This window comes from Centropristis striata, chromosome 22 (assembly GCF_030273125.1).
Source record: "Centropristis striata isolate RG_2023a ecotype Rhode Island chromosome 22, C.striata_1.0, whole genome shotgun sequence".
NCBI classification, from domain to species: domain Eukaryota; kingdom Metazoa; phylum Chordata; class Actinopteri; order Perciformes; family Serranidae; genus Centropristis; species Centropristis striata.
In genome coordinates, this window is record NC_081538.1 from 3,002,863 (window position 1) to 3,147,041 (window position 144,179).

The window sequence follows — 144,179 nt, forward strand, 5'->3', positions numbered from 1 at the left end:
TGCATGTTTTGATCATTTTGTGGTCAATTTGTGTCTTTTTTTGGTCATTTTGTGTCTTTTTTTTTAGTAATTTTGTCTTTTTTGGTCATTTTGTGTCTTTTTTGCTCATTTTGTGGTCAATTTGTGTCTTTTTTTGGTCATTTTGTTTCCTTTTTTTGCTCATTTTGTGTCTTTTTTGGGTGATCTGAAGTGTGTGTGTGAGATTATATTCAGTGAGCGGGGGTCACGCACAACATGCATGTTAAATTGGTTGGTCGCGACTCAAAAAGGTTGAGAACTACTGCTCTACACGACTGATTCTCATTCTGCTCCACCAGCAATGTATTAAAACACAATTACTTATTTCCAACACTCCCCACCTTTTTTCCCTCCTCCAGTGCAGAGCTCAGTGCGCATGCTCAGCCTTCCTGAAAACCACATGCGTCTCCCCGCTCTGCTCTCTCCTGTGCCAAGGCGGAGAGATGCGCACACTGAGGACACCGCAGCACAGAAATGCGCACAGCTCCGATCCGTACCGGTCTATAGCTTCACCTGCTTGCACCCCTGACCCATCTCAACACAATGGGTTACAGGGAATATGGCTAACTTTCACACACTTTGCATGCCACGGGAAATGCCCTGCGTTGTCTGGAGAGCTGTGCTGCCGAGCGGCTGAATTGAGAGCACAATAACAGAGACTTGAGAGAAGGAGAAGGAGGAGGTGGAGGGGGACCTGATTCCAGTCATTTCTATCCCGGCTCCTCTCCCACTCTGGCTTTGAGAGATGATCACGGAGCTGGTGTGCACCGCCGTGGCTGTGGGTCTCTATCTGAACACGCTGGACGCAGATTTCTGCTACGATGACAGGTAGGTTTCGCCCACAGAGCGCAGCAGCAGCAGCACCATCACCCTCTCCGCTCCTCCACTTGTCATCTCCTCTCGTTACCTCCGTGCGGAAGCGGAGGGGGGACGGGTCGTTGCGCCTGCCCGCATGTTTGCATGTGCTTTTGTCCGCAGCCTGTAATAAATCACTGCTTATTCTTTGGTAGTTAAAGGCACAAAGACAGGCAGCAGGAAGGAAGGGATACGGAAACATGTGGTAAAATTGTAGCATATTTCCAAAATGTACCTGCAGTGGTGTATACTGTAACTTACACTGCTGCTGAGTAAGTTCATATAGCCTAATTTCCCTTAATTTGCCTTCTCCCTAATGTTGTGAGTGTAAAACCCTTAGTAGCCTAAGTGACTTATAAAAAAATCCTACATCCATGTCCTCAGTAACTAACAGTTAAAAGAGTTCAACATGTTGTGAGCTCATCGCCTGTTTAGTAATTTTGTGTCTTTTTTTGGTCATTATGTGTCTTTTTTTGGTCATTATGTGTCTTTTTTGGTCATTTTGTGTCTTTTTTGGTCATTTTGTGTCTTTTTTTTTGTCAATTTGTGTCTTTTTTGGTCATTTTGTTTCTCACTGCTTATTCTTTGGTAGTTAAAGGCACAAAGACAGGCAGCAGGAAGGAAGGGATATGGAAACGTGCCGTAAAATTGTAGTATATTTCCAAAATGTACCTGCAGTGGTGTATACTGTAACTTACACTGCTGCTGAGTAAGTTCATATAGCCTAATTGCAATTAATTTGCCTTCTCCCTAATGTTGTGAGTGTAAAACCCTTAGTAAGTGACTTATTGTTTAGATAAGATAGATTGACAAAAAAATCCTACATCCATGTCCTCAGTAACTAACAGTTAAAAGAGTTCAACATGTTGTGAGCTCATCGCCTGTTTGCTCACTGCTTATTCTTTGGTAGTTAAAGGCACAAAGACAGGGAGCAGGAAGGAGGAAACGTGCGGTAAAATTGTAGTATATTTCCAAAATGTACCTGCAGTGGTGTATACTGTAACTTACACTGCTGCTGAGTAAGTTCATATAGCCTAATTTCCCTTAATTTGCCTTCTCTCTAGTGTTGTGAGTGTAAAACCCTTAGTAAGTGACTTATTGTTTAGATAAGATAGATTGACAAAAAAATCCTCCATCCATGTCCTCAGTAACTAACAGTTAAAAGAGTTCAACATGTTGTGAGCTCATCGCCTGTTTGCTCACATGAAGTGCTTCAGATGCTCTTTGTGTTGATGAAGCACTCATGGCTGTTATAACAACGCCCTGCACCCTGGGGGAATTAAAGCTAATTTAAACCGGGAGTTTCATTTTGCAAACAGCTGAATAAACATGTCAACACTGTCAGGCTGTGGAGGGGCGTTCAGGGGAAACCTGTGCTGCCCTGATGGACAGTGATGAACTGTAGGAGGCAGAGGAAAAGTTGCACGCAACATGACTTTAATGCAGGGTCAGCATAGGGAACTTTTATTAGCAAAACTCTTATCTGTGATTTAGAAGGATCAGTGGCCCAGACAGATGGCATAGCAAACAAGAACAATCCTGAAATACACATTTTGTGTGATTAAAATCCATGTTTTCGGGCTGATCAGTATATGAATTTAATTTGGCTATGATATCCTGATTTAAGAATAAATTTAAGATAATGGAATATGCCATAAAGGTTGTCTTTTCCTGGTTTTAAAGACCACGTTACAGTAAAATTATGTAATTTTCGGAAATTAGCTGCTCTATTATTTCCCATAACCCACTAACTCATTATATCCACATTACTTACATGACCATGACTTTAATGTAGTGTCAGCATAGGTAACTTTTATTAGCAAAACTCTTATCTGTGATTTAGAAAGATCAGTGGATCCAAACCTGGGGGTCACTTTACGAAGAGTCCCAAGACAAAATCTGAGGGAATTGTGAGATGATAAAAGACAATAGGTTGCACTTAACAATAATTTTCATTCTCAATTAATCTGCTGATTATTGTATCCAGCCAGTAATATGTCAGAAAACAGTAAAAATGTCCATCTTAGTGTCTTCAAATGTCTTGTATTGTCATATACATTCAGTTTACAGTGATCTAAAATAGAGAAAAGCAGTTAATCTTTCTATCAGCAATCAGAGAATATTTGCCACATTTGCTTTAAAAGGAGTAGTCTGTCATTACAGCAGTTTATATTTATGTTGAACAAATAATTATTTCAGCCTGTAGCTGCCTGGTATGGAGAAAAGTGCAATGTTTTTGAATAATTTGATATTGCGATGATATTGTAGGGTTTATTATTGGTGCATTTGCAAAAATATTTCCATGAGATTTTTGATAAGTAATGTGGATATAATGAGTTAGTGGGTTATGGGAAATAATAGAGCAGCTAAGTTCCGAAAATTACATCATTTTACTGTAATGTGGTCTTTAAAACCAGGAAAAGACAACCTTTATGGTATATTACATTATCTTAAATTTATTCTTAAATCAGGATATCATAGCCAAATTAAATTGATATACTGATCAGCCCGAAAACATGGATTTTTATTACACAAAATGTGTATTTCAGGATTTTTCTCGTTTGGTATGCCATCTGTCTGGGCCACTAGAAATCATTCAAATTTAACAAACACTTTTTACTTCAGCTGTTCATAATTTATATCCACACGTACTGAGGGCATGACCTGTGATGAGGTGTCACTGAGGCAGAAAGGTTGGGCTATAAACTTATCCATAAGTCATGACTAAATGGTATTCAAAGCCTGTTGTGTTTTACATCCACAAAAATGAAAAAACGCTTTCTGTTAGGTGAATATGCCTCCAATACATCAGTGCTTGTGAGAATAATCGCCCTTCATGTAAAAGTTCAGCACCACAGCTGGTCCCTTTTTTTTGCAAAAAAGAAAAGAAAAAAGAACTGGACAGGTTGTTCTTCATTGGCTCTGAAATACTGTATATGGATATAGTAGTTTTTGGCTCATGCAACAGTTCTGTCCAAACTGATATTAATCAGTCTCCCATTATCAAGTATTAAATCACAGGTTGAAATCTGTGATATGCACGGTATGCGGTAGGTTTCTCTGTGGATTCAAAAAAATGAACAGTGAACAGGTCGCCTCCCTCATTTGTCCACCGCTCCTTCAGTGGGTGCTGTCTGCTAAGCATCTCCAGACACCCCCGAAAGGTCAAAGATCCCCCCATTTTACTTTTCAGCACCGTTTGTTGACCCCTCTGTGTGTTTTGTGTGAGCAAGACAGAGTGTGTGTGGAGGAGACGTAGTGGAGAAACTTAGGCTGGTGCTCGAAATGAGCTCCGTGTGCCGTCTCCAGTTCCATCACACCTCGCCAAGTATCCCCGTGAAGCGCCCAGTGGGGGTTACTCATCCATCAGCCTCGTCTGTACATGCGACCGTGACACTGCGAGGTTGTCAAAAAGCCCCTTGGTGACAGATTACCCACGGCGAGGGGGCAGCCTACGCTCTCACTCCATCCCCTCTGTGAAAGTTCAGTGTCCGCCAATGCTGCGTATCTATCAAAGTCGCAGTGGTAATTTACGCTCTTGGGGACACACTCTGGCGTTTTGGTTCAGCGATCTCAGATGGAGGAGGTTGAATACCAATCAGACGTTTGACCTTCCCTGGTCGTTCATCAAACGCCATCCTCTCTCGGGGTCAAGAGTCGTACGCTTTCGGTCTCTTCCCTCTGGGATTAGAGGAGAGTTATGTGCAAAAGGTTACGGAGAAAGACAGATTGCAGTGGAGTTGTCTGAAAAGATCTTCTTGGTTGTAAACAAATTCGTTCTCCTACATTTAAGCCCTCTGAGGGAGTCTTATCTGACCTTTCACCCTGTAATCAAATTCTTGTCACATGCCGTTCTTAGCATCGAAGACGAGATGGCGGAGCAGATAACTCTAAGCACTCCCAACTTGGGGATGTTCTTGCCGGTTTCTGCTTTTTCAATCATGTCAAGTGTTTTTCCTGGGCACTGCTCAGGGGCTCAGCCGAGCGCTCTCTTGGCCGGTAGTAATCCCAATGAAAAGCCTCTGCGTGTGAAATGACTGCGTTTTTACGGGAGCTGGGAGAGGATTTGAGCCAGACACATTTTTGATTCGGGGAAATATTCACAACATGAATGTGGGTGTACAGTTCCTCGTGTTTAGCCAAATGTAAAAGCAGACTTTATCATTCTTTAAAACAAGCTGCTCACAGTGCTGATATGTTCATGTTTGTGGACGCTTGGATTGATTGCCTGACAGGAGTGGTCATAGATTGGAAAATATATTTGCTTTAACCTCTGGACTCCTTTGAATACCCATCATCAAAGCTTCTGACAGCTTAACAAATGAGGCACCGCATGACGCCGGCATTTCAGTGATATTGGTTTTTAACCACACCTTTTGACAAATTGTCCCAATAATGGATGTCTTTACTAGGAAGACTTTATTATTTTGTAGAGTGATGCAAAGACAGGAGATAATGGAGGCGACATTTGTGAAATGAAATGCATCCTTAGTGGCGTTCAGAATTCATAGCCGTGCTTCCTAAAAGATCTGTGACCCCAATAACGTCACAGTCCCCCTGCGTAAGAAATGCATTATGGTCCCTTGAGGGATTGAAGTGAAAACATCTTCCTTTTTTGTCTCTAAAGAGGAAAATAATTTAATCTCTAGGCAAGGGGCTGGGTTTGGCGGAGTTTTGTGAGGTTTGGATTTTACTAACTGGCACATTCCCCTTTATAATCTAATTCTGTATTTATAATATCCTCACCGTTAAAGCTTAACATTTTCGCCCCAAGCATGGGGTTAAACAATTAAATATGGCACACAAATAACACAGAGGTGACGCAGAGTAGCGACTCGAAAGAAGCGCAACAATGAAGACAGAATAACAGAGTCTGTCGGTTGCAACATCTGTTACTTTTCTAGCTCGGTTTCTGAGGTTAACCGATAAATGCATCAATATGGGATTGTCCTTAAGAAGTGCCCTTTCATCTTAGTTCAAACCAGAGTGCTTCAAGTTGAAGTGCTAATGAATTTATGTATGTTAATGGTACACACATTGCTTAACCCCCTGGGTCACCTTAAAGTATCAACAGTGTCTTTGTGGAAACCCCCAGAAGACCAAAAAACGAAAACATGCTCTAGCTTCCTTCTTTTTGGAACTGCCAGTTGTCCTATGTATGAATCTATAGGCTACGTAGCACATATGTGAAAGTATGCTCGGTTAATAAGGAGCATTGTTGTGTCAGGAACGTCCATGTGCTTGTATCAACTGAGATAAGAGAAGCAGTAAATTCAGTTTCAAGCAAGGGGCCCAGTTTTCAATACAGAGTTTATGGTTGTTTCTTTGCTACTGGCTACTTAACTTAGATTTATTGTACTATGACCAGTGTTGAGCAGATATATGGGGACTTTTTTTATGCAAAAGTGCACAACTTTACTAATTACTTAACATGAAAGCTGATTTGATAGCTGGTAAAGGCCCAAAGGTCCCTATCATGTAGCATTGTTTGTGTTTTAAGGTGCTCTAATCAATGTTTTTAATATTCTTTTATATTTTACATGGCTATACAGTTCAGTCAGCCTACATTTTATGTTTTATGACTTGATGTATTGAGCTTATCAGCGCTGTTTACAGCAGCAGCAGGAGGCATCTTTTATAAGCAAAGTTAGCTAAAGTTAGCACCTAGCTTGGGGCATTTAGCAGCTAAAGAGCAAGCTATTTTCTCCAGGAAGCTGCTGGGGACAAGAACAGAAAAAAGGAGAGTGAGTATTGGAGATACATTTGCTAGGTGGCTAGAAAACAACTTATGGTTTAGACATGTGGTTTAAGATGAAGCCATTTAAGGTATTTCATGAATACCAATAGCTAGCTTAGCTTCTAGTCGTCACGTTGAAGCCACGGGGTTCCCAAACCCTCTAACTCCAAACAAAACCAAGTGAAATGTAGGTTTATCAGTAGTAACAAGACAAGAGGAGGACATGTTCCTAGATACTAGCCATGATTTTAATCACTTATATGCGTGCTCATTTTGTGAAGCTATTTTTCTCCAGGGTGACTTGTTTGCTACTGCCAAACGTATCATACAGCGCCAACTTCTGATGACAAAACAACGCTGTAGCTTATAGTTTATTTACTCCAAAACAGGTGATGGAAACACAGCTTAATTCACATTCCTCGTTTGCAAGATTTTAAAAGATTGCTTAAAATTAGCTTGACAGCTGAATGGAAACAAAGCTATTTTTTTATTTTTTTATTTATTTTGTTCCTTTCATGACAGTGGACAACAAAATGTGTGAGACACACTCTACACCTTCATGATTAGAAAGGAGCAGCAAGAAGGAAACATTTCTTATGTTTGTCTGCCTCCTACTTGAACAATAGAAATAAAAAAAGATGGTCTGACATCACATACAATTGATTTTCAGTAGCCTACACCAACAACACTGATTATAACAAAACACTTAAAACAACAAAAACAAACAAGACAAAAACCAGACAAAAACCCATACAAGCACATGTTGTCATCTCAAAAACAAAAGACCAAAAAACAACTGATCATAAACAATCAGTTTAAGATTCTAGTACATATTGACAATTTTTTCTGCATTTATACATTTTTTAAAATCTATTAATGTCTGTACAACCTTTTAAATCCTGTAGTTGGGAATTCCATATTTTTACACCAACAACCGAAACACACATTTGTTTCAAAGTAGTCCGAGAAACTTGGTGCTTAAAATTAAATCTTCTTCTATGATTTTCTTCTTCTGAAGTGAACACAAATAGCTTTTGCAGATTTACTGGTAAAACTCTGTTTCTGGCTTTGAACATAATTAGCAGTGTCTGGAGTTCTATTATTTCTGTAAATTTCAATAACCCCGATTTAATAAATAAATAAGCTACTGGCTAGCTGCCTCCCTTACGTTGAGCTACTACATCTAATCCTGGACTTGTCTATTTACTGACGAAACACAGATGAAACTTGTCAGCCAACATGACTACAAACTGCCCAATAATGACCATGACTCTGTTGTTTAAAATGTAAAGATACGACCTATTGGCCTACTTTACGGGTTGTAATGGGGTTTTTATGTTTAATTTCCTGGCTTAACAAATATGTTTCTGCTTTTATTCCATCTAAAGAACCAATGCCACCTCTGAGTCATCTCTGGTTTTGATAACTGCTCATAATTGTTATCTCTTATGGGTTGGCGCTCCCAAGGCTCCCTGTGATGGGTTTCGGCCCACTGTAGTAAATGTTGCCAGGAAACTCTGTGCCTCTAGTGGAATAATTATCTAAAACATGTGCCCTAGTTGTGTTGAGGCTGTTTAAGTTACAGTATGTGCTCGGAGCAGACAAATATTGAAGGAAGATGTAGGCTAATGAAATGAGTGAGCGAAATCTCTGTGCTGTAAGTAATCTAGTTGAGGTGAAAAAGCTTGTGTCTGTCAGGAGGAATTGTCACCGTTTGCGTTTAAGAGATGAGTAACACCGCCTAAAGACACGTAGAGAATTAAAGCGAACAATGTGGTGAGTGAAACTGATGAACAAAGTGTTTATGAACGGTAATTTGAGATGGTTTTGAGGCTTTTAACCAGATTTGCGTACATGCAGAATTATGTGTTTTTCAAGGAGAAACAGGCAAACCTCATAAAGAGTGTGGTTTGGTGGTGAAAGAAAAATTGCCATCTTTACGAAGTATCCCAATGTATAAAAGCACTCACATGTTTTTTACTCAGTGGCCATAAAAAGAGTTTTAATGTTGATGTCTTGCTTTTGCAGTCTGCACCCTCTTTTCGATCTGGTGGTGGAGGGATCGAACTATTTGTCAAACAATAGGAAGGCGGGAGCAAAAAGTCTCATTTTGATTACTTGCAGATTGAAGTCACGAAAGCACTTAGTGGTCAACTCTGCAGATGTTTTGGCTTTGAAACTGCTTTTAAGCCATAATTGAAGGCTTGAACCCTGTTCGCTGAATGAGGTGAATTAGAATTTCTCTTTGGGTTTGTGACGCTTCAATGTATAAGCAAAGAAATGGCTGTACGTACATGTGCTGAAGACAGAGGATGAAATATTAAAGCCTATCTTCTCGTGCTGGGATGTGCTCCAGCTTTTGCAATCCTTAAAGGGGCAGGAAAAACACTCTTCTGGCAAACAGAAGAGCTTGCATGGCTTGTTTTTCATAATGAAAGGGTACTGAGGCACGCACTGGGCAGATTTGTTTTTATCAGAAACATTTATGAAAGATATTGTCATGATAAACTAAATCTCTTTCATTTTGACATTTTTGAAACAAACAAATCATCATAATGCCAACCAAGGGTCAGAGTTAGAAGCAACTGCTGCCATAGGTTACTCTGTGATTTTGTCTGTTCCTATTTTCTGTTAACTTTAAAATTCGGTTCTGTTTGTGTGTGCATAAGATAAGATAATTTCACATACTAGAGGACCAATCAACGTCATATTTTTTTGTACACAATTATGACTGTATAGCCAAAGACCTTGTGGTTGTGGTGCTTCACAATTTCTGAAAAGCCTGTTTGATTGACTGTTTTATGTAATTTACTGCTGAGTCCTCACTCCTTTTAGGTGCTGCAAGTTTAGCACAAAATCACAATAGAAAGAAGCCATTTCCAGCAATTAGGTAGGCTAAAATCAAGCCTTTCCTTGACAGTAACGGGTCACATTTTGGCCTTTTGTTGTGGTTCAAAAACTGGCATTTATAGAAAAGAACCAGAGCTTCTGCAGATTAAATCCATACCCAATATGTAACGATCGGCAAAGTAAGATACCATGCAATATGAATAAATCCCCGTTTTTGCTATCTTCCCTGACATCTTGACGGCATGGCAGCCGATCCAGTGGAGCCACAGAAATGTCATGAAAATGGGCCGAGCAGTCTAAACTTTACTGTGGTTGCAAGCAGGCGATGAGAGCCAAATGGTAACCCTTAGAACTGAGTCAAAAAGTAAAGTGCGTGTCCCAGGATATAACCAGATTGATTTAGTCAAAAAAAGAAATTCAAAAGACGATTAAAGCAGGTCATGAACCGTTTGTTGTTTGCTGCACAGTCCTGCATTGTCCTGGTGTCTGTATCAGCAGAACTCACCATCTTTTCTGTATCTGTCCAAGCATCTTTTGTAATTTGGCAAACAAATAATCCACCAAAGAGCTTGCGTCGAAGTTTTATTTTATTTCTATTCAGGTATTCGTTGCTTTTCCTACCAGACAACCGATGGTGATCCAACTCTTCTTTGTTCAAGAGGGGAGAGTGAGACACACCTGAACTTTAATTAGTTTGATAAGTTTTGTGTCGCCACATTTGAATAATTCTGGTGGTAGTATTGTGTAGTATCCATACATAGTCTACCAAGTCTTGTGGGTATTATTGACAAAATATGTCCAACACCGATACGCCAAAATTGACTGACAGAAAATGAATGGTCAAAATGTTGATAATGGAGTAAATGCTCAAGTTGTCCAAAGAAATTTGAAGAAAAAGTTAATTTAATACGTCACTTTGGGGGTATTTATTTATTTTGTCCAATTTCTGTCATTTGTAGACTAAATGATTAAAAAAATAAATGTTAAAGAAACACCAGATTAATGCTGCATGCATAAAAGACCTAGAACGTCCTTGTTACAAATATACGTAGAATTCTTTTTTTGGTTAATTGCTGTGTTCAAGCAAGCATACGTGGAAGGAATAATAATTCTTGATACCACCGTCGCCTCTGGAACCACCACTCAGACATTAAGAAGAGATGGGTTCTGTTTATTTTAAGTCGTCCCTCCTTCCATTGGGTCCCAGCGATGCACGGAGCCGGTTGAGGTTGCTGCTAACCCTTGGCTGCCCCTTATGCTTCACAAACAAGACAAAAAACAAACAAAAACCCATACAAGCACATGTTATCATCTCAAAAACAAAAGACCAAAAAACAACTGATCATAAACAATCAGTTTAAGATTCTAGTACATATTGACAATTTTTTCTGCATTTATACATTTTTTTTAAATCTATTAATGTCAGTACAACCTTTTAAATCCTGTAGTTGGGAATTCCATATTTTTACACCAACAACCGAAACACACATTTGTTTCAAAGTAGTCCGAGAAACTTGGTGCTTAAAATTAAATCTTCTTCTATGATTTTCTTCTTCTGAAGTGAACACAAATAGCTTTTGCAGATTTACTGGTAAAACTCTATTATTTCTGTAATTTTCAATAACCCCGATTTAATAAATAAGTAAGCTACCGGCTAGCTGCGTCCTTATTACAAATATACGTAGAATCTTTTTTTTGGTTAATTGCTGTGTTCAAGCAAGCATACGTGAAAGGAATAATAATTCTTGATACCACCGTTGCCTCTGGAACCACCACTCAGACATGAAGAAGAGATGGGTTTTGTTTATTTTTAAGTCGTCCCTCCTTCCATTGGGTCCCAGCGATGCACGGAGCCGGTTGAGGTTGCTGCTAACCCTTGGCTGCCCCTTATGCTTCACAGGCCGCAGCCGACCCGCCCGACTGCCAATACATGACCGCCAAACCTCAGTCCCACGACCCTCCCTGTGCACACACCATATGTGCATCCCAAAACACTGGTATCCACGGGAAACCGGGCGTACAAGTTTGCCAGCACCCTGCAAGATATACATGCCAAATCCGTGCATTTGTCATGTAACACCCATGCAAGATTTGGGAGGATGACAACCGCACACCGTAGATAAAGGGAGGGGAAACATAGTCTCGCAAGTTTCTTATCTGGCCAACTGCATGTGTGTTCATCATGCTCCTCTCTAACTGAGAGCCTTCATAACAGCAGCATGGGGTTGAATTTCTACATCAGCGCACTAAACTCACTTTGTAAGCAAAGCTCCTTTTTGTGGCGTTGGATTACAACTTCCACGCAGGCATCCACTTTCTCTCTTTAAACTACAAGGTGGACTTCTAAAGCGACTTACAGCAGTTGTGGCGTAATACAAAACCAAACCCAAGCTGCGGCTCACGCAAATCGCAAGCAGTTACCCTTTCTACCTTTTGTAATCAATAGCCATTGAGTATCATCTTTCTGTGACTGTGGTGTTTTTTTTTTTTTGTCTGTAGCCCAGAACAGCTGTCAGAACACAAAATCAAACGTGGGTTTTTTGTGCTGCACTTGACAAAGTGCTCATATTTCACTACAGCTCGTATCAGTTGTGACTATGAAAAGCATTCAGCAGTGAGCTCTGACTTTCATCAGCCAGTTCCTCAGAATCTGAAGCGGGCTTTTTGTGCTTGTGGAAGGGTTTTTCATGTGCACTGACAGCCTTTCCCCGGTGAGGGTGAAGCTGTCAGTTGATGATGGCGTAAATGATCAGGATGACGGAGCCAGCGTTGCCAGATTGGGTGGTTTTCAAACCCAGCTGGGTTAGTTTTTATTTTATTGGGTGGGTAAAGATGGTTTTGGGCGGGCTGTGAGAATTTGGAGTACTTTTTATGCCATTGGGGCGGTTTTCACCAACGGAGAGAGTTAGGCAATATTCCAATAATCCTCTCATCCTGGTAGTATGAAAGACTGACATGGGAGGCTGAGTTCAGTCGGCTCAGCTCGGCACACAGTGAGTTGTTGAAACCTTTCGTGCCATTCCAATTATTCAGTCATAGCTCTGCAATAAGAAAAACAAACATTTAAAAGCTTACATCTGTCCAAATGAGTGTTACATTACAACTTGAGTTTGCACAATTCACCTGCTGAAACAGGAGACAGAAAGTAAAAACTTGTTTTTTTGCTGTTTTGTTTTTTTATGGTGTAATTTCTAACAACCAGAGATCCAAAGTCATCTATAATCAGGCAAATGTAGTATTTTCCAACCTTAAATCCGTTGGTAATGCATTTTTGTGCATTCAAAGCGTTACATTGATTTAATATTGGCATATAATTATTTATGATATATATTGCCACATCCTCATACAATACTTTTCATCGTTGCAAGAAACATAATGTTTTCCCCCCTCTACAAATAATAACAACAAACTTTGGATAGAAGAAATATCTTCCATCACATTGTTTGTACTTTCTGAAATACATTTAGATTCAGTAAATGATGAGACTAATTTCTAAGCTTTATAGAGGCTGGTAGGTGGATTTTGTTACCTTCGGATGGATCCAAGCTAGCTTTTTCCTCCCTGTTTCCAATCTTAATGCTAAGCTAAGCTAACCAGCTGCTGACTGTAGCTTTATTTGTACATTACAGACATGACAGTGGTCTTCTCATCTAACTAAATTAGTGTATTTCCCAAACAGTTCCTTTAATTATGCCAATACTTTACCATACTCAAAGTTTGCAAATAAATACTTCAATACAAACTGTAGCCTTTTGGATTCTTTGAACTTGGGAATATATAACATACATTAATTGTGCACATAATTGCTGGTTGTGATGAGCTGCACTCCCATTTTAAGCTGCCTGCTGTTATCATCACCTAAGGTAATTATTTCCTTCCCCAAGCCTCATGCATTCAGCTGAGTTGCAAGCCATTCCTCCTCAAGATAAATGGAGAAACAAATGTTTTAATATTGTAAAACAGTTTTTTCTTTTGACACCCATGAAATAATGAGGCAGAAATTGTGCCACGCAAGCTGTGATGAAACTCCCATTGATCCCAGCGTCCTGACACTGTACTGTGCCGTAATTATAATATAAGTACCAGTAGCTTCACAGATTCATTAGCTTGGCAACCTTGGCACTGAACCCTAGCTGAGCTCTGCACACACTCTTTCCATTTTCACACATGGCTGCTCCAGCTAACTCTTGTAAAATATACTAATATGCATAAGGCTTTCTGGGTCAGAACAGGGCCAACGGTGCGTGGGGGGAAAATCGGTTTGTGCTTCTCACCTCATAAAAACCAGAGAGGGGGAGATTGAGAGAGTTGGTGTGAGGGCTTGAGGGATTTAAGATTCAGGAGAGATCAGATGACAGCCCTGCTGCTTTTACTCGAGGGGCAGAGTTATAGTGTTTGGTATTGAGATGTAGGAGGAGTGAAGTGATTATACTGGAAGCTCTGTCGCTCAAGTGCGCTACAGTCGGTATTTGTTTGCCCTCAATGTCATCGTAGAACGATATCGGAGACTTTCTAAAGACATTTGCTGAAACAGAAACCTGTAGGAGGTCATCATGAAAGGGTTGTGATGGATTTTTAGAGGTGTATGCAGTGATTTATCTCATTTATGACATTTGTATATGTATAAAATGTCTTGTAAAGATTCAAATTCCATTTAATACAGACAGAATTCACACAACCAACAATATGACATGACAATATAACTTCATAAAATAAGAGGCGGGGAAAAAAAGAAAATTGGACGATATATAGTATAAATAACCACTCAAAATAAGAATAATAAGATTGTATTTATTATCAAAGTACAATTTTCATCCACAACCCCAGACATTATGTTCAAAGGTGCAAATTAAAAATAAATTATAACTTTCAAATTCAAGTGCAACATAAATTATTTGCCATCCGTCAAAATTATGTTCACACTCTGGATTTCTAAATGTTTACAACAGATATAGTGTGCTGATATTTCATTCCCATCCACATGATTTACTCTGCGGAGAGAGATAGCCTTTTCTCCTTTTCCTGTTTCCTTTCAAAGCGCCGAATATCATAACATCAGACATATAGAGGAAGTGTGGAGTTCTCAGTTCAGCTGTGTTGTTTCGATGTTTTCTCTTTGTGGCACAATGGAGGGCTATTTAGAGGAGCGGTGACACAAAAAGGAGATGATAGTGCCTGTTACAGCTGGAAATAGAAGGCCCTAATTTGCATTGTCCTTATTAAATGAGGATACGAAGTAATGTTGTCTTATAGCCTATGCATCTCCATATTGTACTTCGTTGGTGCATTCAGTTTTTTAGGATTGTGACACTATCTAGGGACAATTATTGAGGCACCTTTTATTTAGTCTTTCTACAAATTGATTAAAGTATCTTAATTCACCTTACCTAATAACATTTCATTATAATAAACATTCATTCAGCTCAGCAAATACAAATTCATTCATTTAAAGACATTGGTGTGATACTTAGTATGTGTTTAAATGATTTTGGAGAAAAAACAGAGCTGCTGCCACTATTTTTGTGTCTGTTTTCCATCATTTAGTGTCTCTTTAGGGTAATTTTTGCATCTATTCCCCTACATGTAGTCCTTTTGAGTTGTTTGTAGTTTTTGTATTTTTTGTGTGTGTGGTCGTCTTATGTCTAATTTTAGTTGTTTTGCATCTCTTTTTGGTGGTTTTGTATCTATTTCTAATCATTTTGTGTATTTTGGATTGCTTCACATCTAGTTTTCATCACGCAGTGTCTCTTTATAGTGACTTCGGGTCTCTTTGTGGTCGTTTTTGGTCATTTGTTGCCGTTATGTGGATGTTCTTGGTTGTTTTGTGTTTTTTTTGGTAGCCATTTTATGTCTAATTTAAGTTGTTCGCATGTCTTTGGTGTGGTTTTGAATCTTTTTCTAGTCCATGGTCATTAAGTGTTTCTTTGTGATATTTTTGTGTGTGTTGTTTTTCATCGACATTTGGTGAATTAGGACCCTCAAGATGACCTCTTGACCCCTGGGCCTGTGCCCACTAGGCCTGTTCAGTAATCCATCTATGCACTCAGGTTTGGCTCAGTAGCGAGGTAATTATTCCGTGTTTAGAAGCATAACGCACACCATCCTTCAACTTAACTATCCTCCTTCATTATCTAGGCAGAGTCCGGAAACATTTAAGCCAATTTTCCCATTCTGATGGCCTGCCCATTTAAGCATTGCTCAATAATCCGCTCACCCATCTCACGGAGAGGGAATGAACTCCATATTTCTGCAGCGTTTGTCTCAGTAGCTGCTTTTTCAGGTACTCCGAGAAAGCTCGCTGGAGATAAGGTGCATCGCTGGTAAAGCAAACATGGCGGTCCTGACTGCAAGCACCCCACAGTGGAAGTCAACCTTGATAAATGGGGGAAATCTGCATTTGATAATGGCTGTTTTCCCGCCTCAGTCAGTCCGAGATAAACCAGCCACCATATCTATCTTTCTACAGAAAGTAATTTGTTTCTCACCATCGTTTTGATATTCATGGATCAATGGCTGTGGGACTGGCTGTATGGTTATAGTGTTTTTATGATGAGCTATGACAACACGGTAATTTATTTTTGATGTATTTTGGGGGAAATCTATCGCACTACCCAGTTTTATCTCCTTCACAGTTTACCCTTCAATTTTTTAATTTAATGGATTGTACTGAAGGTCACTGAATTATGCATGTTTTGCTTTCAGTAAGAACATGGCCAGTTTATATGAGATCTGGGCTGCATTTTCACTTTCATTTTGACAGGAAACATGCAATAGAGAGCTTGTCAGAGCTTTGATTTGTTTCCCCCGCGCCTATAAAAGGTAACCAAGTCATTCTTATTCATGTGAATCGGAGCTAAGGAAGCATCCAGTGGTCCGGTTGTAGATCGCTGTCTCTAATCTGCAGAGCAATCAGATAAGAGGTCAGCTCTGAGTGCGACGGTGCCAGCTCATCCACCACGCTGGGTGCATTTCATCAAAAAATCCACACAGCCATTTCCCCCCAAGGCTCGCTCATTACCGTGATACCACATCCAGTCAATCCATTACCGAGGTGGCTGGCAACGACAATTTAATCTGTGGCCTCGGTGTTATTTTCCTGCTATGACCAACAGCATTTACTCACTGATAGTGTTATCAGCACAAGAAACCATATGACATCCCTGTTGCAGACAGGAAAAAATGCTTGTCTGAAAAGTGGAATGACCCGTTCTGCTGTATTTTGTTCCAGTCCATGCTAAGCTAAGCTAACTGGCTGTTGAACTGTCTCTTAAAGTAGAGCTTAATGTCATTTTTAACTAGAGGAAGTGTTCTTTCCATCAGCGCTCTCTGTAGCTGTGAATTATATGTATATACTATATTGAATAAGAAAAAGACAACTTGGCTACAATCACTTGTAACCCAGTCTTCCATACAAATGTCATGACGTTGTGGCATGACATCATGTCTGCTTGTCCCTCCACTCCATCTCAGAGGGGAATACGGTACTTTTATGATGTTACACGATGCGTTTTATGGTTTCATAATGGAGTTTCCTGCAGCATTTTAACCAGGGCCATATATTTTGGAACCCCTGCTGAAAGTTTGACAAACTTGGATTATAAGAAACCTCCAGGAGGGAATTGCATCTGACATATTTTATTATTGCACTGGATTCTGTTGGTCTCATAATTCATATGCAGTAATTATTGTTGCTTGCCTTTGGACCAGTAATAGAATTTGCTGTGCTCAGGTGTTTCAGAGCTGCGTGAAAACATGGCTTGAGTTAAAGTATCTTTAAGCCACTTTGTCCAACTTTAGCTTTGTCCTAAGTTAAGGGTCAAATGGATGGGGTTTGACTCCATTGGTTCCAATGTGAGAGTCAGGTTCAGGCAAATGGTTTCGTTGTACCAGCCGTGTTCAACAGATCACAGATCAGAATTTGAAAAGATCTTAGATAATTAGCACGGATCCTTGAAAAGAAGACAGATTTGGTTTGGGTTGGCCCCTGTGGTACCCCTCTATAGCTACAGTTTCTGTCTGGCTAATGCTGGAATGTGACAACTGGTCACGGCAGAAGAAAGGAGGGCCTATTCTGGATTGGATACAGTGCTGTGCGGCCTGTTAGTGCGGCCCACTCGGCCATTACAAATGCTGCAAGTGAATCTGACCACTGAGAGCTGGCGAAGCAGAAACAAGCCTCGCAGCTCCTAACTGTGACACTGCGGGGTGTTTTGTTTCCTGTATGTATTCTTTACATACAACGTAAAGCACGCAAATCCTCTACATTCTCCAAATAGCTGCATTTTTAAATTTCTGATCAGATTACAAACCAATTCTGGTGGAGCATTAAAGTATTTTTTTTCTAATCAGAGACAGAAGGCTTTGGAGCAGAAACAGAATGCGGCTTTGTTTCTCCAGCTGCTCCCTTGGCAGCGCTGCAGCACTCAGATCCTCTGCTGGCTCCGTGATTTGTCATCAGCAATTAAAGTTGTCCTTATTATAATCTCCGCAGCAGATCAAAAATGATCTGGTTTCTCAAAGGAACGGCGAAGTTTGAACAGAAGTTCGGTCTCCAAGGCACAGACGTGCTCCACAGTATATGGACTCTTCATATCCACATTTGATTAGCCTGAAGCACAAGTACTCTTTACTATTTATTCTTGTGTGCTACTTTATAGTAGAACAAGAGTCAGGGGAACATAACAGTTCATACTTCTAGTTCCAATAGTTTTCAGGGTCTAATACACGGATTTTTAGTGCAGAATAGAGAAAAATAACTTTTTTTTTTCCTTGGCAAGGGACAGTAGACCCAGGCTGACATTGCCAAAGTCTGCCATGCTGTGGATTCCAGCGAATATATTGAGCCTGCAACACTCTGGAGAGGGTTTTGATGGGTATTGTTTATACAGTGTGTCTACACCTGGTGCACTCAAAGTACGCGAGTAAATTGGAACACGTGCGCATGCAAATTATACAGCTGGATTAATGTGCAAAGTGGGCCGAGAACATGGCCATCCACATCCATCAACTCCCTGCAGAGACAGAAATCAATGCCAGACAACACATTTGTCCTCGGTGTTCAAATCCCTCGTATTAATTCATGTGTGGAAGTGGGAGTTTCCATAATGATGAGTGTAGGTGGCTGGAGGTGCACGGTTTTATAGGTCACTGTGTCAACACCAGCAGCCTCTCTGGAAGTAGGCCAGTGGAATTGATTGTAGAAGCAGAAGGTAAAATGAATTAAGGAGTTAAGGGAAAAGGGAATAGGAGATGTACCTGGTGCTGGGAAAAAAAAACCCATGATCTTGTGCTGGTGGTTGTGAAATAGTCATTCCACTGGGGAGGTAATATGTGGACAGGGAAATGACTGGCCGTGTTTGAATGATTGAGAAGTAACACAAAATTAGTTCAAATTTATTTAAATAATTCAAAATTATGGCTGTCAGTGAAATCCAAAGGAAATGGTATTCCAAACCACTACTTCCAAACCAGTTCCCATGAAGTCAAATAGCAGGAAAACGGGAAGAAATATTTACATTCTTAGCATAAACCAAATAGGCTGATGTATACAAAATATCCGTTTCACTGCAGAAAAGTCTTTTTTACATGCAACACTATGGGATCCATCTCAGCTTTACAGAATTTGAAAACCCCAGATTACTTTCTTTAACAAACATCAATTGATATCACTTCCTTGATCTTTGATCCTTGAACTTCCTTCCTTTTTCTCAGTATACAGTTCACTGAAAATTAACTTTGTATTTCATGTTCCCTACCAATAAATCTAAATTTAAGCTGCATGCAAATTTTAATTTCATTCTAATGTGGATGACCATAACCATAATATATGCTGCTAATTATTACCACCAAATAATACACTAAAGCAGTCAGGAACCTGTAGGTTTATACATATTTATCTTTGTTGCAATTAGTGTAGCTCGAAATATGACCAATGCATTTTGACTGGAGTTAAAGCTTAATAACAAGTGGAATTCCCAGCATTCCCAGGATAGAGTGCTTCTGCTCCCAGGAAAGATTATGTCCCGTTTTCAGGGGGGAAAAAAATCTTAAAAAGTTTATTTCGTAGCCTATATAGTGCCTGCTAAAATTCTTTAACAAATAAAGTACTGTCCGTGGCATTTTATAGATACCAAAATTACATTTATCAGTTTTTATTGCATTTGCTCTGCCCCTCATCAGCATGACAAAGATATGGAAGCATTTGAAATCTCAGGAATTTACTGCTCAAATTCACAGTTTATCTTAACATAAAGAAACTGTAAAAACAGGCATTTTCGTCTTGAGTTTCAACTTTCCAACAGCTCTTCCGATACAAACATTTCCGTTAGAATAATAAGTCATAACAAACCTTGAAAATATAATATTTCCTCATAAATCACCATCTTTCACTTCTACTCATTTAAAACATCATCCAAAATTCCAATTCCAAATATTCCAGCTTGTATTATTCTAACAATCCTGCTACATGAATAAATTTCACTGATTCAGTCCAGGACATTTTAATTTACTGTCACTACAGAGTAAACTGTTGAGTTTCATTATTCAGAGAGGAATTCAGATCGTTAATTACAGATTGAATATTCAATTTTTTGTCTGATTCAAATGGTAGTTGGCCTTTTGAATGAAAAGAAACAACAAAAAAATGAGCAACAGGGCTGTTTATTATAGTTACATAGCAAAAGCAGCAAATTAGGACCCCAGCAGAACAGCATAATTTTGCATAAATTCCTGTTGATGCAACAATGTTGTGTCTGCAGCAGCAAGCTGAGATACGGAGACATCTGTCAGGCATTTTAAATCATATCATCAGCCTGCACACAGCTGTGATTTATGTATTGTTTGGCAAAGTCGGAGAACAGTGCTCGATCCGTTTTTAATCAAGCGTCACATTTATCACCGTGCATGCAGGCGACTCAGGGAGGCCACCCTAATTACCCGTCCACAGTCAGACACTGTAATCAACAGTCGAGACTTTACTGGATGCAGAATTTGGATGGACTGATTGGCTGCTCATTTGTTTTCTTGTAACATGCTGGAGGCTGTTTTCTGGTTGGATCCCACTGGTGGGATGGATGGATGGATGGATGGATGGATGGATGGAAAGTGTTAAATCTGGCCACTGTTTCTCTGATAAGAGCTGAATGTGTAGGAAGGCCAACGCTTTTAGAAGCCCTATAAAACTCTCAGCATCCAGTGCTCCTGGATATTGGCTCATTTAAATGTGTTTCCCACTGTGAATGCTGTTGGGCACCGTACCATACTGAAGCCATATGGCTTGTTTATTGGGTGAGACGTTTTAAAAATACCTAGGCATTTCACATTAAGAGCTCCTATCTTAACATATAACCTTTTTCTCAGAGACGTCCCTGGTGGTCTTTGGGGTTTTCATGGAGGTGTGAAGCTGTTATTTGCTGTTGAACTGAACTCAAGTGTTTTTCAATTTGATCGCATTCACACATATTGCCTTTTTATAGTAAATACACTGTGGCAGATCTGTTTCGGAGCGTGCTTCAATAAGCTCTGCAGATAAAGTCTTCTTGTGCACCTGCAGTTGTACACTAAATCTTCAATCTTCCACAACTTTTTGTGAGTTTTGACCTCTTAAATCCCAACCCAGTCTTTCCTTCCACTGCGTCTAATATATATTTATGCCCGGGGGAGAGAAGAGCATTAGTTTTATTAGCCATTGATTTCCCATACCCTTCCCCCTGGTGCGAGCAGAGGATTCATCACAGCCTTTTATTGACACCATCACTCAGGGGACACTGCGGTGGGCTCCACTTCCTTTTTAGCTGAGGTGGCAGTGGCGGCATTGTTTTTAGATTACCTCTATTTTGTGCGGCCAGCTAATGGGAAGTGATCGATCAATCACTTAGATGGAGATAAAGACGCGGCGATCAATCTGCTGAAAAACAGTTGAAGAAGTCACAGCCTCGATGATTAGATTCATAATTTCTAACCCAATGAAATGTATAGTTTTGTTTTTCTTTCCACACTTGGAACACTTTAAAAAGGGTTGCATGATCTGGTAAAAACATTATTTGTTATTATTTTGATTGGTATTGTGATTGTGGTATGGTTCACATTCACAATATTGGAGGGAATTATCATCGTTCTAATTTTTATTGAAAGATGTATTTAAGTGATCATGGTGTGAGATCTCATGCAAACATTTTTTTTGTATGTTGAAGAATGTAATTTGTAGGTTGGACATATCTGTAGCATAATAGCAAAATTATATATTGCTACATATTTTGGCTGTTTAACATTTAATACTCTATTTAATACTTTTGTGCAGCCAGTTTTGATCAGCCACACTTTTGAATTGCCTATTATTAAAAGTATAGTTTTCTTGTCAAGAGACAGACAATTAATTATGAAGCTAGAACCAGTACATGGTTAGCTTAGCTTAGCATAGCTTAGTTTAGCTTAGCATGGCATAAAGACTGGTAGCAGGAGAAAAGTACTGCTAAACAAAAAGTTATTTTTTTGTTTTTCTGATTGTGAACGGATTAAACCTGTTAATGAGTGAGTTTAAGAGTTGTTGTTAGGCTTCTTTGTGAACTTTGGACAGAGCTTGGGTAGCTTTTATAAGCAGCCTTTATAAGCTAAGCTAATCTCCTCCTGGCTGTAGCTTCAGATTTAATGGACAGACATGAGAGGATATCAATTTTCTCATCTAATTTTCTGCAAGAAAGAAATTACAAGTTGTAAGTAAATATTATTATTTTCTAGTCAGGCTTTAAAGGGACAATTCACCTGGAAATAACACATATTTTCCTTATTATAAATCTATATAGTTTTTGTGTGAGTTGCTGGGTATTGGAGTTATCTGCCTTCGAGATATTTGTGGTGTTCAAAGCACCAAAAGTATTAAGTTATTAGTATTCAGCAGCAATGCTTCTTTCCAGAAATCATGAAGTCCATTTCCCATTTAGCTCTTCTAGCACTACTGAGCTAGCTAACATTGCAGTTTAGCAGAAGGGGGTTGCTGTTAATGCTCCTACAAGCATCTTATCCTTGAGTTGGAGCCAACAGAGAGAAAACAGTTACCTTATGAAACAAGGTCTGTGCATTATCTTGAGTAACCTTGGGTTCCAGAAAGAGACATTACTCACACTAAAACAATTGACTTTTTTTAGTCGTATTAGATAAAGTGTACAAATGTTGCTTTTGCATGTTGAGGTTTTGTGTCATTTTTTAACAACATCAATTTGCAAAGTGGAGCAATCAACAATCAACATTGTTATCTAATTTCAAGTATCCACCAAAAATGAACCATGCCTAGTTTTGAGATCTCCGATCTGTTGTTGTCTTGATATTTGGCGTTTCAGAGATCTGAGTCAGTAATCATTACAGATTCAAAGTCCAGCACCGTGCGTCACCACTCTCCATTTACAGATTGATCTGGCTTCCAACTGGCTCTCAGCCGCAGCTTTTCAGGCTAATATCCTGAAAACAGAGCTTGTGGGTGAGCCGAAGGTTTGATACTCACTTATGGAACATAAAAACAGACGTTAGTATTATTTATTTATCAATCAGTATATATTTTCAAGTCATGGTCTATTGAAATTCACGTTAAGTACAATGGGGGTGACCTCGGCCTATTTGGAGCTAGTTGTTCTGCTAATCAGGAAGCTGGCTTCACAGGGGACATGAAAGCGAGTCCTTGGCCTGACAAAAGAGAGACAGCCAACTTCCTGACGCTTAGCTCAGACTGTTTCAGCCTCTTTGAAGCCGAGAGCTCCCGGAAGAAATCTGTTTCTCCTGATTGGCTGCTCGGACAGTCTGAGGATGTAGAGGAGACTTTATCTTAATCAGGTATGAGTCGGCTGTTGGGCTCGACTTGATGATGAAGCTATAACAGCTGGGCTTCAGTGATGAGGAGTAACGATCCAGAAGTGTGTTCTTTTGATCACGGCAATGAAATTCATGAATACTTATATTACTTAGTTGGACAAATATTGACATTACTGTGTTTGTAATTATCCAGAGTCTTTTATCAAGATGAAAAATGTTCCTTTTGCTTTTGGATCTTAGAGTAGGAAATAAAATGATTGCAAATATTAACCTTTTTTGTGCTAGGTGCAGCTATTTGGAAAAAATAAGGAGTCTAAAATAGCAGCTTTGTGTAGTTTGCTGTGCTTTCAAACTAGCCTGTGCATGAAAAGTTAAAATAAGTCATTTAACTGGCCTTTTCATTCCAACAAACTTCTGCCTGGTTATTCTGCACCCTTGGGAAAAATGCTGCGAGCTGCAGAGGATGGGCTATTTTTAATCAATGAAAAGATAGATCCAGTGAACTGAGCAGGAGAGATAAAATGTAGGTTGGTGCCTTGAATACAAAGCAACTTTCATCCTCTGTGTCTCAGGTTTATTTTCAGTAATATATATATATATATATAAAAAGATGAAAATCTTGCCAGTTTCTTTTTTCTTCTTCAGATCATCAGTGCCCGGCTATGTTTGAACACTATCCAGCAGCAGTTTATCACTGTTCACACATTTCAAATGATGGAAAGAAACAAATAATTGCATCTGAGCTGGCCATAAAATCTGTCAAATTAATGTCAAATTTCGTCCCAGGCACCGAGAAAAGGAAGAGCCTCTGCAAAGCTGAGCATAAATCTTTCACAACGAGGCCACTGGCAGTATGACAAAGTTTTATGAATGCTATCTGGACATTTATGCATTTTTCCTCTCCTCCCATATTCGTGCCAGTTTGGCGTGGGACGGAGTGTGGGAAAGCAGTGGTGCCACTTCTCTGTCGGGGTATTGTTCTGCCAGGGGTGCCGCTGACGTATGGTGTTTAAACACACCCTTAATGCTCACTTCCTGACCCTTTCAGCCTACAGATATACAAACTAAACAGATACAAAGAGGTGATAAAAAAGGAAATGTATTATAAATGTCTTTATGTATTGTCTGTGGGTGCAGCGTAACCTTTAAGCGAGGAGAAGGATTTTTATTAAGGGGCTCATTTTTGATGCCTGGCTGCTGCACCTCTATTCACCCTCTGTCTGAGACGCTTCATTTAGCTCCTATCTCAAAAACCCCAGTCTCCTCTGACTGGTCAGCATTTCCGGGTCTTCTACTTCTGTGCTCTCGGGTTACATGGTAACCCTAGATCTGTGAAAACTCACGAGACTCTCTCGATGAATCACCCAAACCGTATTGCACCCAGAGGAATGACCAACACTTTCTACCATTAAAAACACCAAAAATGCTTCTAGGCCAAAGCTAAACAATTGAAAGTGTTGCAGCAGGAATGCAATCTGAAATTGGGGAGAAATTTACAATATTGACAGCCAAGATAACAGGTTTTCCTGACGTTAGCATGTAGCTACATGTAGCTGTGGAAGGACTGTAATCACATTTTAGCTGCACTTGTTTTACATGAAAGATCACCAATATAGGTTTCTAAGACAAAACTAGATAACTGAAAATCTTTCAGTAGGAATGTGATCTAAAATTGGGGAAAAATTCACAACATTTCCAACCAAGATTTGAGATTTCCCTGATGTTAGCATGTAGCAGCAGATGGACTGTAGCAGCCCTTTTTGCTGTGAAATATCACCAATAAAAGCTTCTAAACCAAAACTACATAAGATAAATCTAAAATTGGGGAGAAATTAACAATATTGGCAACCAAGACAATAGGTTTTCCTGATGTTAGCATGTAGCTACATGTAGCGGTGGAAGGACTCTAACCAAATTTTAGCAGCACTTGTTTGCCATGAAAAATCACCAATAAAAGCTTCAAAGCCAAAACTAGATAACTGCAAATCTTTCAGCCAGAATGTGATCTAAAATTAGGGAGAAATTCACTAAATCCGCCACCAAAATTTGATATTTCCCAGATGTTAGCATGTTGCAGTGGAAGGAATGTCACAGCACTGAAGCAGCACTTTTTGCCATGAAAAATCACCAATAAAAGCTTAAAAACCAAAACTACACAGCTAAAAATGTTCCAGCTGCAATGTGATCCAAAATTGGGTAGAAATGGAGCAAATGACTACATATAGAAGTCCTTTATGAGCTGACGTCAGCTGTAACCAGAGTAGAAAAATTTGTTGTCAACAGAGCGCTCAGAACAGTGGGACACCTGAGATTTCTGCTCACAGGAATTACTTTCACATACATTTACCGCATTATTTGACACATTTATTATGTACATCCAACATTGTGACATTATATATATATGACTGGAAATTATAATAGCTTCTCTTAAAGGTAGAAAGAATATTGATGAGGACATAAAACCACAAAGCCAGAGCTCATCTCGCTCTTTCGTCTTCATCACCATCCCCTCATTGTGTTGCCGTGCTGTGGCCACATACTGGCAGGATTATAGCAGCTGATAACCAGCCAATGAATGAATCACTCAGGCACAGCCAGCGAGCGTAACGGCTTCATGCATGATCGTTCAACCTTGCACCGTGATTGATGGGTTCAAGAATTAAAGAAAAAAAAAAAAAGATCAGATCGCCATCTCCACGTGTTCAGTTGCCTCATGTGGTGCAGTACAATACTCGCCCCACTGCAGTGGCCATTGAGCTGAAATTTATGGGATTTTTATCCTCAACCAGCTGTGGCGTTCACTGGGAACAAAGCCATGAACAGTGTTTTCTTTCCAATTCTAACATCACATGGAATTAGAACCCTGCCTTGTATAGATTACATATTGTGTACATGTTCAGTTTGTGTGTGGAGCCTTGAGCACACACACACACACAACCTTCGAATCAGATTACTGTTGACCTCCGACCCCTGTGGATGTCTCAGAAACTCTATGCACTCTATGATCACTTTCTAATCCTGTTAGAATTGGATTAGCGCAGAGGTGATCTGGACCCTGACACCCACCCACACATGCATTCTCTCCATCTCGCTTTAATACACTGGCCCTTATCCCCGTGCTAGTGCTTGTCAGACAGAATCTAAACAATGACGATCAAATCAATAATTGGTAGTGGATGCGGTGGAAGCCTCTCAGAGCCTTTTGAGAGGTCAGAAAAACATGATGCCTAAAATCAATGTCAGTAAAAGATCAGACTTTTTGTTATTGACTTAATCAAGATGATTTATTCGGAGCGTAATTGAGGCTTTCTTACAGGTTAGCAGGGATAAGTAGAACAGTGAATATACCACTGGATGGCTTTAAATAACCTATTCTCAATTATGTTACTGTCATTATTATTTTATGATATAGAAAAAAGTGAAAAAAAAGGGGTAGTTATCAGTTGTTTTGTTTTATCTGACCACTTTGCAATATTATGGCACATAAAACCAATCACATTGGAGAAGCTGAAATCATCAAATGTTTGGTGTTGTCATCTGAAATTGACCGAACTTTAATTATTCTTATCCTGGTATTTTTTGCACATAGCCTGCATAAAAGACGAGGTGGATGTAGGCTCCAGCCAATGCAGAAGTGCCTTAAACCTGCAATCTTTTTAATGGCCAGCAGGGGGTGAAAAAGAAGCCTTATTCTATGGAAGTCTATGAGAGAATTACCCTACTTCTCACTTAATTTGTAACCTCAGTAAACATTTTCCGAATGAATGTTAATTTGAAATTATAGTCCCATTTACAGTAAAATTGACAATAAAGTAGGGTATGCTTTTGGGCTACCTTATGATTGACAAGTCGCTACCACAGCGTCTTGTCAATAAGAATAGATGCTTAGCAATACATATCCATGGCACTATGTATGTTTGAATAGTTGTGAATTTGTTTTTTGGGTGTTTCTGTCTGAGAACTTTGGCCATTCATGAGGTGTTAATTATAAACCTTGGTCGCCTAAGTACATTTAAGCCTGTATTTTTGCTTTTATCCCAAGAAATATTACGGTGAATGTGAATTACGATTGCACTTTGCTAACAAAGCTAGTTAGGTAGCACTGATGCGAGCATTAGTTGGTGACATAGCGTTTGAAACCATCTTGTCCAAATATGGTCACTTCTGGCTCCAAAAAAACAAGATGGTGACCATCAAAATGCCCAACTCAAGGCTTCAAAAGCAGTAGTCCACAAACTCATGATGGCTATGTCAGTTTCTTTTAACAGTCTATGTTTGTGCTGTATGTTGCATTGATAGTGACAGGGGTTTCAGGTGTATGGCCCTTTCGAACCTGGTCTCACAGGAATCCGTGAAATAGCCACGGATTCGCTTGACTCAAAATCCGTGGAATAGCCACGGAATCACTCAAATTTCCGTGAAACTGACACGGATTTGGCTACAATGCAAGTTAATGACAGTCATATCCCGTGGCTACTCCATGGATATTTTTTCCTATTGGTTTGTTCCAAGTCACGTGACTTTTAAGGTCCCGGCGGACTCATTTTTTGTGAAAAATGTTTTATTTTCTAAATATTCACTCAGTGAATGTACATAATCACTTTGTATGTTGGAATAGTCACGGGATATGACTGTCATTAACTTGCATTGTAGCGAAATCTGTGTCAGTTTCACGGAAATTTGAGTGATTCCGTGGCTATTCCACGGATTTTGAGTTAAGCGAATCCGTGGCTATTTCACGGATTCCTGTGAGACCATGTTGCCCTTTCACTCTATTTTTGAGCAGTCCTCTGTGCCTCTTGTTTCTCTTTACCATTTAAGAACAAAATGTGTGTAAATACATGGTGATCCGGGCAGATTTGACTTGTTTATAAAGGTGGTAGCTCCATAATCTTACTGCTCTTTAGCGGCTCCACCTCAACACATTTTCCACTGTGCTGCTGTGATAGGGATTTGTTTTGTCTCTTCAGTTCAGAGGATTTCTCTCCTCGCAGAGTCTTAATCATCTGCGTTCCTGTTACTCCCGCACAAAGCCAGCAGCATCCGTGGCGTGTTTACTTCAGCGGTGCGCCAGCCAAAGATTAGCACTGTATGAAAAGGACTGTGTGCAGCAGCTCTCTGTCTGTCTGCTTAATTAGCACTCAGATTGCTCGGTAAGGAGATGGAATTTCATAGAACTTGGCCAGACAAGGGGCACAGCAGACCAGTCAGATGAGTTTCATTATTAAGGGAGAGTAGAGAGATAAAAAGGATAAGGCAGAAAGGAAGGCTGTTATTATATAAACTTCAATTCAAGATAAAAGAATCAATGGAGTTGGCTGTACAGAAAGACAATAATAATAGCAAACAAATAAAAAAAAAGGAAAATGACAAGTTGATGATATGCCTGAAATAATGTCCAGGCCAGTATCCATTAACAGCGCCGTTTTCATGATGATTGGCTAATCCATCTCATTACAGCCGTGAGGGAGCAGAAGGATGCACTCTGCTACAAAAGGTTGTATTTCTGCCAGTCCTGATTACGTTAAGTGATGGCAGTTTATACTGCAGATGTTTATTAGAGCGGAGCAGGTCTGCTGGTGCACGCGCTGCAGACAGACAGCCTGGACAAGAGCCCAAATGTTTAAAACAGACTCAAGTGCAGTGTTTTGCAATGCAGTTAATATAGCTGTTCTTTTAATAAAGCACGCAAAAAAACATGTAAGCTGGAGGTAGGTTTATTGAGTCAGACCACAGAGAGTGGGAGAGAGTAATGCACTGTACTGTACTGTGCTGTAGGGTGTGTTTGTGCATATAATCTGTAAACTGAACTTTACAAGGATGTGAAAACAAGTTTTTTATAGGATGCAGTCTGATTGAATTTCCATAGTAAATATTGATTGGTCCGGAATAGTTGTTCAGAATAAATAGCCTGTATGACTTACATTACTTTGTGTTCACAAATACATACTAACATTATGAATGCACTCCTGTTGAATTAATATGATGTCACGGTATCCTTGGGCAAGATGATGAACTGCAAATTGCAATGTGTTTATCTCAATGATGAAGAGGCTACTTGTAAATGCTGGCTCGAACGGCTTTCAATGGTCGCAATACAATGTAGTCCACTTAGTAGCTAAATGTGTAGCAATGTTATTATGAGTATGTGGGCGATGGAACACACATAGCTAATGTGGGTTTACTCACTATTCCACTGAATGACAAAAAAAGTCTGAATCTGAACAAAAAAAGCCCAGCAAGCAAGCATTTATGTAAAAAAAATTGAAAAAAAGGTTTTGCAGTTTTAATGAGAAATAAAATGCATTTCTTAGATCTCAAGGATGCATGCAATGCGTTTTGGTGAGACATGTAAATAACGCCATATTGCTGCCATGAGTCATCTTTTTTTTAACTTCTTAAGTGTCCTTCTTCTATTCTGTGTTTTTTTCTATTGTTGTTTTTATTTATGCTACCTCAGTATTTTATTCTATTGTATTTTATTGTATTTTATTGTACTTGAATACCGGACTGCTGTGACAACCGAATTTCCCTTCGGGGATGAATAAAGTAATCTATCTATCTATCGTGTTATCAGTGTCGCTGACATTTACATTTAGTCATTTAGCAGACGCTTTTATCCAAAGCGACTTACAGGAAAAAAGGGGAACAATCAAGGTAAAGAGCCATTAGTGCAGCATAAGAGCTAGTGAGGATTCTTTAAGGAGTAGAATTGTGGTGTGGTGCTAGGAGAGAAGATGCTCTCTGAAGAGCTGGGTCTTCAGGAGGTTTTTAAAGGTAGAGAGGGACGCCCCTGCTCTGGTAGGAACTAGTAGTGTGTTCCACCAACGGGGAACAAAAAATGCAAAGAGTCTGGATTGCCCTGAATGAACGGGTGGCAGAGCCAGACGCTGTTCATTGGAAGAGCGCAGCGGTCGTGAGGTAGCGAATGCCTGAATCAGGGCGTTCAGGTAGGTAGGAGCAGTCCTGGAGACAACTTTGTAGGCAGCATTAGAGATTTGAATTTGATGATTTGGGCTGCAACAGGTAGCCAGTGGATCTGGATGAGCAGCGGTGGGACATGTGACCTTTCTGGCTGGTTGTAGACCAGGAGCACCGCCACATTCTGGATCATCTGAATCGGTTTTACTGTGCAGTCTATCAGGCCCATCAGGAGGGCAGTACAGTACAGTAGTCAAGTATTGAGGTGACGACAGCTTGTGTCAAGAGTTGAGTGGCATGTTGAGTTAGGTAAGGTCTGATTTTTCTGATGTTGTAAAGTGCAAAGTGGCATGACTGGGCAACTGAGGCGACACGACCTGAAAAGGCGAGTTGGTCATCAATCATCACCCCTAAGTGTCTCACCACCCTGTTGGGGGCAAGACACAGGGAGTCATTTTTAATGTTGATGTCGTGGGATTGCAGGTTTAGCTGGGAGGACCAGCAGTTCAGTTTTAGAAATAGGAGCAAACAATGTTAATGAGGTTAAGCTCACACAATGTACCATTGTACACAATGTACCACTAGAAGGCTTTTTTGCAGAAACCGGGTTGTTGTCATTTTTATATATATTTACCATATGCACGATTTCCTGTGCACAACCTTCACAGTGGCAGCAATTACTTAGTCAGTGAGACATGAACGTGCAGAGGGTTAAAAGTTACAAATAGAGGGAATAACATGCACTTACATGCATGCAAAGAACAGAGAAACTTGTATTACAATACACACAGAAGGAGTGTGCCTGATTTCTCAGCTCAGGGCGCCATTACTCCACTATATCTTTACATAGCAAATATTTATTCAGTCAGTCAGGAAACTCTGCAGGCGTCTATTATACCAGAAGTATCCACTTACTTAAATACACCTGCTGCTAACCTGATTTACAGTCATTTTTGGAGACAGGTTGAAAATGCTCAACCCTTCAGTTACATGGTTATTACCCACTGGGGAGGGCCTAGTCAGAAATCAGTGCATTTTATTCTCTCGTGCTAAACATAGAAAGTGTAAACATTTAATTAAAAGACTGTGCTGACAGATGAGGTTGTGCCAGTTCTTTTCATAGCTGCTGCACAAAGGGACTGAATATCTGCTGCTAGATTCATCTTAGCCGTGAGATGCAGTTATTTCTATTCCTCTTCCTCTCTTTGTCCACGTCTCCTTGGGGACTGATGCAGTATAATGATGAATTCTGTCTTTTACCTAAACTCACCTTATCAAAGTACATAAAATGTCAGTCTATGTATTTAATATATTTGCCTACTGTCCACTCAAGAGGCCCATGTGCGTCTGTAAGCGGCCACAGCACATGAAAAAGCAAATCTCTGGTGGTGAGATCACTGTTCGGGAGGCGGTGGAGTGCTTTATTTGCATATTGAAAAGACACATACCCAAACACTGAAAGACAGCCAATTTTCTCTTCACTAAAAGCAGTGGACAGGTGAAAGAAGACCTCACCCGATTACAAATGGTGCCCCCCCTTAAAAAAAAAAAAAGTCTCCTTTCAGGCCCCTTATGGAAATCCCTCCGATTTTACCTCCCCCCACTAAAAAAAAAAAGAAAATTGAAAAGACCGAACCCGTCCTGTACTTTGAGGATTGTGAATAGAGTGCCCCGCAGCCTGCCTGCTTGCCCCACATACGGTGGCTGAATACAAAAGACCCCCCTCTGTAAGAGCAATCACTACGGGAGACCACTCTATCTGCACCGCTGCAGCGACAGGTCTCAATGAAGCCGTCAGCACGGGCTCTGCTGTCACACACACATGTGCACACACTCACAGACACAAAGACTGACACCTTGCATGTAGCTATTTATTCCCTGAGCCCTTATAGATAGACACAACCACTACTTTAAACCTATTCCCGAACCCTCTTAGCCGACGCTTTCTTTTCATCCTTCAGTGGCGGGCAGGAGTGGGGAGGGAGATGAGTGGTTGGCGCTGATTTGAATATTTAAATTATTTATCAGCAGAGAGTATTGAGATCCAAGGCATGCCAGGGGGACACAAGGGAGCTGGGTGAGGGTGAATCTAGCCATGTTTGGGTTTGATAGTTCGCCTGCCCGAGGGGACAGGAAAGTAAAAAAAAAACCCACACTGTAAAAAAAAAATCTGTTTAATTTACGGTAAAATACCGGCAGCTTTGGTTGCCAGAACTTCACTGTAAAAAATACAGTGAGCGTATGTAAATGTAAATATCAGCAAAAACTGTAATTTATACTGAATAATCCCATTACTTTTAGGATAATTGTGTCATCATGGTATTTCTCCATTAATTTTACATCAAAATTTTATATTTTTACACTAAAACTGTGTGTTTTCTGCAGTTTATGGCAGTTGAATTTAAAGTTTTATGATATTCTTTGATTTACAGTCATTAAAAGTATTCACTACGGTGATGTACAATGTTTAATTGGACAACCTATTTCTGATGCAATTTGACAGTGTTTTACTGTAATTTCTACAAAGGTTTTTTACAGTGCACATATTCGGTGTAATGTGAGATTGCTGCAGCCTCTCAGGACATTATGCTATCAATAAAACTTTCAATGTCAATAATCATTACATTTTTATATATGTTTATTGCTCTTATATCCTGAAAGTCCTCCCGCCATGGTATCACACTCCACACTGTACTGGGACTGTAAACTGTTTTATGAATAATAGCTCGCTGTGGAGCCAAAAAAAAAGTGTAAACTGGATGATGTAATGCATTTGGTTCTTAGAAATATCGGACAAGGGAGAGTTGGCTTGTTGCAACTGAGAGCCTGAGAAACACACACTTGGCCTGATGGAGAACAATCCTGGGAAATGAAGGAATTTACTATAGCTCACATGAGGACCGGGCTGTCAAAGAGGAGAAAAACATCTACATTTTTGGATTAACACATTAAGAAATTGTCACTTTGACACCGGAATTATCAGTTCTTTTTATTCCCTCATTGTCAATCTTTCCCTTTTTACCTTTCCTGCTCTCAGGCTGGCAGCTCGATCTCGCCCTCCCTCTCCTTTGTGCACTCAGCACTAAGTTACAATCTCTAGACAAAGGAAGTCCTCGACTGGCCCCCCTGTCGCTGTCCTTTTCCCTCTCTGGTGCGCCATGCACAAGCACAGAAACAGCACTGATCCTAATCAAGCTCTGAGAAAAGAAGATTGGCCATTAGGCCCGTGTGATCAAATCTTGGAAACACAAAGTTTATGACATTCGTTCGCACATGGTACAAAAAAACAGCATGTGTTGTGTTTTTTTCCTCAGGGGAATGGTTCTCCTTGTGTTGGTTTCTTTCATAATGAATTATTTTTCACATTCACTTTTTCTAATAAGGGGTTCTTTGTTCCGCTTGGTACTTGTTAGATGCTATTGTCTACAGCCGTGTGATGTTTTTATGTAGTCTTTTTTTGCATCAAGTTATATTATCTTCTATCAGTCGATGTTTTTGGGGCAGTTTCTTTGTCTGTTTGTCAGCAAACTACTGGCAATATTTTCATGAATCTTGTTGGGCTCAGGAGAAATTATTTTTGGAGTGAATCTGAATAACAACGCAGACACAATTTTAATTTTTACTTTCATTAACACTGCGAGATAAGGCATTTATGCTGCATTCATGTGGTGTTGGAATAATGGGAAAAATGAGCGCCCAACTGGGAATATTCACATTAACAGCCACTCAAGTTGTAACATTAACAATGAATAGGGTTTGCCTTGGCAGAGAAGCATAACAGACACTTTTTTCTCCTTTTTTTGTCAGGTAGCTTTCCTTTTTTCTTCCAGCAGGCTGTATAGCTTCAGGAAAATATGATTTAAAATGTTATTTTTTTACTTTTTAATTATGCATGATGTGATGATTCTCTTTAAAGCGCTTTGACTTTGTCTTTTTTTCTTTTTTAAGCTATTATTGTTAAACTGGTTTTCCAACCCTGGGCCACAGGCTAAGGCAAATTTAATACTTTTACTCCCCTGAGCACACATTTTCAAATAAACATAATAAACAAAAAGAAATGTGATTTAATCAGATGTTGTTGAGAAGCCTATATCTGCTAGATATAAAACCACTGTCTCTCAACCAGTCAACAGCCAGTAGTAGATGCTGAAAAATTACTGATGTCACAAATTCAAAATTATTTGTCGTAAAACATAAATATTTATTGATATTCTTCCTTTTTGACCATCATTGTGTAATACATAGGCCAGCTTTGTTTTAGATCAAATTCCAGATTTTCCTTTCCATTCATTTTCTTTTTTTACTTGAATAGTTTGCATTCCAATTCCTATAGCACAATACTTTAAAATATGCCAGAAAAAGATTTAATATGTTCTAATTCATATTGTGTCAAATACCAGGATGTCCTATATGTAAGCCAGCATGCTTTTCTGGCTATTCTGATCAACAATCCTCTGCAGATCATATTTCTCAACTCAACTTTATTTGTAAAGCACTTTAAAACAACCACAGCTGCAACAAAGTGCTGTACATAAACAAACAGAACAAGAGACACTAAAAACAAATAAAACAGGAAATAAACACTAAAATAAATAGATTCATTGCTTTTTAAAAGACAATTTAAAAAACAATAAATCAAAGCAAACCATAAAACACTAAAAACAAGAGCAGAGTCTCATGCGTGGTTAAAAGCCAAGGAATAAAAATAGGTTTTAAGATGATTTTTAAAAATGGACAGTGAGGAGGCTTGTCTGATGTGCAAAGACAGCTCATATTTAAGCAAGAGGGTCAAAGTTCAAGGCTCAGTATTATATCCCAACTGTATACTGTACACATTGCATGCAACAGTTTGAACTAAAAGTAAAGAGAATATACGATTTCCAGCGCAACATTTGTCTTGTGGGGGATTCTCCCATCTGAGCTGTTGTTAAGCAAGAGGGTCAAAGTTCAAGGCTCAGTATTATATAACACCAGTTTATTTATTTCATTTTTAACTGTACTCATTTCAATCTTCATATAGTCTTGTCCCTGATCTTGTATGTACTTTAATTGATGTATGAGAATTGTGGTTGATTGTTCTTATTGTATCATGGTGCTGCCTTCTTGGCCAGGTCATTCTTGAAAAAGAGATTTTAATGTCAATGAATTTTACCTGGTTAAATAAAGGATATTGATTGATTGATATATCCCAGCTGTATATTGTACACATTGCATGCAACAGTTTGAACTAAAAGTACCGTATTTTCCGGACTATAAGTCGCTCCGGAGTACAAGTCGCACCAGCCATAAAATGCATAATAAAGAAGGAAAAAACATATATAAGTCGCACTGGAGTATAAGTCGCATTTTTGGGGGAAATTTATTTGATAAAATCCAACACCAAGAACAGACATGCCATCTTGAAAGGCAATTTAAAATAGAATAGAGGCAACAACAGGCTGAATAATTGTACGGTATGCTTACGTTACATGACACAACTGAGAACGTGCCTGGTATGTTAACATAACATATTGAGAGTTATTAAGATAACTATAGCATAAATAACATGCTAAGACGTTTACCAAACCATCCGTGTCACTCCAAATAACTAAAATCCAATGAAATCTTCATCCTCGGTGTCACTTTTAAACAACTCCGCTAACTCCGGAGGTAGAAGATGCGGCGCTTCTTCTTCTACGTCGCTTATGTCAGACTCATCCTCATACTCGGCCTAGAGCGCCCTCTTGCGGTTTAGTGTGAAAATAACATGTGAAATGATATACCGGTAATAATGTGTTAATAATTTCACACACAAGTCGCTCCAGAGTATAAGTCGCACCCCTGGCCAAACTATGAAAAAAACTGCGACTTATAGTCCGGAAAATACGGTAAAGAGAATATACGATTTCCAGCGCAACATTTGTCTTGTGGGGGATTCTCCCATTTGAGCTGTTGTAGCTGCGATCCATCACTCTTAATCCCCGCGGTGAGCCTCATTTGTTGCAGTGTGTGAGCGTACACACATGCAGCCAGTGTCCCCAGTAATGATCTGCTAATTATGAGAATCCACAGCAGCCTCGGGGGTGTGAAACCACCTGTGTGTGTGCGAGCGTGTGCCGCTACCTGTGACATATGTACACGCTGTGTGTGTGAACCAGCGCACACGTCTGTTTATTTAATCACTCTGTGGCCTGTTTATTACATTTGGCGTTCCTTATTGCGTTTGTCTATTAAATTTCACTTGTGACTGGATCATCAGCAATGTGGAAAACATATTATTCCATATGCTGCACATTCTGTGTGTCCAACAAAGAAATAAATTACTTATTCATAGCCGCATGTTAGAATGCTTAGTGTCATAATGTAATGTTTTCTATTGAGCTCATAGCTGCTATATATATTGTTTTATTGAGCTTAAAGTTGCTTTCATCTATTTATACAGATCTTAACAATCAATCACATGCAGTTCCACATGATTTGCAACAACTTTGTGTTCATTGTTTTATGTTTTTGGCCCAAAACTTTACTTTTTTTATTTTTTTATTCCAAGTCTTTTTTATTGAGGTTTATGCATAGTGTACAAAGTATATACATTCAGAAATATAGATGATCGGTAATAATACAAATACAATATAAACATAAACATCACCTCCCCCCTCGCGCCAACAGAGCCCCATCCCTGCAACAACATTACTGTACCATTCGACAACCTAGTATTAATTGAACTTGTGTTCAAGAAAAAAAAAAAAAAAAAAAAATATCATAATAAAATTTCAAATTATATATATGTATATATAAATAAATACATAATAATAAAGTAAAATAATAACAGATACATTAGTTAAAGCAAAATAGCATGATACACAGGTAAATAAGAAATCAATAGGTAAACGAGGGTCCTTATTAGTGACATCTAATTTCTCTATATAATTCAAAAAGGGTTTCCAAATATCATAACATTTTTGAATACATCCTCTTGTAGAATAACAAATCTTTTCTAATACCAAGTGGTGTAGAAGATCATTGATCCACATCGTAAAGGTTGGAGAAAGTTTCTCCTTCCACCTAAAAAGTATTAATCGCCTAGCTAGGAGAGATGCAAAAGCTATCATATTCTTTGCCTGGCGGTTAAACTTTACTGTTTTAACAAAAATCTGAATTTATTGTGCATCATAGATTCTTTTTTCTTCTGTTTCCTTAGCCGAGCCATCAAGACCAACCAGGACCTTCTTCCTGAGACTCCGTGGACCAACATCCTGTACGACGACTTCTGGGGCACCCTGCTCACCCACAGCGGCAGCCACAAGTCCTACCGTCCACTCTGCACCCTCTCCTTCCGCCTCAACTACACCCTGCACGGCCTGCGTCCCTGGGGCTACCACCTGCTGAACGTGCTGCTGCACGGCCTGGTCACCGCCCTCTTCACCGCCTTCAGCCGGCCGCTCCTCGGCGGCGGCCTGTGGAGCCTGCTGGCCGGCCTTCTCTTCGCTTCTCATCCGGTTCACACCGAGGCGGTGGCCGGCGTGGTGGGCAGGGCGGACGTGGGCGCCGCCTTGTTCTTCCTGCTGTCTCTTCTCTGCTACGTGAGACACTGTGGACTCCGCAGTGGGACTTTTCAGAGCAGGCGATGCGGCGGCGGCTCGGTCGCCTGCTGCTGGGGCTGGATGCTGGGCAGCCTGTGGTGCGCTGCAGCCAGCATGCTGTGGAAGGAGCAGGGGGTGACGGTGCTGGCCGTGTCCGCCGTGTACGACCTCTTCGTGTTCCAGAGGCTCCGCTTTCGCCAGGCGCTCCTCCTCCTACTGGGAAAGGTAAATCAATAACAGCCTGTTCTCCCGTCTCAAACGTCAATATAGGAACCTGGTCTCACAGAAATCCGTGAAATAGCCATGGATTTCGCTTAACTCAAAATCCGTGGAATAGCCACGGAATCACTCAAATTTCCGTGAAACTGACACGGATTTCGCTACAATGCAAGTTAATGACAGTCATATCCCGTGGCTATTCCATGGATATTTTTTCCTATTGGTTTGTTCCAAGTCACGTGACTTTCAAGGTCCCAGCGGTCAGAACAAAAACATGGCGGACAGTTCTCTCATTTTTTGTGAAAAATCAGTATTTTGACTTAGTTTCTGCATAAAAATGGATTTTGATCACATTTCTAGTGAGAAATATATGTTTTATTTTCTAAATCTTCACTCAGTGAATGTACATAATCACTTTATATGTTGGAATAGCCACGGGATACGACTATGTCATTAACTTGCATTGTAGCGAAATCCGTGTCAGTTTCACGGAAATTTGAGCGATTCCGTGGCTATTCCACGGATTTTGAGTTAAGCGAAATCCGTGGCTATTTCACAGATTTCTGTGAGACCATGTTGCAATATAGCTTGTGTGTACAGGCAGCAAAAAACTAGGTAGTATTTCACCGTCCGCCCGCATCTTGCTGACGTAGTAGTGATTGACAGCCAAGCGAAGTTTAAAAGTAGCAAAGTTTTTTCCGCTTTCGGTTGGTGGATGGGTCGAATAAGCGGTGGGCTGTCACCCAGGAGAAGTCAGCCAAAAACAATCAAAAACAACATACATTATTAGAAATTAAGTTAAGTTAATTAAGTTTTGTTAAAGAAGAAAATTAAAAACAGGTGGCAAATTCTTGTCTTTAATAGACTATCCACTACAGTATATGGAGATGCTACCCAGTTATACATTTACCTATATTTCTTTCAAGCTACTTTTTTTTTCTGCTGGTATTTTCGTGTTCTTTTTCAAACAAAAAAGAATGGGAGATGTGTGTCCCGTGTTACATGAATCAAGTTTTTGAAGGTAACTTACGTTTTTTACGTAACTTGCAGCAGTCACGTGATCCTTGTAACTACTTCACTTCCGTCATTTACGTACATTTATTTACTCTTAAAACTGTCTTTTATAACGCCTTACCAGAAGTTTTTGGCCCTAAACCTAGCTCAGTGGTTTTCCAACATAAATCCACAGAAACTGCAGCCTTTTTTACAACCGTGGACCGCCGCGATACGTACATATGTGCCGTAAAGCGTGAGCCATGATATGTACCTCTGTGCTTTAATTTGTGGTACTGACACACAACCTCTTCTCCCGTTTATGTTCGAGAAGTTGTTGTGAATGCACGGCGTCTTCCTCTTCCTCCCCTCAGAGGCATACCTCATCCAGCCAGCTGTTAATGGTTCCTGTATGGTGGATTAACTTTTGTGTGTGCATGCTGTTTGCTTTTCATTAGGAGCATAATTAGGAAAGCTGTTTGCCGGTGCAAACCGCACAGTTGGCGCATGAAAAGTAAGCTATTCTCATTTGTCATTTGCTAAACAGGAAGAAACGATATGCACGGGGGAAGTTATCCACTTCCTCACAATGCTGCCGCCGAGTTCGGCCTGCTGCAGTAAACAGATACACATTAATGCAAGGGAATTTAGATTCAGATCTCGGCCTCATTATGTGTGTTTGTGTGCGTTGCGGGGAGAAAAAACAAAAAAACAAAAAGAGTAGTTGCACAGGAAAAGCTATTTTCTGGGTGAGTTGTTTTTTTTTTTTTTTCAATTTAAAGTGACAAAAGGTATGTGTAGAAATACAATAACATCCTATTTTGGTAAATGATTTGTTCTACTTGTCGAGTAAGCTATCTAAACATACTAAAACGTGTACACACACACACACACACATACATGTCTTTGTGTAGTTGTGAGGACCACCACTTCCCCTAGCCCAACACACACATTTCAGGGTTTACCATCTCTGTTAGGACCTTCCCTGAAATTCATACAGATGATTAATTAAGGCCTTTAGAGGCTATCCTAGCATTTTCTTTGTGAGGACTGGAAAAAATGTCCTCACAACTACAAATGTCCTCACAATGTTGGTATTCTGCCATGGGTTGGTCCTCACAACTATATGAAGACAAACACACACATACACATACATACATGTCTTTAATAGTTGTGAGGACCACCACTTCCCCTAGCCCAACACACACATTTCAGGGTTTACCATCTCTGTTAGGACCTTCCCTGAAATTCATACAGATGATTAATTAAGGCCTTTAGAGGCTATCCTAGCATTTTCTTTGTGAGGACTGGGAAAAATGTCCTCACAACTACAAATGTCCTCACAATGTTGGTATTCTGCCAAGGGTTGGTCCTCACAACTATATGAAGACAAACACACACATACACATACATACATGTCTTTAATAGTTGTGAGGACCACCACTTCCCCTAGCCCAACACACACATTTCAGGGTTTACCATCTCTGTTAGGACCTTCCCTGAAATTCATACAGATGATTAATTAAGGCCTTTAGAGGCTATCCTAGCATTTTCTTTGTGAGGACTGGGAAAAATGTCCTCACAACTGCAAATGTGCTCACAATGTTGGTATTCTGCCATGGGTTGGTCCTCACAACTATATGAAGACAAACACACACACACACACACACACTGTGCTTCCTCTCTGTTTCCCCTTCAAACTCAAGTTACCAGAGGAGGACAACCTTGTCGCAGTGACTCATCTGATTATGGGGATCAGTGTTTGACTGGAAAAGCTCCTCTCATAAGCACTCTACATTTGATTAGAGAAACTGCTCCTTATCCAACATGATGGCCCTCGTAAAATGCATAACTAGCGTAATAAAAAGTCCCCTTGGGTTTACTGAGCAAGGACAGTCTGGCTCTGAATAGCGTGTGTGTGTGTGCAGGGGGGTCTTTTTATAGTTGCTTCTTCTTGAGGAAACATCTATAAATACCTCTGTTTGTTGCTCGGTTACTGATGTAATGTCGTATAATACATCACAAATGTTCTGTGTGGTTCAGGCCGGTACAAACTTTAGCGTGACTGTCTTATTTACACAGCCAGACTCCGAATGAAAACATGTTGTACCTTCAAGAGTGCGAGGCTTTACCGTACCTGTGGGGCAGCTTCTCCAGTAGTCCTTTCTGGCAGAATGATAACCCACAACTGTTATTAGAGGGCCTGCGGTGAGCAGTCCACAGAGATCAGAGAGGGAGTTATGATGTTTTTTATTCTCGGCGTTTGGCAGAAGTGACTCATGCGTGTGTGGTTTCTTTTCATGACTGCGAGACCTCAGCGCAGATGCAAAACAACACCTGTCTTTCAAATTGGCCCGGTTATTTATTAAAGCTGCTAAATCATGTTAAAGAGTAGCTACTCAGCAAGAAAAAGGATGTAACTCTTTTGCAGATGATGAAGCAGACTAATATATAATCATGAGAGAAAGAAAAGAGAGAAAATGTAAAGTATAAAAGAAAAACTGAGTTATTTTCCATCAGTTATCCTTCTGAATAGTTTTGAATTGGCCAACTTCAGAAACCACTTCAAAGTTCTCAACTAAAGAAATTGGCTTCTAGAGAAGTGAGATGTAAAATATGATTCAGGGCTTTGCTTTAGTTTAATATGGATTTATTGACATATTGAATTCTTGCCTAGAACTTAAAGCCCTAATTCCAACATACATTTGAGTTTTAGACATGTCTTAATGTGTTGAACCGAAGGTAAGTTTTAGATCAGTTTTAGTGCCCTGCTGTGCGTAACGTAAAGTTTGAATTCAAACTATGTTTTTAAACTCAACTCAACATCATGTTTGCCAATGTATAACTCAATTTAGATATTTAATACAAACCAAGATCTTTAGTTTACCTAAATCTAGTTAAAAAGTAACACGTTGAGCTAGTTTAACATATTGTATATTGCCTTAAGACCCTGGGGTCTCTCCTCTTAAACTAAATGAAGATTTTGCATGGGTTTGTAGTTAGATGCCTGAAATAAGGTCTGGTTAAGGTTAAGGTTAACACAAGCTGAAGAGATGTTCATGTTTTGTTGTACGACATAAAATACGTAATTAAATCCCCCCACTTGAAGTTTTCATGTGTCCTTAAAAAGGCGGTTGCTAACAAGTGGCTAAATGAGGCTACAGTGGTTGTCGGGACATGAAACCTCATCACTAGTCCGTCTCACAGCCTCTAGTCGTGTTTTTCAGTGCTCTTGCAAACTATTGTAGATTATAAATCATGTTAATAAAGAATTTATTAGGATACAGATTCACTAGCTTGGTTAGCTCGTCGGAGATTGTCTGAAGCGTAACGGTAGTGACGCTCAAGTCATGCAACCGTGGTGTAGTTCACTATAGCATAGAGTTAATGTGTGTTAGCCACAGAACTCTTTTCATTATCAAAAATCAAACGCAAAAATCCCATAGACGAATTCTCAATAGTCCCCATGGAGATGCTACTTACGTGTCGGCCTACGTATTTCGTTTGCTCTTTATTTGAGTAATGACATTTTGGCTAAAATATAGTAAGCCTGGGCTACATCACCTAAATCAAAGTAAAATAAAAGTTCTTTATTACATTCATACATGTCACTTACTTGTCGCCATGCATTATTGGTAATAAGAGGTTATTTTCTCTGTAATATTCAGTTCAGTTCAGTTTCAGTTCAGCTTTTATTTCGAACATGTGCGAGTAACACATCAAAGTAAACACAAAAAACAAATACATCCAATGAGAATAATCAAAACAAAAACAAAAAATAGCAATTGTCAAAACAAACGCTGTAATGTGAACGCAACATGTCGCAACAGCATAATATGCTTATTTAAACCTTCTCCACTACTCAATTAACACTTTTTTTTTCTTTTTTTCCCCCCAAAACATACATATTTAAATAATACATATTTACAAAAAAAAATAGAAAATAAATAGATTACATAAACAAATACATGAATAATTTATCATTTATGAAAACACCCGGTTGTTAAGGCCCTTCTTCCTCCCTGTACCTTGTGAAAACCATGTGTTTGTACCGCTTTTTAAACTGGATCATGCTTGGACATTGCTTGAGCTGATTCCATTGGTATATTCCGCAACACTTCACAGTGAAAAACACAGAAATGTCACTTTTCTCCCATCTCTGCGGTTGCATTTCTATTAATACGGAATCACAGACGCAAAATAAAACGTTGTGTAAACAAGGCATAAAGCATTGATTGCACGGCAGGACTTTGTACCGAATGACCCACTAGTGGGTCAGTGGGGTTGAAGAAGCTATATTTGTCCAACTGGTCACGTCTCCAACACTGTCTCCTCCAATCGGAATATTAAAAAGGAAACCATTTTTCAAACGTTTTTTGAGTGATTCTGTCTGCCCATGTAATAATGAAGTAGACACATAGAAACCACAACATGAAAGACATGCAGCACCACGCGCTCCACTCAGTTGCATTGCGGTCTGAAAGATTTCATCACCCCCAGTGCTTGTCAGAAGCAGTTATGAAAAATCTCACTTCCCTGCGTATTTATCACATACAGGAGAGCTGGGGATATCATCGGCTGCCTCCACCTCCCCGTCCAGACACAATAGCCCTGGCCAGCGTCCCCGTGCCAGCCTGTCAGATCCCGGTGCCAGCCTCCCAGCACATCTGGCTCGTTTATCACTCTGGCAATGCCCTCCTCTATTGCCCCGGTCACGGTTATCTTAGCGGGGAGCTCGTTATGTTCCCGGGCCAGCCACGGGGGCAATCGTTTCCTCGATTATGAGCCAGACGTCTCTGGGAACACAAAAGGGAGAGGGATAGTGAGAGAGAATGAGGGAGGGAGAGGGAAAGTATGCCCTCACTTCCTTTCTTTTTATCTGGTCTTTCTCACCTACTGTGCCCCGAAAAAACACTTTGGGAATGGACTTCTTGGCTGAGACACAACATCGATGTTGGAGAACATTGTCGGTGGCGAACAAAGCAGCATGTGCTCTTTTCTATTCAATCAAAAATGTTCCATTTGTTTCACAATCCATCTCACTGTTGACAGATTGAAATACCAAACTGTTAAACGGTGCAAACACAGCCTCTCTTTAATGTTTTAAATGTGTAGTGATATTTGCACATATAGAAAGTCCTAATTTCCAATGTTCTTAATGTTCAAAAGCGCATTACTCTTTCTAACGAGAAATGTGTGCTTTTCTTTTGGTCATGCGTCTCTAACCCAGCCTCACAAACCGATGCTGATAGGTTTCTGTAAAACAGACAAGAGGGCATTTGTCAAAAACAGTGGCAAAAAAAACAATTTAAATGCATATTCCCAATGCACTGAATACAAAGAATGTTCCTAAAACCTGAATAATATCAGCGTATCCCATATGCCTTAATCACCAAGTGCTACATTCGGAATAGGGCCAAGTTTGGAATATCCAAACGCTCAGATGTCCTGAAACAAAGTAGGAATATTGGCATAAAAGTCTGTGATTTTCATGTAGCATGGGAAAACCAAGACATAATTAGATTTGTTATCAAGCCAATGGTGACATATAGTGGGCATCTTAACGTCACATGTGGATTCTATCCGGACATTGTCGGTGGCGAACAATGCAGCATGTGCTCTTTTCTATTCAATCTAAAAATGTTCCATTTGTTTCACAATGAAGCGAAAAGATTGAAAAAGGCTCCACATCGCATGATCTGACCGCTGCCTCACAGCAGCCACACACAATAAGGAAATGCAAATCAGCTGCAGTGTAGCGGAGGAGACAGATGCGCTTCGACCAGCACTCCATTTCTCATCCTATTAACTCCCTAATCAGACTGAGATGAGATTTGAAATGAGACGAGGTGGGACGGAGGGAGAGTTAGAAAGTGATGGATGGAGACAAAGGAAGGTGTGGTGTTAGCTCTGCAGCCTGTTGGGAAGGCAGAATGAGTCTTACATGCCAGGATCATAAGAACATAACGTCTTTGTTCTTTCCACTCTCAGTTAAAACAGGTTGATGAATGAGGCTCCAGGCTTTAGACGGGTCCGGGGAAATCGTTTGTTTTTGTTGATATTAGGGATACTGGGATCTCTCTGCAGAGCCTCGAGTAAACTGTGAGACTTCTGCAGGCAAGATTGATTTCATTAAAGGTGTTTGTTTAAATGTTGAACAAGGATTTTAAGTGTTTACTTGACTGAATAACAAAGACGTCAGTGATTATACCCTGCGTTTAAAGCTTTAAACCAAAAGGTGTGAAATTTAATACGGTCCCCAAATAAAAGTAAGGCTGGATTAGATCCTCCAAACTCCACGTCTTTGGATTTTCAATGCGTGCACCTGGAGTCAAATAAAAAGACGACATAAAGCGTCTTTACTCGAGGAACAAGGACTATAATAGAAGGATTTAATTATGTTCTTAAAGTGTTTCCGACTCCTCCTCTCGTTTGTCTCAATGAGCGTTGCAGACACGAGAAATTAAGTTCGGTGTAACCAGCTGACGGCTTGAGGGATGTTGTTGCCAATTATCTTGTAGAAGAAGCATTCGGCTGTGAAATGATGCCCTCTGTTGCAAGTTCTGCAGCATGCTCTTTATTTAGCTTTCATTCATGGCTACACACAAAGGCAAAAGAAAGTAGGACAGTTTCAAACTTTCTGCCAGGAACATTTTCTTATTCTTAACATTAACATATCTGACACAAAGCAAACCATCTTTACTGCATGAACTGGATTTAAATTGCTTAATTTAACTAATCATAGTCCATAAATGTGAAACATCCATTTGGAAGTTTATAGATAGTTGTTAACTACTACTTAAGTAGTGAAGTGCATTAAGTATTTCAGGTGCAGAATCGCTTCCCTCTGAGCTCGAATGGTCATGTGCATTTTGAAGATTTGCATGAGAAAAGTTTGTTTGAACACCAAAAATTCTCTAAAACCTTTTTAGAAAATTCTCATAAAAGTGTTTACGCTCGCTTGAGGTGTTTTTTTGTCTTTTTAACCCAGCCTCACAAACCGATGTTGATAGTATGATTTGGTTTCTGTAAAACAGACAAGAGGGCATTTGTCAAAAACAGTGGCAAAAAACCCAATTTAGATGCATATTCCCTATTGACTAAAGCATGGAAACAATCAAATACACCAAAATTAAGAGCATGGGTATTAACAGCAGAACAAAGTTTAGAGATGCAAAGACTAACTTTTAGAAATAGGGAACAAATACATATTTGGAATAAGTTATACTGTACAGAAAGGCTGGTAAAAACAGTGGAAATATTTAATCAAATTAAGGAGATGACACACACACAGATTCATGAACACGCATACATGCACCACCCCTTATTTTCTTATCATATTATTATTATTATTATTTTTTTTTTGTGTCATTAGTTTATTGTTTATTCCTTTTCTTGGAGATCCTCATTTGGGGAATACCAGTTTGCCTTGTATATATGTTTGTCTGTTTACCCTATGTTTTTGTTATTTACTTTGTGAATATATACCTTGAAAAAAAGGGGGGGGGGGAAATGCAAGGTACAATATTGTAAAGAAAGCGAAATGACTCATTATGTTTGTGAAAGTAAGAAGCCTTGCAGTAAAGTATTAAAAAAAAAAAAGATGCATATTCCCAATGCACTGAATACAAAGAATGTTCCTAAAACCTGAATAATATCAGCGTATCCCATATGCCTTAATCACCAAGTGCTACATTCGGAATAGGGCCAAGTTTGGATTATCCAAACTCTCAGATGTCCTGAAACAAATTAGGAATATTGGCATAAAAGTCTGTGATTTTCATGTAGCATGGGAAAACCAAGACACAATTAGATTTGTTATCAAGCCAATGGTGACATATAGTGGGCATCTTAACTTCACATGTGGATTCTATCCGGACACAAAACATTTTTTAGTAACAAGCGTAAACAGGGACTTAAATCACTTTTATACGAACTAATGTGTTTGTATTGTTGGAGTTGGAAGGCAGATTAAAGATGTTCGTAATTATCTTCAATGGCACAGATTATTGATGCAAGTCTTTGAAATAACTAAGCAACTCCAACAACAACAACAACAACAACAAAGCTAAATCAGATGCATGACATATGCTCGAAAAGATCCTCATGTTGTCTCAAACCCTCTTTTCACACTGACGTCCCCACATTACTCAAACAGGAAGCTCTTTTAACGTCAACTCGGCACCCCTTTGCTTTTATCAGCTGTCTCGGTGGACAACAGGCGACGCTTCAACCTGCGACCCGTCTCATTACAGGTCTCTGTGCCAGCAGCAGCAGGGCTTTCATGGAGAGAACTATGGGGTAATTAGGTCACTCTATCAAAGTCAGGCCTCTCAATGCCAGCCAGTGCTGCTGTCTGATGACTTGGGTGAGTTGCGCCAAGTCAGCAGAATCCAGCGCACATTAGAGAGCTGGAAAAAGGACTGGATGCATGCCTCATTGTACCTTTCATCGCAATTTAGCACGTCACTGGTAATGCATCAAATATGAGCGGTTGCTGGTTGTGCAAACACAGAGTGTCCAGAACTTTGAAGGCCTTTCCAAGCACATGTCACTGAGAAATGATCTCCCCAAAGTAGGTTGGTGCAGCTCCCACCTCAACTTTAATGCAAATTTTCCCTCAAAATAATATTAAAATCATCTTTTACAGAATAGTTGGCTATTAAACTTCATGGTTGGCAGGAAGAGATCTGTGGTTGTTAGACAAACCAACATTTTGGAAGATAACAAGATAACATTTTCTCAAACAAGTAGTAGAAATCCCATGCATGAGCAGCCCAGTATCCTAGAAAGAATTAGAGGCAGTTCAAATTGGACATGACTTTTACAAGAAAAGTCCGGAAGATTGATCCCCCGCTGTTTTGCGTCAGTCCGCAGCAGCTTTAAGCAGTTCGCGTATGAAGTCAGCCATGTCCCGCTGTTCCCTCAGACATGTTTTAAACACTCTGCACGCTACAGTGTCAACAGGCAGACCACACACTTCTGGGATTAATAAAAACGAGAGCTAATAATGAATGGCACCGTTAAAAGATGAAGGCTTGGGGGCTTAATAGTGTATGTTTATGTGTGGAAAGAGGGAGGCCGAGGGAACTAGAGAAGGGTTAATTCAAGAGAGAGAGAGTGGATAATAAAGTGAGTAAAGTAGAAGAAGGAAAGCCGCAGAAACTGACGTTGAATTTCCAAATGAGGATCCAAAGTGGAGGAGATATGTGGAAGGTTCAAAGGCTTGGAGCGAGCGGGACGTTACGTTTGACAGTTGGCTGGGGATTAAGCCAGCCGTCCTCCATGGATACACTCAGATCGCATGGAGGCAAATCAATCATAGGCAGGAACTGTTCCCAGGAATTAAGTTAGATGGCAGTAGAGCTGAAAGAGGGAGAAATTAGAGAAAAAATGAGAGTGAATAGACAAGGTACTCCCTTGATAAGCTGCAATCATGATTGAATTACTGAACTGGACTACCAGACAGAGGCCAAGGGGCCCAAAGTGTCAGGGGACCCATAAACTCACCTTAAAAAGATGACAGAGAAGACACAAAAAAGTTATAAAGACACACCAAATGACCCAAAAGACACAAAAATGACTATAAAGAGACACAACATGACCACAAAGAGACACAAAAATGAGATGAGATGCAAAAAGAACACAAGGAAACACACAACAACCAAAAAAAGACAATAAAAGACACAAAATGTCTACAAAGAGATGTAAAACGACGATAAAGAGACACAAAAAGACACAAAAAGGACCCAAAATCACTACAAAGAGATACAACACAACCATAACAAACACAATAACACAAAGAAACACAAGGGGCCTCATGTAAAAAGACGCAGTGTCAACAAAGAGACACAAAACAACGAAAAAGACACACAATGGCCACAAAGAGATACAAAAATGACGATAAAGAGATGCAAAAAGAACACAAGGAAACACACAACAACTGAAAAAAGACAATAAAAGACACAAAATGTCAACAAAGAGATGTAAAACGACGATAAAGAGACACAAAAAGGACCCAAAATCACTACAAAGAGACACAACACAACCATAACAAACACAATAACACAAAGAAACACAAGGGGCCTCATGTAAAAAGACACAGTGTCAACAAAGAGACACAAAACAACCAAAAAGACAGACAGCGCCCATAAAGCAATGCAAAACAACGTCAAAGAGACACAACACAACCATGAAAAAACACAAAATAACACAAAGAGATACAACAACCTCAAGGACACCAAAAAGACAACAAAGGCAAAATGACACAAATCAACCAAAAGACACACACTGCCTAGAAAGAAATACAAAAAAGGACACAGAATCACTACAAAGAACAACAAAAAGAGGCTAAAACAACTATAAAGTATGTGTCTTGCTCTTATGTATGAAAGCTGGATGGATAAATGCTATATGAGACACTTTTTACCGGATATAAATTGGCCACAAGTACGGGAAAAAATATGATTCTACATATAATACCTGATTTTTAGTTCATTAATTGGTTCAAGCCAATAAATGAGCCTGATCATATTTGTCTGGTTACTTATAAGGACATGTAGAAGCAGAATGGGAGTTTCTTGTTGCAGCAGTTTGATCTGTCAAACACAAACAGGTGTGACTCGTCACGTTAATCAGGCTGCATGGAGCTCAGTGTGCTGCAGCTTACTGGAACACTTTAATGTGATTAGTTACACCTGTGCAGCAGGAGAGGTCCAACAAATGTAGAGTTTAGAGAGTTTACAAACTTAATCCCCAAAGCACATTCATTAATACCTGTTCGTCTGCTGCTCTTAAGCAAAATGTGTTAGAATTTATAGATCTAAATCACCACAAAAGCACAAAGCGAGCTCATTTTAAAGGCTGTATTAGTCAGGATAGCATCCTGCCAATAATCCTCCAACCATAGAAGGACAATGTAAACTGGAATTGTTAGGAAAATCAATAAATCAACAGCGAAGGAGAGAAGTTAAATGACTTTTAAGAGCAGTTAAAGGGTGAAGTTGAGTAGGGGGTGATTCAGTTGTTAGAAGGTGGATGTTGCGTTATTGAAGATCTATTTCCAATCGACCATAGAAGTGTATGGGGAGAGGGGAAAGGTCACGCCAGGCTTCAGCAATATTGCTTTATCAACCTGTTGCTCCTAAAATCACAAACTGTTTTGCCGGAAAACAATTATTTTCTGCCGAGTTTGTGAGTTCGTGCTTATACATCATTTAAAAGCCTCCGCAGCAACATGCAGTTTGATTTGTGTGATTGATCAGGAAGTCAATTAAGGAACGATTTATAAATAGACAAGGCGGCGAGGGGTAAAATGGAGCTCATTCACCTAAGCAGCAACCACAAATGAGTCGTTTGCTGGAATTGGCTTATCTTCTGATACCAAGCAGAATTGGATTTCTTGGACAGTTTCCTCCCTTGACAGGCAATACAGGCTCATCCATCAATACGCACACAAGCCTTTTTGTGTAAAAGGCACTCTCTCTTATCCTCTGTGTACCACCTTTTCCGCATCCAAATCAATATCCAATTTTTTTTTTTCCAGCTCTCACTTCCTTCTCGGAGTGCTCCAAAAATGTTGAACTCCTTGAACTGGCCCTTTTCCATCTTACTATCGACAAGTGGCTTTCTGTTAACAGGCTGAGCGTTTACACTTCCTCCCACAGCTAACCTCTTGAGGGAACATGCTTTTCCATTTCAGATGTTGGAGGGGGGGGGGAGATCAACTGGAGCCAGGAGGTCACGCGAGTCAATGCTTAAAGGAACACTCCACCGTTTTTTCATATTAAAACATGTTATTCGGGTAAGTAAGACGAGTTGATACAGACCTCTTGCGTCTCAATGCGTGCACTCAATCGCCCTGGCGTGCGGCGCCACTTGGCTAGCACTTAGCTTAGCCCAGTTCATTCATTAGGATCCAAACAGATGGACAGTTAGAAGCGACCAAACTCCTCCATGTTTTCCCTATTTAAATACAGCTACACGAGTAGTTAAAAGACCAAGTATGGCGACACAAAATAAAACGTGGCGCTTTTCGAAGCGGATAAAAAGGAGAACTATAATGTATGGCGGAATAGCACTTGGGAGCACTTCGACTTGGCGCAGTAATATCATCACTTCCGCTCCCTCTCACTTCCGTCAGGAGTGATGATATTACTGCGCGGAGTCGAAGTGCTCCCAAGTGCTATTCCGCCATACATTATAGTTCTCCTTTTTATCCGCTTAGAAAAGCGCCACGTTTTATTTTGTGTTGCCATACTTGGTCGTTTAACTACTCGTGTAGCTGTATTTAAATAGGGAAAACGTGGAGGAGTTTGGTCGCTTCTAACTGTCCATCTGTTTGGATCCTAATGAATGAACTGGGCTAAGCTAAGTGCTAGCCAAGTAGCTCCACGCGCCAGGGCGATTGAGTGCACGCATTGAGACGCAAGAGGTCTGTATCAACTCGTCTTACTTACCCGAATAACATGTTTTAATATGAAAAAACGGTGGAGTGTTCCTTTAAACGCTGGATGCGTTTACATCTGTAGCTCGCTGGTAGAATAAATGCTTTAGCTATCTTTTTCAATGTCTTCCAGTGTATATTCCCATGTCATTTTTTAAACGCCTAGATACTCTCATATCCAGCTTCATCTGGAATAATAAGAGTCCACGATTGAACAAAGCCTATCTACAACGTCCAAAGGTGTTAGGTGGTATGGCTCTGCCCAACAAAAATGTTGAACTCCTTGAACTGGCCCTCTTCCATCTTACTATCGACAAGTGGCTTTCTGCTAACAGGCTGAGCGCTTACACTTCCTCCCACAGCTAACCTCTTGAGGGAACATGCTTTTCCATTTCAGATGTTGGGGGGGGGATCAACTGGAGCCAGGAGGTCACACGAGTCAATGCTTAAACCTCTTAGTCTAATCCTAACATGGGTTTGTTATGGATAACTTGTGTTTTTTCCATCGTGGTTCCAAGCCGAGTAAAGAGAGAGGATATTTCTCTCCGAAGTTTATTAATGAGACAAATGAAAGCTTGTTCTTTGTGCTCGTGTGTAGCTTTTATCTGCCTATTGTGCAATTCATTTAGAGCGGATAATACGGCGTCTGAATTATTACCGTCGTAGAGTAAACTCACTTAAGAGATAAAAAGAAAAAGGAGGGCTTCGCTGGATCAACACTTTGAGTTATAGAGGCTCTAATGGTGATTATCAGTTACATCAAAGCCAACCCTGATTACACTACACTGCTAATATGTAAACTTCTCCTGTCCTGTGCTGTATTACCACACAGTATGCACAGAATTTACATTGCACACACACACACGGCTCTAATTCCCCCCTGGATAAGTTCAGATAGAGTTCATATTACATATTACAGACGCTCGGAAAGAATAAATGAGCTCAGAAAATAGGAAGCGAGCAGCATCTCATCTTTCATGATATCATGTCGTATTTAGTCTATTAGGTAAACTCTGTTAGGAACATGAATAACGAGCAGTTTTTGGTTTAAATCTGTGCCAGGCTGTCTCTGTCTGTAAGCCTGTATGACATTTCAGTTAAGTCATTATTTAATGAAATGAATGAAATCTGATTTACTAAATCTTGTTAAATAAACAACACACCAATTAGTCAGATTTCATCAGGAAGCAGTATTTAAAAAAATGTTGAGAAATCTAAACAGTTGATGGACACTAAGAATGTAACACAAAATAACTGTAAGTGGATATCAAAGAACAAGAAAAGGTAACACAGTAGGAATGCAAATATAGCAGGAATTTTTAAAGACGAAAAACAACCCTGACTTTGGTTTTTTAAGAAGATATTGAGGGATAGATGTGTCTTTGAAAGAGTAAATAGAGAATAAGTATTTAAGTTTTATATGAAAGGAAAATAACTTTTAGAGCAGCAAATCAGCTGCTTATATAAATATATTATTTTAAATCTTTCTGAGGAAATGGCAATATTTTTTTTTCTTTGTCAAAATAATTTGCACGTCAACATATTGTTTGAAATGCTGATTTTGTCTGTTTTTTGAGTACTTTGGCAGATGCAAATATTACGTGGTCAATTTAAAAAAAAAAAATCAAGGTTGAGGTTCAAGGCATCAACCAATCATGTTGTGTGGAACGGACATGTATTTAAAACTTTCACTATCGTGTAGCTGAGGTTTTACTAGTTGTCGACACCTGAGTTGATGGCATTTCCTGTCCAAAAAATCACAGGGATGTGAAGGGTTAGCTACCCTAAACAGTGCCACCTGCCACCATCGGGAAGTTATTCACACAATGATGAACTCAGCATCGGGACCAATTTGGGGTTCTATCTTGCCCAAGGAAAATTCAACATGTAGGCTGCCATGGTGAGGGATCGAACCACCGACCTTCTAATTAGTGGCCGACAGATCTACCAACTGAGCCACGGAGTCCTAGCCTGGGTATTCCCAGACTGCCTTGCACGCTCAAATTTCATTTCAAACCTCCATCCAGTCTGGAAACCAGGCCCATTTCTTAGCCCTGTTTTAGGGATCCAATCACAGAGCGGGGAGGGACGGCAAGACGATGACGCGTACTACTCGGCAGACAGAAGCTTGTAGTTTTTTACGGATCCAACATGGCTGCAGCAGACGCGAAACTGTCTTTAGCTGTAGATGGTGTTTTAAATAGTTTAGAGCGAAAGTTGATTTTAAAGGAAGAACGTTTGACTTTACACTCCTGTTTCACCACGAAAAAGGATGTTTTAGCCTTTCTTCCGACAGCATTTGGGAAAAGTCTAATCTACTAATCTACCAACTAGCCCCGCTACTAGCCTCGCTACTAGCCCCGCTACTAGCCCCGCTACCGTAACGCTGGTGATCTGGCTACGAGCCGGGGGACAGAGGAGCCCGCAGAGACCCGCAGCAGCTTGTTTATTGCCCATAAAATCAGTGGATGTGTGTGGCTGAATGACATGAGGGGAAATAAAGCGTGAAAATAAATAATCTTGCAGAAAGCGAGAACTGGAGAAGCGAAGCAGCAAGCAACACTCTCTCACAGACACACACACAACAAACATCAATTTCTGTTGCTCTACTACGTCATCTGGTATAACTGATCTGATTGGCTAAGAGCTACCTACAGACGCTTTGATAGACATTCTAAGCGCCCAATAAACGGCTCTGGAGGATCGTAAACCACGCCTCCTCTACGGAGAAATGAACGGTTGGTTTCCAGACTAATCTCATTTGTGATTAGTTTTGATGTGAAATATTTGTAGCCGATTATTTTGCATTTTCGTGTCGCTCTTAACGTTACACTCTTGGTGTGTATGGTAAAGCTGTACAGGTCTCTACAGCTACGCCTTCCCATTGCTCTCCCATCTATCATTGATATATTTGAACAAGCTAGTCATCAAAGGTCAAGAGGTCAAGGATGTGATCGCACAACCTTGTCATGTCTTAGCAACTGAAGCTCAACCTGCAGACTTTCAGACATCTATAGTCCATTGTGAAACACCTAAAATGAATTATACCTTTGGACCCTGGGGAGTATCACATACTTCCTGATCTAATTTATGCAACAAAGACTGATTGATTTTCCTGAAAATGCCACCAACTAAATGCCCTTTATGTTTCCTTCCAAGTACCAATACAGCCATTAGGAGTTTAACATGATTTAAAGTTTATAAAGGGACCATTCAGTTGAGTCTCTGACAACCGTTTGGCGTGTGACAGTTAGTTTATAGGTGTTTTGCGTGACAGAGGACCTAATGGTGATCATGCTGCAGAATTAATGCTCTTATGAGATGTAAACGGCATCTACATACCAACACAATGAGGACTAAGCTGATTACCAGTCACACTCACTGCAATCCTGACAGGCAACAAGGAAAGATTTAGAGGGAAAGCCTCTCATGCTTCGAATTTACTTCAAAGTTGACCTGAACTAGGTCAGAGCAGAGGGGAGTGTGGTTTACTAATATATGGAATATTGTACAATAACCTTCACTTCACATCTAAGTGGAAGACGTTGATTTTTCTCTTTTTCCTTTCGGTTTCTCCCCTGTTGTCCTCAAAGAAACATTCTTGACATTTAAGAATTTATTGGCAAACCAAATGTGAAATTCAAAATAAAGCATCTTTCAACAGTTTGAATGCAACAAATTCTATTAAAAAGTGATTATTTCTTCATGTAAACAGTCACATTTCTGCTGACTGACTGTGACATCCATTACATTGCACATCTGTCCAAAGCCCTAATACGTCTTTCACCAGTTTAAATATGTCATAGTTCACTATTTTCATGTAAACAGAGCTGTGTTGTTTCTGGCTCGGGTGTATTTTAATTTTAAGAAGTATGCTAGTGTTACAAAGAGCTGCATAATTGTATGTGAGTGCGGTTTTTGCCCCAAGCAGCTATCAAAAACATTCCAGAGATTGCTTTGCACAGTTTCTCTTTCTATATGGGATAGCGAGGCAATACATTTACAAGCTTTTTCTCCTTTTTTTTAATGATGTCTATATAAATCAAAGCCTTACTGCTCATACTGAAAGACTGGAACATCCTCCTTAATAACTTGACATCTACAGAGACCACTAGTGTATTTATAGGACCATTGTTGCAACAATCCAAACCTTGACAGGTATTAAAATAGCTCTCTAAAATGAATTCAGGTGCTGTGGAACATGGACGAACTATTGTGCCTTTGACAGAGCGTTCCTGGCCCGAAATGTTGATTTAGGTGTTTTTCTTTACACTGTAAAAAAAAATCTGTTTAATTTACGGTAAAATACCGGCAACTGTGGTTGCCAGAAGAGTGTATGTAAATGTAAATATCAGCAAAAACTGTAATTTACACTGAATAATCCCATTACTTTTAGGATAATTGTGTCATCATGGTATTTCTCCATTCATTTTACATAAAAATGTTATATTTTTATATTAGCACAACTCTGCGTTTTCTACAGTTTATGACAGCAGAATTTAAAGTTGTATGCTATTCTTTGATTAACAGTAATTAAAAGTATCTACTACGGTGATGTACAATGTTTAATTTTACCACCTATTTCTGATGCAATTTGACAGTGTTTTACTGTAATTTCTACAAACATTTTTTACAGTGTAGCATGATTTTATCCTCTCCTCTGTTTCAGAGAAAGAACATCAGTGTTGTGCTGAGTCTCGCCGTGCTCGCCTCCTGGGGAGTGATCCTGCTGTCAGCTCGCCTCTACTGGATGGGCAACAAGCCTCCCAACTTCTCCAACTCTGACAACCCCGCGGCCGACTCGCCACATTTCCTTACCCGGACGCTAACGTTCCTCCACCTGCCGGTCACCAACGCCTGGCTGCTGCTCTGCCCCGACAAGCTCAGTTTCGATTGGTCCATGGACGCTGTTCCCTTGGTCCGGTCCTTGGTGGACTGGAGGAACCTTCACACTGTTGCCTTCTATGGTGGATTTATCCTCCTGGGTTTGTTCGGCCTTCGCGGCCCCGTCTCCAAAGCCAAGGAGACCAACGGGAAAGCCTACATCACCAATGGGAAATCAATCACCAATGGGAATGGTTACCACGCCCCTGACGCAAACCATAACACAGACCAGGGGCCGCCAAAGACCGCCCTGAACGGGTCAGCTGGACTCCACCACTGCCCTCCACGGACGTCCCTGCCCCCGACAGAAAACCTAGTGCTGTTTTCGTTAGGCGTCCTCTCATTGCCTTTCATCCCAGCCACAAACCTCTTCTTTTATGTAGGTTTTGTAATCGCGGAGAGGGTGCTCTACATCCCCAGTATGGGCTTTTGTTTACTGGTTGCTGCTGGTGCGAGAACCTTGTTCGTGCGACTGAGGACTAGAGGCTGCAAGGCCTTACTGTTGAGTCTCTGTACGGGACTAGTGCTGCTGAATGGGCTCCGAACTGTTCAACGAAACAGGGACTGGAGCAACGAGGAGAATCTCTACAAGTCTGGGATTAGTGTGAATCCTGCTAAAGGTAAGAAATGGGCACCAGTAAGGTCTTCATACGGGTAAAAGATAACTTTAAGCAACTTAAAAACTTAAAAACAACTTCCCCAGTTGTTAAGCCCTAATTTATATGGTTGAATGAAGTAGAAAAAGTGCCATAATAAGGTCATCTGTTTGTATTAGGATCACCTGAAAATTACAGTATTGGAACTGGTCGTAAATATAATAATGTATTCGTAATACCCAGAACAAGCACCAGTGATATTATTAATGTGTATCAAATCTCATAAAGACTGAGATCTCTGCACAGCACAGGTAACAAGCAGCCAAAGCTGATTTAAAGCAAGAAAGTATAACTTTTAAATAAAGAAATAACACTTTCTTGGTCTAGAAAATAAAAAAGTTGGATTCGTAGGCAAAAAAGGCACAAATGTTCAATTGAATTCACTCTAACATGTCTGTTTGGGGAACAGCAGCACAGTTAAGCCCACAGAGGAAAAACTGCAATATGACTTTCTGCTACTTCATGCAAGACTTGCTTTGAAACAGTTTTGTTTACATACAGAAGTAATGAAAATAAGCAATAACAACTGTGTACACAGCTATTTTATTAAGTGATTACAGTTTATTTTGGCCAAATACTGCCTTATTTCTAAATGAATGTTCTGAAAGGGCAACTTTTGACTGACACATGTCTCCTGTAGCCTGGGGAAACCTGGGGAACGTACTGAAGAACCAGGGCAAGATGGCGGAGGCGGAGAAGGCATACAGAAACGCGCTGCACCACCGAGGGAACATGGCTGACATGCTGTATAACCTGTGAGTGTTAAAGACGCCCCGTTCCCCCTCCTCCTCCTCCTCCTCCTCCTCCTTCTCCTGTTTGCAAAGTCTTGACACGAGCGTCTTCCAGCGCCTCCCATCCATCACTTGAGATTGCAGCGGCGGAACAAGAAAGGCAGACGGGGAGAGAAGGGAAAAAGGTGTAGTGACAGGGAGAGTGACAGACAGGAAGAACTTAAAAACAACAAAAATAGATCTAATACACGAGGAGAGGAGCCAGTGAGACTCAGAGCTGAGCGTGATGCAAGAGTGTGACAAAGAGGAAATAACTTTGTGTGTCCCTGGTGGCTCTTTGTACCTTCTGCTACTGATTTGATTAGTCTTGGTTTGCGAGACCTGTGGGAGGACACAAAGTCGTTTTCAATCCTGCAACACGGAGTGTCAAAGGTGCCAAAACCTCACAGCAGACCTGTGTCTCTCGCTCTCATGCTGACACTGTTTTTCTCCCCGCTTCTCTGCTCCTTCTCAAGTTACGGGTGTCAGGAAGCTGGCAAGGCAACATAGGGAGAAGGGAAAACTGCATGCGGCATTCTTTGAAACTGAGGTGCTGTTTGAATGTGATGGATGGTTGGGTATATTGGGAGTTATGCATGGGTATATTGGGTAAGGGATACAGAAGTTGCTACAGTTTCTTGTTTTTTTTTCTGAGCTTCCTATCATCACTTTGACACGTCTTAATTTTGTGTAAACCTTCACAGATTTAAAATAGCAACACAAATCCTCAGTTATGCAGTGTATGTGGTTGTTGGATGTCTCACATTTCTGCTTTTTTTTTGTGTCTGTTAGTGGCTTGCTGCTGCAGGAGAATGAGCGTTTTTCTGAAGCACTGCATTATTACAAACTGGCCATTGGGAGTCGGCCAACACTGGCATGTAAGTAAACTTACTCCTTACCCCTCCCCCTCTGTCTGAGTCTTCCCCTTGCCCCCCTTGAAGCTCAACAGAAATTTTAGTTGCAAGTTCAAAAAGCTTTTTTTTTTATGAGGCTAAGTTAAAACCCATCTAACAATTCTAATCCGTTAATATGGTGTCCTGTATTGCATTTAACTTGTTCTGACCATATTTCCTGAACAAATTAAAGTCACAATTTTGATATAGCCTGTGTTATGATGATGCAAACAAAAAGGCAAATGGGTTTTTTTTAAAAATCTGAAAAATAGTTTTTTGTTAAACAGCACTATTAATGTCACAATTTTGATATGTGTTGTGGAGATGCAAAGAAAAAGGCAAATTTGTGTCTCTGTAAGTAGAAAATGTGTCTTAAAATAAGAAATCATAAACATATATCATCATCATCAATCATAAACATAAATACCATAAACGCCCAATGTCACATCACAGATCTTTGACATTTAGGGGTAGATTTTTTTTTTTAAAACATCATAAATGTGTTCTATGTGGTCCACTTGGTCTGTGGTATATCCCCCATAATTTTCCGTTTGGGTTCTTATGGGTTAAGTGTTGTGGTTACAAAAAAGTAGGCAGCAATTCCTGCATCGTATGCCTTTAAAGGGCCAGTACTGCATCACCACCAAAGTCCAATTTGAGTGCTGAGTTAGATGTTCTTTTGCCTCATGCTCATTTGGAGCGCAGTATTCAGGTTATTTCAGCTTGACGGGGAAAAGATGAGATTCAATCTCACACTTGAGTGCTCACTTGTGAGATGAGCGTTCGTCTTTTACTGTACCAAGGACACTTTTATGAGGACAAGGCAGGTTCCAGACTACTCTTTCAACTTGATAAGTTATCTGTAATTCTTTCTTAACTTCATCTCCTTTTAGTCTAATTTATTTCTATTTCTTACTAACTTTTCATATGGTAATTTAATCTGCATTTGACCTCTGTCCTGTGTCCTTTTTGCTACATTAATGCATGTCCATTTTTCCTAATTATCTTTCTATATCCTCTACATCTTTTCCACTCCTAAATACTCAAAGAAAAAGTGTTTTACTTTATTTTTACTGTTGGTCTCAGCTGAGTCATTCACAGCTTCCCAGTTATGCAGAGGGGTGCAGAATTTATTGTGGTAACACTTTACAATAACCATCATTTATAAATGGTAAACAGATAGTTTATTAATGTTTAATCATCATTTATAAACCGTATATAGGCCATTTAGAATGGTAAATAGAAAATGTATTAATGTTGAACTATAATTTATAAATGCCAAATAGAAGGTATATTAATGTAAGTTGATAGTTACTTTATCATAAACAAACAATTACATTATAATTATTAGTTTATTAATAGTTTTGCACTCATTATAACATTTTAACACCATATTAAGTATTTCAATTATTACAAAATTATTAATATACCTTTAAGAAATTGTTTGAAAACATTTAAAGATTAAATATGTATAGAATTTTGTAAATGGTTAATAATTGGTTTATAAACATCACTTAGATGGTTATTGTAAAGTGTTACCTTTATTGTTTTTTGCAAAATGTGGTTTATGCAAAAATGTTCATTTTTGGCTACATTTTAAATGAGACATTTAAAAAAAACACTTTTGTAACATTAAATGTGGTTATTTAGAAGTGCACGCCTCCTTTTCTTTTTTCTTTACTTTAGAAAAAAAAAAGGTAGAACATAGGTGTGTTTCTGGGTTCAGATGGTTAAAAGATCTATCGGTGAATGTGTGCAAAATCCTCTGTTTTCCTTTATTGTGTCGACAGGAAGTGATGTTTAATTCCTTTCTTCTCCTCCTCACAGCGGCCTACCTGAACACAGGAATCATCCTGATGAACCAGGGCAGCCTGGAGGAGGCCAAACGCACCTTTCTGACTTGTGCCGACATTCCCGATGAGAACTTGAAGGACCCGCACGCCCACAAGAGCTCCGTCACCAGCTGCCTGTACAACCTGGGAAAACTGCTCCACGAACAGGGCCAGCAGGAGGTCAGTGTGTCACATATGTCATTCCAGTTCCTAAAATACAGTGGTGGTTCTACACAGGGGCCTCCAGGGGCCACTGCCCCTGTGAAGAAGCCCTTGGCCCCTGCTGTGGCCCCTGTGTCAAATTAATAATAAAATGATCAATTTGTAAAGATGAGAGACAGAACAATTCTTACCTATTTTTTGTTCAAACAATATCTCATTGTACACAAAAGGAAACCAGAATGTGTATATTGTATAATAGTTGAATTGTGCAATAAAAACGTGTGTATATATATATTAAAAAAAGATAATTCTCACTGTACTGCACTTTCAAAATAAAAAAAGTAATTGTGCACAAAAATGAGAATTGTCATCGTCGTACAAAAATAGTTGTTATTGTTGGTACGTCTCATTGTTTCAATCAATGTATTTGTATCTTCCAAATATACGTAAATTATATTTTTAAATAATTTTGAATGCTTAAATATCATCTTTTGCTGTTTTTAATGTGCCCCTCTGATTAAACACTGGCCCCCGCTTGGCCCCCACAGTAAAACTGGTCTAGAACCGCCACTGCTAAAATATTCTCCCCTCTGCGTTTGAACAAAGTGCTCTCATCAATAACTTCTTTCATCCCCTTCAGGAAGCCCTGTCTGTTTATAAGGAAGCGGTACAGAAAATGCCCAGACAGTTTGCACCACACAGCCTTTTCAACATGATGGGTGAGTTACTGTTGGAGCCTTTTTCCACCCTGAATCTTTGTTTTTAACTGAAATTGCAGCATGAAAAATGTAACTACTTTGGCGGAAACTGCTTTGAAATGTTAATTGATAATGTGATATAACCATTTGATGCATATAATTGTTAAAAATAACATTGTTCTTGTTTTACGACGTGAGTTAAACAATGTAGTCCTGGGACAAGTTTGAGGAATTTTTACATGTTTGTTTCTATTTCAACAAGCTGATAACTTAACCCCGCTGCCAAACAAAACCTTCGGAGGACTTGAACCACCTGTTTGATTCCAACACTGCACAGGCTTTGTGTCCTCTTGCTGCTAATCCGTGCGATAAATCACATCCCTCGCTTTGTTATTGTAACACTAATTACATTATTGGAAGCTCATCCTGACAGCATAGCGGAGATTGCACGGGGATGTCTGCAAACATTCCTCGGACGAGCTGAATGAGAATGGGAAGCGTGTTTTGTCAGGTGGAGGCCGCGGTGGGCGGAGAGCCGTGTTTGCATTAGTGGGACGTCCAGGGGATTCTTTGTTTAAACTGATGTCATTTTACCCCGGGGGCCAGCAGCACGGCCTCACATCAAACAAAATCTCACAGAGTTTCAAACACAACAATTGTTCTTTCAGAGAAAACTGTGTCTTCTCCCCTTCATTGGGGTATTTGTTCAGCATGTGAGGAATGCTCAGCCTATGGATAAGAGTCAGAGTTCAGCTCATCTGTCTTGCACCTGTTAGAAAAAAGATAGGAGTCGTTTCTTTGGGGAGGCGGTGCAGATCGGTGCTTCAACAGGTGGTTCAGCATGTGTTTGGAGGCTCTTCTGCACACTGCCTCGATCTGCTCAAGCTTCAAACCACAATGGTTATTGGCTCTGTGTTCTCGCCAAAACTTTTGTCAATATATCACTTTAATATTTCATTACAAAAGGCCAGAGGAAGCTAGTGGGCCAACAGTCGTTTTTCACTTTAATCAAAAAGAAATGTAGCAAATAAACCCTCGTCTTATATCCAATTTAAATGGAAGGAGTCTCATCCTGTCCGTCTGTCCTTTGAATTTCTTGACCATCTTCATCTGATTCACATCACATTGGTGGGTGTATACGGACTCAAGGAAATGCTGTGTTGAGCCAAGATCTTCAGAATATGTATATTAGTAGTGTATTAGATACGGGTGGTATCATAATTAATACGTCCACTAGAGCAGCTATTCTCAACCTTGGGGTCAGGACCCCAATTGGGGTCGCGAGATGATTTCTGGGGGTCGCCAAATCATTTTGGAAGTTAGCTCTGTCTCCACTGCGTTAAAGTGTTATGTGTTAATGTGTTTTAGTCTTTTTGGTCACTTAATGTCTTTTTTTTGGGTCATTTTGTGTCTTTTTTGGTCATTCTGTGTCTTTTTTTTGGTCATTTTGTGTCCTTTTTTTAGTAATTTTGTATTTTTTTTTCTTTTTTTGGTCATTTAGTGTCTTCTTGGTCATTTTGAGTCTTTTTTGGTCATTTTGTTTCTTTTTTAGGGTGATCTGAACTGTGCGTGTGAGATTGTGTTCAGTGATCGGGGGGCGCGGACAACATGCATGTTAAATTGGGGGTCGCGACTCAAAAAGGTTGAGAACTACTGCACTAGAGGGCAGCGAAGGACGGTCTAAAATCTAAATATGTGTCGTATTTTGCTGCCTGTAAAAATGACCCAATAGGTCAATAGAGGCAGAGACCAGTTGAGCACATTGGTGCCAATAGTCCAACAAAGCCTTCAGTGTTGGAAAAAATAAGGTTGAAAGGTAAAATAAAGTTTTGGATTTGGAGAGTACTTATCTATTTATAAACTCTGGTAAAATAACATGCCATAAAGGGAAATGTTCTGTAAAAGAGGATTCCTGCTTAATGCAACACTTGTGGATTTGTTCCTTGCAAAGCTTTTCATTTCTAATGTTTTCTTTAGATCATTATCATCCTTTAGAAAAACTCATCTTGACTGGTGCTGTGTGCTCTGTTCCAGGAGAGGCCTACATGAGGCTGAACCGGCTGGAGGAGGCGGGCCACTGGTACAGGGAGTCCCTCAGGGCTAAACCAGACCATATCCCCGCACACCTCACCTACGGAAAACTCCTGTCCATCATTGTAAGTCCCATTACTGACACACACAGACACACAGCAGGAACCACGAGGCCGTGTGCAGCATTATCCTAGTAACGATTGCAGTGGTTAACTACCTAGCAGAGTGTAATTAAACGGGGCCTGAAGTGGCGGAGCGGAGGGATGAATAATGCATATTGAGTGACTTATGGGAGAAGGCGAACCCTTTCTATCGATTCCTCTGCAGAGCCTGGAGAAGTGTGATAATTGTTATGAGGTGTGAGCTTCTGACTCTGAAAGGTGCATACTAAACAAACTCTCCCTCATCAGAAGTCGGCTGGAGGAACTCTGATGCTTTCATGAATGTAATGTTTGACCTCGAGCGCTACTAGTTGGATGAAAAGTGGATCACACAGTTTTTTTGGGAGGGTGTTACAGGAGACTGTTTGTTTTATTCCAACAAAAGAACATATTGTAGATCCCGTAGGCAGGGGGGTAGTGTAAAATAGAATGATGAAAGAATAGCCATGACACTGTTCTAAAATATCATAAAACATCCGTCTAAACCAGTAGTTCTTAACCTTTTTGAGTTGCGACCCCACATTTAACATGCATACTGTCCGCGACCCCCGTTCACTGAACAGAATCTCACACGCACAGTTCAGATCACCCAAAAAAGAAACAAAATGACCAAAAAAGACACAAATTGACCACAAAATGATCATAAAAAGACACAAAATGACCAAAAAAGACACAAAATGACCAAAAAAAGACACAAAATGACAAAAAAAAAACCAAAATGACCCAAAAGACACAAAATGACTAAACAAAGACACAAAATGACCAAAAAAGACACAAATTGACCACAAAATGATCAAAAAAAGACACAAAATGACCAAAAACGACACAAAATTACCAAAAAAGACACAAAATTACCAAAAAAGGAAACAAAATGACCAAAAAAGACACAAAATTACCAGAAAATGATCAAAAAAAGACACTTCCTGACTTCCTAAATGATTTGGCGACCCCCAGAAACCATCTCGCGAGCCCAATTGGGGTCCCGACCCCAAGGTTGAGAATAGCTGGTCTAAACAGCCCTCTTGTTAGTCGAAAATTAGAAATCAGCTTCACACAAATTGCTCAACATGCTTCAGGAAAAAAACTGAATGAGTTTTTTATGGCTTTATTTTTATTGATTAATTAAAACAAGCCAATAATCATTATCATATTTCTAATAAAAAACACATTTATGTTATGTCTTCTCTTGTGGGTGTGTATTGCACGGAATGTTCGTGTCACAGTGTGTGACATCATCGCCAGAGTGTAGAGGCAGAGAAAAAATTGTCAGAAAATAAATTTGAAAACTGCACTCCAGGACGCAAATTCCACTCTACAGAAATAATTTATACATAAAAATGTAGGAAAATTTGTCTTCTCACTCACAATCCTCTGGTAAAGCTGTCAGAGTTATAGTTTGGGCGTAGGACGCACAGATGCGCCACCAACACGCACCAACAGCCTCATTGGCTCCAATATTAAAAATGCAGGAAGATTTCGGAAAAAAGGAAGATGGAACAGTTTTTTTAGATCGCTCTAACAAAGCTATTTTTTAATTTTTCTTTAAAAAAATCATATTTAGACGTTCAGGAAGAACTCAGGACGCTCAAAGTGAAGTCGGATCAATGATAGGTATTATGGTTTTGCCAAAAATGCTTTCTGTTCGAGGCCAGAAATTCCACCTGTCAATGTTCGGGACATTAGCAGGTGTCAGTTAATTCTGTTGATTGCTTTGATCTGATTGCCTTTGATCTTTGATGTGATTACAGTTACAGATACACACACACACACACACACACACACATGCGCGTAAGCTCGCACACTCCTCACACATGCATACACATGCTTCAAACACACGCAAACGCACACACACACACACACACACACACACACACACACACACACACATTTTGAGGTTAAAAGGCATAGTTTGAAATCTCTGAAGAATCTCATCATAGTGTACACACACCGGCAGTAGCCCCCGTGGCCCTTTCAAAATTTCCCCAGAGGAAATTTTCTAGTTGGGTTTTATTACATTTTCAGGAAATTAATACATTATCAGGTGCTACAGGGCACATGTTGTTTATGAGGCTACTTTTAAACCTTCTTCAATTACATATCTTTTACAAACTAGTTCCAAAATGCCACGACATATGAAATAGAGGCAAAGTCTCTTTGAAGAGGATCACAAAGTGTGAGTGTTCGAAGCAATAAATACCTTTTTCAGCCTTGGATCGACCCTAATCCAGGACTGATGCCAAACAGCTTGAAAACAGCCAAATAGTAGCTGCATAAATTCATGTCTGATGTCTGAAGGTCACAGACGTGGGGAGTTTGTCGGGTGTGGATGAAAGCTATCCCTCTGTGACTGGAAGCGTTCCAGATTATCGGTGTGTTTTCTGACCCTCGCTGTGTGTGTGTGTGTGTGTGTGTGTGTGTGTGTATATACAGAAGACATCAAGGGCACACAAGTTTGCCCAACTTCTCCCAAATGTTTTTTAGGTTTTTAGGTTTTATTTTTTAGGTTTTTAGGTTTTATTTTATTTGCACAGTTAGAATTACATCTATCCATCCATTTTCTTCCGCTTATCCGGGGCCGGGTCGCGGGGGCAGCAGGCTAAGCAGGGCATTCCAGACGTCCCTCTGTAGAATTACATAAAATGACAAAGATAACATATAATGTAAAGTGCAGGGAGAGGCAGAAACCCCAGATGGGCTTATTTATTTAAAGCCTCCACCTAAAATGTCATTAGAAAGTAAGAAACTGATAATAGAAAAAACAAATGTATAACATCAACAAGTTATAATGACAATAACAAAAACAATTAAAAACTAAAATGAACATGTTAAAAAAGTGTATTTGTGTGTGACTTAGAATTTCAAAACATCAGTTAAAGGAGCTTTCAGACATCTTTTGAAGCATTTTACAGAGATGGAGTCCTTTGTCAGATGGGAAAAGGTATTTATCCATAATTTGGTCCCTAAATTCAACAATAAATTGACCTCTGCATGTCAGAAATCTTGGAGGATGAAGATGTAAAGATTGACGCGTTGAATAAGAGTGAATCTGAGAATTAAATTTAAAATACAGTACAGGCCAAAAGTTTGGACACACCTTCTCATTCAATGCGTTTCCTTTATTTTTATGACTATTTACATTGTAGATTCATCAAAACTATTAATGAACACTTGTGGAATTATGTACTTAACAAAAAAGTGCGAAATAACTGAAAACATGTCTTATATTCTAGTAAGCAAAGGGTGGTTACTTTGAGGAATCTAAAATACAAGACATGTTTTCAGTTATTTCACACTTTTTTGTTAAGTACATAATTCCATATGTGTTCATTCATAGTTTTGATGCCTTCAGTGAGAATCTACAATGTAAATAGTCATGGAAATAAAGATAACGCATTGAATGAGAAGGTGTGTCCAAACTTTTGGCCTGTACAGTAAGTCTTAAAGTGCTTTGGAAAGTTTTCATGATCTGAATATACCTTAAAAATAAAAACACATATTTGACAAATATCTGGAGTTTCTGAAAGAGGGCTACAGATGATCATATGACTCAGATCGGGTTGCCATCCTAACAAAACGTTTCTGAAGAACCAAAATTCTATGGAGTGAAGTAGGAAAGGTGCTTGCCCAAACTATTTTACAATGTCACCTTGCCCTCGTAATGTTTTCTGCAGGAGAAAAAAAAACTCCCACTTCCCGTCCTCCCGCTCCATAAAAACAAAAACACGTTTATGTGGCAGCAGATGTGTTCACAGCTGAGTCAAGTTTAGATGTGGGAGTTGACCTGCGACCCTCTGCAGAGGATCCCTCCTCCTCCTCCCTTCCACGGCCTTGGGTGCAGAGGAACCTGCAGTTCCTTGCAGCTGCAACCCTTGCAGGCTTTAAACCGTACTTCTGATCATTTCCTCTCTTTGTTGAGAGATTTGAAGATATACACAGCACACACACACACATGCACGTGAAGCACAGGTTCAGATTCGAGTCGCCCGGTGTGGCTGGACATCTGCTGCGCTCCCTCAGGCCCGGCAGCAGATCCATGCAGGGCCTTCACTCTCACAGAGGCCCCCTCCACCACTACAGGGCTTAAGGAACAGGAGATTGGATGGACCCTGGACAATGGGCCAGTGGACAGGCTTATAATGCAATTACTCTCCTTCCTTATTGAATCACTCCATCAGCTAAATTTTTGGCCATGCAGCCGGAGTCAATCGACAATACAGACACGGGGAGGAAAGGTCAAACTGAAGTCTCGTACTGTGGTTCACCCCAACATGTGCTGTAGTGCTGTTTTTCTTGAGTGCGACTACACAAAGTGTCCATCTCGCCGTTCTAAAAACCACAAAATAATAAAGCTGGAACCTGATAGTCTTGTGCCCATCCACATCCCTCAGCAAATAACAAGAACACCTCCCAAAGCCACTAATTTGCCTTATTCTTCCCAAGGTCAAAGTGCTTATAAATAGGTGTAGAGTTACATTAGAGCCCTGCTGTCTGTGGTGTGCACCAGGGAAAGTTGTGGTCAGTCAACACTCAGCTGATATATGAATCTGAACTCAAAGCCGGCGTCCATATAGGTTGTTTCAGGTTGTAATCAGCTTATTACAGCCAATTTTACACTTAGTGTTAGTCATTTAAGTAGAGAATACCTCTTTAGCGTCATTTTTGAAAGTGCAGAGGTACTGTAGTTAACTTTGTGAATTCACACAAAATTAAGCCACAATAAAACTTGGTTAGGGTTAGGAAAATACTGTGGTGTCGTCTTTTATAGGGCTCATTTAAGTACTTGGAAAGTGAAATGTACAACCCTAAAGTGTTATTGGATATTACGACTATTACTTTTTTCCCCAAAATGTTTCATTTTTATGTTGCAAATCAAGGTCAATTGAGTTATTGTTTTTACTATTATTATTATTATTATTATTATTATTATTATTATTATTTTGGGGTCAGATACCATGGTGTTACTATCTGACACTATCTGGTCTTTGCTGATTAGTTGATTGGGAGAAATCCATGTGGCTTTACAACCATATTTTGGATGTCGGCTGAAGTGACCAAATGTGGTTCTATGCCGATAAGGGGTTAAGCTAAAAAAAAAAAATTGACGGTTTCATATGGGACATGAACAGCAGCCTCCTGGGTACAAGTCATGGGACACTAATGGTAGTTTCCGTAATGAAAGAACAGAACATGAACACCGGTCCATTTGCTGAAACGGCAACAAAAGTTACGTAAGTTACGAAACACTTTCAGTTTATTGGAACTATCCATTCACCACGTGTGCCTCCCTTGGTGGACTTTCGCGCTCTTTATACTGCATCATCTGACTGCTTCAGGAAGCCCTGCACATGCAAAAATGACACTTAAGCGGTACTTTGTGTGTTAAAAATTGACTCCAAAGAGTCCTGACTGTGTCTGGAGTGAGAACAGGTTAATAAAACCAGTGTAAGAGTGTTGAGTTCAGGGTGAATGGAAAAGTGAAACAAAACCAGTTCTTTCTTGAAGAGGTTCATTAGGCCTACTAATATACTTTTTTACACTGTTTCTCTATATAAGGCCAATATAGCAAATATTGTCAGGTACAAGAAACTATTTGCTATATTAGCCTTATATAGAGAAACAGTGTAAAAAAGAACTTTTTCAGAACTGGAAAGAAGAACTCCTGTCCGTGTCTTATGGGAAACCAAATTAACATTGACGTACTGTGTTTCAATTGAACATACAGTACATAAGTTAACTGATATATTAGTCAGGCGGCTAAGCCAAATAAAGGGGACACGCCGGACAAAAGCACCAATTTTTTTCCACATACTCTCTATCACCATAGGTTTCATTTTTTGGTAGGAGCCACTTCATCAAGATTGCAGTTTGGAGATGGCACCCATATAAAGTCTATGAGAAATGCTATATCTTCCAAGCCACTTGGAAGGTCAATCTTGGTGTCAAAATATACATTTTCTGGGTCCAGGGATCATTTAAAGCTATTGAGAATATCACTAGATGACTATTTGATCAAATAGATATGTTCATTTTCACTCAGACTGGAAGGTCTTCAAGTGCTGCAGCAGGGAATCCTGAGTTGAAAATGTTTGGAATCTATGTTCATGGGAGAGTGAGGATTAGCTGCCATGTACACTGCTGAATAAAATCAAGGGAACTCTTTCATCTCATGTCAGATCTTGATCAACACATTATTTACAGTGAGTCATCTAGTGATATTCTCAATAGCTTTAAATGATTCCTTGACCCAGAAAATGTAGATTTTGACACCAAGATTGAACTTCTAAGTGGCTTGGACGATATATTGGTTCTCATAGACTTTATATGGGTGCCATCTCCGATCCGCAATCTTGATGAAGTGGCTCCTACCAAAAATTGAAACCTATAGTGATAGAGAGTATGTGGAAAAATTTTAGTGCTTTTGTCCGGCGTGTCCCCTTTCTTCTCAAATCTGGTCCTAAGCCGCCTAACTATAATGTTGCGACTGCATGCGGCTGTTTTACAACATTACATAGAACATAGTAGTAGTAATAGTCTTACATGCTGTTTTGGGAATCATTAGCAACCTAGTTTGTCATTTAGCTCCAAGGACGTGTTGTTATTAAGATATATTCATCACTGATGTTCAATAATCAGAGGATAACACAGCTATAAATAAGTTTATAAAGAGCATACCACAAATGTGTCTTTTAATAGTAGTTTAAAAAAATACGTAATAAACATTGAAACCTTTCATAAATCTCTTAAATGACCACTAGCTCCAACTTAACTGGACTCAACCTCCCTTCTGATGGACGACTGGGGAAAAGGGTTAATTGAATGTAAAGAGAAAAGTGCCAAAGAAAATGTGAAATAAGCCATCCAGGGCCGATATTGAGCGATTGCGGGCATGGGAAGGAGCTAATGAAGCAAAGCTAATAGGCCCAGTCCTCTCATTTCTTGTTGGATGGCAAGACCATTGGCAATATGGAAGCAATCAGTGCTGGAGCATGAAACAAAAGAGGTGGAGAAATTGAGCCTCGTGTACACAGAAGTAATGTAATTCTCACTTTGGTTGTAAGTACACACACACACACACACACACACACACACACACACACATACACACACATTGGAGTTTTTTTCCTTTAAAGGTTAGGCATGGGAGGTGGGATACTGGGTTTTCTCTTTATGAGCATCAGTTTCCTGCAGTTACCACGCCTCAACTGATGCATGTCAGTGCTTTAAAGTAACTCATAGCAGATACAGTCAAATATAAGGGATTTTTGAAGCTGTGTGCCTTTAAATGCATTTACAGTATGCATGTTATACCAGAGACCTACAGCAAACAATGGCTCAAATCACATCAAAGGTGTGACCACTAACTGGACTTGAACATTACTTTTTGTTGCATAGTTACAACCTGTCTGGTCTGGTATGTGTTGTGTTGTGTGTGTGTTGTCTCCTGTATTTGTATATTACCTATGTACTTGCTGTCTTTTATATTTGTATTTATTTTAATTTTTTTAGGGACTCTGGTGCAAACTAGCAGCCTTGCTATAATCCGGCATATTTACAGAGATCTAAGGTCTATCGATGTTCATTAATGTGCACTGTCCCTATCCAAAAATAAAGTATTTATCATAACTAAGGCGACCTCAGCAGTTTCCTGAGCAGAAGTGCTCACCTTCCCTGAGGTTTCTTCTTCTTTTTCCCCTGCTAAAAGGGTTTTTTAAGGAGTTTTTCCCTGGCCGATGTGAGGGTCTAAGGACAGAGGATGTCGTACCATGTACAGTCTGTGAAGCCCTTTGAGGCAAATCTGTGATTTGTGATTTTGGGCTATATAAATAAAATTGATTTGATTTGATTTGACCATCCAATTCCTGAATAATGCATTCTTTCAGAAATCTCCAAGTTGTTCATAGCAAATCACAGCATGGATTTTTCTGTGGTGTTCCTCAAAATCTTGGTGACTAAATGTGGTATTTTGAAAGGATTTTTGCAATTTTTAATAAATCAATTCTCGGGTTGTAAAAAGTGTTAAATTTTGCACAGAATCTGTATAACAAATGGTATGAATCCCTAAATTGCTGCAACAACAAGAGACTTTCATATACTCCATTCATAATGTTGTCAGCCCTTATACAGTAACATTAACACACTGAATAATGGGGAGGCTCCATTTCAAATGAATCTTGAGGTTCCCAGTTTTATGATGCACTTCTATGTGGCATCTACTGTTGACCTGCTATCTCCCCCTAAAGGTTCCCTGTCTCCAAAGATGAAAATAAATCTATGGTGGGTCTCATGAGTGAGGTGCTAAATGAAATTGCTTGCTGGCCAGTGTAGTCCCCAGCTGGAGCAGATCTCAGTAGTTTGTGCTTTAGAAGGACATCTCAGCATCCCTGAGGATACAGACAAGCATCTGCACAATCATTCATTTAAGCCTTTTTCCTTCTTAATGCTTCACTTGTTTGCAAGCCTGAAGGTGTATACTGAATATACACTACTGGTCAAAAGTTTTAGAACACACCAACTTTTCCAGAATTTAATTGAAAATGATGCAGTTTAATGTCTCAGTGTTCTCTGAAATGAATGCACATTTGCAACATTTAAAATTCTTTATTGAGCATGATAGTGTTTTGAAAGTAAAAAAAAGATTCAAAATCACATTTTATGTTGGGGTAAAGGACTAAAAAAAGACACAAAATGACAAAAAAGACACCAAAAGACACAAAAGGACTAAAAAAAGACACAAAATGACTAAAAAGACACCAAAAGACACAAAATGACTAAAAAAAGACACAAAATGACTTACAAAGACATGAAAAGAATTCAAAAATGGACAAAATAGCCCAAGACTCCATAGAGTTAAGTTGTTAACCCATTTCTTGTTCCCTGAAAAAGACCTACTTGTATAATTCTGAAATGTACATTATTTTTCAGTTTTGGTTAAGCTTACCTTTTTTTATTTACCTCTGGCAGTTCACCACTTACCTTTGTACCCTTTCAAGCTGTTCATTTGACTTGAACTGCTTGAATTTCAATAAAAAACTGGAAAAATTGGGGTGTTCTAAAACTTTTGACCGGTAGTGTAAGTTGTCAGCAAAAATCTTTCAGGTTACAATGTGTTTTATGTCATTGCAAAAAAAACCCCCACATATAACAATTATTACAGGTAACAAAACACAATCTTGATTATCAGGTGTAAACAATGATTTCCTTCCTTTTCCTCTCAGGGGCAGAAGACGGAAGCGGAGAAGTACTATCTGAGAGCTATTCAGCTCGACCCGACGAAAGGAAACTGCTACATGTACTACGGTAAGAACAGAGATCAAAGGTTTCCCTTCGAGAAATGGCAAACAGTTTCAGCAAAGCCTGTTTGAAACATTAGAATCATAAAAATATGGATTCCTGTGTCCTCAAAAATGCCTCGCTGTGGTTGACGGAGCTAGGAGAATATAATTTAAAACCCTTCTCGACCAACTATAACAGGCCTGATTGCCTGTAATCCAAACCTCTGCTGTGTAGCCGTTGGAGGCTTTGCTGTAATGATCAGGCTTTGCTGCAGTAAGCTGTACTCGGGATGATTATTAGGCAGGGGTCTTTAGATGCTTTTATCCAAGACCTACACTTTGTAGTGTCACCCCCACACGTAGAGTCATTAAACACTGCAGGTTCTCTCATGCTCTAAACCAGTAGTTCTCAACCTTTTTGAGTCGCGACCCCCAATTTAACATCCATGTTGTCCGTGACCCCCGCTCACTGAACACAATCTCACAGTTCAGATAACCCAAAAAAGAAACAAAATGACCAAAAAAAGTAAACAAAATGACCAAACAAGACACAAATTGACCCCAAAATGATCAAAAAAGACACACAATGACCAAAAAAGACACAAAATGACCCAAAAAAGACACAAAATGACTAAAAAAAGACACAAAATGTCCAAAAAAGATACAAAATGACCCAAAAAAGAAACAAAATGACTAAAAAAAGACACACAATGACCAAAAAAGACACAAAATGACCCAAAAAAGAAACAAAATGACTAAAAAAAGACACAAAATGTCCAAAAAAGACACAAAATGACCCAAAAAAGAAACAAAATGACTAAAAAAAGACCCAAAATGACCCAAAAAAGAAACAAAATGACCAAAAAAAGTAAACAATATGACTAAAAAAAAGACACAAAATTACCCAAAAAAAGACACAAAATGACCCAAAACAAGACATTAAGTGACCAAAAAGACTAAAACACATTAACACATGAACACTTTAACACAGTGGAGACAGAGCTGACTTCCAAAATGATTTGGCGACCCCCAGAAATCACCTCGAGACCCCAATTGGGGTCGGGACCCCCAGGTTGAGAATAGCTGCTCTAAACCACCCTGGATCCAAGCCAGTGGCGGTTCTACCCAGGGGCCTCCAGGGGCCACTGCCCCTGTGAAGAAGCCTTTGGCCCCTGCTGTGGCCCCTGTGTCAAATTAATAATAAAATTATCAATTTATAACAATGAACAATGGAACAATTCTTACATTTTGTTTTGTTCAAACAATATCTCATTGTACACAAAAGGAACCCAGAATGTTACATTGTATAATAGTTTAACTCTATGGAGTCTTATAGGGCTATTTTGTCAATTTTTGAATCCTTTTCATGTCTTTATGTGTCTTTGTAAGTCATTTTGTGTCTTTTTTGTGTCTTTTTTTGGTAATTTTTTGTGTGTTGTTGTGTCTTTTTTATTTATTTTGTGTCTTTTTTGTCATTGGTGTCATTTATGTGTCTTTTTTGTGTCTGTTTTAGTTATTTTGTGTCTTTTTTTTGGTCATTTTTATGTCTTCTGTGGGTTTTTTTGTTATTCTGTCTTCTCATTTTGTGTCTTTTTTAGTTATTTTGTGTCTTTTTTTGGTCATTTTTTGTCTGTTGTTGTGTCTTTTTTATTTATTTTGTGTCTTTTTTGTCATTGGTGTCATTTATGTGTCTTTTTTGTGTCTCTTTTAGTTATTTTGTGTCTTTTTTTGGTCATTTTTATGTCTTCATGACAATTCAAAGATTTTGAATGCTTAGATATCATCTTAATAATCTTTAGTTATTTTGTGTCTTTTTTTGGTCATTCTTCTGTCTTCTGTGGTTTTTTTTGTTATTCTGTCCTCTCATTTTGTGTCTTTTTTGGTCATTTTGTGTCCTTTTTTTGGTCATTTTGTGTCTTTTTTTTGGTCATTTTGTGTCTTTTTCATGACAATTCAAAGATTTTGAATGCTTAAATATCATCTTTGCCATTTTTTAATGTGCTAATATGCCCCTCTGATTAAACACTGGCCCCTCCTTGGCCCCCACAGTAAAACTGGTCTAGAACCGCCACTGATCCAAGCTTGTTACTGATGTAACCTGATAGGAGTTTTGGAAAGAACCTGAAACAGCGTTGGAGTCATTTGGCAGAAAGTCCCTGCTGGTTTTTTAAACGTTTCTCTCCCCAAAAACCGATGTTTTAGCAAATGTGTGAAAACGTGCCCTCATTTAACTTACAGTTGGTATCAGTGCTGCAAGTGTTGTCTTTTTTTTGGTCATTTTTATGTCTTCTGTGGGTTTTTTTGTTATTCTGTCTTCTCATTTTGTGTCTTTTTTGGTCATTTTGTGTCTTTTTTGTGTCTTTTTTTTGTAATTTTTTGTCTGTTGTTGTGTCTTTTTTATTTATTTTGTGTCTTTTTTGTCATTGGTGTCATTTATGTGTCTTTTTTGTGTCTGTTTTAGTTGTTTTGTGTCTTTTTTTTGGTTATTTGTATGTCTTCTGTGGGGTTTTTTTTTGTTATTCTGTCTTCTCATTTTGTGTCTTTTTTGGTCATTTTGTCTTTTTTTGGTCATTTTGTGTCTTTTTCATGACATTCAAAGATTTTGAATGCTTAGATATCATCTTTGCCATTTTTTAATGTGCTAATACTAATGTAACCTGATAGGAGTTTTGGAAAGAACCTGAAACAGCGTTGGAGTCATTTGGCAGAAAGTCCCTGCTGGCTTTTTAAGCGTTTCTCTCCCCAAAAACCGATGTTTTAGCAAATGTGTGAAAACGTGCCCTCATTTAACTTACAGTTGGTATCAGTGCTGTAAGTGTTGGATGGATTTGAGGTGTTACAGATGGTGCAAACACACATACAAACAGGCATGTATGCTGTGTTTATCTGAGTGAGGCGACAGGATCAGAGAACACTGTTTACCATCCGTGAAACATGATTCCGCCCGCGCTGCTGTTAATGCAGTATTTCATATCAGTTTGGAGAAGCAGGCTCATGCTGCTCCATGTCGCTATCTGCAGGATATTCATAGGAAATGAAACCTGCCCTGAAAGCACCATTGTGCGCTGTCCCTCTCTCCTCCTTCTTATCTCTCCCTGTTCCTCCTGGTGCTTTCTCTGCGCTGGATATCTCAGGGTTCTAGTTTAGTTTTGTCCCCAGCGAGGGGTGCGTTGCTGTCTTTGGACCGAGCTGTTTCCCCCTTACGCTCCCTGCCTTATTTTCTTTCTTTGCCGTTATCTTGTAGCTTCTTGCTATAGGTGATGTTTATTTGGGCCCTCCTTTATCGCACATCTGGCTGCTTTAGCTATCCCGGGTTCACTGGATGAGCTCCAGGTGTGTAAGGAGTGATCGTATCGCATTATAACACAACGGATGCACACACGAACACACAAATGAGAGAGGACAAGGAAGCGAGGACACAGAGGATGATAGCTGAGACAAACCCCCCTCTCCTTTTCCTGCCATTGTTCACAGTTAGTCATTTTAATGCAAACTGTCCCTCATATGACCCGGCTCTGCTTTGGTGTCTAATGGCTTGTTTTTGAAAGCTGCTTGTGAGCATTTCAGCACAAGAAAAAGCCAACAGAAACACACCTCAACAGAGCCTCTCCACATTGATGGAAGAATTATCCTATCTTTATTCAAGAGCGTAGATTTTCAGTTTGAGAGCATAATTTGTCTTTCTCGTGCTCAGATTTGTTCTCCTCATGCTCACATTTTGCGCTCGCACTGAGATTTCTGCTGCTTTCTTTCAAAATGTGTGCGTGCACTTAAAAATCACATGCTTGTGCTCACATTTCTTCTTCTTGGACACAAACATTGCGCTCGCACTCAAATATGTCCTGCTCAAATCTAAAGTCTACGCACTCAGATCTCAACTCTGCGCTCTCAAAACGCAGCATATTTAGCCAGTTATTTGAATCGTCACCTGTTTAAGACGCAGCATATTTAGGTAGAATTAATCTTAAGTAGTCCTAAAAAGTTTTGAGATCTGAGCGCGTAGACTTTAGATTTGAGCGCGCACAGGACATATTTGAGTGCGAGCGAAATGTTTGTGTCCAAGAAGAAGAAATGTGAGCACAAGCATGTGATTTTTAAGTGCACGCACACATTTTGAAAGAAAGCAGCAGAAATATGAGTGCGAGCGCAAAATGTGAGCATGAGGAGAACAAATCTGAGCACGAGAAAGACAAATTATGCTCTCAAACTGAAAATCTGCGCTCTTGAATAAAGATAGGATAATTCTTCCACACACATTCCCCTCTTCCTATATTCAGTAACATCTGCGGCTGAGCTCAGCTGTTAATTTATAGCCGCTGAGGCAGGCACTTGTGGGTGCCGCACCAGGTGGCCAGACTCCCACAGGAAAACTCATGAAATACCTCCGTCTCATCTGAGTTCTTAAACGCCGCCGACCAAAACAACAATGTCTCACGTTTCTCTCGCTGCCTCTTCTCTTGCCTCCTTGTTGCATTTCCTGTGGCACTGTTCTCTGTCTCTGCCTCCATTCGTCTTCCTTTGTCTCCTCACTGATCTCCATCTTTATCTGTCGGAGCCTCTACAAGCTTTTTCTCAGCTTTCTTGTCCCTTCAATGCCACTTTTTCTCAGTGACGACACCAACATGCTCATTTTTAGCATGCATACAGTTTACCATGTTTACCTTGATGGTGCCAGAAAAAGAGTCAGTGGACTCCATGCATTCACATAGCCAACTGGCTGCATTGTGAAAGGAATTGTTCACATATTTGTTCCACTAGAGCAGTAGTTCTCAACCTTTTTGAGTCGCGACCCCCAATTTAACATGCATGCAGAATCTCACACGCACAGTTCAGATCATCCAAAAAAGATACAAAATGACCAAAAAAAGACACAAAATGACCAAAAAAAGACACAAATTGACTAAAAAAGACACAAAATGACCAAGAAAAGAAACAAAATAACCCCAAAAAGAAAAAAATGACCAAAAAAGGAAACAAAATGACCAAAACAGACACAAATTGACCACAAAAACACCAAAAAAAGGACACAAAATGACCAAAAAAAGGACACAAAGTGACCAGAAAAGAAACAAAATGACCAAAAAAGACACAAAATGACCAAAAACAGACACAAATTGACTAAAAAAGACACAAAATGACCAAAAAAAGAAACAAAATAACCCCAAAAAGAAAAAAAATGACCAAAAAAAGGAAACAAAATGACCAAAAAAGACACAAATTGACCACAAAATGACCAAAAAAAGGACACAAAATGACCAAAAAACACACAAAATGACCAAAAAAAGACATTAAGTGTCCAAAAGGACTAAAACACATTAACACATGAACACTCTAACACAGTTAGAGCTTAGGTTGTTAGATCTTATTTGAACTTCTTTTTGCAATCAGTGGAGTCGCCCTCTGCTGGCCATTAGAAATAATGCAGGTTTACATCACTTTTCAGTCATGGGAGTGAGTCTTTTTACACAATCTATATTTGGCCCAAGAGGAATCATAAAAGTAACTGGGGCTCATCCTTTGGGGAACATTAATTTCTGGTTACAATTCATCTCAATCCATCGAATAGTTGTTGACATATTTCATTCCAGACCAAAGTAACCAACCAATTGACCGTACTTGCCATCCTTACAGCCATACCACAAAAAAAGCAATAAACAGAATTTTTACTACCCCTTAAAAATAACATGCTGTTCCTCTGTCTTCCCCTCTCTTCAGGTCAGTTTCTGCTGGAGCAGTCTCGTCTTGGCGAGGCGGCTGAGATGGCGGAGCGAGCTGCAGAGCTGGACAGCTCCGAGTTCGATGTGGTCTTCAGTGCCGCTCACATGCTCAGGTTGGACTAAACTGCTGACATACACAAACACTCTCTTTCAAGCCGGAGTTTCCAAACTCAAAAAAGCGTACAGAACAGAAAATTGAATGATTGGTTATGTCGAGAAATGTTGAGGTTTTTAAAAATTCCTGTATTTAAAGAGCTTGCTGCCATTTGTGGGTTTATTCTTTACCGCTGCCATTTAATAACCATCTTTGAAATATAAATTATACTGATGTTATAGAACAGTAAATGTCGTCCCTATGGAAGTAGCTGCCATAAAAGCTATTATGTATTACATATATAAACAGCAGTACAGTTTCAGTCCATCATAGTGATGTTGCAGTCCAAAGCTTGTAAAGAAGCCATCGGAGAATTTTCCCTCAATTTTTGGCAAGCACGTGCGCAGACAGCGTATAAGTCTCGAAACGTGTGAAAGCGACTGCAGAGGCCTCTGTTCCCAGCAACTCAGGGAGATATTGGAGAGATGTGCCTTCATTCATTTATGCTCTACATATCTGGAAAAGTCATCACTACTCTCCAGCATCTATCTTTAATGCAACACCACAGAGGCTTTGTAAAAAAGTTGAAAGTCCCAGAGTTTGGCTGAGGCTTTCTTTTGGAAAGAGTATATCTAAATGACAGATCGTTCTGCTGTATTCTGGTCTAAGTGGGGTTTTTTTTATTTTATTCAGATGACACTGACTGTAAACCCAAACTGATTAGGATTAGAGTTCAATGAATGTGAAACACATTGATGTTAAGCTCCTGAAAGGTGAGCTACAAATATTAACTAGGATTATAACAATGGCATTATAATCAAGTTTTATGGAAGTAGTCAGGCGGCTTAGCGGAAAAAAAGGGGACACGCCGGACAAAAGCACCAAATTTTTTCCACATGCTCTCTATCACCATAGGTTTCAATTTTGGGTAGGAGCCACTTCATCAAGATTCCGGAATGGATATGGCACCCATATAAAGTCTCTGAGAACCAGTATATCTTCCAAGCCACTTAAATGGTCAATCTTGGTGTCAAAAAATACATTTTCTGGGTCCAGGAATCATTTAAAGCTCTTGAGAATATCCCTAGATGATTATTTGATAAAATAGACATGATAATTTTGGCCATGTATTTATGTAATTTCCAACTCACTTCCTAAGCAGTCGAAAATATATGAATATAGGTCATATACAGTGCATGTATTCTGAAAAATGGATAACGTGCATACATTTAATTGATGAAGCTTAACTTTAATTATCTTTTACATTTGCAACTACAGAGATCTGTGCAATTCCAGTGTGCCTTCCTGCATGAGCACCTTGCACCACAGCCACTTGCACCTTTGCAACCACACTTGACAAGTTCACTGCAGGCTTTTGAAGCGATTGGGAGAATGCTCCACACAGGAAGCCAGACCAACCTGGTCTCACAGAAATCCGTGAAATAGCCACGGAATCGCTCAAATTTCCGTGAAACTGACACGGATTTCGCTACAATGCAAGTTAATGACAGTCATATCCCGTGGCTATTGGTTTGTTCCAAGTCACGTGACTTTCAAGGTCCCAGCGGTCAGAACAAAAAACATGGCGGACAGTTCTCTCATTTTTAGTGAAAAATCTATATTTTGACTTACTTTCTGCATAAAAATGGATTTGATCACATTTCTAGCGAGAAATATATGTTTTATTTTCTAAATCTTCACTCAGTGAATGTACATAATCACGTTGTATGTTGGAATAGCCACGGGATATGACTGTCATTAACTTGCATTGTAGCGAAATCCGTGTCAGTTTCACGGAAATTTGAGCGATTCCGTGGCTATTCCACGGATTTTGAGTTAAGCGAAATCCGTGGCTATTTCACGGATTTCTGTGAGACCATGTTGAGCCAGACATGGCTTTCTTTATCCAATGTCCAATGTAAAGGTTTTCTGACGTTTCATAGCAGCAAACCGATTAAAATACTGTGATTTCTCCAAACTAAGCAGTTAGTTTTAACACATTTTTAGGTGAAAAAATAATGCATTTCTTCTTCTTTTCCTTAAAGTCTGACTTCCTGAATCTTTATTGACTCTTCAGTCTCCAACCAAACTAAACAAAGCCAAAGGAAGCTCGCTATAAGATGATGCCTATGATAGTCAGTCATAAACTCCAGTGAACTCCTGATAAAGTGTTGCATGGATTCTCAAGGCATATTTTACTTGAGTCACAGTCTAATAAATATTAATTACCATGTCGGGGGAGAAAAAAAGGTTTCCTCTGCTTTATTAACTTTGGCACTGCAAAGTCCGGTTCCTGTACTCTTTGGATACAGTTGGATGTATGGAGCAGATTAACTGTTGCCACTTTAGAAACCAGCTGTAGCGTGTAAGTGGTTGGCGAAGTGTTTCTGGCATTATAAAAACTTCCATCTCTCAAAACACAAAGTAAGTCCTAACAGTGCAACTCTGAGCTGCATTGTCAAACTACATTATCACAATTATTACACAGCTAAGAAATGATTCACCTGCCTCAGAAGTTTGTTTCCTAATTTATTCGAAACTAAAATATTTTACAAGCTTCTGTATATGAATATTTCACTTTTTCTGCAGCTGAAGAAGGATCTGTTCCATCTGCTGGCTATTATGTGACAGTCTGAACTTTTATTCAGTCGTCTCTTAATACTAATAAGCAACTTTGTCTTCAAAGAAAATGATTCTTCATGAGATATTGTTATTTCGTTGAAATTCCTGTAAGTCGCTTTGGATAAAAGTGTCTGCTAAATGACTTAATGTAAATGTAAATTTAATTGCAAATGACCCTAAAGGTTTAATTTCTTTATGCAGAGTGGAAGGTTTTAATGTGAAACAATTGTAAAAAATAATAATTAAAATGGGATTAATTAATAGCCAATAAGAAATTAAAAGGTTTGCAATAAAAAATACAGTTGAAAATGTTCCCAACCTAGGAGAAAAAAATAATGAGGAGGATTTTTTTTCATTATGCAGTATGAGGAAAAATTCCAAATGACGAGAATAAAGTCAGTCAGAATAAAGTTTTGTGTTCAGTAAAGTTGGAAAGATATTCACAGATTCCTTGTTCCTGTGTCAATAAGTTATCAGAGGAACATTGTTTTCAGAGAAATGGCATCAATGTCATAAAATGACCAATAACCTCAATATTTAAAGGTGTAGTAGTACTAAAAAATCCCCCCTACCTCAATTATTGTTTTGGGAAAATCTGCTTTTATATAATTTATGAAAATCATTGCTGTAGCTTGCAGTCATAACTCAAAAAGTTGACTTTATGTTTTTTTCTATTGCAAAATTATTATTATTTTTTACTCCTCTCATTATTTTTGTCTCCTACTTCTTTTGCCGTAATCCTCTTCCGTAATAACTCCTCTCCCAGGATAAATTTAACAGAATTTTGAAAAAAAGTTGATATGATGTGCTCATATTGGAATCATTATTTCTGCTTCATAAAATATGCTCTCTTTTTTTCCACACTATTCTCTAATATTAGATGTTTCTTTTCTTGTGGTTATATAAACAAGTAAAAAAGGTTTAAAAAAATAAATAAAATGTGGAACTGCACTGGCACATTTTGAACACAGTTGATAAACTGGTATTGCACCTGCTAATTAAGATGGTGCATTTTATTCTATGCAGTCTTATTTCTTTATCTGAAATGAGGGCGTCATATGCTGTTCATACTGTAAAATCCCCCTGAGGCAAATTTGGATTTGTGATATTGGGCTCTACAGTATAAATAAAACTGACTTGACACAGAGAACTGTGCACAAGAAAAGAAAAACAACATTCAGTTTAAGCATAGACAATGACAGAAATCCTCAACACACAACTTGCATAAAGAAAATAGATTTTAATTAGAATGTATTAGTCATTTTTTCCAAGTAGAAGATGTATATCTTACCTAGAATTTTAATATCCTGTAATCTGTAGATGTGTCTCAGAAATGGTTCAGCAGTTTTTTTCCATTAGGGTATTATTTCTCTCTCACAATAGTGAGGAAGAAATGTATCAACATTACAGAGGCAATGTACACAAGTTAATTTATGATCATTTTAGTAAGGTAATGTAATATCAGCATGTACTGAACGTGGCTATTCCAATTAAATTAGAAGTAAAGTCTCCACTGAGGCATTTTGACAGCAATTAAACAGTAATTTCTATGATTAGCTGTACACGAATGAATACAATTAGCAGTAATTTGTATTGGTACAATATTATTAATATAAGCTGTCACACTCTTACTCTTCTTCTTGTTGTTTCTCTTCAGACAGGCCAGTCTTAATGAGGCGGCGGAGAGGCAGTACGAGCGTGCAGCCGGCCTCAGACCAGATGTAAGTACCTGGGCTGGTGGGCCTGTTAGCACTTATCATGGAAATGCACACACACGCCTGCACTGTAAATTCAATTTACTACACACTCCGTGTTACCCATCATCCTGACATTATATTATAGTGCTGTTGTTCCTGGCAAACAGAGAGGATAAAATGGAAACTGTGTTCTGTTCGTGGCTGTGAACCGCTGCCTCCATGTGCTTATGCAAACAAAGCTCCCAGAGAGAGAGAAGAGAGAAGAGTTCAGCGGTTTTATTTGTCGCCTGTTATTGAATTCACACATTCGGCTGCAGGGTAAATACTTGATCATCACGGTATAGTTTAACAGACAGAGCCTTGAGGGATATCGTGTCTCTCCATGTCAGCACATGCGGTGGAGGAAGTTGGGGGCTATTATATCCCGTTTCTGCCAAGTATCAATCAGTCACTTCAAAGAAAAAGAGGTAACGTAGAGTCCCAGGAACCCCTGCGTTCTCAGACGAGACCTATTGGAGCTTCCTGCACTCATTTGTCATGTTAGTCTGCCCGGTAACAGTCTGCTCCGTGACTTATGTTGCCAGTTGTTTCAGGAGAAAGGGTTAGACTTTAATCTTCATGCCCTTCACTGGGCTACCTTGTGTTATATTGCCACGCCTTTTATAGCAGCGTTTCCACTACTTTTTTTTAATCTGATGTAGCCTCTCTGCCCTGTCAAGTACCCCCTTCATTGGATCAAAGCCTGATGTTCCAGATGTGTTCGTTTAAATTCATTTTAAACTGGATGTGACTCATTATGTGAAGTGATCAGGAGGGCACTCAGAGCTTTGACGAGGATCTCTCAACGTTAACTAGAGTGAAAAATAATTTGTGATTCAGATTCACACCAGAGTTTAATAAGTTCACCCATGCGGCGCCCGTTTATAGAGTTACATTAGTAGATTTTCTGTTAGTCCGCTGAAAAACAGACCGACTGAGGCAGAACATTGAGCGAAATGCAGTTTCAAAACCCATTGGCTATTGCATGATTTTTTTTTTGTTGAGAACATAGGACCCTGAGAATATAGAACCCTTAGAATATAAGGTCCTGGATGAATAGAAATCTGGGAACATAGGACCATGAGAACATAGGACCATGAGAACATAGGACCCTTAGAACAAGGACCCTTGGAACATAGCACAATTAGAACATTTGACAAAAAGAACATAGGACCCCTTATAACATAGGGTCCTTTGAACATAGGACAAAAAGAACATAGGACCCTTAGAACATAGGGTCCTTTGAACATAGGACAAAAAGAACATAGGACCCTTAGAACATAAGGACCCTTAGAACATAGGACAAAAAGAACATAGGACCCTTAGAACATAAGGCCCCTTAGAACATAGGACAAAAAGAACATAGGACCCTGGCAACATAGAACCCTAATAATATAGGACCCTTGGAACATAGGACAATGAGAACATAGGACCCTTGGAACATAGGACCCTTAGAACATAGGACCCTTAGAACATAGGGCCCTTTGAACGCAGGACCCTTAGAACATAGGACAAAAAGAACATTGGAGCCTCAGGACATAGGACCCTTAGAATATAAGACCTTCTTGTATAAATCTGCATTAAAATGCAACTATCTGTTCATAAAGATTAGCCAAAATGTCATCTGGACCTAAAACAACTACAGAACGTGTCGATAAAGTTGCTACTTGTTGTGCAAATAATGAAGAGCACACAGAAGAAGAAGTCTTGGCTCTGGTGTCCGTTATCCTGATATATCTCCTGAAACTTCAGAAGTATTGGCCTTAAATTGTCCTTGTTCTATTCTGTGTTTTTTTCTATTGTTGTTTTTATTTATGCTACCTAAGTATTTTATTCTATTGTATTTTATTGTACTTCAATACCGAACTGCTGTGACAACCGAATTTCCCTTCGGGGATGAATAAAGTAATCTATCTATCTATCTAAATTGTCGTCAGGACGATAGCCAATGAGTTCACAGATTGCTAGCTGGCTAACCTTTTTTAACACACTCTGAATGGCAACGTAGTGTTCAGGTATATATTTCATATTAGACGAGCTGCTCTATAATATTTCCACGTACCCTCTGGCAACAGCAGAACTTCCCCGGAGGGAACGAGTGCTGGCTCAGAATCACTGCTTTTTAAGCATCTGCCCCTTTTTAGATAAGGTCTGCCTGTCTGTTTATATCCTATTTAAGCCTTAAAAGCTGAGTAAATCCATCGAAGATAAGAATACTGGCTGTCCATATTAATTTGCAAAGCCATGTGTTTTTATTTCATTCTGTAAAGAAGAAGAAGAAGCTACCTCCAAGTCACAGTGATTATAATTCACAGTCTGGAAGCATTCGTGTGCACATTTCAGACACGCTGAGGGCTTCTCTTGTCATTTGTCACGAGTAAATCGCCTCCTGTCTTTGACACTTTCCCTGCACACGTCTGCTTAGTCAATGACAGTCTCTCAAATATCAAATTAATCCAGTAGCTTTCAGCCCATGAAAGATTCAGCTCTTACTCTACGTGGAAGGAAAGGCAACGATAGTGCGCCTCCAGAGAACGGTGCGAGGAGAGTTTTCCATTTTTTTTTTCTCAATATTTCTCAGTATTTTTATTAGGAGGTAAGGCACATTACAACAGGAACCAATGTTATAATTACATGGAGTATCACATCACATCCACATCACAATTGAAAATATAAACATATCGATACAATAGAAATACTGTGCATCATAAAGAATGAAGAGCAAGACATACAGTCTGCCTCCTAGGATGTTTTCTTATTTTATATTTATGGCCCAATAGGACCATTATTGGGTGACTAACAAACAATGTATAAATCAAAAAATAATAATTAAAAAGAAAAAGTAAAAAATAAGGTGAAAATAAATAAGTAATAATAATAAATAAATAAGTAACTGAGGATTCTTGTATGTAATAATTAAATAAGTGTTTTAGCTACAGGGTGTAGAGCAGGGGTCTCAAACTTGCGGCCCGCGGGCCAATTGCGGCCCTCGTGACGATATTTTGTGGCCCCCACCTTGATATGAAAGTTTAATGTGAGTTTTATATGAATGGCTCATTACAGTGTTGTGTGTGGAAGGTCCCTTTAACTACTTTTTTTGGTAATTTTGTGTCTTTTTTTTGGGTCATTTTGTGTCTTTTTCAGTCATTTTGTGTCTTTTTAAAAATATTTTTTGGGTCTTTTTGGTAATTCTGTGTATTTTATAGTCATTTTGTGTCTTTTTTAAGTAATTTAGTGTTTTTCAGTCATTGTGTGTCTTTTTTTTATAATTATGTGTCTTTTTTGGTCATTTTGTGTCTTTTTTTTTGTAATTTTGTGTCTTTTTTGGTCATTTTGTGTCTTTTAAAAAAATAATTTTGTGTCTTTTTTGGAAATTCTGTGTCTCTTTTTGGTCATTTTGTGTCTTTTTTTTTTGGTCATTTTGTGTCTTTTTCAAGTAATTTCGGGGTTTTTTTCTGTCACTTTGTGTCTTTTTTTTTAGTAATCTTGTGTCTTTTTTTTGGTGATTTTGATACTGCCTCCAACGGCCCCCAGGTCATTTAAGTTTACAGTAGACAGAATACAAGGGAAGCCAAAAGACAGGAGAAAAGAGAAAATAAACAATTAAATAAATAATAATAATAATGATAAAGATAAGAAGAAAAACAAAGAGAGGAGGTGGGGGTCCATCAATCAGTAGGTATAGAGTGAAGAGAGTGAAAGAATCTTGTTATAGAATTGATCAGAGTTACCTTTCACTGAATATCTGATCAGAGTTTTCCATTTTGCAAACATAGACTGAAATGCCTTATTTACACCATTCAGATAGAGCTTCATCTCAGATACAGCACTGTAGAGGCTGTATATACTGACTGTGGAAAATGGTAATTCTTTGGGTAATTGCGACAGTCTTTAATATCTCAGTCCTGGTTGATTTCGCGTCCTTGAGCGTCCCCATTGCGGCCAAACAAACAAAATGTTTATATTTTTCACAAAATATTAATTGCACGGGGTTGGAGATGTCCTTCCTTTTGGCTGCAACTCTTCACTATTAAACTTTTAAAACAAAAACTATTTGCATATTCACAGTTTCTGGAGTTACTTTGAGAAATTAAAAAAACATAATTGGACTTTTTACGAGGGGAAAAAACATATCAGACGCAAGTTATTATTCAAAGCAGAGTTTTTTTTAAGGGTAATAGCTTTTAGGACAACACAAAAAAATGTTTCATTGTGGCTCATAGGGCAGGTAGCATCTCCGAAGCTGAGGATCAGAGGCAGATGCTGTCTTAAAAACACATTATATCCAATTTGTTGAAGGTCAAGAGCTTACATCCGTTTTATCATTGTGAGTTTATTGCAGCAAGACAGAACCAAATACAGAAATAATTGTTTAAGTCCGAAGAATGAAAAAATGACTTTCTGTCTGCCTTCCTGTACACAGAACACAATAATTTCTGATGATTTAGATGTGTTTCTGTATTGCATATCATCCAGTTGTTTAAAATGGCAGACAGAGGCTAATTCATCTAGCTTAGTTTGTGTCGGCTGCTCACAAAGCCCCAAAAAGCAGAAGAAGTGATTGAAGCACTTTTAAATGCAACTTCTTGATTATTTGTTGCACTTTAACCCTATAAAGCCAAGTGTATCATATTAGATACAGTTATTTTTGAGACCTCTACATCATCAAAAACCTGATGTATACATGTGTTGAAGATAAACAAACTGAGCAACAAATTGCACAAAAATACCAGATGTAGCAAAAATGATATGCAGGTTCCACGAATGGATCAGTCATTGCTGCATTAAAAAACTTCGTATCTGCAGATGTATGATGTTGTGTTATATGGAAAAAATATGTATTTTGCATGTTTGAGGAAAAAGGAAAAGTCAAAGTCTTAATAGGTTAAAAATGTTAGGTTTTATATGTTTTTGTTAGTTCGAGAAAAACAAACTGTGAGCAACAAATTGCACAAAAAGATCTGATGTATCAAATATGATACAAATTAGAATTCATATATGCAATTTATTTATTTATTAAAATTCGTCAGCAGGTTAATAAGCACTCAGTTTTTACAAAAATTTAATTTTCTGGCAATTATTTCATGGTTCAGGCTTTATAGGGTTAAAGGTGAGAAAAACAAGCCCAGTGAAAAAGGGGGTGGCAGCTCTGCACTGCAGCTCCTCTTTCCTTATAAGACTGCATTAATTAATTAATTCTTCAGCATCTTAATTGAAATATTCCAGCTCCGTAAGGGTTCATTTGTTACATTAGGTGAGAAAAACAAGCTCCCACTCCCCAAGGCTCGTCTTTTAGCGCTGCCTGAGAGGTGGAATGTAAACGGGAGAAATATCAGCGTTAAGAGGAGACGAACAGTTGTGTTTGGGGAGAGAAAATCTGTGAAGTAGTTGCCAAGTTGCTAACCATATGTCATGCAGCGAGGACGCGGGCCTGGGAACAAAGCCAGGATTTAGGGGGGATGAGGTGCCAATGACTTTTAGGATGAAAATTGGGTGTGTTTGTTAGTTATGGCTCGCTATGACCTGGATTTTGTAGATTTCCACGACTGGTACGCTATTCAGGGTCAGATGGTTTCACTTTGCAACTTCAAAAGATGGTTTTATATTAAATAAGACTCCAGAAAGACACATTTAAGTGGGTGTGTTCTTAAATGTAAAGAAGATTGGCATTGGGAGAGAGCAGACCAAGGCCAAGGCCAATGGTGCGTTCACACGCTCCTTGGATGGTCCCGTTTCTCCAGTTGGGAAATCGTTTTTCCGACTTTGGTGTGTTCGTGAGCTTAAAGTCGTCATGTAAAAAACAACACCACAAAAAAAGATGTGCCGTATGTTGCCACAAGACGCTGGAAGCTGTATTTCAGTATTTGTGGGACAAGGAAGAGTGATGGAAACAGATCATGTGAGCAATGAAATATGATCAGGAACTCATTTTCTCCATCATTCCCTTGCCGTTGTTCCGACAGCCCAAAAATCCAAAGAACTGATCTCATCAGAGTTATGAAACAGTAAGCTAAACTAATTTCTCCAAAAATCTCCTCCAATGATCAGGCTGTTTGAAGTACTTGGCAGGATTTTAATGAAGAAAAGGTAAAACTGAAAATAAACAAATAATACAGACAATATTAACCATTTGCATGAGTCAAATATACCTTAAAACATGTTTAATCCTCCTAAACAAATATACAAATACAAATAAACATACTCACTGGCAATGCCAAAAGAATAAAGAAGGATTGTTGCTCTACCGGATAACAAAACAGGACTCCTCTAACTGTAAGGAGACCGGAGAGTCACCAAAATAAAAGTCACCTCTTCAAAATAAAAGTTCTTCAATTTCTACCAACTGTTACATGACACCATTACTTAACCACAACACTGTCATACCATAAAACATAATTATTTTTTTATAGGCATGTATGCAGTTGCATACCCCGTTTGTATTCGTACTATTGTTCCATCACACTCATATATTTATGCAAAAGACCAATAGAGAGCAATCGAAATTCCGTATTTTTTTTTTTTTCGGCCAACCCAGAAGATGCATTGCCATGGGATCTATTGAGAATTAGTCTATGGGATTTTTGCATTGGATTTTGAATCATTGTAGAAAAAAAGCTCAAACACGTTTCTGGTGTTTACACGTTTTTTTAAGAACATGTAAAAACTCCAAAATTCACAAGTGGGAGTATTCACTTACACATTTTATGTTGTACAACAAAACATGAACACCTCTTCAGCTTGTGCTAACCACAGACCTTAATCCAGACATCTAAACAAAAACTCATTCAAAATCCTCATTGAGTTTGAGAGGAGAGATCCCAGGATGCTAAAAAGCTAACTTACTTCCAGGTTTAAGGACTCCCTATTGCAGGGGTGGGCATTTAATTTTCCCAAGGGGCCTCATGTGATACTGTGGAGGTTGCGGAGGGCCAGACCAATACCCTGAACTAAATTCTGCTCAACATTTATTTCATCGCTTTATGAAATGCAGTAAATTTTCTGGTTTTGAGCTGCTACTGGTAAGAATACATGCTATGATGAGAGAGGAGCAACTCAAATATAGCAGTAAAAATAGTAAAAACTCCAGTCATTATCTCACTTTTCCATTTATTTTAAACACAAAATGCATTCAAACCACAAAAACAATATAAAGCATGTATGTTATGCAGTAAACCTGCAATATATGAACTTTATGCAAAAAGCAATAAGTGTTTTTTCACAAGGTAACAAGGTAACTCAGTGTTTTTTGTGCAGGGGAGTACGCATACAAGCACATACATAAACCGCCTTCAAAATAAAAGCACTGCGCCTGTATTGATTTCTAATTTCTGGCTAACCTCACGCGGGCCGAACAAGAACAGCCAAAGGGCCGGATGTGGCCCTCGGGCCGCCTAATGCCCACCCCTGCCCTATTGGATGTCAAACAATGGGCATTCCCTGGCACATGAATGCAACACAAAAGCCTGCTCTGGCAACTGTATCCACCCTATTATTTTGGATAAACTCCAAAATTAAATGGATTTTTTCATGGCCCTTCCACCAAATTGCTTGAAAATTTGGAGGGGAGGGTCTAGTTTTTCCATAATCCTTCTTACAGACAGACAAACAGCGCCAAAAGCCTCCTTGATGGAGGTAAAAAAATATTTGTCCCACACCCACAGACGTCTGTAGCTACCTGTTGGTTCACTGTGGCACTATCAAAGGACACCCTCTTCTGTTTGCCCATGCCTGCTCCTGTGCTGTGTGATTGCATTAGGGCTAATTTAATGCATATTTGATTTTCTAAGCCTTAAGCAAATTTCACAGGGGCCTTTGCCTTAATCCACTGTCCATAAAAAACCTGGCAGGCTTCCTAAAATGTGTGTATGTCTCATATAACTGTCTGCGTCCAATGTCGAACTGAGAAGGGCGAGTTTAAAATAGTTCGCCCAGACAGATAAAAACAAGGTCGACACAGTTGCCACAAGAACAGTAATCCTCTAAGTCAGCTATTCTCAACCTTGGGGTCGGGACCCCAATTGGGGTCGCGAGATGATTTCTTGGGGTCGCCAAATAATTTTGGAAGTCAGCTCTGTCTCCACTGTGTTAATGTGTTTTAGTCTTTTTGGTCACTTAATGTCTTTTTTTGGTCAATTTGTGTCTTTTTTGGTCATGTTGTATCTTTTCTGGTCATTTTGTGTCTTTTTTTAGTAATTTTGTGTCTTTTTTGGTCATTTTGTGTCTTTTTTTGGTCATTTTGTGTCTTTTCTGGTCATTTTGTGTCTTTTTTGTCATTTTGTGTCTTGTTTGGTCAAATTGTGTCTTTTTTTGGTCATTTTGTTTCCTTTTTTTAGTCATTTTGTGTCTTTTTTTTTAGTCATTTTGTGTCTTTTTTTGTCATTTTGTGTCTTTTTTTGTCATTTTGTGTCTTTTTTGGTCATTTTGTGTCTTTTTTTGGTCAATTTGTGTCTTTTTTGGTCATATTGTTTCCTTTTTTTGGTCATTTTGTGTCTTTTTTTTAGTCATTTTGTGTCTTTTTTTTGTCATTTTGTGTCTTTTCTGGTCATTTTGTGTCTTTTTTGGTCATTTTGTGTCTTTTTTGGTCATTTTGTGGTCAATTTGTGTCTTTTTTTTTGTCATTTTGTTTATTTTTTGGGTGATCTGAACTGTGCATGTGAGATTGTGTTCAGTGAGCGGAGGTCACGGACAACATGCATGTTAAATTGGGGGTCGCGACTCAAAAAAGGTTGAGAACTACTGCTTTACTCTCACGACTCACTGTGTCTCTGTCCTCTCCTAGTACCCGGCTGCTCTGATGAACCTCGGTGCCATCCTCCACCTGAACGGGAAACTTCCCGAAGCGGAAGCCAACTACTTGCGCGCACTTCAGCTCAAACCTGACGACGCCATCACCCAGTCCAACCTGCGCAAGCTGTGGAACATCATGGAGAGGCAGGGGCTCCGGAGTAAAGCCTGGGCTCGGGATTTAGAAGACAGACCTTTGAACTGAGAGCTGCTGCACTGCTCTCCTTCATGATGACGTGGCGTGTCCTCCAAAGAGTGGAGCAGGACAGGATATGAAAGAGCTAGAGGCTAAAAGCTTCCTCTACGAGACAGGAAAGACAAATTCCTTTAGAATTGTGGCCTGTGATGCTTGTGGAAGACAGTTTGAGGCTTGGCAGTGTTTGGGATTGAAGATAGTGCAGCCTGATAATCCATCACCACCTGTGCTGCTTTATGGTGGCGCAAACGACTAATGTCACCTTTATTCTTAAAGTTTATGAAGAGATGCTATGTCGTTACATGATGCACTGAAATATCTGCAAAATCCCCCCCCCAAAAGAAAAAAAACTAAACAAAACAAGTCCCAAAAATCTGCTGATTTTTATTTCACCATCAATAAAAAAATGGGTTTGTTTTAAAGCACTTAATTTGAAAGAGGATGTAGCAAAAGTATTTAAATAATAATTTCTGCTGGTTTGTGCAAAAGGGGGGAAAAGTTGTATAATCTCTTGTGGCTGCAGAGGAGGCGGAGCAATGTCCGATAAAACGCCTCAGGTGATGTCACTTGAGTCAGCGTCAGTGCCGTGAGCTTCCTGTAGCCTGCTCCCGATCTCTCCTAGAGGCTAGCCACTTGAGGCTAGCTGCTACTAGCATAACGTGCACACATTTCTGTCTGAACTGTCGGCGAGCGAGATGCATTGTGGGTACTGTAGGCACCGGGTTTTGACAAGAAAGAAGACTGCGGGATAAAAAAAAAGACCTAGTTCTGCTGCATCGATTTTGATCGTTTTTCTCTTAAAGGGACAGTTCACCCCAAAACAAAAATACATTTTTTTTTTTCTTACTTAGCATAATCCACAGATCTTGTTGTGAGGAGTTTCATGTTGTAACTATATTAAAGAGGAAATCATTCCGACATGTAACTGTTTACATGAGGTGTGTGGATTAGATCGTATGTGTAATTATTATTTTTGATCTGATTTCATGGGGTGCCAGCCAGGAAAAAAGATATTTACCTTAAATTTAAAACAAATTGCTCATACAACCTTAACAAAAAGTCATCATTTGTAGGGAAAGACCACAAACACAGCTTTGTGGAAGTGTATTAACATAAACAATGGCCAAATAGTGATATTTAGTCCAACAGAATACAAATTATATTACGGCAAAAAGTGCTTAATTGTTTATTTCCTGGCCGAAACAGTGAATAGTTCAAAGTTAAATTCAAGAAAAGGGAGACATTACATATCTCCAGTGCTCAAAAATCTAGCTTGATAAATAGCACTACAAGTAAAAGGAGAAAAACATATTTTTTGGGGAGAAATGTCCCTTTAAACTGTCTATTTTGAGGTTGCGATGCAAAATCTGTGCACTCTTTTTAAAAACTAGAAATGCACACCTGGATTATTTTCCCTCAGGGTGCTCTCGCCTTCACCTTTCACTCTTTTCACGGTAACATTAAAAGCATGCCGGTGCTCAGGCATCTTCAGGTACCTCCCTCTAACAGAGCTGTGTAGTAAGTCGCTCCAGCCAATTAAAAGACCAGTTTAAGCATCATGCATAGCCAATTCCCATTCTGTTTGTCCGAGTCACTGAAGATTGTTTGCACCTGGTGCATTGTAAATGCTTGTGACTGTAATAAAAAGAAAAAAGAAAACAGATCATGAGAAAACTCTCAGCGGTGCCAAAGCTTGAACTGAGTCTTTACGCCTCTCGTGCCAAGCAAGAACTGAAATGTGTCGTGTTCCTCGTGTCGAACGAAGATGTTTCATTTCATGTGATCGAACGATCAAACTTAATTTATTAATACATGTTATTTTATGTGAAAAAGCCAACACTGTGCCGTCGCTGTCACAGTAGCCCACCCTGTCTGAATCCTCCACTTAGATAGGCTACAGTAGGCAACATGACAATTACATTAAAATGTTTTTTTTATGTGTATTTTTTTTTTTTTTTTTTTTATCTCTCTGCTCAGGGACATCAGGTTGTGGTTCCTGTCACAGAGTGGCTTTGTGACACAGAGAGAGCTTCTTAAAAATGAATTTAGATGTTTGTTTTTTTTATGATTGTGATGTTAAATTATAGAAAATGTGTAGCTGAAAAATGTGTTGTGTTTTGTAAAAAAAAAAAAAAAAAAAAGTGAACCTTTTTCCATAATAAAAACATGACTTTTGCTGTCAGCAGTGTGATGTCCTCTGGGATCTCCGTGCCTCTTAATAATGTAAATTCAGGCCGCCAAGCCACATGTATATTTATGTGAATAGAGTATGCACTGAGTGTAGATTTGGCTTTAATTCCTGTCGCTGCATGCAAGCATACACCTCCATCTGCTGCTCAGAGAAGATTGGAGGGTGATGAAATCAAAATGTACAGTTTCCAGTGGAGCTAATTTAGGATAATATGTGCGTGGGCTGTTCAAGACCAGCTTAGAAACCACTCCAGTTTGCAAATATACTCGCATTCTGTGCAAGCAAGGGGGCTAAGAAAACATTAGCTCCTGGCAAGGTTATTATAGTTAACGAAAACTAACGAAATAACGAAAACTAAAATTGAAAAAACATTTTCGTTAACTGAAACAAAAATAAAAACAAGAGTTTTAAAAAAAACGATAACTAACTGAAACTGTATTGTGTGGTTACAAAACTAACTAAAACTAACTGAAATTATCGTGAAAATGTCCTTAGTTTTCGTCTTTGTCAACTTTTTTCATACATAATTCAGTGTTTCTATTTCAACATGCAGGAACACATGGTGAATATGTTTACTGAGACTGGGATGTTTACACTCCAACCCAAATACAAAACACCCCAAACTGTAAGAGTTAATAACCTTATTGGGGCTGAGATGGATAAACCAAAGGAAATGAAGGCACATACCCATTACAAAAAAACAAAAACTAACACTAAAACTAATAAAAACTAAACTAAAACTAAGCATTTTCAAAAAATAAAAACTAAACTAAAACTAGCAAACTCACTCTAAAAACTAATTAAAACTTACTGAATTTGAAAACAAAAATTAACAATGAAATTAAAACTAAAACTAATGAAAAATCCAAAAGTGTGTGTGGTTGACCCAACTTGAACGGACTACAAAGTAGCAAACTGCCCCCACCCGGCCAATCACAAGCTCACAAACTGTCAAATTAGGCATCGCTGATCAAATATCAATCAAGATTCTGTTACTGCGTCGCCGATATCTTGCCTCAAATGTTTTTGGAAACACATGAACTGTGTAGCTCAGGAGTCTGCATCTTTTACTTACAAAAAAGAAAACATGTTTGACCCCTCAGACCTTATTACAATGCCTACTGAGTCTAAATTAGATCACCAACATTACTTATAGGTCATAATGAGTATTTAGCCCTTCACATACTCCACAAGAACAGATAAATGTGTTCTTGTTCTCAGGGTGGTAAGAACAAAGTAAAACTCTTTCTGATTACGACATTTCATACTTCACAAGAAACTCTATAGAACTGCTGCACTGCAAAAAAAGGAAAGTTGGGTGAACTCAAAATTTCAAGGCAACACACTTCGATAAAATTTTAAGTTGGACAATTAAACTAAATATTTTAAGTTTTGTTTTTGAGTTTGCTCAACTCATTTCTCTGGCACGACTGTAACGCTGCTATGAAATGTCAGCTAATGTTGTGACCACAATTTTGAGTTAGCATTGATACGCTAATGGCTACTCTTGTAGCTGTAACAAGGAGTGCCGCTAGCATCAGTTAGCCACTAGCTTTCGCTAATGATCGAATTTCATAACAAAAAAAAAAAGAATGCCGTATATCAGCTAAAAAAGTTTTTACAATTGAAGACTACAAATTGCTTTGGACCTACACTAATGATAAAATAAATTAAATTTTAAAGAAATAACAGTTTTATTTTGTATAATTTCCACAGCCAAATGTGGCTCTGGAGTGGCAGGTTACCTACCCCTGGTGTAGTTAGAATATAATATTGGAATAGTTTTATTTGTCATTGCACAGAAGTACAGCAGAAATAAATACAAAAAAAAGCAGCTCTCGTTTTAGTGCAACAGAATCCAATCATTTAAACAGAGTAAAAATAATATAAGAAAACCTATTAAAAAAACACAAGAAGAAGAAGGGGGAGCAGCAGGTTTGGGATACTTACAGGGAAAAAATGGGATTTATTGAACGTAAAATAAATATATTGCACTGTTGTTCCACAGAATGAGATGTTTGTTTCTGTTTCTGTTTTTTTTTATTTCAAATTTATTTCTTGGAGGCGTTCTTAGTTGCTGAAAACTTCTTGCAGGCAAGCTATGGACCGTTCTGAGGAAAAGCACAGGTGTTACTAATGACACTAACGATGTTGCTCTGTTCAAGTATTCCAGCATGAACGATACCAGGAGCCTGAAATCAGAGCAGGTAAATGGAATTCAACATTAATTTTATCATGTCCTTGTCAAAATGTCTTGTGACAATAAATCACAACTAATAAGTAACTTTTTCTCCACAGCAGGAGAATCACAGGTGTCACTGATAACACTAACGATGGCTGCAGTCCACTCGGTCGCCATGGTAACCGAGCCATCGTTATTGTTATTAAGGACACCTGTGCTTTTGCTGCTATGACGAGTCAAACTGTCTGCAGTGGAGAAGGTTGCAGCAGATTTTGCAAATGAGCAGAATGGTAGCAGCAGTTAGTGAAACGAGATAAAGAGTAAGCATAGCACAGTTCAATGCCTCACCCTGGTGTTTTATTGACTTTTATTGAGAAATGGGGTCCCACAACCCCCCAAAGCTCAATGTATTAATATATCAACAATGATAAATGTAAAAAGGATGTTTTTTCCCCCTCATTTTTTCTTCTATAAAAACCCAAAATGTAGAATTGGGGCAGTAACACTTCTACATGCCACACAGCAATGTTATGACAAATAGGGGAATATTTCATGTAATATGGGCTATCCATGAACAAATACTATATTATACAATGGGGTCTTAAAGTCTGAGACTTACTTCCATGCAAAGCTAGAAATAAACAAAGTTTGAGGATTCATAAACTTTTAAAAACACAAAAGGTTTTGTTTTAACTATTTCTGCATTATTTTTAGGTCAGAGGTGAAACCGAATCAACTTAACTCCTTTGTACAAAACGTCAGATTTCCTTGAGTTGTGTCCCTGTCATTGAAGCAAGCATTCAGATAACACTCTTTTAGCAGGTGATTGTAGTATTGTGATGGCATAAGAACATATTAAATCTTATCATACTTGTTATTCTAAGCAAAGAGGGGCATTGTCAGTGTCAAATCACAGCTAAACAAAAAGTTTCTAAAAGGGAAGTGCATGAAACTCTAAAACACTTTGCAGGAACTGGTTCAGTTTTTATCAAAAAAGTAATCGTACCGTCTGACGATTCATACATCAAACTGTAACTGCAACAGAATTTGCTCAAACAGCGAAAGTATTGTCAAAAGTAGGCTGTGTTGTGTTGTTCTCAGAGGAAGACTAACAATTTCTAAACCACTTCTCTGGAGGGGAAATAAGGACAAACACTTGGGGCGGGCTAAAAACTTTGAGCAGGTCACAGTGGATGGCTTGAAACTAATTCTGTTTACTGGTGAATCCAAGTTTGGGAGTTATGGCAGTGATAAAAGTGTGTATTGAAGGTGATGAACAGGAGCCCCAAAAAAACAAAGGTTTTGAATGCTTAAATATCATCTTTGCCTTTTTTAAATGTGGCCCCTGCTTTGCCCCCCACAGTAAAATTGGTCTAGAACCGCCACTGGTCTTCCTTAACTAGTTTGCATTTAATTGAGACTCCTAAATATACTTTTGTGTGTTTGACGTTTGTGTTTAAACGATAAATAATTTAGAAAGGAAGTGATTCCTCTCCGGTGCCATCTTGGTTTCATTAGAGGCAGAACAGAACAGTGCCACGCTCTCTTTCTCTCAATGACAAAACACACACACACACACACACACACACACACACACACACATGCAGTTCTGCGAGCGGAACCACTAATTAGCCTCGGTCTTCACACAACATGTTGATATCATCTGATCATGCAGACATCAAAGCATTTCTAATCACATGCCAGGCTTGGAGCACACCACGCTGTAAATATTTAAGAAGATATCAAACTTGACTCATTGACTTGCAAGAACTCACAGCCCCACTTTTTAAACATTTCAAACTGAACTGGAAGTTAGCATAAATCTGCGAGGACATATTTAGTTACGTAATAATAAGAACACTGACTCCAGAATGTATTTGTTATGCATAGAAACAACCTTATTTTGAAACACCATCTGCTAGACTCATCGAAGAATCTGCCCATCTCACCCGCAGGACCAATTAAACCATCTCAGAGAGTTTACTGAGAGATGATGGCCTGGCTCTGGGAAACAGCTCCAACTTTAGCAGTACCATCAAACAGCCACACACACACACACACACACACACACACACATTCTTGTACTTCTATCTTTGTGAGGACCCTCATTTGAACGGTAAGGTTAGAATAGTTTGGGATTTTTCAATAGTTTTAGTTTTAATTTCGCTGTGAATTTTTGTTGTTTTAATGAGTTTTTAGAGTGAGTTTGCTAGAGTTAGTTTATTTTAATTTTATTTTTTTTAAATGCTTTAGTTTTTATTAGTTTTAGTTTTTTGTAATGGGGTGTTTGTTGGGTGGGAGATTAAAAGAGGTCACAGTACATTTTGCCTTTATTTCCTTTGTCTTATCCATCTTCGTTATATATGAAAAAAATTGAAATATGACGAAAATGAAGGATATTTTCACTATAGTTTTAGTTAGTTTTGTAACCACACAATACAGTTTCAGTTAATTATCATTGTCATGTAACCTTTAACCCTTAAAACAAAGTCTGAAATCTCAAAAAAGCCTTTAAAGAAGTGAGGACCGGCCGAAATGTCCTCACTTTGGAAAAATGTCCTCACTCTGTTGGTTCAAAACTTGTTCCGGTCCCCACTATGTAGGAAATACAAGAACACACACACAAACACACACGCACACACACACACACACACACACACGGCTCCACACATTGAGCCACAAGGAATGAATAAATAAGGGAGAGGAGGAGAGTGAGTGTGATTGTTTTTTCTTGTTATTGTTTTTTGTGGTCCATTAAAATGATGAAATAATAAAAAAATATGTCACTTGGGATTGTGGGATGGTAATGTTATGGGTTTTCTTAGCTTTTATACAGTCAAATATTATTTTAATGTAAAACATAATAATGACATATTTCATAATCTTGTGGTGTTGGATGGATTCCACTACAGTAATGCAATTTTCATGTTTAATCCATTTAAGTACACATGAGTGTATCAACATCAGTAGATAAAGTTGAATAAATAAAGTTCTGGGTAAATAAAGTGATAATGTAGTACAGTTTATGGATAAAACAGCAAATAAATTTAATAACTACAACTTCTTTCTTATTTTTTCACCATGTTTTTGATACTTTATTAGAGGAGTTAATACACAATTTAATTAGCATATAAATTATGATGGATATATAAATGTAAATACATAAAATTAGTCATAAAATGATATGTTTAACAGTTTATGGATAATACAGCAAATACATTCAATAACTACAGCTTCATTTTTTTCCACCCCCCCTTTTAAAAAAAAGTCTTTATTACAAGAGTTAATAGAAATTTACATTTGTTTTCATGTTCTGCTCTTCGTACTTGTAGCATTCCTGCAAATTTATGTTTTATAGTGAGTGACTAATAATTGTAACGAAATTACATGTTAAACAGTCTGTGGATAATACAGCAAATAACTTAAATAACTACAGTACATTTGTGAACATGTTATTCATACTTGTAGCATTCCTGCAAATGTATATGTTTTATAGAGAGTAAGTAGTAATTGTAAAATCTGAATAAACAATAAGGTAAATAAGTAGATAAATATATAAAATAAATGCACCAAAACATCCCAGAACAGTCCCCTGATAACTGTGATAGCATTGTTAGTCCAAAAATGTCACAGAAATGCCGTGATTTACACTTTTCACGATTTGAAAAATTTAGAAAAAAGGCTTGACCCGCAGTATGGCGCTCTTGTTCACTTCTTTCCCAGGTCACTTTGGATTAAAAGCCAATGAGGAAACACTTTGATAACCTCTTCTTCATCTTACCTGCGGGGTTGAACATACCACTGCACTGCAAAAAAGCCAACTTGTATTTTTTGACCTAAAACAGTGATTTAAGTTGGTAAAACTTGGAAATATAAATGATTGACATTTAGGGCAATAATGTAAGTTAGCACAACAAAGGAAGCCAGTTGTATGCTCAAAAACAAGTTTGTGAGTTGTTGTTACTTATATCTTTAAGTTGGGGTTCACAACAAGGGACAATAGTTCTGATAACTCTTATTTATTTGTTGTGAAATGCAGGAAAGCGGTGAAATTGGTCATTAGCGAAAGCTAGCGGCTAACTGATGCTAGCGGCCAACTGATGCTAGCGGCTAACTGACGCTAGCGGCTAACTGATGCTAGTGGCGCTGCTTGTTAGAGCTACAAGAGTAGCCATTAGCGTATCAATGCTAACTCAAAATTGTGGTCGCAACATTAGCTTACATTTCATAGAGGCGTTACAATCGTGCCAATTCAGCACATTGCAGAAGTTAGCAGAAGTAAGGATTAAAAGTTATTACAATGTAAAATTATAAGTTAGTGCAACTTACAGTTGAGTTGACAAAAATCTGAATTCAGAGTTGAGCAAACTCAAAAACAAAACTTAAAATATTTAGTTTAATTGTCCAACTTAAAATTTTATCAAAGTTTGTTGCCTTGAAATTTTGAGTTCACCCAACTTTTCTTTTTTTTCAGCGTGGGAGTTGGCGCCAAGAGGCCAAATAGTTTGCATAGTCTGTGTCACAACCTTCTGTTCCAGGAAATTGAATCAGTTTCATTTAGCAGAAAGGAAACAATACGAGCAAGTCATCCTGTTTAATTATAAGTACTAATACCACACTGTGAAATTACTCCACAAAAAGTAAAAGTCCTGCATTCAAAACTTACTTAAGTAAAAGAACAAAAGTATCAGCATCAAAATGAACGTAAAGTATCAAAAGTAAAAGTACTCATTATGCAGAATGGATTCACTCAGATTATTTTATATATTCCAAATATAGTATTGGATTATTATTGTTGATGCATTTATCAAAGCAGTGGTTGATTTTCTAAAATTTTAACTACTTAATATACTGTTATGACATTTTATTTATATATTTAAAAAGTCTAATCACCTTAAATGTATCATGTTGTTTTATGTTAAATTTTGACCTGAAAAGTAACTAAAGCTGTCAGCTAAATGTAGTGGAGTAAAAAGTGCAAATTTTGCCTCAAAATGCAGTACAGTAGAAGTATACGTAACATACAGTACAGGCCAAAAGTTTGGACACGCCTTCTCATTCAATGTGTTTCCTTTATTTTCATGACTATTGACATTGTAAATTCATCAAAACTATTAATGAACACATGTGGGATTATGTACTTAACAAAAAAGTGTGAAATAAGTGAAAACATGTCTTATATTCTAGTAAGCAAAGGGTGGTTACTTTGAGGAATCTAAAATACAAGACATGTTTTCAGTTATTTCACACTTTTTTTTGTTAAGTACATAATTCCATATGTGTTCATTCATAGTTTTGATGCATTCAGTGAGAATCTACAATGTAAATAGTCATGAAAATAAAGAAAAACGCATTGAATGAGAAGGTGTGTCCAAACTTTTGGCCTGTACTGTATAAGTTACATAAAATGGAATTACTCTGTACAAGTACATGTACCTCAGAATTGTACTTAAATACAGTACTTGAGTAAATGTACACGACTGCACTGCACAATATGTGGAGCAGCCAATGCTATCTTAACACCTTGACCTCTATTTCCAAAATGTTGCATAATTCAACAGCGACCTCTGCTGACAGTTTACCTTTAGTACAATTGGCTCCGAATCTGTCCTTCCCATTAAATATGTACTGTAAAGCCCCTTTAAAACAGATTTGGATGAAGTGGAGGAGGTGAATAAATCCCTAAGAAAAAAAAACAGGCCTGTAGTAATGCAATAAGCCTCTAGTCAGATATGAAAAAAATAGGATAAGATAATTATCTTTCTATTATTATCCATTTCACTGACGTGGCCGCAGGGCAGAAGAGGAAATGCAAATAAAGACAATAAACCACAGTCAGCGTAGGTAGAGTGTTTGCATAATGTGTGTAACAACAGACGTCACTGACTTGGGTGTGTTGGAAAATCAAACCAACAGAAAGCTGTGCAACAAGTTTTCCAGCTACTGTGTACTTGCAAATTGTCTCTGGGTCTAAAATAAAAAAATAAATTAAATAAAAAGCAGCTCTCCTGCATCATTGCCTTTTGCAGCACAGTCATTTTATCCCCAGTAATAAATAGATGAATAAAAGATGGAAATGGAATAAACACATGAAGATTTTTTTTTTTGGTTTTAACTGGAAATTTATTAATTTATGAAGCTCCTATGTTATGTTGTGGATCAAATTGACCTATTTCAAAGTACATAAAAATGCTTTAACATGCTTTTTAAAAAAATTAAAAATGAGTGAATTATCCTCATTGAACCATGACCTGTGAGAGGTAAAGGGCACCATTGCACAATATGTTAAGTGAAATGGTTAGTAATGGAGTTATTAATGAAATATAAACAATGTTTATTATTTTCTTTTAGTTCCTGACACAATTTTAGGAATTGACCCACACCCATTATTGCTGTTCCTGAGAAAGAACATATATCAATATATATCAAAGAGAAATTGGCTTAATGTGTATTAAATGTTATCAAATGTGAAAAAAGTCAACTTGTAATAATTTGTAACATTTTTAAAAACAGTATTTAAATAACTACACTAACAGCAGTGGGACTGCTTCCTTTGAAAAAATAACTAAATATATGTAAACATAGGTTTCCTTCATGTAACAGCAGAGTCCTTTAAAAATATAGTTTAAAAAGTGTTGTAAAAATATCTTCAAGAGTCATGCTACCCAGATAGTTTGAGGTAGACATGTTCATATTGCACATCCTCAAGATCCTCTCTTGACCTTATTTGTACTTAATCAAATACTCTGGGTATATTTGATTTGGATCAAAAATAATAAATATCCTGGGATCGGTAGTATCATCCACACAGCTATCGTGGCTGTTTTCAGAGCATCCATGATCGGGTTTTACAAAAGATTCTTGTCCAACAATTGATTTTCCGATCATCACCCGAGCCAAAAACATTATTTTAGTGTATTCACCCTGTAGGTCCCTGCTGCCACTGCTGTATCTGTCTGCAAATGATGCATGCTTTGCAAAATATATTCCTAAATGAAAATAAAGAAAGATCAATCAGACACAAATTTACAGATATAATATATATATATATATATATATATATATATATATATATATATTATATCTGTAAATTTGTGTCTGATTGATCTTTCTTTATATATATATATATATATATATATATATATATATATATGTAATTGTTGCACAGTCATTTAACTTACCTCTGCCGTAAACGCAGGCATGTTTTCCAGATAACCGTAAATCAAAATTATATTTGCAAATGGCGGCAACATTTGCGGGATCGGTCCCGTGAAAGAGTCTTCTTTCTTGAATTTCGCTGACTTTTTGGATTCTCAATAACTGCTTCTTCTTCCTGTAAAACATACATAGAAGGAATGTTTTATTTATAAATAAGGTTAATGATGATATGAAGGGTATGGAAAGAGATAAACTCATAGACCTGCTTACCGACAGTACATGTCCCACAGGTCTAGGTTCTGTATTCTGCTGATGGAGACAATAGATTTGTCCAACAGCCCATCCTTCTTCACATAATCTGCCACGGTGTGATACTCAGGGGTGAGTTTACTCAGAGTGATTAACTGTAAAATGAATTAAAATACACTGTTAAAACAAATACTGAAGAATGAATTTCAAATTCTGAATACCAGTGGCTGTGTTAGATGCTATTTATAAACATAGTGAAAGTAAAAACATTTGTATAGTAGTACAATGCTGTAATGTTTTGTGACCTTAAAATTACTTCCTTGTATTATTCTTGATGTTCTTATAGTAACAATGTAAATGGCTTTGTCAAATGAAATGTCCAACGTACAAACCAAACCAAAGACCTTAGTGTCATGTTTTGTTTGTTTGTTTTGTCTTTTATTAATTTGTTTACTTTAAAAAGTAAGTCACAGACCAGACTAGTCGAAAAGTTATCATTTATAAAAAAATAAATAAAAATAAACATATATATGTGTGTGTGTGTGTGTGTGTGTGTGTGTGTGTTTTTGTTTCATGTAAAATAAAAACAAAATCTATTTAAAAAACAAACAAAATTCATGTTTTTCTTTTGTCCTAACCCAAACAAAGATGCTAACTGGAAACTAGCTAACTTGACTGCAATGCTAATACAGGAGAGAAAAGACAGCTAGCTTGCTAATTACATAGCTAGCGCTGTTTGTTAGCGATAATCAAAGGTTATTATATTTAATAATTTATAATTGAAGTGAATGTGGCTAATTTACTTTGGAAATTACAAAAAAACTAAGGCCAAAATGTTAAAAAAAAAAAAAGTAGGACTATGAAAGAAATTTGAGTTTCCAGCGAGCTAAATGCTAAACATTTTTCAACGTTTTATTGCTTGCTACTGTGGTTCTAACTTTGGTTGTGTCTGTTCATAAGGATTAAGGGTGCTAATTCTTTTGTCACATCCTTTACAAAATATTTTTTGATGTATTAATTGTGAGTCTTTGTCACCTGATATGGACAGGTGAGATCAACATTTTCCCAGAAGACAGGAGCAGCAGTGAAGCAGGGGCAGCTGTGGGAGGGAACAGAAACCAGTTTCAGCTGTGCTTTGTTTGGTTTCACTTTCATTTAGTAAGAAACCATACTGACTCATTCATGACTTAGTGCTGTGAGTGTAAATTGTTTTCCACACTATATTATATATTTTAAACCTCATTTCACCTTCTCTCAATGTTGTAGCTCCGAAGGATTCTCCTTTGCTTTCCTGTGACGGAGTCGGTCTGTAACATTGCTGAACAAAAACACAGATGTCAATTTATAAGTTCTTTAGAGGTAAATTAGGACTTGATGTGAACAAAAATATGTAGTCAGATACCTGGAAAATCGATTTTGCTGTGATAGCTAAATGTAGATGTAGTTACCACCCCTTTTGAGTTCCTTTGGTAATAATATTCAATATCCTCACTGCTTAGGGCGTGATTGCATTGGTCATCCTGCAGGTAACAATAACAAATAACTATCACTTAGACATTCTGCTTTATATAGACATAATACTTCAGATAATAATGAAGATTTACCTCAAATCTGTGCCACCTTCCACAGTCGGCCAGGTAATACCAACTCCATGGGACATCTGATGTGTCCATTTCCTCCACTTCATTGTTCCACATTGTCCAGACAGAAATTAAATGTCCAGACAGAAATTAAATAGATATCACAACTCAAGCTAAATAAACAACGCTGGTCTTTCTCTCTCTTGCTGCTCAGGCATCTATTACAGTAGACATAGGTGTTTCTGCCTCTTATGAATTAGATCCTGTTGATGGCCACACCTACCAAATGAGATGAGGCTGGGTTTCTTCCTGCACTTTAAACTGGCAGACAAAATATCTCTGCAGTGTTCTTCTCTCTCAAAATAAGATAAAAAGTAAAAAAATTTGATATAAAGTAAAAATGAAGGTTCAGCCTTTCAACTTTTTATCTCATAATTGTGACTTAATACACGCACAAAAAAAAATCTCAGCAAAGCCAAGTTTTAATTTTTATATTTCAACTGGCAAAAATTGTCTTCCATAGAAATGTCTTCAAAAAGAAATACTTTAATATGTTTCTGTTGAAAAGTTTATTATTTTTAACATGTGTAAATTACAGACACACACATATAGCCTCACACACCCGGACACTCACACACTGCTGTCGTGTTGTGACTGAAGACATCGGGTTGTTTCTTCACTTGTCTGCATTAACTATGAGGAAATGCAAAGAGTTGCTTAAGGTCCAGTCTCGTACTGTGATGCCACCATGTGGTGAAATGATACTTATTCATTCTGTGGCTCAAACACACACACACACACACACACACACACACACGCACACACACAATCATTCAATGAATTCAACTAATGCACACAGCAAAGCAATATTACATTTTATGATTAATTTTCATTACAGTACTATACATGTGCTGGCTACATTCATTTTTTAAGATAAATTTACACCGGGTGCAAAGATAACCTGCGTACTTCTTAAAGGTGGAGTCTGCAGTTGTTTTGGAGAAAAAATGTTAATACTTCAACACCACACCTGCAGATTTACCGGATTGTTTCTGTGCATGAACGCTGGATTTCTAAGTCCACACAGAGAACAGTCGGCTGCTGGACTGTGAGTAGATATTTGCTTAATTTGACCAAAAAAACCCCCAACCCATATTGGATTTCAAATCGCAGACTCCACCTTTAAAGCAGCAGTGTGTCAGATTTTGCGGCATCTAGCAGTTTGGAGGATGAATTTCCTTTTTTAGAGAAACTTCGCTGGCTTTCACACAGTGTAAAAAAGCAAAAGGCCATCTCTAGAGTTTGTCCCTCCTGGGCTGCTGTAGCCTCCATGGCAACAAAAACACAACTATTCTGTGTTTCAGATGGACATAAGCTCAATAAAACACTAGGGGTGTAAGAAAATATCAATAAAGTATTGCAATATTAGGTCTGTATTGAGAGAGCTTTAATCCATATGGCGGTGTGTTCTTTATACAGTTTTCCTAAAATTTGATTAAAAATAAAAAAATCCCACTTCACCTTGCTTACAATTTCGCAATATATTGAATTGTAACCTCTCAAATCATCAGATACTGCCACTACACAGGTCTCGAAACAATGTTATGAATGCCAATAGATGCCGCTAAATCCTGCACACTGCTCCTTTAGAGAAACACAGGCGGTGACATCACACTCATATGGTTTTAAGTCAAATGTGATGCTAGAACTGATCTTGTTTTGGTTTGGAATGAAGTTCAAAATCTAACCTCAGCCATTTTCAAGTCAATGGTCAGAAGAGATACACATAAAACATATTGCTCAAGGACCACAAGTGAACACGACATCACGACTTTATGTCACTGTGACACGAATACAAATCCTTTCATGGAAAGGGGGGAAAGTGCACTGATGCATGGTCTAAAAAAATGCAGAGGTAGAAGCGTTTTTTTTGAATAAAAACAAACATAAAAACCCATGCCTACATAATACATTGTACTAGGTACACACAGATGTTGATGTCACTAACTGGACAGTTCACGGTGCTGAATGAGTGAGCAGGAATCTGTTTTTGGTTTCGTCTGTCTACATGACTTGTAAATAAGCTCATGCGTGGCACTGTGGATGTGGAGGGGCTGTGGCCGATGGCAGGACATCACCTAGAACCTACAGGTTGCAAGTGCCACTCTTGTTTTGAAACAACTGTGCACAGATATTGAACAAGCAAGCACAGATTTCTGCATGTAATACAAAATTGCCACAAGGACTGACCTTTAGTCAGTCAGTTTTTTCTTTTTTAAATCCTTTTTACATTGCAGAAACATTCCAACCAAGGGCCTGTCTTAGAATATACTGTACAGTTTACAAACTGTACATTAAGTCTTTATTGTCTTCTTGTTTTTACAATTTTCCCAAAGGCACTTTAGATGCTCCAGTTAGGCACTGGATCTGGCTGAAAGAAAAAGTCCCTAAAGTCGCTTCTTTTTTCCAATTTTCGTCCCGTCCTGAATCCTAAATATTTCCATGTTTGAGATCCAGCCTCTATGAAAAAAATGTCTTCTTGTTCTTGTCTTCTTCAGTAGAACTCAATCAGATACTCTGGGTAAATCTGATTGCTGTCAAAAATGACATAAATCTTTGGATTGGCCATATCGTCCACACAACTGTCATAAAAGTTGGTGAAGCTAGCGTCCTTGGAGGGCGGCCTGCAGTACATCGGATGGCCGACTGTGTATTCTCCAACGATCACTCTGGCCAGGAACATGGTCTTGTAGGGCGGCTCGCTAGCAAATATTGGCGGGGCGAGTCCGTGTCTCTGTAGGGTGGTGTTGTGCTTCCCTGTGGTGTGACAGAATTTACTGGAGTATTTAGCATCCCGGGCAAAGTAGCTCCCTGTGGGAAAGGAAAAAATCGTTAAAAATCAGACAAAAAAACTGGTGTGAATTGTTTCATGATGTTGCATCACAACACAGAAGGATCTACCTTTGCCATAGACATCGCCATGGCTTCCTGTCAGCCGCCAGTCAAAGTTAAATGTACATATAGCTTGTATGTTGCTGTGTCCTGTGCCATGAAACAGCATTCGCTCCTCAATATCCAATGTGCGCTTGACTTTTCGCAACTGTGTTTTCTTCCTTAAGGGGGGGAACCAATGAATGACAACACAACACAGAGTATTGATCATCACCATGTCACTCCCACTCATTCTGTTGATTGACTTTAAAGCTGTGGTAGGCAGTTTATTGGGCAATAATTCAATAATAATTCAAGTGAGACTTTGGCCAGTCACAGATCATTTCAGAGAGAGCGTTTCTATTGGTTGATGGAGATGCACGTCCATAGGCGTGTTTACACTGAGTACTTCCTGGAAAATGGCTCCGCCCACTAGTTAGTTCCCTTCGGCCTCTGTTCCCATACAGGTACTTTTATCTCGGCTAACCAACGGAGTTCCGTTTTCTCCCCACGGAAAGGGCAACCCGGTGCACAAAGGATACTACTCAGTAACCGTATTCCACTTTTGATTGTTTTATTTGTATTTCTGAAAAGGGATAGCAGCAACAGTTAATAAACCTAAAAATTAAAGAATGCAATGTTTCAATTATTTGCATAATATGATCATCACAGCTCACTCACCTCAACCACCCAATAACAATAAGCAACAATAATAAATAACATAACCCATATTTCATAACAAATATCAAAATATCAATCAACTATTAATGACTAAATTAAACATCATATGCATTAATCAACATTTTATATTTATATTTTCATATTTTAGAATTTCATGAATATTATAATAATAAATGTAATAATAATAATAATAATAATTAATCCTTTTTTCATGTACAAGCACCATATTCAAAGCCTAACATGCATTAGTCATACACAACAAACGGAGTTCGAATGTGACAACAGACCGGCGTGGCAGTGTTGCCAACTTAGCAACTTTTTGTCTCTATATTGAGCAACTATTCAGACTCCTCTAGCGACAAAAAAAGCGACTAGCGACAAATCCAGCGACTTTTTCTGGTGTTATTGGAGACTTTTGGAGACTCGATCCTACTCTTCTTAACGAGTAGCACCGTCCCAAAGCACTCACAAGCGGCCCAGTCCTCCCGCAGTGGTCTCTCCAAGCTGCAGTCAGAAGAGCAGGAGCTGTTAACCCCTCCGCGTCCAGTCTGCAAATGAATCATGAATACGCGAAGTTGCCACCTCACCCGTACCCAATCAGCGTTGACTAGTAAGTAGCGGCTCAGAAAAGTACCTACCCGAGGCAGGTACTTTCTGAGGCGCTAACTTGTAAAGTTGTGCAGATCTTCAATGGATCCTCACTCCCAAGCCACACCCATAGCGGCTCGGTGAAAGCTTGATTCTTTAGCCTTCTGCTAACCAAAGCCAAAGGCAAATTCAAGCCCAAACTATTAAAAAAAGAGAGACTCTCTTGTAATGTTACACAGAATAACTAAAACTGTGTAAATGTTGTTCTTTTACACCCAAAGTTGCAGCACAGTCTACCAGGGTTGTCACATTACAAGAATTTCAAACTTGATACCAATACCCAGGAAAACTCTGGAAACTTGATACTGTTTTGAAAATGACAGTCCCAATAAAGACCAGGGTGTCGGCCTATCAGATGTTCAGCCAAGTTTGTTGTGCTAATTGACCCGGTTGCCACCTCTTTGTAGCATTGCAATTTGACTCCTGGCAATCTGCCTTATAAGCAAATATTTCCATATGGCACTTTTTTTCTTTTTCTCCAAACACTGATTGGGAAGGCTCTCCGTCAGCAGCAGCAGCACCTGCCATGTTTTTTTTGAATGTCATATAGTGTTCACGTTTGCACCGTAAGTGTAGCTTCAAGAATGTGTGGAAGCTTGATCCTAAATTCCAGCAATGTTTCGGTCATAGATCAACATTTAGCACCATGTTTATCGGACTCAGAGTGGCAGCCACATTGATGAACGCCGCCCTGTGAGCCTTTGGCTACGGTGAGCCCCTGCGGATTGGGACAGAGGGGGATGAGGGAGAGCTGCAGGAGGCATTTTTGTTGCATTTGTTTGCCTTTTCCAGTTTTCTGCCTACTTCAGCTTTAACAGAAGAAAAGCTTTATGTGTAGCAGGAGCTGAGAAAAGTACTACAATCACAGCAGAATTCTCCGCTAACACAAACAAGCATTTCTTGTCACTGTGCTGTCCACTCATAACAAGACAACAATTGTCTACCTGCAGAAGAATTCCCATAGGTCCAGATTCTGGATCCTCTGGATGGATTTGATTGGATGATCCATAGTCCGTTCATACAGCCTGGCGACTTCTTTAAACTCATATGTGTCTCTCCCGAGCTGGATGAGCTGCAAAAATCACAAATAAGTAAAAGCATTAAAAGTTATGGTGGGCTACACTGTCAAACCTTGGCTGGAAAGTAAAAAATAAACCAGTAAACAACTACGAAGCTCATGTTTTACAGGTTATTGTAAATATAATAAAGCAATAGGCATATGTTATTTTAGGAATAAAGAATCTGACTACTACCTTACTCAGTGTGTGTCACAGTAATGTGTGTTATTCTACTCACCTGATAGGGCTCATCTGTATTGATTCTCTCCCAATGACAGGGGACAGGCAAGGCAAGATTATCACAAATAAACCTGACGGAGTAAATGGAAGAGAGGAAAAGATGGGTCAGTAATTAAATTGCTATTCATCAGTATAAGACTAACTGCATTTACATCAGGGGTCTCAAACTCGCTGCCCGCGGGCCAATTGCGGCCCTCGTGACGATATTTTGTGGCCCCCACCTTGACATGAAAGTTTAATGTGAGTTTTATAGTAATGGCTCTTTACAGTGTTGTGTGTGGAAGGTCCCTTTAACTACTTTTTTTGGTAATTTTGTGTCTTTTTTTTGGTAATTTTGTGTCTTTTTCAGTCATTTTGTGTCTTTTTAAAAATATTTTTGGGGTCTTTTTGGTAATTCTGTGTATTTTATAGTCATTTTGTGTCTTTTTTAAGTAATTTAGTGTTTTTCAGTCATTGTGTGTCTTTTTTTTATAATTATGTGTCTTTTTTGGTCATTTTGTGTCTTTTTTTTTTAGTAATTTTGTGTCTTTTTTGGTCATTTTGTGTCTCTTTTTGGTCATTTTGTGTCTTTTTTTTGTGCTCATTTTGTGTCTTTTTCAAGTAATTTCTGGGTTTTTTTCTGTCATTTTGTGTGTTTTTTTTAGTAATCTTGTGTCTTTTTTTTGGTGATTTTGATACTGCCTCCAACGGCCCCCAGGTCATTTAAGTTTGAGACCCCTGATTTACATGATACCAATACGCCATGTCATTTAGGAAAGAAACCCTGTTCTAAGATATCTGTGCCTCATGCAGAAATCCTTCTTTTTGTTTTTGGAGAGCAGGTTCAGCTGCAGGGCATCTCCCTGTGGAGCTGGTTGGAATTTCACTTTTACATTCCTGAGGCTGACACATGCTTGAATACTGACCTTTGTGAGCAACGAAGGGTTAAATTGAAGACAGAAAAAGTTCCCCGGTTCCCCGCTCTAACCACCAAATCTCACCTGAAGCCAGTTGCAGAGTGGAGGGAGCGTTTGATTGGCCGCTGCTTCCCTGTCGTTACATTTATCTGTCGCATCACTGATGAGGAATTAAATGAAGATTAGAGTCACAGGAACAGGATTAACTCTGACTCATAATCTTTACCAGTATCCTTGACTGCTTTCTTTTCATAATTCTAGAGGCTGTTTGTCTGATAAAGTAGTACCTTTTATTTAACTTAAGCAAACTCATCATCATACCTGAGAAGTCCAGTCTGTAGGTGTACTTGGCTGTGTAGAACTCCATAACACCTCGTTGGTTTCTGTTGTAGCACTGTTCAATCTGAGCACTAGTTACAGAGCAGGCCGCACTGGGATCAATCTGACAGAGAAATTGATAAAGAAGCCGTTTAATAGACAGTTAAAATGATTAGTTCATAATTGATTCATTGTCAAAAAAAATTTCAAGCAAAAAAGGCTATTGTTTTTGTTTTTTCCAGCTTCTTTGTTGTGAGCATAGTTTATGATATTAGATTGAATATCATTGAGTTTTGGTCAGAGAAAACAAGTCATTTGAAGATGCCACATGATGCTTAAGGAAAGCATTTTCCCCACATTTTATAGGCAAACAATTGAGAAAATAATCTGCAGATGATATCACTAATGCAAATAATAGTCAGCTGCAGTCCTTGTCTGATATTTAAAGTACATGGTGGCGTAATCAAATGATTACAACAAAGTAAGGACAAGAAAAGCAGTGAATTCTGACTTAAATGGTTGGGATTTTTACTTTAACAATAACTTTAACAATCAGTTATGGACTGATTAATTAATTGACTTATCGTTGCAGCTGCACTAATGTTTAACATACATGCAGATTGTATGTAAAATGATGAGTTACAATGTTGATGTGATTTAATGGAAAAACTGTGTAATGAATGCAATAAGGTCAGTATAGGTCAGTTTGTATCAGAATGTGTGGTAACCGGATTGATCGTTAGAAATTTTGTAATAAGGTGATTGAGACAGGGCGAAGCCAGTAGACAAAGGGAAACTCCAAAGAGGAAGGATCGAGCCGAGACATGGAGTACGGTCGAATAGTCAAAAAAATCAGCTCCTAAGTCCTTTCCTAACCACTTTTCCTTAACCTCAATGGAAAACGTCACGAGGTCAAGGAAAGATGAGAAGGAGAATTCATGAGGAGTTAGGAGAAGACGATCGCGGTGTTCAGAGAATCCGACTGCACTTACACTCAGTCTACGTCATCACGCGACGGCGAATGTTGATGACGTCGAATGTCGTGGTGCTTATATGCTGCTACCGCAAGGAATTGTGGGACGGCATTACCTCCTTTCCTTTCGTAAAGGATGGTCCGGTGTATCCTATGCTAAAGGAGATACTAAAGGAAGCATTGAAGCTCCTTTCCTTAACAGTTAGAGAATTCGAACAGCTCTTATCATGGCGGCTACGATAATACTTCCGGGTCATTTCACTCAGTTAGGAAGGTTCCTAAGCAAATTTGACTATTCGACCGCAGCCATGGTGTATGTGCAGAACGTGTTGGGTCGAAGGAGACAAGTGAAGAAGAGGTAACTCTCACGTCTCCTTCTCCAAAACCTTCAAGTTTAATACCCAGCTACAGCTTCATTCAACACAGGCAGTTAGGATATCATGGTAAGACAATAAGTAGATTATAATCATTTTATTATTGAGATTTTTGAATATTTTAAGTGATCACTTTGGAATCAAATTTTGCTGTAAGCTTGCACCTTGCTATACTATCAATACATTTTCAATTGCATTTAAAGTGAAGTAGTGGACCTTAGATTTTTTCATCTTTTGGTATTAAAAGGTGGTGTGTAATAACTAGGTTTTTATTGGTTACCCTAGCCAAAGATATTTTAACTATCCTTGAGGCTTATTTTCACAGCCACTAAAATTAACCTAGCAATTTACCAAGTGCACAGATAAATAAGAGGAGAGCTGCCACTAAACGGGCGTGGCCAGTGTGGTATCTGTATTCCAGGGTTTCTCAACAGGTGCCACTCTGGAGTAAGCAGGATAGGCGTCCGGACCAAGGCAGTCAGAAGCTAGGCGCGTCTCCTCACCACCAGCTTAAATTATAGGTTCCCAAAATACCTGCTGGGATAATTTCCCCAGGAAAAGGAATCTGACCCCTTAGTGGGAAGCTGGTCCAGAAGTCCCTACTCAAGGGCAATCTCTGGGATCAAACAAAATATTTACGGTATTTAAATTTTTTACTGTATTCTTTAATTAGGTTATATAATAATAAATATAATCATTATTTTCTATGTTCATTCGATTGTTTTAGTTAATTTATATAATTAATTTATATATTAATCTGTGTTACCTCTTGGTATAGGTTGCTGCCTCTTACTGTTATTGTTTTTAATGGTTATTGAATGGCACTTGTTGTATGAAGCTCCTTTATTGTGTGGTTTATGAAATTAAATTGAATATCATTGAGTTTTGGTCGGACAAAACAAGTCATTTGAAGATGCCATACAATGCTTTACCTTTGCTTTGCTTTTACCCCACTTTTCCCCACATTGTATAGGCAAACAATTGCGAAATTACATTACATTACATTACATGTCATTTAGCAGACGCTTTTGTCCAAAGCGACTTACAATAAGTGCATTCAACCTGATGGTACTAGACATAGACCATAGGAATCGAGTAAGTACATAACTTTAAGAGCTAACTGTCATTGCTAAGGAGTGCTATATGTTAAAGAAGAAAAGAAGAGAAAAGAAGAAGAAATTTTTTTTTTTTTTTTTTTAATATATATATATCTGTTAGGTGACCATGACTTAACCGAGGTACTGTTGGAAGAGATAGGTCTTCAGCCTGCGGCGGAAGATGTACAGGCTGTCTGAGGTCCTGATGTCGGTGGGGAGCTCGTTCCACCATTTGGGAGCCAAGACAGAGAAAAGTCTGGAAGAGGTTTTGAGGCGAGTTGACCCACGCAAGGTGGGAGTCGCTAGCTGTTTGGCTGATGCAGAGCGGAGAGGACGGGCAGGGGTGTAGAGTTTGACAAGGTCCTGGATGTAAGTAGGACCTGAACCGTTAGCAGCAGAGTACGCCAGAGCCAGAGTCTTGAAGCGTATCCGCGCAGCCACTGGTAGCCAGTGGAGGGAGCGGAGGAGATTAATCTGCAGATTATCACCAGTGGTGGAAAGTAACTAAGTACTTTTACTCAAGTACTGTACTTAAGTAAAATTTTGAGGTACTTGTACTTTACTTGAGTATTTCCATTTTATGTCACTTTATACTTCTAATTCACTACATTTTGAGGCAAATATTGTACTTTTTACTCCACTACATTTAGCTGACAGCTTTAGTTACTTTACAGGTTGAGGTTTAACATAAAAAAACACTAAATTTAGGTGATTAGACAATTTTTAAAATAAACCTCATAACAGAATATTAAGTAGTCAATATGAGCCCTACCTTGAGAAAATTAAAACGCTGTATACATGAATGCATCATTAATAATAATATAATATAATATTTGGAATATATAAAATAATCTGAGCGGCTCCATTCTGCATAACGAGTACTTTTACTTTGATACTTTAAGTACATTTTGATGCTGATACTTTTGTACTTTCACTTAAGTATATTTTGAATGCAGGACTTTTACTTGTAGTGGAGTAATTTCACAGTGTGGTATTAGTACTTTTACTTAAGTAAGAGATCTGAATACTTTTTCCACCTCTGATTATCACTAATGCAAATAATAGCTGGCTGCAGTCCTAGTCTAATATTGAAATCTTATGGTGACGTAATCAAATGATTACAACAAAAGTAAGGACAAGAAAAGCACTTTGTGTTGCATTTTATTTGTATGGAAAGTGTACAAATAAAAGTCTGACTGATTGATTGATTGATAAAGTCGTCATGTCCTGTGAACTACCTCAAACATGTGCCACACTCCACACTCTGCCAAGTAGAACCAGCACCAGTTGGGCTCTGAGGTGTCCATCTCCTCCATCTCAGTGGACTCCTCCTCTGACGATCTGATGGCTAACATAGCTAAATCTGAAATTAGTAAGTAAAAAGACGCGAACACATTTAGGCAAATAGCAATTAAAATAAAAGAAAGTAAAGGGGCACGGTGATGTTATCCGTGTGACAAACCTAACGTCAATGAGATGTTTTTAAGCCATCGTGAGGGAATTTAACCCTGTAAACAAATTCAAATAATACAGGAAATTGCCATATCGAGCTAGCTATCATTAGCGGCTGCCGCACCCGACTCTTCTCAACTTAACTTGGTCTCTTACCGGTTTCCAGCCTCCCTGTAACTGGGCCCCTGTCCTTATCGGGATATAAATCCTTTATGCATTATGTATCGCAAAATATCACAGACTCCGAATGAGAATGGATGACGATACATAACATTTTTGTCCTCCTTTGCGTTGTTTACTTTTATTTCCGGGTTCGGGTTAGTCACGCACAGAACGTCAATGCGTCATTATGATGTAACTCCTCCCCCTCTTGATTGGAGCATGCAGCCCTGAGTTTGTGCCGTCAGGTACAGAATCTGCCCAGATACCGACCCAAAAGATATGATTTAATTAACCCTCCTGTCGTCCTTCCGGGTCAAATTGACCCAATCTGTTTTGACTATTTCTTCTTTCCTCCCTCCTCCTGCCTTCCTCTCTTCTTTCCTCCTTCCTTCCTTCTTTCCTTCCTCCTCTATCCTCCTTTCTTTCTTTCCTTCCTTTCCTCCCTCCTTCCCTTCTTTTCTTTCCTCCTTCCGCTATCTCCTTTACTTTCTCTCTTCTTTCCTTCCTCCTGATTTCCTCTCCTTTCCTCCTTCCTTCCTTCTTTCATCCTTCCCGCCTCCATTCCTTCCTCTATCCTCCTTTCTTCTCCCCCCCTTTCCTTCCCTTCTTTCTTTCTTTCTTTCTTTCTTTCTTTCCTTCCTCCCTCCTTTCTGCCCTCTTTCCTTCCTGCCTCCCTCCTTTTCTTCCTCCTTCCTTCTTTATTTTTCCTTCCTTTCTTCTCCTCCTCCCCTTTCTTTCCTCCATCCTCCTTCCTTTCTCTCTCCTTTCCATTCTTTCTCCTTTTCCTCCTCTCTTCTTTCCTTCCTCCATCCTTCTTTCTTTCCTTCCTTCTTTCCTCCATCCTTTTTTACTTCCCTTTGCGTCCTTCCCTCTTCTTCCTTCCTTGACCCGAGGACAACAGGAGGGTTAAGATGAAAGAACTGTACATAAATAAGTACGGACGATACGGAAGAGGATTAGGGCCACACAAGAAAAAATATTTGAGTTATTTTCAGTCAGAACTCAATTATTATTTATAATATATTTTATATAATATTTTAATGCTTAAGAAAAGAGTAGACGCATTGAAAACAGTCTGTGTGTACAAATATAGTATACATACACTGGGAACCTGGATAATATAGAGATCAAGCTGTGATTTAACATGTTTCATCTTGCAACTCAAACCGGTTTGTAGGTTATTGTAGGAACTAATAAAAGACAAACAACACTGGCGGAAGAGCTGAAATATGATCCATTAATGAACTATTTTACTGTTACTTGATTTTTTAAAATCACTTTATGCCACATAATAAGCTACTTTTAGAGAAACTACTGAGATTACTACTGTAATTAATTTTACAGTTTTCCACCGAACATGCAAAACCGCCAGGCTCATAAAATAGTCTCTGTAATAATGATCAAATAATAATACAAAACCACAACACCAGTAAAAATATATATATATTTATATATATTTATTATGCACAATTTTATTTTAGGAATAAATACACGACAAACAACAATGGCGGAATTACTGAAATATATATATACGAATGATCTATGCTTTATATATTATATATTTTTTTTTTCCCCACTTTATGCCACTTAATATATCTCTTTACATTTCAGAGAGAAGTATTGTTCTTACTTTCTCCCACCTAACATACAAAACCTTACTAAGATTTTACTACACACTATAAGCTCATTAAATAACTTATGAGCATCAGAGACCTTCTCTGTAATAATGATCAAATAAAAATGACCAAAACACCAGTAATAATAATAATAATAATAATAATGAAAATAATGAAAATAAAGATGTATATTGTTTTTTGCTGTTTTTGTTTTTGTTTTTTTCTTTTTCTTCTCTTTCTTTTCCTTAATGAAAGAATTCATTGAATAAGCAAACAATTAAAAATGAATATCTTATTTACTTATTTATTTATTCTTTTGGCATTGCCTCTTGTAAAAAATGCATAAATGTGGCAGGATGAATTGAATATGTGATGAAGCTGTTAATATTTGTAACTTCATAACCTGCAATAAAGTAATTTAAAAAAAAAAGAAAATAAAGATGTATATAAGACGCATACTCTTATTTTGGAATACCTTTTGCTCGCGTCGGTTTCATGACTCGTTTTTTCTATTTGCTACTTTAATGAGGTTTGCATATTTAACATTTTGATGCTAGATAACTTTTTCTGCATGGGAGCGCCAGTGTGTTTGTTGTGTCCACCAGGACACGCCCACTGTGAGTGGATTTGCCACAACCTCAGTCACGGAAGGGTTTTTATTGACGGCGCCCACTGCAAGCTCACGGGTGAGTTACATGCATTCCGATCTCTTTAAAAAAAAAAGTATTTATTTCTACTAATAATAGATAAAGCCTCATAAAGCGCTTACTACATCCACTAGTAGCTCTCAGCTCAGGTTTGTCGAGTTGTGTCCTCGAAGTCGTTTGCGGTTAATAAAAGTTTGGAGTTTTAATAATTGTGTCCGTTATGTGGCATTGATTTAACAAGAGGAGACTTTAGTTTATTAAAGTTTACTGCAGTATGTGATATTTTCAAGGCTTCTGTTCTAAATGTCCAAATATGGAAATAACATAACGGTCATGGTTGGTATTTCTCTTGGGACAGACAATGACTGAGGAAACAGCCAGAGGGGACTCAGATGGAGGCTCGGGGCCAGACAAGGGGGCTCCTGAAGCTGGGGTGAAGCCAAGGAGAAAATGGGCCAACAACACAGAGTTCATGCTCTCCATGGCCGGACACATCATGAGCCTGGGGAATATCTGGCGTTTCCCTTTTCTGTTCTACAAGAATGGAGGAGGTGAGTGTTTGCAGGGCCGGTTCTAGCCCATTGGCTGCCCTAGGCGATATTGAGATTTTGCGTTTCATTTTTATTTTTAGAAACTTTGGAACTTTACCAACAACAACTGAATTGAAAATACGAATAAATAAATAAGAAAACACAGATCTTCATCAAATTAAGAATGGCAAAGACTGAAAATAAATAAAATGTAGACATACAAATGCAATAAAAATAAACATAAAAATGAAATTTAAATGTACATTTATATTTTACAGTTGACCTTCTACGACCGTTAGCGTGATCTAGTTCTAGTGTTTTGTGACTTGCAACTGCATCGTCATGACGAGTGACGACACCCATGCACGTATCATATTTTATATAATATAATATTACATTTTCATTCGAAATATGGGTTGGGGCATGTTCATTTAATTCAATGAGGGTTTTATTGCCCATGCTTTTTAAAAAATGTTTCGTTAATCAATGTTGTTAAAACAAAGATGTATGCTTACGGGCGCCACAAGGGGGCGCCCCCTGCCAATTTGGCGCCCTAGGCAGCCGCCTTGGTGGCCTGTAGGAATAACCGGCCCTGAGTGTTTGGATCAGTCTGAGCAGTGAGGCAGACCAGGATCAGCCTTAAGCTGCATTCTACCCACAATTCCAGCAGGGGGCGCTGACGAAGGTTGCAGAAGTATTTTGGTCCATCCATTTCAATAAAAAAAAAATGAGAAAACTTCTCACTGGATTTATTACCGCAGAATTTTTTTTTTTAGATTTTACATTTTCTTTTAAAAAGTCTTCTTCAAGACAATTTGATGTTAACCCTATAAAGCCTGAACCATTAAATAATTGCCAGAAAATTCTTTTTTTTTGTTTATTGAACCTGCTGACAGATCATTTAAAAAAAAATCTACAAACAATAGGCGTATATGATTTTAATTTGTATCACATTTGATACATCAGTTCTTTTTGTGCAATTTGTTGCCCACAGTTTGTTTTTCTTGAACTAACAAGAACATATAAAACCCAACATTTTTAACCTTTTAAGACTTTACTTTCTTTTAACATTTTCCTGCAAAATGCAAAATATTTTTTTCCATATAACACAACATCATACATCTGCTGATATGAAGTTTTCACGCAGCAATGACTGATCCACCAGTGGAACCTGCGTAACATTTTTGCTATATCTTGTATTTTTGTGCAATTTGTTGCTCAGTTTTTTTTTTCTTCAACACATGAAGAAAATAAGGTTTTTCAGGAAAAAAATATCACACTGATGATGTATAGGTCTCAAAAACTTGTGTATCAAATATGATACACTTGGCTTTATAGGGTTAATAGTGTCAATAATGGCCCCATTTAGAAGAAAATAGAAGATTAAGGATCGTATAATTTGGGGCGTGGTTACCTTTGATTGACAGGTCACTAACAAACAGCGGAATTTGTATACACAGCAACGTGTCAATAAAGTTATATAGATATACAGTCATGGAAAAAATATTAGACCACCCTTGTTTTCTCCTTGCTTTCTTGTTCATTTAATGCCTGGTACAACTAAAGGTTCATTTGTTTGGCCAAATATAATGATAACAACAAAAAATAGCTCATACAAGTTTAATTGAAGTGCTGATATCTAGCCGTTTTCAATGGTTTTCTTGATAATGATTTTGGTTATTATCAGCATTAAAATCAACAAGAAATTGAAGAAAACAATGGTCTAATATATATATATATGTGTGTATATATACATATATATATATGTATATATACATATATATGTATATATATATGTATATATATATATACATATATATATGTATATATATGTATATACATATATATATATATATATATATATATATATATATATATATACATACATATATATATATACAATGGGTGATGTCACAGTCACTACGTCCATTATTTATAGTTATAGTTATAGTATATATATATCCTTGTGTTCATAATATTTCCTTGTTTTTTATATCTCATATTGTATTTTATTCTAATTTTGCACGTTGTGACTATTTTTTAACTTTATTCTATTTATTGTATTGGTGTTGGCAATTGGCAATTTCCTGAGGGAACCTTCCCAAAGGGTTAATAAAGTTCTATCTATCTATCTATCTATCTATCTATCTATCTATCTATCTATCTATCGATCTATTGATCTATCTATCTATCTATCTTTATATCTATACAGGCTATGGTTTGGATGCATGGGTCTTTATATGACATAAGTTGACTCTTCTTCATGGGTATCTATATTTGCAGCCGCCTTCCTCCTCCCTTACTTTGTGCTGCTCTTCTTCTGTGGCATCCCTGTGTTCTTCCTGGAGGTTGCACTGGGCCAGTACACCAGTGAGGGCGGGGCGACCGCCTGGAGGAAGATCTGCCCCATGTTCCAGGGTAAAAACAAATTTTTCTAGAGTGACTTAAGAATTAGCTGCAGGAAATGCATGTTTTTCATTCTGCTTTCATGGAAAAAAAAAAAAGCTGTTTGCAGTATGCACTAATGATATCCATACAGTAAGATATTACATTTTCATTTTCTTTTATTAGATCCCCAGAAAGCAAAATAACCACATGAGACATTTTAAATATTATAGATTTGTGTTATTGTTTTTTGATGAAGGTTTAAATTTGATGCAGCTGTTTTTTTACTTCCTCCAAATTCAGGAGTGGTCAAACCTCATCTACCGCTGCCTGGTGCAACACACTTTCAAGCTTGTTTTCCTTTATTATTTACTTTTAAAACAGGCTAAATTTCTCAATTTTGTTGATTTTGATCAGTACAGCTGCTAGGGGTGTGCCATATCGTATCGTTCACAATAATATCGGTATATTTTTTATGGTTAAAAAAAATGCATATCATGATATTGGCAACATTCTTACTTCTTGATGTAGTGGTTAAAGTTGTTTTAATCACAAAAAGCTACTTCCTCCCTGTCGCTAAACACATGCAGCTTTCAAAATAAGAGCATGTGTGTTAAGAGAATCCACCACAGAATTTACAAGAAGACTGTCAAAATAAGATGCCTTAAATAAAACATACAAGAACCTTTATTCTCCTTTACAAAATTTCATTAAAATATGCCCCCGGAACCCCTAAATGGTTATTTTTATTATTTGCTCATATTCAAGAGTCATGAGTAAAAAAATTTGTTTCGCAGCTGTTGAGATTTGCACTTCAAACTACATTTTAGATTTTTAATTATTTAAACAGACAAAAAAAATCATATTTTCTATATCTTTTTAAGTATTTCCTAATATCGTCAAGAATATCGTTATCGCAAAAATAGCCTGCAATATATCATGATATTCTTTTAGGGCCATATCGCCCAGCCCTAACAGCTGCATTGATTAGTTGATTAATAGATTCATTGTTAAGGTAATTTTTCATGCAAAAATGCTGTTTTCAACCTCTCAAATGTGCCTTTCTCTGTTATTATGTCATATTGAAGTTAATTTAATTGGGTTTTGTGATAAAAAATTGTATTAATCTGGGTTTTTTGCAAAGCTTTAATCATATTAAGCAAATGTGTCGCTGCCTGCTGCATGTGGAGATACTGGCTTTGGGTTACATCAGACCAGTGTTTCTGCTAAAGGCTGGCAGGCTTAGATAAGGTTAACTATATATATATAGGTCAGGGGTAGGCAACATGAGGCTCCAGAGCCACAAGTGGCTCTTTGGCCCCTCTCCAGGGGCTCCCTGTTGCTTTGACAAAAAAAAAAATATATATATATAAGGAATTTGTCTACAATTTAATCCATATCATTGTAGTGATTCTTACATTATCCAATTGTAAAATATGTACCCTATAGACAGGAAAAAATATATATTTTAGAGCAGTAGTTCTCAACCTTTTTGAGTCGCGACCCCCAATTTAACATGCATGTTGTCCACAACCCCCGCTCACTGAACACAATCTCACACGCACCGTTCAGATCACCCAAAAAAGAAACAAAATGACCAAAAACAGGAAACAAAATGACCAAAAAAGACACAAAATGACCAGAAAAGACAGTAAATGACCAAAAAAGACACAAAAAAAGACACAAAATGACAAAAAAAAGACACAAAATTACCAAAAAAGGCACAAATTGACGACAAAATGATCAAAAAACGACATTAATTGACCAAAAACACATTCACACATGAACACTTTAACACAGTGGAGACAGAGCTGACTTCCAAAATGATTTGGCGACCCCAAGAAATCATCGCACCGTTCAGATCACCCAAAAAAGAAACAAAATGACCAAAAACAGGAAACAAAATGACCAAAAAAGACACAAAATGACCAGAAAAGACAGTAAATGACCAAAAAAGGAAACAAAATGACCAAAAAAGACACAAAATGACAAAAAAAAGACACAAAAGACCAAAAAAAGACACAAAATTACCAAAAAAGGCACAAATTGACGACAAAATGATCAAAAAAAGACATTAATTGACCAAAAACACATTAACACATGAACACTTTAACACAGTGGAGACAGAGCTGACTTCCAAAATGATTTGGCGACCCCCAGAAATCATCTCGCGACCCCAATTGGGGTCCCGACCCCAAGGTTGAGAATAGCTGAAATGTACATCATAGCCTATGACCGTCTGGCTCTTCGCCCTATACATTTTTGCCGAAACTAGCTACAACAGAAAAGACAGATTTGGTAAAAACATTAACTGCCAGTACTTCACACTGAGTGATTTGCTTGATTTGCAGTGAGAAATTTGCAAAATATGTTCATTATAAGGCTCAAAGATGCGGCTCCAGAGGGACTTTTCTTTCGTTTTTTTGGTCAAAAATGGCTCTTTTCATGGAAAAGGTTGCCGGAGTCAGACATGAGTCAGACATGAGTCAGACGTATTTCTGCTGACCATACCTTTGACTTTGGGGAACTGAGAATAACAGCATCTGTGTCAGACAGGTCAGCTAGACCAGTAGTTCTCGGAGTCGCGACCCCCAATTTAACATGCATGTTGTCTGTGACCCCCGCTCATTGAACAGAATGTCACACGCACAGTTCAGATCATACAAACTCAATTGATTCGACGAATTTTGGACAAATAATGAAGCAGACAACAACTTAAACATCTCTCTGACCAAAATGACCAAATATTACATAATATTAAGCAAAAAAAGGACTCAAATTGATCACAAAATGACAAAATTTTTTCCAAAAAAGACACAAAATGGCCAAAAAAGACACAAAATGGCCCTAGAAAGAAAAAATGACCAAAAAAGACTTAAAATGACAAAAAAAGACATAAAATGACCAAAAAAGGAAACAAAATTACCAAAAAAGACACAAATTGACCACAAAATTATCAAAAAAAGACATAAAATGACCAAAAAAAGACACCAAATGACCAAAAAAGACAGAAAATGGCCCTTAAAAGGAAACAAAATGACACAAAATGGCCCTAAAAAAACACAAAATGGCCCTAAAAAGAAACAAAATGACCAAAAAGACTAAAACACATGAACACTTTAACACAGTGGAGACAGACTTTTTTAGTCATTTTGTGTCTTTTTTTTGTCATTTTGTGTCTTTTTTTGGTCATTTTGTTTCCTTTTTTGGTCATTTTATGGCTTTTTTTTGTCATTCTGTGTCTTTTTTTGGTCATATTGTGTCTTTTTTTGCTTCATTTTATGTCATTTTCATTGGTCATTTTGGTCAGAGAGATGTTTTAGTTGTTGTCTGCTTCATTATTTGTCCAAAATCCGTTGTATCAACTGAGTTTGTATGATCTGAACTGTGAGATTCTGTTCAGTGAGCGGGGGTCCCTGACAACATGCATGTTAAATTGGGGGTCGCGACTCAAAAAGGTTGAGAACTTACTGCTCTAGAGAGATTAATGGATAAAGAAAATGATAAACAGCAGCCAGAATCTTTTACTAACTGTGAAAACTTTCTGTGTCCAACAGGGGTGGGGATTGCGTCCCAAGTGGTTGTAGGCTATCTAAACATCTACTACATCGTGATATTGGCTTGGACTATCCTCTACCTGTTTTACTCCTTTTACAGCGTGTTGCCCTGGTCCTCCTTTTACAGCGTGTTGCCCTGGTCCACATGTGAAAACCATTGGAACACTGGTGAGCCACGCTTTGCCACAAATCAGAGCCAGCTTGTCTAAACACGTCTGTATTTGTGTCACACAGACTTGAAAGAAAGAACAAGAAAGATCACATTTTTTAATATTCTGAAGCAGGCAACACCCATCTGACCTTCATCTCTCTTTCCTTAATCTCTTAAGAACAATGTCACAGTCGTCTCAGCGACTACGCCAACCCTCATTTGTTCCAGCCGGGCTCCAACTGGTCCTTCCTAAACAACATCACCTCACCTGATCTCGACGTTTATAATGTTGATAATTTCACTTAGTAAGTTTTTTTGTTTTTTTTTCAACAATATATTTATTAGAGTTTTTACATAGATATACAAAGTACATAGACAAACATATAGTCCGGCGGCTTAGGACCAGATTTGGGAAGAAAGGGGACACGTTGGACAAAAGCACCATATTTTTTCCACATTCTCTCTGTCACTATAGGTTTCAATTTTTGATAGGAGCGACTTCATCAAGATTGCAGATCAGAGATGGCAGCCATATAAAATCTATGAGAACCAATATATCTTCTAAACCACTTAGAAGATCAATCTAGGTGTCAAAATCTACATTTTCTGGGTCAAAGAATAATTTAAAGCTACTGAGAATATCACTAGATGATCAAATAGATATGTTCATTTTGGCCATGTATTTACATAATTATTAGATTCCAAACATTTTCAGCTCAGGATTCTCTGCTGCAGCACTTGAAGCGAGTTGCCTACCAGTCTGGGTGAAAATGAACATTTCTATTTGATCAAATAATCATTTAGTGATATTCTCAACAGCTTTAAATGATTTCTTGACCCAGAAAATGTAGATTTTAACACCAAGATTGACCTTCTGAGTGGCTTGGAAGATGTATTGGTTCTCATAGACTTTATATGGGTACCATCTCGGATCGGCCATCTTGATGAAGTGGCTCCTACCAAAAATTGAAACCTATGATGATAGAGAGCAAGTGGAAAAAATTTGGTGCTTTTGTCCAGCGTGTCCCCTTTATTTAGCTAAGCCGCCTGACTAATATTCAAATGCTATACAAACATTGGGTACATTCAATAAGAGCATTTGAGTCCATGAGAGTTCGTACAGATGATATAAAGCAATCTTCAGGATGCAGCATATGATTGTGGTCCTGTACAGGGAAAAATTATGCTGTCCCTGTTTCACACAGTACATCAGATAAATCTTTGTTCTTAATATACTGGATGTAGCACCCCCATATCTTCTGAAATATTTCTTGTTTATCTTTTAGAGTATATGTAATTTTTTCTAATGGTAAACATAAAGACATTTCTTTGAACCAATGCGTAATACTTGGTTTGCCAATATTTTTCCACGTTAGAGCTATCACTCTCTTTGCTTGTAGTATTCCCATATTTATGAACATTTTTTCAGAGCCATTTATGTTATGTCCTACAGGATATAAGCCCAGTAGGAAAAATTTGGGTTCCCTCACTAGTCTAATTGATAAAATCTCCTGTAAAAAGACACAAAATGGCCCTAAAAAGAAAAAATGACCAAAAAAGACTTAAAATGACAAAAAAAGACATAAAATGACCAAAACAAAATGACCATAAAAGACACAAATTGACCACAAAATTATCAAAAAAAGACACAAAATGACCAAAAAAAGACACCAAATGACCAAAAAAGACACAAAATAGCCCTAAAAAGAAACAAAATGACCAAAAAAGGCACAAAATGACTGAAAAAAGACATAAAATGACCCCAAAAAAAGGAAACAAAATGACACAAAATGGCCCAAAAAAAAACACAAAATGGCCCTAAAAAGAAACAAAATTACCAAAAAAGACACAAAATGACCAAAAAAGACATGAAATGACCAAACGTTTAGAGTATATGTAATTTTTTCTAATGGTAAACATAAAGACATTTCTTTGAACCAATGCGTAATACTTGGTTTGCCAATATTTTTCCACGTTAGAGCTATCACTCTCTTTGCTTGTAGTATTCCCATATTTATGAACATTTTTTCAGAGCCATTTATGTTATGTCCTACAGGATATAAGCCCAGTAGGAAAAATGTGGGTTCCCTCACTAGTCTAATTGATAAAATCTCCTGTATTATTACTCTAACCTCTTCCCAAAATTCCTTTATTTTTGGACATGACCATATACAGTGGAATGTGCCCTTATCTTCTCCACATCTCACTTAGTAAGTTTAATCTTTATTGGAATGTATCATTTTGGGACACGTACTTCATCACATTGATGAGATGCATAAAAAAGAATGATTACAAATATGGGATTGTTAGTCTTGGCTTCCCCAGATGGAGCAGCCTTGGGGCACACCCATGCTTTTGTGTCCCTAGAGCAGGAGGTTCTTACTGGGGTTGCAAAGGGCTGGAAAATATCCAGAAGCTTTCCATGGGAAGTTAAGCTGGGGAATTTTGGAAATATTAAAATTTGAAAAAAAAACATGACATTTCAACAGAATTATTTGTAAGCAGAACTTTGTCAAGTTTTAATTATTTTATTTGGTAACACTTTACAATAACCAACTAAAATAATGTTTATAGATGGTTTATAAACCAATTATTAACATTAACAAAGTGCTATACATATTTAATCTTAAAAAAATGTCAACCAATTTCTTAAAGTTATATGAATCATTTCAAAAATCATTAATATACTTAATATGGTGTTAAAAATGTTAAAATGAGTACAACTAAAACTATTAATTATAATTTAATAGTTTGTTAATGGTAAAGCAACTATAAACTTACATTAATATACCATCTATTAGCCATTCATAAATGATTTAGTTAGTTAAACATTAATAAATGATGTATTCACCATTCTAAATGGCCTATATACAGTTTATAAATGATGATTAAACATTAATAAACTATCTGTTTACCATTTATAAATGATGGTTATTGTAAAGTGTTACCTTTTATTTAACAAGCAATTAATTAATTGAACAACAAAAACATGAATGTTGAGTTAAATACTTTACAATAACCATCATTTATAAATGGTAAACAGATAGTTTATTAATGTTCAATCATCATTTATAAACCGTATATAGGCCATTTAGAATGATAAATACATAATTTATTAATGTTAAACTAATTACATAATGTATAAATGGCTAATAGATGGTTTATTAATGTAAGTTTTAGTTACTTTACCATTAACAAGCAATTAAATTATAATTAATAGTTTATTAATAGTCTTAGTTGCACTCATTTTAACATTTTATCACCATATTAAGGATGTTAATGATTTTGAAATGAATCATATACCTTTAAGAAATTGGTTGAAAAAACATTTAAAGATTAAATATGTGTATAGCACTTTGAAAATGGTTAATAATTGGTTTATAAACCATCTATAAACATTATTTAGTTGGTTATTTTAAAGTGTTACCAATATAACTCATCACTCCCCAAACCGACCCCACCCATTCATAAGTAAAATGACCCCTCCCCCCTCCAAAAATCCCCCAAAGTCCCATTCAAAAAGAAAAAAAAGAAAAGCAAAGTGCCCCTCTCCCTCCAAAAAAAGGCCCATTCACATGTGAATGTTGGGTTGAACAAGTGGTGGAGGAATGCACAGTGCATGTAGGGGGCGTGGCCTCAGCAGCCCTGCAGTAAGCAGTGTGCTGTGCATGTGATTAGCCCCTTTCATAGCGCCGTTTCTCGCTGGGACATTTACGTCCCCACTATGACCGCGGCAGAAGCAGGATGCCGGGATCAAATGATCCCACCAGTTTTCCGCCTCCACAGGTTGTTACAGTTGTGGAAAACTGGTGGGACTGTTGGAAGCGGGACCACGATGTGCAGCACTGCTGCTGCTCTGTCGCACGTCACTATCATATTCGGAACCTGTGCTGTGTTCCAATACCCATACTTCCATGAGTACACTTAAACGCAGTACACTATCCGCACTTACTAAGTATGCAGATTTCAGCAGGTGAGTGTTGTTCCAAATCTAATACTCCGTGGTGCACTTACTGGAAATGACGCTTGCGATGGCCGCCGCGGTTCGTCACCCGCGAAAAACTACCGGCTTTGAATTGCGAAAAAATTACCCTTTGTGTTGTTTAATCTTTACTTCTACAATCCGGCAATATGGCTCCATTAACGCAGCAAATGTGGAGAATGCGCCGGCGGCGTCGGCCGCCATTACAAACATTTTTTTCGAGCTGAGCGGCTCTGCCTGGCTCCGCCTCTTCCGTTACGTAGACAAGATGGCGGCCATTGAGTGCGTATAGTGTACAGCGTTCCACACTCAACGTTTTGACCGTTATGAGTGCAACATCCGGGTCCTTTAGGTACACTTCTTTTCGCCGCAATCGGAATCGGAACACCCTGCGTACTCAAACTAAGTATAGTAAGTACGGGAAGTATGGGGATTGGAACACAGCACTGGTCTCACAGGAATCCGTGAAATAGCCACGAATTCGCTTAACTCAAAATCCGTGGAATAGCCACGGAATCACTCAAATTTCCATGAAACTGACACGGATTTCGCTACAATGCAAGTTAATGACAGTCATATCCCGTGGCTATTCCATGGATATTTGTTCCTATTGGTTTGTTCCAAGTCACGTGACTTTCAAGGTTCCAGCAGTCAGAACAAAAAACATGCCGGACAGTTCTCTCATTTTTAGTGAAAAAAAATCAATATTTTGACTTAGTTTCTGCATAAAAATGGATTTTGATCACATTTCTAGCGAGAAATATATGTTTTATTTTCTTAATATTCACTCAGTGAATGTACATAATCACTTTGTATGTTGGAATAGCCACGGGATATGACTGGCATTAACTTGCATTGTAGCCAAATCCGTGTCAGTTTCACGGAAATTTGAGTGATTCCGTGGCTATTCCATGGATTTTGAGTTAAGCAAATCCGTGGCTATTTCACGGATTCCTGTGAGACCATGTTGCATACCCGCCCACCTTGTTCTGCGACACCAGACTGCACTATGAAAGGGCACGGATATCACGCCTTTGCAGGATCACTATGAACGCACTAAGGCAAAAAGCCGGCACAGATCTTTCCGGCAATCTAGCAGGACATTTGCGAGGCCGCACTATGAAAGGGGCTAGTGAGGAATAGCATAGATTTTCAAGTGTACTTGCATGAAATCTTGTTTTTTTGGTTGAGATTATGCTAAAATATATTTTCCCCAACTATATTTAAATACCATGTAAAGGGCCAAGCTTCAATTAAGTAATTTCCCTGTTTATTTCAGTTTATTTGCATAAAATTCAGTTAATTCCCATAAATACCCATTCATTGCCATGGAAAGTTTCCAACTTTAAAAATTCCCGGAATTTTGCAACCCTACTTTTTACATCTGTTTTTGTCATAAAAACAATATTTTACTTCAATGGGATGGTTTGAGGATGAAAACTATAACCAATAAATCACCTATCAAGCCTATTTAAAGTGATTGAAAACAAGTTGGCTGTCAAATGGTAGAAAAATGCCACATTTAAATAATTGTTCGACATTTTAGGAGATACACTAATTTGCTGTCCCGCAGCCTGTTAGCTTAGCTTAGCATAAAGACTGTAAACAGGTTAAACAGTTAGCTTGGCTCTGATTGAAGGGAGTAAAAAATAATGATCTAAAAAACTGTGATATTAACATCCCTTTAAACATATTAATTAGTTATCTATATGACAGGATATTGTTTTTAATACTTTAATGCAGGAGTTAATATTTGTTTGCATATCATGTTCTTCATACTTATAGTATTCCTGATGTTTTATAGTAATTATAGACTTCGAATTAACAAAAAGGTAAATAAGTATATATATATATTTGCATTGTTAATGCAATCCCATAAATACACACCTACATATATACATACATTTTCCTACATAATAGGGAAGAAAATAGATAAGGATACTGTTTCATAAATATAATTGCGCTGACTGATAATTTTTGTTTAGAATTATTGGATTTCAACCACTTTACCTAACTGCCTGTGTTGTTATATTTTCAGTGATCATGACTTTTTCTCAGGAAAATCACCGGAAGAGGAGTTCTGGAAGTAAGAAACACACACTCACACACTTATCTTTTTAAAACCTGGAAGAAAAAAAACTTCCACAGTGTCCGTGTCTGTGGGTGGAACATTCCTCAGCAATAACTTCGCTTCGCAGATGTCAAATGGCCACCTTAACCCTCCCGTCGTCCTTCCGGGTCAAACTGACCCAATCTGTTTTGACTATTCCTTCTTTCCTCCCTCCTCCTGCCTTCCTCTCTTCTTCCCTCCTTCCTTCTTTCCTCCCTTCTCTATCCTCCTTCCTTCTTTCCTTCCCTCGCCCCTCCTTTCTTTCTTTCCTTCCTTTCCTCCCTCCTTCCCTTCTTTTCTTTCCTCCTTCCGCTATCTCCTTTCCTTTCTCTCTTCTTTCCTTCCTCCTGATTTCCTCTCCTTTCCTCCTTCCTTCCATCCTTCTTTCATCCCTCCCGCCTCCATCCCTTCCTCTATCCTCCTTCCTTCTTCCCTTCCCTCGCCCCCCTTTCCTTCCCTCCTTTCTTTCCTTCCTCCTTCCTTTCTGCCCTCTTTCCTTCCTGCCTCCCTCCTTTTCTCCCTCCTTCCTCCTTTATTTTTTCCTTCCTTTCTTCCCCTCCTCCCCTTTCTTTCCTCCATCCTCCTTCCTTTCTCTCTCCTTTCCATTCTTTCTCCTTTTCCTCCTCTCTTCTTTCCTTCCTCCATCCTTCTTTCTTTCCTTCCTTCTTTCCTCCATCCTTTTTTACTTCCCTTTGCGTCCTTCCCTCTTCTTCCTTCCTTGACCCGAGGACGACAGGAGGGTTAAGCAAACATGATTTGCGTGGGAAAAAGAAACCCCCCCATTTTTTTCACATTTGCAGATAGTTTGAAACATGGCAGCTGCTGCAGCTCCTCACATGACAATCTCCTGATTTGCTGTGAGAACAGATATTGGGAAATCAAATGCACTCCACGATGAGAACAGTATGTGCTGTTTTCCCTGCAGCGAACTACAACATAAACTGAAAACATCCAAAGTAATCCAAGGCAGATCTTGACATCTGTATTTATGATGCAGCTGTTTGGTCTCATTAAGTGTGTTTGAACGTGATGCCACTCTGAAAGGAAATATGGCTTTCAACTGTTTTGTGACGCATTTGTAGCAGCGTGTGTTTATTTGCAGTGAGGAAAAAGCTTTGGTAACAAGTGTTTGTTTGCATTGCACATCTGTGCATCCATCATTCTGCTTGATATGAGGATGCAACTCTTCACATGTCTGATCTTATTTGTTATCCTTATTTGTTTCATAGCATTTTTATACTGTATATTCATATTTATTCTGCACTGGAATTCTATTCTATTCTACTCCTTAACCCTCTATGGTACAGTGTTGCCCTTAGGCAACGTTCCCATTTTTGGCCTGTCAAATTTCTACAATGCATGTTTTTGAGTGATGCGATACTTTAAAAAAGAGGGAAGAGTATAGGGAACCAATAGCAATGCTTTAATTTGTCACATGACCTCCAGGAGGCCATATTTAAACCCTATTTTGCAGACTTTTGCAGGAAACAGCTTTGCCATTTTGTGCCACAAAAAATCACTCAAAATGTAATTTTCTGGCCCTTTTCCATCTGGAAAAAAATATATTCCTACTTATAGGTGTGCAAACCTTCATTTTTGGTAGTTTCATACACTTAGACTGTTCAAGACATTCATTTGAATGGGTCGTTGATTCAATGGTACAAGAAAACGGTTTAAAAAGTTCCTTTTATAATGTTTTGAATTGTAAAATGTTATGTATTGTACCCTGTTGATATTTATTAAATAAATGATGTTAAAATTAATTTTACTTGTGCACCATTATGGTACAATGTGGCCTACGGGCAACAAACCCCAAAAACTTCCAAAAAAAAAAAAGAATTATACAATTTCTTCAGATTTTGTTTATTTAGTCTATTTTAAGACAAAAAAACAATCCAAACATTTTTTCCTAACTGGCATCATAATGCGTACCATAGAGGGTTAATACATACTCCTTCTTTAGACACTTTATTTTTTATTGTATTTTATTGTATTTTTATATTTTATTGCTTGAAGTATGCCTAGGTTGTTCTTTTTATTTAATTATGTTGTCATTGTCTCTGTGTGTAATGCTGCTGCTACACTGTAATTTCCCAGCTTGGGATAAATAAAGTCTATCTATCTATCTATCTATCTATCTATCTATCTATCTATCTATCTATCTATCTATCTATCTATCTATCTATCTATCTATCTATCTATCTATCTATCTATCTATCTATCTATCTATCTATCTATCTATCTATCTATCTATCTATCTATCTATCTATCTATCTATCTATCTATCTATCTCCCCACAGTCGGCGTGTGTTAAGAGCATCAGATCGCCCGTTCGTCGGTAACATAAACTGGGACCTGGCTTTGTGTCTCCTGATTGCCTGGGTTTTGTGTTACCTCTGCGTCTTTAAGGGAATCAAATACATGGGAAAGGTGAGTGCACACATATAGCATTTTTTATATGCATTTTGAATTGTGACACCCTAAACACTAGGAATGGGCGTTTGGAAGAAACCTGCCAACTCTATAACGTTAACGATCAATTTTGTGTATTTATTTTTATTGTTTTCATAACAGAAATACACTACCGGTCAAAAGTTTTAGAACACCCCAATTTTTCCAGTTTTTTATTGAAATTCAAGCAGTTCAAGTCAAATGAACAGCTTGAAAGGGTACAAAGGTAAGTGGTGAACTGCCAGAGGTAAATAAAAAAAGGTAAGCTTAACCAAAACTGGAAAATAATGTACATTTCAGAATTATACAAGTAGGCCTTTTTCAGAGAACAAGAAATGGGTTAACAACTTAACTGTATGGAGTCTTGGGCTATTTTGTCCATTTTTGAATTCTTTTCATGTCTTTGTAAGTAAAAACAGTCAATTAAAACAGAGAAATATAAATAAAAATATAAATAAGATACAGCAGGATAATAAAAGAGATAAAATAATAAAAAGCACAAGTCAAACTTTGTGTAGTTAAAAAGTAAGGGCAGTAGAGCAGATAAGTGTTAAAGTTAAGAGTACGCTGCAGTAAATAATAGTGTTTTTAGTCCTGATTTTACTCTTATTCCATTTCTTAATTAAAAATACATTTATACAGTAATAAAATGTCATGTGATATGTTTCCTGCTTGTTTCCACTAACACATGTAACCTGTTTGAGCTTACATATAGAGCAGGGGTCTCAAACTCGCGGCCCTCGTGACGATATTTTGTGGCCCCCACCTTGATATGAAAGTTTAATGTGAGTTTTATATGAATGGCTCTTTACAGTGTTGTGTGTGGAAGGTCCCTTTAACTACTTTTTTTGGTAATTTTGTGTCTTTTTCAGTCATTTTGTGTCTTTTTAAAAATATTTTTGGGGTCTTTTTGGTAATTCTGTGTATTTTATAGTCATTTTGTGTCTTTTTTAAGTAATTTAGTGTTTTTCAGTCATTGTGTGTCTTTTTTTTATAATTATGTGTCTTTTTTGGTCATTTTGTGTCTTTTTTTTTGTAATTTTGTGTCTTTTTTGGTCATTTTGTGTCTTTTTAAAAAATAATTTTGTGTCTTTTTTGGTAATTCTGTGTCTCTTTTTGGTCATTTTGTGTCTTTTTTTTTAGTAATCTTGTGTCTTTTTTTTGGTGATTTTGATACTGCCTCCAACGGCCCCCAGGTCATTTAAGTTTGAGACCCCTGATATAGAGTCATAACCTCTCTTTCTGTTTATAGGTAGTGTACTTCACCGCTACATTCCCCTACCTGTTGATGATCATCCTCTTCTTCCGTGGAGTGACGCTTCCTGGAGCCTGGCAGGGAATCAGATATTACCTCATGCCTGATTTCAGTAGGATTGCTCAACCAGATGTAAGAACTCACAGCCATTATCTTTACAGGGTTTGCTTCTTAAATACAACATTGCGAACATGATGCAAAGTACAGAAATTCTGTATTTGCCCAAGTAAATGTGCAGAAAGTAATTTACGAAAGGGTTGGCTTCAAAACCAGCCAGAGCATCATCCGTCTCCTTTTTTCTCAAAACTCTGTGTTAAGTTTCTCTGTGTTCCAACAGAATGAATACAGTGTCCTGTTATTATCTGCCCCCTCCTTTTCTCTTTGCCTTGACTCTTGTTTCCGGTCCCCAGACCAAGAGTCTTAACAAGAAAAACAAACAACAAGGAAAGATCCTTTTTCTTCCAGTAAGAAGTTTGTCAAAGAAAGCTTCCCCCCCATCAAACAGTCTCTCTCCATGGGGAAACACTTTTTGAGAGTATATTTTTTATAAAAAGTCAATGCTTTAAGCTGAAACTGAAGTAAGTATTTGCCACCATTACTTTTATTTGCACAAAAATAAGCACACTGTCTGACATTCCTGCAGAAGATCTGTCATTCATTCAGCATTATGATGTAATTTCGAAGCAGGAAAGTGGAAAAGGGTGAGCTCTGGGTGCATGCTCTGGCACAATGACCACCTCTGTTTCTGGACTTAGGAAAAGGACTCTTTCAACCGCAAAGAAGATAGGCATACCTCTCCCTTCCTCTCCCTCTTGCTTCCCTCTTTCTGTCTTCCCTTTGACAGTTCCCAGCTGGAATTCAGGGGTCAAATGTAATCAGCAGTGGGTTAACCCTCATGCAACCCCTTTTCTTTAAGGAGTGTCTCTTCCTTTCTCCTCTGTGGGCAAGTGGGTGTCCATGTTTGCTTTGGCATTCCTGTGAGTGATGGATTGGCAGTTTTGTTCCACTTTCTGTGTGTTTAATTGGACAATGTTGCATCATGCAATCATGCAATCATGCAACTCAATTGAAGTGTCTGTTCATCTTTCGTTTTCTAGTTGACAATTACATTACTGCGCTTGTGAGAATGTGGATTGTGCAGCTCTGAACCATCGTGGGAACAACAAGCGTGTTATTTGGCTATGTTGAAAGCAGGTGAAAGCAGTTACGTGTTAGAAAGTACCGTTGCGCAATGCCAGATGCTCTTAAAACCAGATCTGTTCCTAATGAGTCTTGCTATTCCATGCAAGTGTTTTTGCCTGAACCACAGAGGAAACAGTAATCGAGTTGTGGACCGCATTTGGGATCTGTTTAATGTATGAATGTGTCTCTTTTGGTCCATGTGTGCGTGTGAATCTGCATTCAGCGCATACTTCTAAAGACACAACAGCTTCCTCTTTGTCTGGTGTCGGATTGGATGAGAAGATCCTTCGCCCCAGACCGAGGCGTCCATTTCTGACCCGAGGCTGGGAATAAATGGGGCCAGAGTAGGGGGGTGTATATTGCTTTGGAGCCTTGCCAGCTCGATCTTTTACTAGGCGAGACTCACAGCTCTATTGTGCTGCTAATGTTAACCAGATGCTGTCAGAATGCGCCCAGCAGACAGACATTCAGGTCAACAAACCCACCCACACACAAACCTGAATGCATATGTGGTGCGTAAATAATCAACATGTCGACACACAAACCACAGATATTGTTTCATAATTGACCAATCGGAAGTTTGCGGATGCTGGATCAGACATGCCTGATAAAAAGGACAAGAACATGTCTCGTAGGTTACCGACACGCCAACCTTACTACAAGATCCACCTACATTACTACATGAGATGCCTCTGAGACAGCTCCATAGATTAACATCGTCATTAGCCTAGGGGTGTGCCATATCGTATCGTTCACGATAATATCGGTATATTTTTTTTATGGTTTAAAAAAATGCATATCATGATATTGGCAACGTTCCTACTTCTTGATGTAGTGGTTAAAGTTGTTTTAATCACAAAAAGCTACTTACTCCCTGTCGTTAAACACATGCAGCTTTCAAAATAAGAGCGCAGTGTGTTAAGAGAATCCACCACAGAATTTACAAGAAGACTGTCAAAATAAGATGCCTTAAATAAAACATACAATAACCTTTATTCTCCTTTACAAAATTTCATTAAAATATGCCCCCGGAACCCCTAAATGGTTATTTTTATTATTTGCTCATACTCAAGAGTCAAGAGTAAATTTTTATTTATTTGGCAACTGTTGAGATTTACACTTCAAACTACATTTTAGATTTTTAATTATTTATACAGACTACAAAAAAATCATATTTTCTATCTTTTTAAGTATTTCCTAATATCGTAAAGAATATAGTTATCGCAAAAATAGTCTGCAATATCGTGATATTCTTTTAGGGCCATATCGCCCACCCCTACATTAGCCGTGTTGCGACTACAGTCGAATACCCAAAATGAGGCTGTGTCGATGCTGTCATGCTTCTGAGAACGCCCCGGACTCAAGCACGCCCTCTGTTCAGCCGGAGGTGGCACTTAGTTTGGGTTTTGGTTGACCAACTTTTATTTAAAAAAACTGACTATTTTGTTTATTTATTTGGTACCTGAAGAGGACTATTTTTGGTTGAATTGTATAATACACTGTGTTGAATTGCAAATTCTTGTGTGTGTGTGTGTTTTGTGTTTAATGGGTTGCCTTTGGAAAAGGTTGCTTAATTTCTGGTTGTTAGTAGGGTCCATGCATGGGTAGGCATGGGTCCTGTGTAAGTTTGACGAATCAAAAATTCAAAAGAAAATTGTCAGATTAGCTCTGACTGGCCCCTGGCACTCTCAAACCGCTACAAGGAGGGTGTCAGTGGCCGAAACGCCCTGGTCGGCTGGTTGCTGGTTGGATAGAACGCTAAGCAGAATGTGACGTAGTACTCGACGCCCCAACAACACACGCCATTTGTGAAAGCCAGCAAAGTAACGAGTATAGTCACAAGGGAAAGTAAACATAAGCCCCTTTCACAGTGTGGTCCCGCAATTCCCCGCTATATTACTGGAAAGATGACAGCTTTGCTTCTCCAATAATAATAATAATAGACGAGCTGCTGCAGGTCTCTGGGCGGCTCCGCTGTCCCCCGGCTCGTAGCGAGATCACCGTGGTAACAGCAGCGAGCGGTAGCGAGGCTAGTAGCGGCGCTAGCAGCGGGGATAGTTGGTAGATTAGGCTTTGGCCAAATCCTGTCGGAAGCAAGGCTAAAACATCCTTTTCGCGGCGAAACAAGAGTGTAAAGTCAATTGTTCTTCTTTTAAAATCAACTTTCGCTCTAAACTATTTAAAACGCCGTCAGCTAGATCGAAAGAGAGCTTCGCGTCTGCTGCAGCCATGTTGAATCCGTAAGAAAACTACAAAACTACAAGCTTCCGTCTGCCGAGTAGTACGCGTCATCGTCTTGCCGTCCCTCCCCGTTCTGTGATTGGATCCCTAAAACAGGGCGAAGAAACGGCGTTAGTTTCCAGACTGTGTTGCTCGAAATGAAATCGAGCACGCAAGGCAGTCTGGGTAAACCCAGGCTATCTCTCACCCACTCTAGGTCTGGTTTGATGCAGCGTTTCACATCTTCTTCTCTTACTCCATGTGTAGTGGAGTACTCACCAGTCTGGGGAGCTACAACAAATACAACAACAACTGCTACAGGTCAGCGTCCTCACACTCAGCATATCATCACATTTGCAGGTCATGTGCTCTTTGACAGTGTGGGCTTCTGTTCTTGGTGTGTTGTAGGGACTGCTTGTTACTTTGTGGCCTGAACACTGCTGTCGGTCTCTTCGCTGGGTTTGTTGTGTTCTCAATGATGGGATTCTTGGCTTTCAACCTGGACGTATCGATAGGGGACGTTATGTCTACTGGTGAGTTTCTACTTCTTTCTTTTGACTGCCTTGAAGTGTCTGTGTTCAAATATCTTAAACAGTCACTGTATTTTATTTTGTGCAGGCAGTACATTTTATTTTATTTATTTTTATCCCATTTTTAATTTATTTTATCTTATTGCATCTTACTGTTCTATTGTTTACTACATCTCTTTGTATTGTGTTATCTATTTATTGTTTGTGCAGCACTTTGGAAACCTTGTGCTTGCTAAAATTGTGCTACATGAATAAAGTGATCGCTGTGCTATTTTCAAATTAATTCTTTAAATATAAATTTTAATTTTGGTTGTATTTCAGGGTATTTTTTTAAATAACGATATTCTTTACTCTATGACAAAATACTGAAAAATATAGAAAATATGATTTTCTAAAAAATATTTTCGAGTCTATAAATAAAAAAAAATATGTGTGTGTGTATATATATATATATATATATATATATATTTATATTTATATATATATTGGTTCTTATTTGTTTTGTTTTTTTATTTTCTTTAATTTTAATTATCTTTTTTTTGCACATTTTGAAATATATATTCATGTATGACAAAGCATCAAATCCTCATCATTCCAAAGCTAGATTCAGCAAATATTTTTATTTATGCATAAAAATTAATTAAATTATTCAATCAGCAAAACAGTTTGCACATTTATTCTCTACCAATCGATTAATTGTCCAATCATTGCAGGTTAAAAAATGTAAAAAATATTTTTTTTTTTATTTCCCCTCAGGAATCAATAAAGTATTTCTTCTAGTTTTTAATGCATTGTGGCTTTAACAGCAACCAATAATGTCCACAAGATGGCATCTTATGTTCACATACAGTTTACAACAAGATAGTTGCTTTAATGTTTTTTTCTGGCCAGTGGCTTTCTAGTCATTAAATGATAGAGGTCCTACCTTATTCCACTTTTTTTTTACTGGATAAAAAATAATAGTTTTTTTGACTATTTTTGTTTGTTCTAGTCTCCTGCTTTACATTGTTTTTTTTCTTTTTAACTCTGTTTTGGAAAGCACAAAAGTTATCTCACTCTATGTTATTAATAGTTGTGTTTAATAATAATAATAATTATCATAATAATAATAATAAATTATAATAATACATTTTATATATTGCACTTTTCAGGGTACTCAACGACGCATAAATTAATATAAGACATAAACAGTCATGATTTCTTATATCATCATCACAATCAATTATTATTATTTTTATTATTATTATTAATAATATATTATTATTAATATTATTATTTTCTCCAGATGGCCAGAAATCTGTCTGTTTTTCGGTGAAAATATGTTGTCTAAAAACATATTCCTCATCCATAAATGCCGGTCGATTGGTCCCGAGGGTTCAAAGTCCAGATCAGAAATAAAATCATCGGCGCTGTTTTCATCAGATCTCTTCCGTCACTTACTTCTGAGCTCCTCCACTCATATATATATATATATATATGTATATATGTGTATATATATATATATATATATATATATATATGTATATGTATATATATGTATATATATGTATATATGTATATATATATGTATATGTATATATATATATATATATATGTACGTATATATATATATATATGTATGTATATGTATATGTATATATATATATATATATGTGTATATATATATATATATATATATATATATATATATGTATGTATATATATATATATATATATATATATATATATATATATATATATATATATATATATATATATATAGATATGCCTCCGCTATTGTCGTCTTCCGCCATGATTTCAAAGTTCTGGAAAAGTCAAATGTTGCATTGCAACACGTGTATTCTGATGCATTTCATTGGCCAAGAGACCGAAAATAGGTGGAAAAAACTACAAATACTACAAAACGACGTATCCGCTTTCCCGGCCTTAATGGCAGAATATCGCAACAGCGCTCCCGGTTTTAATGGTAGAAATGCGCTAATGCTTAATGCAGCGCTCCCGGCTTAAATGGGTTAAAACAGTGGTTCCCAACCTTGGGACTGGGACCCCTGAAAGGGTCAGAAGAGAAATTTGAGGGGTCACAAGATGATTGAAAGGATAAAAACTAAAGTTTCTCTTCACAAGCCAGACAGATTGAGACTGAATGTGTAAGGACTTTAAATCTCGTCTTGATGAGCACACTTTGATGTGTTTCTGCAGGTCCCAATCTGGCCTTTCAAGCTTTTCCAAAGGTTCTGGCGATGCTGCCTGCCCCGTCCTTCTGGTCCGTGCTCTTCTTCCTCATGATCCTCTTCATGGGCCTGCACTCTCAGGTATTGTATGTAATAGATCGTATGTAAAGCTAGTGGTGGGTGATATGGCCCAAAAAGAATATCGCGATATTTCAGGGTATTTTTTGCATTAACAATATTCTTGACGTTATGACAAAATACTGAAAAAATTTTTGGAAATATGATTTTGGGTCACTGTATTTATTTTGTAAGCATTGTTATGCTGCAATTAATTATTATCTTGATTAATGTGCTGTTTTCAAATTAATTAATTATGTTTTATTAATTTATTTTAGTCGTATTTCAGATTTTGTACTTTAACTTAAGTAACCTGAATTATCGTGAATGATATGACACACCCCGAGTTACAGCATCATCCCTCATTCATAAATCAGCTCTCCTGTGTCTGTCCTGGCAGTTTGTGGCTGTGGAGAGCCTGGCCACCGTCATCACTGACCTGTTCCCACGTCTGCTGAGGAAGCGCAGAGAGGTGCTGGTCGCGGTCATCGCTACAGTCTGCTTTCTACTCGGGCTGCCGCTCATCACTGAGGTAACCAGAACAGAGAGTACGGGATGTGTGATGGAAATATGGAAGATAATTGTAATAATCATACAAGTAATTTGGCTGTTACAGTGGTGAAGATCTACTTGAGTGTCAGGTGGCAATATGAACATATTTATATATACACTACTGGTCAAAAGTTTTAGAACACACCAACTTTTCCAGAATTTAATTGAAAATGATGCAGTTTAATGTCTCAGCGCACTCTGAAATTAATGCACATTTGCAACATTTAAAATTCTTCATTGAGCATGATAGTGTTTTGAAAGTAAAAAAAAGATTCAAAATCACATTTTATGTTGGACTTAAGGATTAAAAAAAAGACACAAAATGACCAAAAAAAGACACAAAATGACTAAAAAAAGAAACAAAATGACAAAAAAAAGACACAAAATGACTTTCAAAGACATGAAAATAATAAAAAAATGGACAAAATAGCCCATGACTCTATAGAGTTAAGTTGTTAACCCATTTCTTGTTCCCTGAAAAAGGCCTACTTGTATAATTCTGAAATGTACATTATTTTTCAGTTTTGGTTAAGCTTACCTTTTTTTATTTACCTCTGGCAGTTCACCACTTACCTTTGTACCCTTTCAAGCTGTTCATTGGACTTGAACTGCTTGAATTTCAATAAAAAACTGGAAAAATTGGGGTGTTCTAAAACTTTTGACCGGTAGTGTATATTATATTTAATTACTAACTGTAAGATGTCCACTCACCATTGTGAATTATACTCTCGGGTAGGATGTCCTGCTCTGGCCACTCGAAGGGCTAATCATATGTATACTTTAATTTATAAGGCAATATTGGGACTGCTGCCTTCGTACATTTGCAGCTTAATTACTGTGAGAAATGCAGGATCTTATTCTCTTCGTTCACAAGATCAATTGTTGCTTTCTGTCCCTTCTGCTCGTACAGAGTTGGGTAAAAGGGCATTTGTTTACTCTGCACCTTATGCTGGAATATGCGCCAGAAAGAATGGAAATTAACTGAATTTGTTTCTTTGAGCACTTTTAAATCCAAACTAAGAGTTATTGAGGCCAATTCCATAACATGCACTAGTTTCTCATGATGTGTTTAAGGTCTGTATGTTATGTAAATATGTAACTTTATTCTGTGTTTGCTGCCTCTTGGCCAGGGCTCCCTTGAAAAAGAGGTTCTTAATCTCAATGGGATATTCCCTGGTTAAATAAAGGTTAAATAAAAAAAAAAATAAGAATGAAGATGCAGTGCATTACATTAGCTGGGTTAAATATCAGAATCAGAATCAAAATCACTTTATTAGTCCCTTGAAGGGAGATTTGTTTTGCAGCAGGACACACAAGACAAGGTACACAACGTTAACATAATAAGACCCAATAAATATCTAATAAAACACAGTCAAAGAAACGGCATACGCATATATAAAATCACTGATGTTGCAGAGCTAATACCCCTAAATGGAGAGTTACTACCTAGTATAGGTAAAAAAAAGTGCAATGTGCAGATGTGCAAGAAGCTACTTTCTATTAGTTAAATAAATGTCAGTTGGTATAAATGAGACCTGGAGTCTTTTAGTCCTCCACCTAGGGGCCCTAAGACGACGGCCTGAGGGCCCTAAATATATATCGTAGACTATTGTTTTGTAGTATAGAATATTGTTTTGGACATTTATGTTATCTCAGGAAGAATTGTAATAACTTTGTGGTGAGAAATGAAAAGATTTTAATACTGTAACAAAGATGGTGAACATGTAAAACATCAACATGACAGGAAAGTAACTATGTACATTTTGTTAAATACGTAACTGAAAACTGCAGCATACCAAACATTAATATAAACATTTTGTTTTGTCATCAGCAGACATCCATGCAAAATAATATCATTTAAAAAGTAACCCCACCCTTCCAAACATCCTCCCAAAAAAGTCTCCCCTCTCCCTCCAAGAAAGTCCCATTCAACATGTAAATGTGTTGAATTGAACATGTGATGGAGGAATTCACTGTGCATGTAGGGGGTGTGGCCTCTATAGGGGGCGTGGCCTCAGCAGCAGAGGCATTAGCATAGCATGAAATATGGTTCTTTTAGTCAAGATTATGCAAAAATATATTTAACCCAACTATACTTAAGTTCCCTGTTAAGGGCCAACCTTCAATTTTGTAAATTCCCACTTTATTCCCCTGTAATACTGTTACTGGGGATTTCCACCGGACGCGTTACAGCAGCAGCACGTCAGCTTAGCGAGCCGGCCGTATACACGCGAGATAACGAGATCACGCGATAATCCTGACCATACGGGAGACCGCAAGATCCTGTGATAAACTCTAAACTCTATTTATACAGTCTATGGATAAACTGTGTGTATAAAGTAAACAACAACAACAAAAACCAACTTACTCTGCTTCTCTGAGGTAAAAGATATGTTGATCTGACCATCTATCCTTATAAAAACAATATGTTATGTCATAAATGATTGTATGATGTTCCACTTCAACAATCAGTCTCTTGTCGTCCGTGTCGCCGATCCTCTGAGACCCTTTGATTGATTGATTGCTGATCCGGTGCCCCGGTCATAACATAATGTTGATGTGAAGTAGTTTTAGGCTGCATGAACTGCGTATTGTGTTTTATTTTGAAAGGGGCGGAAGTGTTTT

The 144,179-nt window shown here is 38.3% G+C and overlaps 4 protein-coding genes across 4 annotated transcripts in view; 2 read left to right on the forward strand and 2 right to left on the reverse strand.

Annotated features, from left to right (window-relative positions):
• Positions 1-439: 439 nt before the first annotated feature.
• Positions 440-94,021, forward strand: tmtc2a (transmembrane O-mannosyltransferase targeting cadherins 2a). The gene is made up of 12 exons (XM_059325452.1): positions 440-846; positions 37,362-37,968; positions 56,070-56,904; positions 57,581-57,695; positions 58,503-58,588; positions 60,431-60,615; positions 61,238-61,316; positions 63,330-63,451; positions 72,703-72,784; positions 78,475-78,589; positions 82,850-82,913; positions 91,708-94,021. The coding sequence occupies exons 1-12, from the start codon at positions 764-766 to the stop codon at positions 91,915-91,917; spliced, it is 2,583 nt and encodes an 860-aa protein (XP_059181435.1). The 5' UTR covers positions 440-763; the 3' UTR covers positions 91,918-94,021.
• Positions 94,022-102,750: 8,729 nt separating this feature from the next.
• Positions 102,751-105,361, reverse strand: LOC131961044 (protein mono-ADP-ribosyltransferase PARP11). Its single transcript, XM_059326322.1, is given in 6 exon segments — positions 102,751-103,270; positions 103,463-103,614; positions 103,710-103,843; positions 104,724-104,787; positions 104,937-105,208; positions 105,293-105,361. Coding segments are annotated over 6 exon segments (957 nt in total). The 3' UTR covers positions 102,751-103,004.
• A 469-nt stretch (positions 105,362-105,830) lies between these two features.
• On the reverse strand, positions 105,831-117,002 carry LOC131960259 (protein mono-ADP-ribosyltransferase PARP11-like). The gene is made up of 8 exons (XM_059325430.1): positions 116,093-117,002; positions 115,723-115,847; positions 112,044-112,164; positions 111,807-111,882; positions 110,825-110,897; positions 110,473-110,600; positions 108,230-108,381; positions 105,831-108,139 (listed from the first exon to the last, which is right to left on the reverse strand). Exons 2-8 carry the CDS (start codon positions 115,837-115,839, stop codon positions 107,823-107,825), a joined length of 984 nt encoding a protein of 327 aa, XP_059181413.1. The 5' UTR covers positions 115,840-115,847; positions 116,093-117,002; the 3' UTR covers positions 105,831-107,822.
• The window catches only part of LOC131960257 (sodium- and chloride-dependent betaine transporter-like), a 34,406-nt gene continuing 5,965 nt past the window's right edge, over positions 115,739-144,179 (forward strand). Inside the window, exons 1-13 of the mRNA XM_059325428.1 lie at positions 115,739-115,856; positions 118,272-118,400; positions 118,720-118,912; positions 121,175-121,309; positions 124,834-125,001; positions 125,163-125,289; positions 131,005-131,052; positions 133,377-133,506; positions 134,780-134,914; positions 138,402-138,505; positions 138,593-138,717; positions 140,914-141,026; positions 141,403-141,534. Of these exons, the coding sequence (XP_059181411.1) occupies positions 118,723-118,912; positions 121,175-121,309; positions 124,834-125,001; positions 125,163-125,289; positions 131,005-131,052; positions 133,377-133,506; positions 134,780-134,914; positions 138,402-138,505; positions 138,593-138,717; positions 140,914-141,026; positions 141,403-141,534 (1,407 nt within the window). The 5' untranslated portion in view covers positions 115,739-115,856; positions 118,272-118,400; positions 118,720-118,722. The remainder of the gene's footprint in view (positions 115,857-118,271; positions 118,401-118,719; positions 118,913-121,174; positions 121,310-124,833; positions 125,002-125,162; positions 125,290-131,004; positions 131,053-133,376; positions 133,507-134,779; positions 134,915-138,401; positions 138,506-138,592; positions 138,718-140,913; positions 141,027-141,402; positions 141,535-144,179) is intronic.

Excerpts from the sequence above, each read along its gene's own strand:
- tmtc2a (XM_059325452.1), top strand. The coding sequence starts at position 764 with ATGATCACGGAGCTGGTGTGCACCGCCGTGGCTGTGGGTCTCTATCTG. Across the intron at positions 847-37,361 it reads GATTTCTGCTACGATGACAG|CCGAGCCATCAAGACCAACC; the intron begins GTAGGTTTCGCC and ends CTGTTTCCTTAG. Across the intron at positions 60,616-61,237 it reads ACGAACAGGGCCAGCAGGAG|GAAGCCCTGTCTGTTTATAA; the intron begins GTCAGTGTGTCA and ends CATCCCCTTCAG.
- LOC131960259 (XM_059325430.1), bottom strand. The coding sequence starts at position 115,839 with ATGTTAGCCATCAGATCGTCAGAGGAGGAGTCCACTGAGATGGAGGAG. Across the intron at positions 110,898-111,806 it reads CACTCTGCAACTGGCTTCAG|GTTTATTTGTGATAATCTTG; the intron begins GTGAGATTTGGT and ends TTACTCCGTCAG. Across the intron at positions 110,601-110,824 it reads ATACAGATGAGCCCTATCAG|CTCATCCAGCTCGGGAGAGA; the intron begins GTGAGTAGAATA and ends TGATTTTTGCAG.